A 131,414-nucleotide genomic window follows, 5' to 3' on the forward strand; every position below is an offset into this window, starting at 1 on the left:
GCTAGCTGAGCACTTCATATCTTAAGTTGGTATGATTTTAGGGGTCTTACACAAAGGTTATCACCTTATCTACCAAGAGCATCTTGCTTTACTTCTAGCAGTCACATGAATTTAAATTTCCTACTTGTTTGTGTTCTTTCTTTCTTTTTTTTTTTAACTTGAGTATTTCTTATATACATTTCAAGGGTTATTCCCTTTCCTGGTTTCCGTGCAAACATCCCCCTAATCCCTCCCCCTCCCCTTCTTTATGGGTGTTCCCCTCCCCATCCTCCCCCCATTGCTGCCCTTAAAAACTCACTGATTAGTTTTAGCTGAGTCTCCTGGGAGACTTTGCTCTTAAGTGCTGTAAATTTAAAATATTTGGTGATTAACATAAATAACTATACATAGGTCAATACAGGGCCCACACTGACATCACCTTGCTATCTGGAGCTGTTAACTCCTGGGCCAAGGTTCTCAAATGTCTCTGCCTCAGAAAGAAATGTGGTAGTTTGATTTCATAATCTACCTACATTCCTTCTGTCACCCAGGATATCTGCTAGAATGAGAGGATTCTGTCCCATGCAGGACAATCTAGATACTGTTTCCCCAGCAGGAATGAAAGGACCACTTCCTGCCTCTCAGGGGAAGTCCCTGGTGTTCACTGTAATGTCACCCAATAGTCCCACCTTGAATCTGCTGTTCCACTTGAGCCTGGAGCCTCCCTTTTATTCTGGGAGATAAACAGGTATCTCCAGCTAGGCAGAGTGGTCCAAACATGAGATTTTGTGAGGGCAGTGAGAGTGGTGTATACACATTGAGGGTTTCAGATTGAATGATACTGAACTTAATGTACTTCCTATTAGAGTCATCTGTGAGTGACATGTGAGCTTTGTATTAAAATTTACCTTTAGGCCCAAGAATTCATGATATGTCAATGCCCTACTTGCTTTTGAAGATATCCAAGGAACTGCATATAAAAGAGAAAATACAGATCAGAAAGTGTTCCTAGGTGTACAGCACTTGTTTACATGTGCAAGTCCTAGTGCCCAACTCCAAGAGCACACATTATGCCTTAGAAATAGATGATAAGCACTCTCTCTCTCTCTCTCTCTCTCTCTCTCTCTCTCTCTCTCTCTCTCTCTCTCTTTCTCTGTGTGTGTGTGTGTGTGTGTGTGTGTGTGTGTGTGTGTGTGTGCTTTTATGTGTATGTGAGAACCTGAAGGTGAGCTCAGGGTCTGCATGGCCCACTTGGGACAAGGATCCCACATTGTTTGACTCACATGAAGACAAGTATAATGTTGTTGGTGTGACCAGCATATAAACATTGGGACACGAGAGAACTATTTACAAAGCCAACAGTTTTGATTGATTTATGTGAATTGGGGCAGATTTGAGAGCACACTTAAGAGTTTTAAACTGTGTTTGAAAAAATTAAACAGTATTCTTGGAATAGTTTCTTTGGAGTAGACCACCGAAGGCCAAATTTTATCTGATTGTTGGTGAGCACCTGTGGGTTTTTGTGTTCCTTATGTAGTGTCCCTTGGGTTTTGGTCAGACAATGTAAACCTTATCATTTTCACTTTTTTTAACATCTCAAATGATAGCCCACTTTCCAGGTGCCACTCCACAAACTCCCACTCCTACATCTTCAATCTCATCAGTCCATCTTGCCACTATGATGGTGCTCCTAAACCCACCACCATTTCCAAACCCACCATTCCAGCATCCTCCTATATTGGGGCATCACATCTCCACAGGACCAAGGGATTTTCATCCTATTGGTTTCAGATAATGCCATCCTCTGAGATATAGATATAGAGAGATATATAGATATAGATATAGATATATATCACATCCCTGTACACCCCTTGGTTGGTGGTCTATTTACTGGAAGCACTGTGTGGTCCAGCCAGCATATGTTGTTCTTCCTATATTGCAGGACCTCCTCTGTCACAGGACATCCACTGTTTAAGCACCACCACTACCTCAGGAAGTCCACTGTCTGTGTGTCAACTCCACTGTTACAGGACTTCAAGTTTCTCAGCATCTCAACTATCACAGGATTTCTACTGTGCAGGAGCTCAAGTGTCTTACAACGTCCAATGTCATAGGACCATCAATGTCACAAGAACTCCTCTGTCCAAGGAACTGCACAGTCCAAACAACACTATGATTGCAGGACATTCACTGTGGAAACACCTCCACTATTGCAGGGCCTCCACTGTCCATACATCAACTCCACTGTCGCAGATCCCCCATTACTGCAGACCTCCACTGTCACAGGACCTCCACTGTAGGAGCACTACAACTGTCGCAGGATCTCCAGTGTCTTATAACCTGCTCTATCCCAGGACTTCCACTGTTGTAGCATTACCATGGTCACAGCAACTACACTGTTTCAGGACATCAAGTGAAGCTGGACCTCCAATGATGCTCCAACTTCTCTGTCACAGGATCTCTACAGTTACAGGAATACTCCTGTATCAGCAATTCCAATTGCTGGACCTCAGTTGTCACATGACCTCCACTGTAGCCGAACCTTCAATTTTGCAGCACCTCCACTAGAGGTAGAATGACCTCCCCTATCACAGTGCCTCCACTTTCAAAGGACCTTCACTGTCACAGAACCTGCACAATTTCAGTGCCTCCGCTGTTGCAGGACCTACCTTTTCACAGGATCTGCACTGTTGCAACAACTCTAATTGCACTTTTACAAAGGCATTACTGGTTATTAGATTTGAGGCTGAATGGAATGTGATGTTACATTCGTAAACATAAGAATTTGTTCTGTGCGTCTTGTGATTAATGGCCACTTGTGCTAGGACCAGTAACTTATGGAAAGATTCCATGAGGTCATAGCACTCTCCACCTCACCTTGTGGAAACTGGTGTTTTTAGAGTGTGATAAACTTCAGGTGAAGGGATGCAGTCAGCAAGACCACGCTCTAGAGTGGGATACACAGCAGTCATATTGAGTCCTTGCTGGGAAGAAAAGAAATCCAGAAGAGGGAGGAGGCTTAGGTTAGAGGAAGAATCATAAAATATTTAGAGAATATAAGAAGGTAAGAATTATGGGGAACTGGAAAACAGAGCCAGAGGAAGAATGAGCACAGAGCAAACTGGGATGGACAAAGCACAAATGTACCTGGGTTGTGCCTTCTGCATGTTCTCTGGACGATCGCCTTGTGCCTCATTTCTGGGAGAACACTCTCTTCTCCCCATATAAAGTTTCTTTCTTGAAAGAAAGCAGCAACACAACTTCATCAGTGAATTTCCCCATTGAAATTTGTTCATTCTTTCAAAGCCTCTGGGAAGGCCCTAGCTGGGGAAAGTCCTCTCTGCTGAGAAACAGCAGGAAAGTAGGTTGTCCTCTGTGTTCTCATTGCGACTGCTCTTCTAAGTGTGGTTGATTGTTGATTGAAGACACAGGGCACTTCTAGCATGTATGTATGCTTTATTCAGTGTGGGTGGCATTGGGAGTATCCTGAAAAGAAGGGTAGGCGCCTCTGCCTCTTTGACTAGGAGTATGATCAAAGTCAGACACTCGACCATTGGAAGATGAGACCAATGTGTCTACAGTGTACTCACTTCTATTCCTCTTTAGTCCTAGAGGGAAATAAGTGCCGTCAGTGAGGGTAGGGAATGGGGCCCTAACTGGACAAACTTACTGAGCCTGGGTTATGCAGCCATGCCGGTGAATAGCTTCCCCTTACATTAAGTAATAAGATGCCATGCTCTGGTTGTACCTTCCCTGATACAGTGAATCTATAATCTCTTGGCCTCAAAACCCAATATATTACATTGCTTTCACAAGTGGAGTATCTGGCATGAGAGGGATCATTTCCTCATAGGGATTTGGGAACCACTTACAGTCTTCATTGAGCATGGATGTGTCATCACCTATGTGACTGTTAGCCCATATCTGTGATTCACTGTCATTAGGAGGCTAAGCTGCCTCTTCTGATACCCCACAGTGGGCCGGATAAATACCACTCACAACCTGTCTCCTCAGCTCTTGTATGACAAAATGTAACCCTACTCCTAAGTCCATATGTTGGGGGGGTTGTTTTTTTTGTTTTGTTTTGTTTTGTTTTGTTTTGTTTTTGGAACATCCTAACGTTTTCCTAGGAAGAGATCAGGTGCACCATTAGGATAAGCACCATGCTGCCAGTTCAGCATTTGCCCAAGTTTGACTTGCCTTGAAGGCCAAAGTTGATGATTTTGACTTTTCCATTCTTCTCTAACAGAATATAATCTGGTTTCAGGTCACTGTGTACTTTTACAGTGCCCATAGCCGTAGATCAAGCCTGCTAATATTTACCCAAATATTTCCTTGACCCTGTACTCCTCTAAGGGGAAAGACCTTCAAATGTATTTGTAAAGCTGTAAAATTTCAACCAGTTTCATGATAAGTTATTAGACTTGTCTCAGACTCAATTGGAGAAGCAAGATGATGTTGGGGTTGATGAAAATCTTCATTATATTTGCCATGGTCATGTTTGGCTGGCACCATTGCTTCTTCTTTGCATGCACTTTGATAACCCCCGTAGCAGAACTTCCACTGTCCCAGTACCTGCACTATCCCAAGACCTCCACTCTCACCGGACCAATATTGCAGTAGGACGTCTGCGGTCAGGCAACTCCACTGTCTCAGACCCTCCAAATTGCAAGACCTTTACGGACACTGGAAGTTACTGTCCCTAAACTTCCACTGTTGGAATACCTCAGCTATAACAAGGACCCCTACCATTGCAGAACCCCCTTGTCATAGCACCTCTACAATTACAAAGAAGTCCACTGTCAAAGGACATCCGGTGTCTCAGCCCCTCCACTGTTGCAGGATCTCTACTGTCTCAGGATCACTACTGTTGCAGGACCTCCCCTCTCTCAGCAACTCCAATTTGCAGGAGCTCTCCTATCAGAGGATATCTACATTTGCTGTACTTCTAGTGTCACAGCACCTCAACTGTTAAAAGAATTTCCATACTCACAGGACCGCCAATGTCTCAGTAACTCCACTGTCCTAGGACCTTTATGTTATAGGACCTCTGCTGACACAAGATGTCCACTGTTGCTAGACTTCCACTGTTATAACCACTCAACCATTACAAGGACCGCAATTTTGGCATGACCTCCACTGTCCCATCCCCTCCAGTGTCATAGGACCTCCACTCTCACAGGATAATCCACTGTCTCAGCAAGGCCAATTTGCACGACCTCTACTAGGACAGGATATCCACTGTAGCTGGACGTACACTGTTGCAGTACCTCAACTGTTGCAGGACCTCCAATGTTGCAGGACATGGACCCTCTCAGCTTCTAGAATTTGCAGGACCTCTACTGGCACAGAAATTCCACTGTTGCTGGAGCTCCACTGTCATTGAAAATGCGTTGTCTCATGATATTCACTGTTGCTGGACCAATAGTGTAGCAGCACCTCCATTTTTTCAAAACCCCTCCACTGATACAGGATCTCCACTTTTGTAGCAGCTTCACTGTCCAAGCAAACCAACTATTTCAGGATCTCCAGTGTCTCAGGGCATTCACTAATGCCAGTCCTCCAACGTTGTAGGATATTATCCACTTTCTCAACAGCTACACTTTGGCAGGACCTCTATTGGCAGAGAAAGTCCACTGTTGCTGGACCTCCACTGTCAGTGCAAATGCACTCATTCAGAACCTCTACTTTTCTAAGGACCTCCAATATTGCAGGGCCTCAAATGTCCCAGGACCTCAAGTGATGCAGCACCTCCTTTTTCCCGTCACCTTTACTGTCCCAGAACCTCCACTTTCCCAGGAACTGTTCTGTTGCAGGGCCTCCAAAGTTGGAAGAACTGTACTGTATCAAGACCTCAACTGTTGCAGGACCTCCATCATTTTAGGAACACAATAGTTACACTGTCCATCACCTTCACTCTCTTAGCACCTCCACTCTCACAGGACCTACACTGTTGCAGGAACTCCAATGTCTATGCAACTGCACTGTCTCAGGACCTCAATGATCCAGAACCTCCAATGATGCAGGACCTCCACTGTCATGGACCTCCACTGTTTCAGGACATCCACTCTATCATCACCTAGACTTTTGCAGGACCTCTACTGGCCCAGGATCTCTATTGTTGCTGGTCTTACATTGTCTAAAGACCTCTACTATCGCAGAAATTCCACTGTTGTAGAACCTTCACTGTCCCAGGGCCTCCACTGTCCAAGAACTCCACTGTTGCAGAACATCCACTCTTGCAGCATGTGCCTTGTCTCAGGACCTCCACTACAGCAGTCAAATCTCCACTGTATCATGACTTCCACTCGTGCAGGTCTTCCAATGTTGCATGACCTCCAATGTGAAAGTAACTCCACTATCTCAGTGCCTCCACTGTTACAGGACCTACACTGTCAGAGGATCTGCACTACGGCACCAGCTCCACTGTCACATTTTTGAAAGCATTGCTTGTTGTTAGTGTTGAGGCTTCAAGGAGTGTGATGCTACGTCTGAAAAGTTAAGAATTTCTTCTTCAGCTCCTATGATTAATGTCCAGATGTGCTAGATCAGTAGCGCCTGGAAGACTCAATGAGCCGATAGCCTTCGAAGCCTCACTTTGTGGTGTTCTGTTGTCTTTTGGGAATGCTAAAGTCCAGGTGAAGGCATGCGGTCAGAAGGATAACTCTAGTGTGGGGTACACATGAGTTGTGTTGAGTTCCTGCTAGGAAGGGTAGAAATCCAGAAATGAAAGAAGGCTTATGGTGGAGCAAGAATCATACAATGCTTAGAATAGGTAAAACAGAAACAATTTTGCAGAAATGGAAACCAGAGACACAGGAGGAACCAGCACAGATCAAACTGCGTAGGACAAAGCACAAAGGTACCTGCGCTGAGCCTGCCTGCTGCTTGTTCTTTGGATGTACTCTAGCCTTTATTTCTCAGGAGAGACACTGTGCTGTACAAGGAGAGTTTTCTTGCTTGATTGAGCACAGGAATACTGCTTGATTTGGATATTCCTAATTTCTTGGTCCACCCTGTAAAGCATCTGAGCATGCTCCTGCTTGGGACAGTCTTGCCCTCTCCTGAAGCCCAGAGGGATAATAGGTTGTCTTCTGTGGTTTCATTGCTGCTTTCGTTCTCCCTGAGGCTGCTTGTTGACTGAAGGCAGAAGACACCCTGGCATGTATGTTTTGTCCAGTGTGGTGTCACCTGGAATGGCCTGAAGAAAAGGCCAGTCCCAGTGATTCTTCTGAATCTTCTATGACTAGAGTTATGGACATAGGCATAAACGAGGCCATGGGGAATGACAAGTTCAATGTGCCAATGGTGGTTTGGTTTCCACTCCTCTGAAGTCCTAGATGGAAAGCAGCATAATCTTTAAGGGTAGGGAATGGAGCCCTAACTGGACTCAGTGAGGGAGCCTGGTTGTGAAGCCAGGCACCTGGATAGCCTGCCCTTTCAGTAAGCCATTAGACGCCATTATCCGTTAATAATTTTTTTTTGATTTAAAGAATCTTTATTTCTTGGGCTTAGAACTGAATATATTGCATTACTTCCACAGTTGTAGGGTGTGGCCTGAGGTACCATTTCCTCATAGGGATTTGGGAAACCCTCCCATTCTTTGAAGCGAGGTTGCATTATGAGGTTTGTGACTGTCAGCCTATATCTGGGGTTTACTGTGATTAAGAGATAATGATGATGGTTGACCATCATAAACGTTGACAAAGAGGAGTTCAGGGGCAACAGAAGTGTAAGCACCACAGTGGTGCTTCAGCATTTGCCCTGGTTCAACTCGGGTACTAAGGCAAAATTCGATGATTTTGTTTTTTTCCATTAATAACCAAGATAATTGCTATTTGGTTTCAGGTCCCTGTGAAATATTGTGTGCCCAGGGCAGTAGTTCATCACTGCTAATATTTGCAATATATTTTACTGACTTCTCCTGCTTTAGGTAGCCATACTTTTGGATGTATTTGTAAAACTGTTGAGCTTCAACAAGCTCCAAGACAAGATATAATATTGTTTTGGTCTCAATTATTTGAAGAAACCACGTGATGTTGGGATTGTCACCCATCATCATCACTGCCATGGTCATTACTGGCTGGCATTATTATTTCTCCATTACAAGGACTTTGACAGCCACTGTCAAAGGACCTAATCTGTGGTAGAACCTCCACTCTCAGGGCAACTCCACTTTCTCAGGACCTCCAAATTGCAGGACCTCCCCTGGCATAGAATGTACATTTTTGCAGGACTTTCACTCTTGTAGCAACTCAACTCTTAAAAGACATCCACTTTAGCAAGATTTCCAGTGTCTTAGCACTGCCCTTCTTGAAGGACCTCCACTATTGTAGGACCTCCACTGTTGCAGCACATCCATTCTCGCAGCATCTAGAATTTTGCAGAATGTCAACTGGCATAGAAAGTCCACAGTTGCTGGTTCTTCAATTTCATGATAAATCCACCGTATCAGGACCTTCACTGTTGCAGGACCTCCAGTGTTGAATCACATACACTGTTTCAGGGCCACCACTGTCACAGGACCTTCTCTGTCACAGGATCGCCACTCTCTCAGCACTTATGCAATCACAGGACCTCCATTGCTTTGGACCTCCACTCTCGGAGAACCTCCACTGGTCAAGTACATCCACTGTCTCAGAAACTCCAGTGTCTCGGGACATTCACTGTTGCAGGATCTCCCATGTCTTAGCACACTTATTTTTGCAGGACCTCCACTCTCGCAGACTCATCTCAACTGTCTCAGGACCTACACTATAACTGTTGGACCTCTAATGTCACAGGACCTCAAATGACACTGGATCTCCACTGTCCAATCACATTAACTGTCCCAACTCCTTCACTGTCGCAGGACCTACACTGTTGCAGGACCTCCAATATCGGACCAATTTCCTGTCTCAGGGACCTCCAATGTTGCATGACCTCCACTGTTAAAAGATATCCACAGTTGCAGGATAGCTAGTAGAATTTGCAGGACCTATATTGGCCCAGGACCTCCATTGCTGATGATCCTCCACTGTCTCAGTACCTTAACTAACACAGAACCTCCACTGTTGAAGCACCTCCACTGTCCTAGGATGTCCACTATTGCAGACAACGTCAGTCTTAAGCACCTCCATTTTTGAAGGACCTCCATGGGTGCAGGACCTCCACTCTTAGAGTGCCTCCATTGTTGTAGCACCTCCACTGTTCCAACCTCATCTCCACTGTCTCAGGACCTACATTATTGCAGGATCTCCAATGTTGCTGGACTTCTACTGTTGCAGTACCTCCAGTGTTGCAGGACCTACACCGTAGCAGGATCTGCACTGTTGCACCAATTCTACTTTCACATTTTGTTGACATTGCTGGTTATTAGATTTGAGTCTTAATGGAATGGGATATTACTTTTGAAAACACAGGAATTTTTTCTGCATCACATGTGATTGATGACCACATATTCTAGGACTGATATCCCCTGGAAGATTCCATGAGCCCTTAGTCCACCAGTCTTCACCTGGTCGGAGGTGTTGTGTTTTGGGAGAAGTTGAATCCAGGTTAAGGGATGGGATCAGCAGGACACAGTTCTGTAGAGTGGGCTACATATCAGTCATAGTGAGTCCCCTCTGGGATGAGTAGAAATCCAGAACTGAGAAAATGCTATTACAGGACCTCCATTGTCTAAACACCTCCACTATTGCAGAACCTCCACTGTCCATACATCAACCAGCTCCACTGTCCCAGAGCCTGAGATGTTGAAGAATCTCCACTGTCACAGGACCTCCATTGCTGCAGGACCTCCACTGTCACAGGACCTCCAATGACTCAGCAACTACACTTTTGTAGGACCAGCATTGGCACAGGATATGCACTGTTGGCAGGCCCTCCACTAGCCTATAACCTCCACTGTCCCAGAACTTCCACTGTTGTAGCACTACCAGGGTCAAAGCAACTACACTGTTTCAGGACATCAACTGAAGCAGGACCTCTAATGATGCTGCAGCTTCACTGTCACAGGATCTCTACATTTACAGGAATACCACTGTGTCAGCAATTACAATTTTGCAGGACCTCAGTTGTCACAGGACCACCGCTGTAGCCAAACCTTCAATGGTGCAGCATCTCCACTGTAGGTAGAATGACCTCCCCTATCGCAGTGCCTCCACTTTCAAAGGACCTTCACTGTCCCAGAACCTGCACTATTTCAGTGCCTCCACTGTTACAGGACCTACCTCTTCACAGGATCTGCACTGTTGCAGCAACTCTAATTACACTTTTTCAAAGGCATTACCAGTTATTAGATTTGAGGATGAATGGAATGTAATGTTACTTTTGAAAACATAAGAATTTGTCCTGTATCACTTGTGATTAATGGCCACATGTGCTAGGACCAGTAACCTATGGAAGATTCCCTGATCTGATAGCTCTGTAGCCCTCATCTTGTTGAAGCTGTTGTCCTTAGAGGGTCATACAGTTCAGGTGAAGGGATTTGATCAGCAAGACAACTCTGTGGAGTGGAGTACAATTAGGTCGTATTGAGTCCCAGCTGGGAAAAGGAGAAATCCACAAGATGGAGAAGGCTTGTGGTGGAGGAAGAACCGTAAAGTACTTAGAGAATATAAGGAGGTAAGAATTGTGAGGAAATGGAAAACAGAGCCAGAGGAAGAATGACCACAGAGCAAAGTGGGAAGGGTAAAGCACAAAGGTACCTGGGTTCTGCCTTCTGCTTGTTCTCGGTATGCTCTCCCTGTGCCTCATTTATGAGAGAACACAGTTCTGCCTTATGTAAGGTTTCTTTCTTGATGGAAAGGAGCAACACAACTTCAGGGATTCTCTCATCTTCTTGGTCCATCCTTTAAGTCCTCTGGGAAGGCCCCAGCTGGGGAAAGGCCTGCTCTCAGCTGACAAACACCTGGAGAATAGGTTGTCCTTTATGTTCTAATTGGTGCTGCTCTTGTAAGTGTGTCTGCTTGCTGAGTAAATGCAGGGCAAACCTCTGTCATGCATGTATGCTTTGTCCAGTGTGGCTGTCATCGGAAGTGTCCTGGAGAGAAGGGCAGTCCAGTGACTCTTCTGCTTCCTTTTGACTAGCCTCATTATTATAGGCAGACATTAGACCCTTGGAAGATGAGGAGACCAATGTGTCTATGGTGTTCTCACTTCTACTTCTCTTTAGTCCTAAAGGGAAATCCGTGCCATCACCAGGGGTAGGGAATGTTTGCCATAACTGGACAAACTTGCTGACCTTGGGATCTGCAGCAATGCCCATAGAGAGCCTGCCCTTACAGTATGCAATGGGATGCCACGGTCTGGTAAAATTTTCTTTGATGTATCTATAATATCTTAGGCTCAAAACCCAAAATATCCAATTGCTTCCACATTAGCAGTGTCTGGAGTGAGGGGGATCAGTTCCTCCAAGGATTTGGGAACCACTTCCACTCTTCATTGACCAGGGGTACATCACTACTTCTATGACTATCAGCCCATATCTGGGGTTGACTGCCATTAAGATGCTACACAGATCTCCAGCTCTTCGGACACCCAACAGTGGGCAGGATACACACCGGCCACAACATGTCTTCTCACCTTTTTATAACAACTGAGTCAAATCCTACAACAGTGAATTATAAGCCTACTCCTTAACTCAAATATTGTTCTTTGTTCCATTACAATGTTTGCCTAGGATGTAATAACAGGCATCAAAATTGTAAACACCTTAGTGCCAGCTCATCATTTGCTCAGGTTCAACTTTGGTAGGAAAGGCCAAAGTTGATGATTTTGACTTTTCCGTTCTTGTGTAACAAAATATCACTCGATTTCAAGTCTCCGTGAACTACACTGTGCCCATCCCAGTATATCGAGTCTGCTAATATTTGCCTAAATATTTCCCTGACCTTGTCTTCCTTGAGGTGGCAAGACATTCAGATGAATTTGTAAAGCTATAGAATCTCAACTAGCTCCATGAGAAGGTATAGATGTGTCTCAGACTCAATTACTTGGTGAAGCAATATGATATTGGGGTGGATGTATATCTTCATTATATTGGCCATGCTCTTGTCTGACTGGCACCCTTGCTGCTTCTTTGCATGCACTTTGATAACCACAGTAGCAGGACTTCCACTGTCCCAGTCACTGCACTATCCTAAGACCTCCCTTGTCACAGGACCTCCACTGTGGTAGTACCGCAGCTGTCAGGAAACTCCACAGTCTCATTACCTCCAAACTGCAAGATCTCTACTGGCACAGGAATTGTACTGCCCCTGGACTTCCACTGTCACAGCACTTCAACTATTACAAGGACCTCTACTGTTGTAAGACCTCCTATATCACAGCACCTCCACGGTGACAAGGACCTGCATTGTCAAAAGACCTCCAGTGTCTCAGCCCCTCCACTGACTCAGGACTTTCAAATTGCAGGAACTCTACTAGCACAGGTCATCCACAGTTGCAGTTCCTCAACTATTATAAGGACCTCCATTGTTGCAGAACCTTCAGTGTCCCTGCACCTTCACAGTCTCAGCAACGCCAACTTGCAGGACCTTTACTAGCACAGGATGTCCACAGTAGGTATACTTACACTGTTGCATTACCTCAGTTGTTGCAGGACCTCCGATGTGGTAGGACATCCACATTTTCAGCAGCTAGACTTTTGCAGGACCTCTACTGGCCCAAAAAATTCCTCTGTTCTGGACCTCCACTGACAGTGCAAATGCACTGTCTAGGACCTCCACTGTTGCAAGACCTCCGATGTTGAAGGATGTCCATTGTTTTAGGACATTCCCTGTCAAAGAACCTCAACTGACACACAACCTCTGCTTTTGTAGGATTTTCACTGTCCTAGAAAACCAAGTATTGCAGGAATTATAAACTTGGAGCAACTGCATTGTAATAGGACATTTACTCTTGCAGGACCTGCAGTGTGGTTGCACCTCCATTTTAGCCAGGTCTCACCTGTACCAGGCTCATCTCTGCTGAATCAGCACCTCCAATATTGCAGGACATCCAATATTGCAGGTCTTCAAAAATCCCAGGACCCCAATTGATGGAGGACTTCCAATGTTGCAGGACCACAATAGTCACAGGTCCTCCACTGTCCCATCACTTTTATTTCTCCCAGCACCTCCACTCTCACATGGCCTACAATGTTGCCTAACCTCCAATGCCTGAGCAACTACACTGTCTCAGGACCTCGATTGTTCCAGAACCTCCAATGGTGCAGGACCTCCACTGTCACCAGATCTCCACTGTCTCAGAGCATCCACTCTAACACCGACTAGACTTTTGTAGAACCTCTCCTGGCATAGCATCTCCATTGTTGCCAGCCTTACATTGTCTCAAACCCTCCACTATCACAGGAGTGCCACTGTTGTAGAACCTCCACCGTAACAGACCTCCACTGTTGGAGGACCTCCCCTGTCTAAACACATCCACTATTGCAGGACCTCCACTGTCCAAGGAATTCCGCTGTTCCAGGACATCCACTCTTGCAGCACCTGCATTGTCTCTGGACTTCCACTGTACCAGTCCCATCTCCAATGTCTCAGGACCTCCACTCTTACAGGACCTCCAATGTTCACAACCTCAAATACAAAACTGCACTATCCCAGTGCCTCCACAGTTGCAGGCCCCAAACTGTCTCAGGATCTGCACTGTTTCATTAATTCCCCTGTCCCTTTTTTGAAAGCATTGCTGGTTATTAGTTTTGAGGCTTAATGGAATGTGATGGTATTTTTGAAAAAATAACAATTTTTCCTGCACATCTTGTGATTAATTACCAGATGTGCTAGCATCAGTTGCCCCTAGAGGGTTGCACGAGCCCACAGCCCTGTAGACCTCACCTTGTGGCAGCTGTTTTGTTTCGGTGGTGTTCCAGTCCAGAAGGCATGGGGTCAGCAGGACAACTCTGTAGTCCGGGGTACACATCAGTCACATTGAGTCCTTGCTGGGAAAAGGAGAAATCCAGAAGAGGGAGAAGGCGTGGGGAGGAGGAAAAAAAAGACAGTACTTACAGAAGTTAAATGGAAACTATTTGCAGAAATGGAAACCAGAGACACAGGAGGAATCAGCACAGAGCAAACTGGGCAGGACAAGGCACAAAGGTACCTGGGCTGTGCCTGCCTGCTGCTTGTTCTTTGGATGCTGTGTCTATCCCTCATTTCTCAGGACAGACACTGTCCTGTCCCAGGGGAGTTTTCTTGCATGATCGAACAAAAGAACACTGCTTCATTTGGATATTCCTAATTTCTTAGACCATCTCTGAAATCCTCTGGGCCAGGCCATGCTGGGGACAGACTTGCCTACTCCAGAGGCACAGAGAGATAAAAGCAAAGGGTAATCATCATAGTGTTGGTTCTGTATTTGCCCTATATCAACTTGGTTCATAAGGCCAAAGACCATGACTTTGACTTTTCCTTTGTTGTCCAAGAAAATATCATGTATTGTCTTCTGTGTTCTCATTGCTGCTTCTGTTCTACCTGAGAATGTTTGTTGACTGAAGGCAGCAGACACTCTAGCATGTATGCTTTGTCTAGCGTGGGTGTCATCTGGAATGCCTGGAGGAGAAGGCCAGTCTCAGTGGTTCTTAATCCTCTATGACTAGCATTATGGACATAGGCAGAAACGAGGCCAGGGGGGATGACAAGTCCAATGTGCCAATGGTGGGTTGGTTTCCACTCTAAAGTCCTAGTGGGAAAGCAGCATAATCATAAGGGTAGGGAATGGAGCCAGTCTGAGACTGGTTGTGAAGCCAGGCACTTGGATAGCCTGCCCTTCCAGTAAGCAATTGGAGGCCATGGTCTGGTTATACTATCTTTGATATAAAGATTCTTTATATCTTAGGCTTAGAACTGAATATATTTTATTACTTTCCTCCCATTCTTTGAAGCAGGATTGCGTTATTACATCTGTGATTGTCAGCTTACATCTGGGGTTTACTGTTAGTAATAGAAAATTATGATGGTTGACCATAAACATTGACAAAGAAGAGTTCAAGGGCACCAAAATTGTAAGCACCATAGTGCCGGTTTAGCATTTGCCCTGTTCAATTGGGGTACTATGGATAAAGTTGCTGATTGTGGCTTTTCCATTGAAATCCAACATTATATTATATGGCTTCAGGTAGCTGTGAAACATTGTGTGCCTATGGCAGTAGATCATCACTGCTGTTCTTTGCAAAATATTTTCCTGACCTTGTCCTGTTCTAGGTAGCCATACTTTTGGATGAATTTGGAAAGCTGTTGACCTTCAACAAGCTCCATGATGAGACATAATTTTGTTTTGCTCACAATGACTTGAAGAAGTGAGATCATGGTGAGGTGGTCACCCATCATCATCAATGCCATGGTCATTACTGGCTGGCATCATTGCTTCTACATTAGCAGGACTTTGATGTCCACTATGCAGCAACTCCACTGTGATAGATACTCTGCTGTCTAGGCAACTCCACTTTCTAAGGACTCCAAATTTGAGGACATCTACTAGCACAGGATGTACACATTTGCTGGACTTTCACTGTTGCAGCAACTCAACTCTTAAGGGATGCCCACTGTTGCAGGTTTTCCAGTGTCTCAGCCCCGCCACTCTTGAAGGACCTTCACTATTGTAGGACCTCCACTGTTGAAGCACATTGATTATCTCACCAACTAGAATTTATAGGATGTCAACTGGCACAGAAAGTCCACTGTTGCATGACCACCATTCTCACTGAAAATCTACTGTCTCAGGACCTCTACCTTTGTAGGACCTCCAGTGTAGAAGGATGTCCACTGTTGCATGTCCACCACTGTCACAGGACCTCCTCTGTCACAGGACTTCCACTCTTCCAGGCTCATCTCCACTGTCTCAGGACTTCTATATCTCTAGGACCTCCAATGTCGCAGGACCTCAACTGATACTGGACCTTCACTCTCCAATCACCTTAACTATCAAAGAACCTCCACTGTCTCAGGACCTTCACTGTTTCAGGACCTCCAATGTTGGAGCAACTGTACTGCCTCAGGGGCAGGACCTCCATTGTCACAGGGCCTCCACTGTCACAGGATATCAACTCTTTTAGACTTTTACAGGATTTCTGCTGGCACATGACCTCCATTGTTGAGGGTTCTCCACAGTTTCATTACTTTTACATTGACAGGAATACCATTCTTGCAGAACCTCCACTGTCCCAGGACCTCCAGTATTACGGACTTCCTCAGTCCAAGTAGCTCCATTATTGAAGGACATCTCTGGTTGCAGGACATCCACTTATACAGTGCCTCCATTGTTATAGGACACCCACTGTTCCAGCCTAATCTCCACTCTCTCATTATCTCCAATATTTTATGATTGCCAATAATGGTGGACTTCCATTGTTACAGTAATTCCACTATCTCTGTGCCTACATTGTTCCAGGACCTACACTGACTCATGATAGGCACAGCTGCATCAAGTTCACTTTCAATTTTTATTGACATTGCTAGTTATTATATTTGACCCTTACTGGAATGTGATGTTACTTTTGAAAGCCCAAGAATTTGTTTTTTTTAGCACATGTGACTGATTTCCACATGTTCTAGGACTGTTATCCCCTGGAAGATCACAAGAGCTCATATCCCTCTATTCCTCACCTTGTGGGAGCTGTTCCCTTTCAGAGGGTAATGCAATTCAGGTGAAAGGATAGGATCAGCAAGTGATAACTTTGTAGAGTGGGGTATACATCAGTCACATTGAGTTCCTGATGGGAAGAGGAGAAATCCAGAACAGGAATAACCCTTGGCATAGAGGAAGAATCAAACAGTACTTACAGAAGGTAAGAAGGTACCAATTTTAAGGAAATGGAAATGATAGAGGAAGAACCAGCACAGAGCCAACTGAGTAGGACAAAGCACCAAGGTACCTGGGCTGTACCTGGTCCTTGTTCTCTGCACGCTATCCTTATTCCTTCTTTTTGGGGAGAATCTCTGTCCTGCCTCTTGTGAAGTTTCTTTCTTGATGTAAAGCCATGACAAAGGTTCATCAGGGAACTTCCCCCATTTCTTCCTCCATCTCTTAAAGCCTCTGCTCCGACACCAGCTGGTGAATATCTTGCACTCTTCTGAAGCACAGACAGAGAATATGTTGTTTTTTCTGTTCTCATTGATGCTGCTCTTCTCCCTGAAGCTGCTCATTCAGTAAATGTGGGAGACAGTGTCTTTTGTCCAGTGTTGGTGTCATCTGGAGTGGCCTGAAGAGAAGGCCAGTCCCACTGGGTCTTCTGCCTACTCTATAACAAGCATTTTGGATAAAAACAGAAATTAGACCATTGGAAGATGACGAAACTAATGTGCTGATGGTGTGCTGGCTTCTGCTCTTCTTTATTCCTAGAGGGAAAGTAGCATCAGCATCAATGTTAGGGAATGGTGCCATAACTGTTCTCACTAGGTGACACTGTGTTGTGCAGCCATGTCCCTTGAGAGCCTGCCCTTGCAGTAAGCAATAGGATGCCATGGTCTTGATATACTTTTTTTGGTACCTGTAGTATCTAGGGCTTGGAACCAAATATATTGTATTGCTTCCACAATTGCAAGTTCTGTCCTGAGTGTGATCAGTTGCTCATAGGTATTTGGGAATGCTTTTCTGTCTCTCTTGAACTAGATTTGCATGATGGCGTCCATGACTGTCAGCCTGTATCTGGGGTTTACTCTCATTAAGAACTTATGCAGGTCATCCAGCTCTTCTCATCTCCCACAGGGGGCAGGATTCACACAGGCTACAACCTGACTTCTCAGCCCTTGTATGACTAGTCAAATGAAACCTCTGACTACCATGAAATATAAGACTACTCATGTCTTCCCTGTGTCATTCTTTGGACTATCATAAAATTTGCCTAGATAGAGCTCCACGGCAGCAAAAGGTAATCATCATAGTGTCAGTTCTCTATTTGCCCTATATCAACTTGGTTCATAAGGCCAAAGACCATGACTTTGACTTTTCCTTTCTTGTCCAAGAAAATATCATGTGTTTTGAGGTTTCTTTGAACTATTATGTGACTATGGCAGTAGTTCATGCCTGATAGTATTTACCTAAATGTTTCCCTGGTTTTGTTCTCCACCAACTGGCCAGCTGTTCAGATGTGTCTGTAAAACTGGTGACCTTCAAGTAGCGTCATGACAAGGTATTGTCTTGTTTCAGACTCAATTACTTGGAGTAGTGAAATGATGTTGGAATGGTCAAAAATCATCAGTACATGTGCCATCTTCATTACTGGCTGTCACCCTTGCTTCTTCTTTACCAGCACTTTGACAGCCACTGTAGCAGGACATCCACTGTTCCAGTATGGTAATGACCCAGCACCTCCACTATCACCGTTCTTCCACTCTTGCAGGACCTCCACTCTTGCAGGACCTCCACTCTTGCAGCACCTGCATTTAGTCAGGACCTCCACTGTACCAGTCCCATCTCCACTTTCCCAGGACCTCTACTCATGCTGGTCCTCCAATGTTGCCTGACCTCCAATGTAAAAGTACCTGCACTATCTCATTGCCTCCAGTATTGCAGGACCTACATTGTCACAGGATCCACACTGTTCACTAACTCCACTGTCACTGTTTTGAAGGAATTGCTGGTTATTACTTTTGAAGCTTAATGGGATGTGATGTTACTTCTGACAACTTAAGAATTTGTTCTTCAGCTCTTGTGATTAATTGCCAGATATGTTAGGATCAGTTGCCCCTGGAAGATTCCATTACTCTATAATAGGCCTCTAGGCCTGACCTTGAGGGAGCTGTTGTATTTGTGGGGTGCTCTAGTACAGATGAAGGCATGAGTGGGGTCATATTGAATGCCTGCTGGGAAGTAGAGAAATATAGAATAGAGAGAGCGCTTGGTGTGGACCAAGAATCATACAGTACTTACAGAAGTTAAAAAGGAAACAATTTTGAAGAAATGGAAATCAGAGACACAGGAGGAACCATCATAGAGTAAATTGGGTAGGACCTAGCACAAAGGTACTTGGGTTGGGCCTGCAACTTGTTCTCTGGATGCTCTCCCTGTGCTTCATTTCTCAAAAGAGACAAGGCGTTCTGCCTCAGGTGAGATTTCTTTCTTGATGGAGAGCAGCAACACATTTTCATCAGGACATTTTTTTATTTCTTGTTCCATCCTTAAAGCCTTTTGGATGGCCACTACTGGGGACAGTGTTGCCCTCTCCTTAGGCACAGAGGAATAATAGGTTGTCTTCTGTGTTCTCATTGCTGCTTCTTTTCACCCTGAGGCTGCTTGTTGACTGAAGGCAGAAGACACCCTGGCATGTATGTTTTGTCCAGTGCAGGTGTCCTCTGGAGTGGCCTGAAGAGAAGGCCAGTCTCAGTGGTTCTTCTGAATCCTCTATGACTAGAATTATGGACATAGGCATAAACAAGGTTATGGGAGATGACAAGTCCAATGTGCCAATGGTGGGTTGGTTTCCACTTCTCTGCAGTCCAGGCCTAGTGCGGAAGTAGCATACTCATTAACGGTAGGGAATGGAGCCATAACTGGAGTAACTGTCTGAGGCTGGTTGTGAAGCCAGGCACCTGGATAGCCTGTCCTTCCAGTAAGCAGTTGAATGCCATGATCTGCTTAGACTTTCTTTGATATAAAGAAACATTATGTCTTGTCTTTTGAATGGAACATATTGCATTACTTCCAAAATTCCAGGGTGTGGCTTGAGAGGTATCATTTCCTCATAGGGGTTTGGGAAATGGCTCCCATTCTTCTTTGAAGCAGGGGTGCATTATCATGTCTATGATGGATATATCTGGGTTTGACTGTCATTAAGTTGCTAAGCAGGTCATCTAGCTCTCTTGACACCCAACAGTGGTCAAGATACACACCTGCCACATGTCTTCTCAGCTCGTGTATGAAAATAGAGGCAACATTTCCAACTACCTTAAAATGTAAGACTCTAGCATTCATATGTGGTTCTTTGAACCATCATAAATTTATCCTAGGAAGAGTTCATGGGCATCAAAAGTGTTAGCACCATTGTACAGGTTCAGCATTTGCTCTGATTGTCTTGGGTACTAAGGTCAAAGTCAATGATTTTGGCTTTTTGTTTCTTATCCAACATATTAGTTGTTTTCAAGTCCTGTGATTATTCTGTGCCCCTGACAGTAGATTTAGGCTGTTAATATTTGCATAAACATTTGCCAGGCCTTGTCCTTCACTATGTAGCCATACTTTGAGATACATTTGTAAAGATGTTGAACCTCACCCAGCTCCATGACAAGGTATCCACTTGTTTTGGTCTCAATTACTTGTAGATGATGTTGGGGTAGTTAAACACAATTGTTGTCATTGCCATGGTCATTACTGGATGGCATAAGTGCTTCTTCCTCACAAGGACTTGGAGGCCACTGTATCAGAACATCCACTGTCTTAGCACCTGCTTTTACCCAACACATCCACTGTACTGACTGTCCAAGCCTATGTTTTGTTGCCTTTCCCCTGAACTTCCTGCCATTGCAGAAGGAAGTAGGATGATATGGTCTGGTTAACACATTGTCTGGTTGAAGTGTCCTTAGTTTCTAGGGCTTGGAATCCAATGTATTCCATTGCTTTTTCACATTAGCAGGGTCTGGCCTGAGGGGGATCAGTTGCTCATAGGGATTTGGGAACTGCTTCTAGTCTTAGTTGAACTAGGGTTGCATCATGACCACAATGACTGTTGGCCTATATTTATGGTTGACTATCGTTAGGAGGCTAAGTAGGTCTTCCAGCTCTTCTGACACCCCACCAGAGGCAGCACATACCTCTACTACAACGTGTCTTCTCAGCTCCAAAATTAAGAGAGAATCAAATGGAAACTTTCTGACTGCCAAAAATTATAAAATTCCACCCAAGGTCCATATTTTGTTCTTTGGAACATAATAAAATTTTTCAAAGAAGAGTTCAGGGACACCAAAAGTATAAGTATCGCAGTGCTGGTTCAGCATTTCCCCTGGGTAGAATGAGGTACTAGGCCAAAGTTCATAATCTTGACTTTTCAATTGATATACAAACCAGCACTCTTTGGCTTCACGTCCCTGTGAAGTATTGTTTGCCCGTAGAAGTGGCTCATCACAGCTATTATTTGCACAATATTTCCCTAGCCTTGACTTGCTCTAGGTAGGCATATTTTGGCACACAGTAAGCAAGATGATCTCCTGGTTTGATTATGCATTGTAATATCTTAGACTCAGAATCCATTATGGTGCAGTTCTTCCACAAATGCAGGGTCTAGCCTGACAGAGCTCAGTCCTTCATAGAGATTTGGGAAAGACTTTCAGTCTTCCTTTAACCAGGGGTACATCATCCCATCTGTGACTGTCAACCTATATTTCATGTTGACTATCATTAGGAGGCTAAGTGGTCCTCCATCTCTTCTGACACCCTGCGGGGGTTAGGATACATACATGCCACAATGGTCTTCTCAATTATAGTATGAATACAGAGTAAAATCTGACTTTTTTAACTACCATGAAATGTAAAACTCAGGTCCATTTGTCGTTCTGTGGACTATCATAAAGTTGCTGAGGAAGAGTTCAGGAGCTCCAAAAGAGAAAGCACCACAGTGCCACTTCAGCATTGCCCTGGTTCAACTAGGGTTCTAAGGCAAAAGTCTATGATTTTGACTTCTCCATTTATGTCCAATGGTAAACTTATCAGGTTTCTGTTCCCTGTGCACTATACCCTGGTCATTTCATTAGCTCACAGTTATGATTATTTGCCTAAATATTTCCCTGCCTTTGTCCTCCCCTAGGTGGCCCCATTTTCAGGTGCTTTGGTAAAGCTGTTGTCCTTCAACAAGTTCTTACTTGCAGAAGTGAGATGCTGTTCAGGTGGTCGACCATCATTGTCTGTGCCTTGGTCATGAGTGTCAGGCACCATTGCTTCTTTAGAAGCGGTTCGATGGCTCTGGGGCTGCCACTGAGTCGAAGGTGTTGCTCCTGTGTCCCATGGTCCTTAAGACTTTGTATTGAGAGTGGAATTTTCCCTCATCAGAAATTCTGCTGAGGGCTAGGGTGTGGGGTCTTCTCTTTACTATGTGTAAGCATTGTAGCTAAAGATACTACAAATATTACCTAGAAATAACTTAAAAGTATAGAATAAAAATAATGGAAACGATGTAGGGAAACTGAAGCTAAAATCACAGCATGTGTTAACTAAAAATGACCAAAATGTCTTTGGGATTGCAGTTTATTCTTTTATTTGTTTCTGTTTTACTTTTTGTTTTCGTTTGTTTCTTTGTTTTTTGGCTCTCTCAAGAGGGCAACCCTGTAGTGCAATAGATCACAGATTCAGATGATGTCAGGTGGAATAGTCATTGGCCACATAAAGGCTAAAGCCTGTGTTTGGGCAATGGAAGGAAAGACAGCAGAACTTTTTGGGGAATGGAGAGAAAGAAGAATAGAGGCGGAAGAATCGGCCAAAAAGAAGATGGGGGAGAAAGAGGTTAAAAATGGAGCAGGAGCCACAAGTAGGTAGAGATTTTATAAATGGGCAATAGAGTAGTGTAGTGGTACATTTGTCTAATCTAAGCACTCAGATTATAATTATATAATTGAGTTTTCTGTTCTTGCATGGGCCTTTTGGCGTTGGAGATTTACCCCTATAAATCTGGCTAGTATAAGCCTCTTGGGTTTTCATTACAAAAGACTAAGACAAATCCTGTGAGAGGAGCATTGGCCAGCCTTCTGCAGGTCAGGGAGATGGGGTGGATGAGATAAGAAACGCAAGCAGCAGTCCAGGCATTTCAGATTAAAGTTGTTTGGTTAGAGTAGCAAACTAGGAGCAGGAACCAGGCAAGATGGCAGCATAGAGCTGGCCATGTGGGTTGAGCGTTACCACTGATACCAGAGCATAGCAGGAATTTGCATTCCTGTGTTCTCATTGCTGTTGTGTTCTCTCTGAGGATGATTATTGAGTGAATTCAGGCGACACTGCTGGCGTGGATGTATGTTTGTCCAGTGTGGGTGTAATCTGGTGTGGCCTGAAGAAACAAAGGGCAGCCCCAGTGACTCTTCTGCCTACTTTTTGACCAGATTGTGGTCAAAGGAAGTCACTAGACCATTGGATGATGATGAGGCCTGTGCATATAGGGCGGGGTAGCTTCCACTCCTCTACAGCCCAACAGGAATGCATCATCATCATCAAGGGGAGGGAATAACTGGACTCAATGTGTGAGCCTCCATTGTTCAGCCTTGCACCTGGAGAACTTGCCTGTACAGTAAGCCACATGATCCCACGGTTTGATTATATGTTGTGATATCTTAGGCTCTGTACCCAGTATGTTCTATTTCTTCCACAATTGCAGGGTCTACCTGACAGAGCTCAGTCCTTTGTAGGGATTTGGGAAAGCCTTTCAATCTTCCTTTAACCAGGGGTACATCATCACATCTGTGACTGTCAACCTATATTTCGTGTTGACTATCATTAAGAGGCCAAGAGGTCCTACATTTATCTCTTCTGACACCCCACAGAGGTTAGGATACATACTTGCCACAACCGGTCTTCAAAACTGTAGTATGAAGACAGAGTAAAATCTGACTTTTTTATCTACCATTAAATGTAAAACTATGGTCCATATGTCATTCTGTGGACTATCATAAATTTTTCTGAGGAAGAGTTCAGGAGCTCCAAAAGAGAAAGCACCACAGTGCCAGTTCAGCATTGCCCTGGTTCCACTTGAGTTCTAAGGCAAAAGTCAATGATTTTGACTTTTCCATTTATGTCCAACATAATCTTATCTGGTTTCAGTTCACTGTGTACTATACCGTGCTCATGGCATTAGCTCACAGTTGCAATTATTTGCCTAAATATTTCCTGCCGTTGTCCTCCTCTAGGTGGCCCCATTTTCAGGTGTTTTGGTAAAGCTGTTGTCCTTCAACAAGCTCTTACTTGGGGAAGTGAGATGCTGTTCAGGTTGTCGACCATCATCATTGTTTCTGCCTTGGCCATGTGTGGCCTACACCAATGCTTCTTTACAAGCAGTTTGATGGCCATGGGACTGCTAGGGAGGCGATGATGTGATATCGGGACCTTGGCATTGCTCCTTAAGTCCTTAAGACTTTGTACTGAGTGTGGAAGTTTCCCTCTGCTGGGGCCTAGGGTGTGGGAAATCCTCCTTACTATGTGTAAGCATTGTAGCTAAAAATACTACAAATAATACCTAGAAATAACTTTAAAAGTGTAGAATAAAAATAATGAAAAGGATGTTTGGAAACTGAAGCTATTGTCACTTCATGTGTTAACTAAAATGAGCAAAATGTCTTGTGGATTACTGTTTGAATTTTTTCCTCTCAAGAGGGCGGCCCTGTAGTGCAATAGATCACATATTCAGATGATGTCAAGTGAAATAGTAATTAGCCATATAAAGGCTACAGCCTGTCATTGGGCAATGGAAGGAAAAGATAGAGCAGAATGTTTTGGCAAAGGGAGAGAAAGAATAGAGACGGATGATGCGGGCAAGAAGAAGAAGATGGGGGAGAAGAGGTGGAAAATGGAGCAGGCCCATGTGGCTTGCAGGAGCCACAAGTAGCTAGAGATTTCATAAATGGGCAATAGAGTAGTGTAGTGGTAGATTTGTCTAATCTAAGCACTCAGCTTGTACTTATATTATTGAGTTTTCTGTTCTTTGACTGGGACTTTTGGAGTTTGAGATTTACCACTATAAATCTGGCTAGTATAAGCTTCTGGGTTTTCATTTCAAAAGACTAAGGCAACTCCTGTGAAAGGAGCATTATCCAACCTTCTGCAGGTCAGCCAGAGGTGGTGGATGGGATGAGAAATGCAAGCAGTAGTCCAGGCATTTCAGATTAAAGTTGTTTGTTTAGAGTAGCAAACTACCAGCAGGAACCAGGACAAGATGGCTGCGTAGAGCTAGCCATGTGGGTTCAGCATAACCACTGATACCAGAACATAGCAGGAATTTGCATGGGTTTAATTTAAAACTTCATGCAATAGATGATGTTGCGTGTGGTAGTCAACAATCCACTAGGGAGTTAGGATTCTTGTCCTAGGGATGAGAGAATTAGATTCCTGAATGAGCAGAGATGAGTCAAGTGACTCCAGCACATGGGAATCTTAATCAAACACAGTGATAGACAGACCCAAATCAGGCTCTGAGTTCTCCTCCTGTAAAAAGAATCAGTATAATAAATGGATCCAGGCAGAGAGGGAGACTGAAGACTGCCTACTTTTAATAAAGTTTGGTTTAGTTGTTGCTAATTTGGTGTAATTTTGTTTAAAGATAGAAGAGGACACAATTTTGGCCAGAGTCACCTGGGGAATTGCTCCTGAGGTTCAGAGCTAACTCAGGGCAAATGGGCCCAGATTATCTGGGAGCTCCTGCTGTGCAGGGACAAACTGAGCTAACAGAAAAACTACAGCCTCCAAGGCAGACAACAGAATTTGGATAAGGATGAAATCCTCTAGGAAAGTCTCAGTGTATCACAGGATTCTCCTATTCTCTCAAAAGAGGGTTAAATATCCTGTCTTGGCAGATTAGAAAAGGCCCGAAAAAACTGTTTCTACTCTGCTTGTTTGGTTTAGTTCCCTCGTATGAGTATTTAATTTTCGAAATGTATGTGATTTTGAATTTTCTGGTTATTTTACTATTCCTCTGGGAAAGATGTCAACCTAAAAATCTTTCTGGTTACTGGCTAAAGCGCATGCTAATTTGGGAGAAAGACCTTATGTTTCTGCTTATAGGAAAAGTAATTAGGCACTGGACTCCTTCCAGGGTTCTCTGGGTCAGAAAGGGCAGAGTGAGCCCCCCTGAAGAACTAGAAAATTCAAGAGAACCAAGCAAGAAAGGTAAAGATTCCTTATGCCATTGTTCACAATGCATGAACGAAGACTTATGATTAGTTATTATTAATTTTGGCTCATAAAAAGACTATCTTTTCACATGCTTAAACAAAGAGCAGTATTTCATCTTGAGTAGTCAAGGTATTTTATGTTAAACTGGTTCCCAATTGGCTTGGCAATCAAGCCTCAGGATGCAGGGTAACAAGTGCATTGAAGTAGCCATAGGGACTGGGTGAAACTCTGATGCCTGTGTTTAGCCAGACTTAGTGTGGGGTTATTTTAAAATTACATGGAACAAAAAGTGCTTGAAATAAACTAAAGTCAAAGTTAGGAAAATAGAATACAAATTATGGAAAAGATATCAGGGAAAAAGCTAAAGTCAAAAATCCCAACTAAAATCCAAACAAATAACCCACCTTGTATTCTGTTCAGAAAAGTCACGAAGCTCTCTAGAAGGAGACAAGACAGGATGCAGCTGTTGGGCTATCTCAGGCAAACTCTGCACCGGAGCACCTGTTCAAAGAGATTAGAATATCATTATTGTATCATGGATGTTTACTGGGAGAATGGAATGATTTAACAGCTGAGTTGTGGAATTCTATTGATCTATAAAATAACCTATGCAGTGGATAATATAAAGTTATGAAATATCTTCCAGCTTCATTAATCAGAACTATAAAATTTCAATCTAGCCCATGGATGCTGATGGTAACTGTCGCTTCTGTTTCCGACCCGCAGAAAAGAGCGACTACACAGCGTTCTTCTCAAAGCGGTTTATTCAGGAACCTTACAACATGCAAACAGGAATCTTCTTTTCTTCTGTCTCCCTCCCAGCCCAGCCCCCGGAGCACACTCCCTTATACCCTCCCTCAACTCCGCCTCCTCAGTCCAGACTGCGTAATCTCAGTTCATAGGTCCACGTCACATGGCCTGATCTTGCATCATGGTGCGCCTGCACAGCTCTCACAATGGACGTGGCTAGTTTCAGGTGTGTGAGGAAGTCAGATGCTAGTCACGAGACTTAGCTGCAGTCCCAGGCGCCATCTTGGGACTACCGCCACACCCGCTCCCCACAGGTAACTGTGATTTCAAGGTCATTTCTAATCATCTATGTTAAGTGTTTTGACTCAAGGAAACTGGCATTGCCATAGATGAAATCAGTAAAAGGCATATTTATTTCTTCTTTGCCACATAACTAGACAAATGTCAGTTCAAAAAGTTGCGATTATTGAGTGTACTTTTTTCATCTCAGTTACTTTATGTATTTTTTCATTTATTTAAATTTCCATACATGTATACAGTAAAATATGGTCATATCCACCCTAACATCTGTCCTCCAACTTCTAAAAGATCCCTCTGAGAATCCCCCGATTGACTCTATAGCCCTGGTTGGTCTGGGACTTGCTGTGTAAATCAGATTAGTCTAGAACTCACAGAGGTCCACCTGAATCTGATCCTGGGCTTAAAAGTCAGCACCACTAAACCATTCCTCTGTGTGTGTGTGTGTGTGTGTGTGTGTGTGTGTGTGTGTGTGTGTGTGTACGGAAATATACATACACACATTTTTTGTATCCCAGTAAGCCCTATTAGTGCTAGTCATACATGCATACTGTGTGTACAGACATTCACTGGATTATCAGAGTCCTACCAGTGGCTTGTCCCCAAGGAAGAGTGAATTTCTATCAGCTGTTGTTAACTGCAGCTCCTCATTTGATGCAAGGGCTTATAAGTTCTTCTCCCACCCATGCACGATGTGCAAACAAATGACACAGCCACCTCTGTCACTTTACTCGGTTAACATATACTAATAAAATGTTATGGTATTTTCAAATTTATATGTATATGTATTGTATATGTATAATGACACATTGTATATACTTGTAATGGCTATTCTTGGTTGTGAACTTGACTATATGTGGAATGAACTTCAATCCAGAATTGGAAAGCTCACCTTTGATCCTGATTTGAGGCTGGGAGACACAAATTTCTGAACTGAATCTTGGCATGGAGATCATGAGGCAAAGTGGCTATGAATCTCAGGAGTTTAAGACAAGGAGATCTCTGAGTTCAAGGTCACCTAGGACAAAGCAAGTCCCAGTTCCAGCTGTGGTGGTACACACCTTTAATCTGGGACATACCTTCTGCTGGAGATTTATATAAGGACATTGGAAGAAGGAAGAGTCTCTCTTTCGTCTGCCTGCCTGATTTGTAGGACTGAGCCACTGCTAGATCCTTGGACTCCTATTCATACCTGCTGCTGATCATTGTTGGGGAGTTGGACTATAGACTGCAAGTCATCAACCAATTTTCTTACTGTACAGAGATTTCCCATAAGATCTGTGTCTCTAAAGAACCCTGTATGAGACAATTCTCTTTTATAATATATAATTTCTATTGATAGATAATGTAATTTATTATTTTATTCATAATATTATTATATTCATCCCTATGTTTATATGTAAACAAAACACAGGTTGTATGCCTATGAAACAGTAACACACTGCATACTTGATGACTGCTGTCTTTTCCCTACTCCCTACTGCAGGGGAGAAAATGGACCATTCTCATCAATGAAAAAGGTAAAATAAAATGTTAACTATTGGCTGAAACACAGATGGTTTGCACATAAAATTACATCTTCTTGATTGCTACTTTAGAAATTTTTCTTCATTTCCTGAAGTCACTTTTTATGATACATTACTATATCAAATACTATCTCATAGTTTTTAAGGTAAGTTATTTTTATTGTTGGTACAAAAGTATACACATAGTGTTGTGCAACTTCCAGTAATATCCGGGTAGGGCTTCATGCACATGACTGTATGGTTTAATACTTCCCTATGTGATCCAAAGCTCTTTTGTTGTCATATTATGATCTCTAAGCAGAATATTTTTGATCCTGAAATTATATACAATACCTAACTTTTTTTAAAACACTTCATTAGCTCTCTCCATAGAATGCTATTTAAGTGTGTTTGACTGTTCGGTCCCAGGATATGAATTCCAGTAGAGCACTTTCTGGATAATATTTCCTTACAAAGTGTTGTTAACTGCTTCCTCCAAGAAGTTAATTTCTTGTTTTGAAATTTAAACCTTATGTTTAAATAGAAGATAGAGAAGGCAGATGCTGGATTATTTAGTACCAAGCTGGTTTTCTGTCCTGATATGGGTAATGGCTGGTCACTTGAGGTGTTTCTCATTCCTTTGGATTTGTAGCTGTTTCAGACTTTATAAATAATCATTTTGAGTATTACAAGTCTATGGGCATTTTCTCACCAAATTGTCCATTTTTACAGGAGTATTTTTCTTACAAGTTTGGAACCATAAAATAGAAACTTTCCTAACTAGTCAAGCTACTAGGGTGTATGTGGGCAGGATTTTGCACATTTCCTGCTGTGTGATTTAATTGTGCTGTTCTGACCATTTTTTTTGCATAGGCTGCTGGCCAGTATAAACTGGAAATCTATGTTAAATCGTTGTCCAAGGAGGTATTGCAGATGTGGTCAGTATTTGTTTTAAAGGAAACAGTGAAAGGCATTCTTCACTCGAGCTTTGTGAAATACTGTGCAGATGCTTATGGCTGTGGATGCTGTGTGGTGTGAGGAATGCTGCTGTGCACTGACTGTGTGGTGTGAGGAATGCTGCTGTGCACTGACTGTGTGCTGTGAGGAATGCTGCTGTGCACTGACTGTGTGGTGTGAGGAATGCTGCTGTGCATTGACGCTGCCTTTTTTCTTTTCTCCCTACACCTGCATCCTTCTGGTGGCTCAGGTTGGACAACTAGGTGCCCATGACCAACTCCTCATTGTGGATGGATTTAGTCTGGTTGGACTTTCTCAGGAAAGGTATGACTAATTGGTTCCTTTAAAGCCTCAACTGATTGGTTAGTTTTAATGTACTGAAGTGATATTTTGCATTTTGAAATTTGAATTCAAAAAGTAGTGATGTAAAAGATCTTTGTGTTTACTCACCTTCCCCCATAATCCTAGTTCTTAGAGCACAGGAATCTCATTTTGTGTTCACTCTTAAGAATGTATATTAGTATAGAGTATTACCTTAAATAATTATATAAATATGTACACATATACTTAGAGCTTGTAAAATGTTTAAATATCTTAATGTTAATGTTATAGAATAGAATATACTTACCTGTTTTATAATTAATTATCATAAGCGATGTGGACAGGACATAATCTTCTGAAAGCCTGGTTTATTTCCCCAAACAGCAACCAGGCTGAGGAACCTAAGCACAAGTATTCTGAACATAGACTCCTCTATGACAGTGACCGCTGTTTCTTTATATTTTCTTCCTAGGGCAGCAGAACTCATGACTAGTACCAGTCCCATGGTTACACTGGAAGTTGCAAATCAAGGCATCCTCTTTCACTGCCTGTCCACCTTTCTTACCCAGCCATTGTCCTCCATGGTGCACAGAGGTAAGAGCTAGTGACTCAAGCCAGGTTAGCCAACATATAGTGATCCTGTACTGAGATATGTCTGCTCCTAAAAGTTATCAAAATCTGGGGCTGGAAAGATTGTTCAGTATTTTACAACACCAGTGTTAGCCCAAAACTGCCCGAAACTCTAATTTCATGGGATTTAAAGCACTCTTCTAAGTTCTCTGGATTCGTGTGCACACATGCTGAGCAAACACTCATACACATAAATTATTTTTATAAAGAGAGCCCCTAAAATTCCCATGTAGTAGCTCCTACCACAGCTCTTGCTCAGCTCTTCAAGGAAGAAGTCAGTTGAGACAGAGTGAATGATGCTGAGAAATACTTCTGGATCATGATTCAGATCAGATCTAATGGTACGGTTTCCTAGATATATTCACAGTCTGTTAAGTGCAGTATTGTGAACCCTCTTCTGACCCTGCCTCGGCTTTGGAACCTGAACACCCTAGCCCTGACCTTTGTAGCTACAGTATCAACAACAATATCAGTGTCTGACAGTCTAGAATCCTGTATACTAAAGCGTAGAACAGGAACCAATCCTGGCTAGACCATGTGTTGGCATGTTAAAGCAGAACACCATTTACAAACTCAAAGAGGGACGTGGGTAACAAATGAGTCCCAGGTGAGCAGACAGGAAGACTAAACTGTGAACAGGTGTGGATAATCACACCAGGGGACAGCACCATGTGATGCTGTCATTCTGATGGATAATAATATGTGTGTTATCAAGTGAGAGAAGAGAAGTTGAGTGCTTTTTAAAAAATACTCTAAAATGGTTACTTTGTTATTTACAAATTATAAGTCATATTTGAGAAAATAAAAAAGGTCAATTTCTCCCATAGATACATACTATGTAAATGAAAAGCTTTTCTAGACAATATATGTAAAAGCTTTTGAAAATGTTCATATAAAGCTATTTGTGGTGGCATGTGCCTTTAATGCCAGCTCTAAGGATGCAGAAAGAGGCAGATTTCTGTGAGTTTGGGGTCCTCCTGCCTGTGTACTGAATTCCAGACCAGCCTCAAATACTTAGTGAGACCCTGGGCTATGGTTTCTTCTGATTGCTTGGTTGTTTTGCTTTTCTAGGCTGGTCAAAGAATGTATATAAAAGATCACCCTATTATACCAAGAGCAGTTATTAAATATAAGAATTTTAGATGCATCCTTTGAAGCTCTTTATCTTAGAAAGAATGAGGGAGAGAGAATGAGTGAATTGGCTTTGGTTTCAGTTTCAGATCGTTATAGCTCAGGTAAACCCAGAGCACAGAGTGAAGTTTTTATAAGTTTAATTTTTCTTGGATATTTTATGTATTTACATTTCAAATGTTACCCCCTCCCCATGCTCTCCCAACCCGCTCCCTCTGCTTCTATGAGTATGATCCCGCTCCCACCCACCCATTCCCATCTCAGTGCCCTGGCATGAAGATGCTTGCAGCTGAACATTACACTGAATATGGGGACCCCAATGGAGGAGTTAGAGAAAGAACTGAAGGAGCTGAAGGGGTCTGCAATCCCATAGGAAGAACAACAATATCAACCAACCAGACCCCACAGCTACCAGGTAGGAAACCATGAACTCATGAGAACACAAGGAGGGATCCATGGCTCCAGCCACTTATGTAGCAGAGGATGGCATTATCCAACATCGATAGGTGGAAGAGTAAAGGTTTTGAGCTCTATAATAATTCAGCTCAAAACGGCTCCCCAGAGAGTCCTCAAGAGCCTTGGACAGAGCACAGTCATCCAACGAAGCTGCCTGGTAAAGACAGTCTGATGAAAAACAGAGCAGATCACCCTTTCAGCCCCAATGTGACAAGTAAGAAGAGGCATTCTCTAAGTCACCTTGTCACCCAGATCATTGTTTATACTTTGATCATTGTTTTTTGTGTCCCTTGGCCAGCTAGAATACAGTTTTCATAGAGGTCTCATATTAGTCCAAAATTAGGATTTTATTTGGAAAACCCTTGACCTTATAGATCAAAATGCACTGTAAATGTGTCTTCAAAATGGATCGGGTTTCCAAGTTAGTGGAGATCATTTTTACACTTAAAAGAGTTGCTAACAAAGTAGTGAGGATGGAGTATACTGAATAGAGACCCCAACGTCCAAAAGGCTTCAACCTCCAAAAGGCTTCACGTGTTTACTCTCATGTCTCTAGCCCAGATCTCATCTGGTCCCGGAGAAAGTCCTTCTCCTGGTCTGTGGCGTCAGGAGACTTGTAGGGGTGCGTGAAGCCGACTTCTGGTACATCTTTGTCTCTGGCTCAGTGCTAAACATCCTGCCCTCAGTGTATGATGGGTATGCCATGGCTCCTGCATTTAAAGGAATGTTGTTATGTTTATTTTACTTGTTATTTAATGTGACACTTGGGTTTTTAACACTATTTCTAATAGATCAGCCTCCTATCCCTGGACAGAAGTGTGCATCTACCACTAGAACAGCAGCTAACATCTGTCTTCACTGGAGAACTCTGCACTGAGGTCTAAGATGAGCTGGAACACTTTCTTACTTGTGAAATATCTGACTTCTTTGATACAGTTCTCAACAAATTACATTAACTATCATTCCTGAATTTTGGTCATTTAAGTTTATTTCTATTACACTAGTCAAATAAATTAATGAATCGGGGAACATGAGAATTAGTGTAAATGAGTAAATAAGAAAATTTAAGATTTTTTTTATTGAAAGCATAGGGTCAAAATTACATTTTTTATCATGGCTTTTAAAATATATTCTTTAAAAAACCATTTATTTATTTATTTATTTATTTATTTATTTATTTTATAATCCAATATTAGCCCTTCCTGTCTTGCCAATAACCCCTCATACAAACCCGTCTATCACCTCTTCCTGAGATGGTAAAGCTCCTTTTGGGGTGTCAACCCCCATGATTGCTTTTTTAAAGATTGTAAAACAGATCCCCGAGGACAAAGTTCACCTTTTATGCAGTTTTATGAATCTCATTGTTTATTTCTTTACATTTCACAAGAACAGACCCCTCTACGTAGTCCTGAAGCTAGGAGCTAAATTGCAGGAGTGACAATGCCACAAACAGCATGCATCAGTGTATAGAAAAATCTTTTTATTCCTTTGTACACACAGGTACAGCTGGTTACTTGGAGAGTGAGCCATAAAGCAGTGTCAGGTCTGGTTATACACCCATTCCTCAGTTTTCTTACCTCCTCTGTGAGAAAGAAACATGCATGAAATTTTGTTAATATCTCTGGTGAGTCTCTGAAGTATTAGATCTTCGTCTTTTCTTTTCTCGGTGTGTTACCCCTTCAATGGAAGAACTTCAGGAAGAGTTTTACCAACTTGAGCTGCATTGAGTAGTGGCCAGCATGGATCTCTAGTGTGACAATGATATGTGGATCCAGAGCTCCTCAGTGGACTCTATGACATCCAGCCAGGAGCACCTGAAATATTCCTCCAAGTCAGTTACCCCTGCTTCCACTCTACCAAGAGTGGTCCTGGCCATTGGAAAACCCAGCAGAGGTGCTGCCCACCCCTGTGACTGTCTTCCAGCCCATATGAACAGACCTCCCTCCACCACCTCCTCCACCACATGTCCACCTACACCAGTGGTTTTGATGGCATTTCAGTGGCTTTGCCCCTCCCACCACCTTCTGCAAACAAGGCAGGATCCCAGTCTGCTCAGGTGGCAGCTGGCTAGCAAAAAAGAAGGAGGAGCAGCAGTGGTGGTCTGAGATATAGAAGGCCTGCCTGGATAAGGAAGCAGAGAGGAAGCACGGGGAGCAGGAGTAGAATCTGGGGCAGATGCACTCTCATTCCCTGATCCCTGCTTCCTTATCTCTTTTGGCCACACCGGCCCAACCAGGAAAACCTTCCACACTGCAGAGGCCCCAAGAAACAGTTACTCTGGAGCTGTAGCCCCAGCAGCAGCCCCCCACTATTGAGCACAGGAATCTGCAGTAGAAAACTATCAGTAAATAGGAGTTGTCCTGTGGGGATAGTCTGTCTCCAGACCCATGGAAACAAGATGCCAGGGAGAAGCTGGAGAAGCAACAGCAAATGCACCTTGTGGACATGCTAAGCAAGGAGATCCATGAGCTGCAAAACAAGGGGGACGGTAGTGCAGAGGAGAGTGACTGCCTGTGGAAGCTTATGCTGGAGTGGCTGTTTTGGAAGAGACTTCAGGCTATATTTCTTGTGTTTCTCCCAGGTTCATTTCTTGAACCTGTTCTTGAAAACTGTTCAAGCAGCCCAACATTTGACATTTTCAAAGTAGAAATTCATAACAACTATGTTGTTGACATTCTGGCCTTAGATAATTCTACAGTGATGTCTATGGTTAAGTGCCAGGCAGTGAGAACCCAGGAGTGACGATCAGAGGTACACAGGATGACCTGAAGGTGAGGTGCTCCTGGAGCCCAGTGTCCTGAGTGCAGGTCCTCAACCTTACAGCTGCCCACTCCAGCTGTGCCTGGGATGGAGCCAGTGCTACCGACCTAGGAAGCAGCTCAGGGACTGTGCTTACTATGTTCCCCATTGGTTCAGTTCATGACAAGGTTAATCTGAAGTAACAGCAGGAATTTTAGCCCGCTGGAATTCTGTATCTGAGAAAGTACATGTCTTTAGGAACATCAAGATGCTCACGTCTAACACGTTTCAGCTTTATATGTCACAGATATCATAATAAAGCTGTTTATAACCTTTTTCTGTTTGGGGTAGCTCAAGGGTAGAATGTCCTGACCCTGAGTATTATATCTAATTACCCAGAGAGAGAGAGAGAGACAGGAAGGAAGGGAGGGGGAGAGGGAGGGACAGAGACAGGGAGAGAGAGAGAGAGAGAGAGAGAGAGAGAGAGAGGAACAAAAAGTTTGTAAAAATAAACAAAACTTAAAAATATATAAATAACTGTATAATTATTAAAAGTCTATATGAGAGTCAATGTTTATCACCCAAAATTGAGGAAGGGGCTTGGAGAAACGAATTATCCGCCTCCAACCTCCAAAAACATACACACACTCAATCAACAACACGTCTAATTATACCTGGAAATACCCATATTTTATAGAATGCCATAATGGAAAGTGAGAAGCATCATTTTCGATAAGGGTTGCCAATATGTTCTTTTTCCAAGGTGTGTGCAGCCGTGCCAGTCTTCCTCACCACGGGATGGAAGAGGTCCATGACCTGTGAGCCTAGAGGTAACCAGGGGATCTTTGCTCCATTCTGAGACTGAGAGGCAGGATGCCCACTCAAGGGTCCATAGCAGGGAAGGTTTTCAAGCTATGTACAGTGCTGGAAAAGCCTACACAAGGCATACAGTTAGCAGTGATGTGTTTGCAGGGAGTCCAAGGAACCAGCTTTTTACTGATGCAGGTGGGCAAGCATTTATCATCCACCTGCCACTCTGACAGCAATAAGAGTATTGCTTAAGTTTTGTTTCATAGATTTGATCACTGAAAAAATACCAAAAATTGGACCCTTAACGTTGTAGCAAATAGAATAGTGGATGCTAAGACAGGGACCTTTGACTCTTCTAACACCATTGTCTATTTCAGAGCAAGAAAAGAGAGGTATCAATGGACAGCAGTCTGCTTCCCCCATGAGTGCTCTACCACTGAGTTAGTAGCCTTAGCCCTCCTCACCTTTAGATAAAGGGTGTCACTAAGTTGTCCAAGCAGACCTGAAACTCATGCTGTAGACCAGGCTAGCTTTGAACTTCTGATCCCCCTACCTACTGTGTGTCTTGAGTGTCTGGGGATTACAGGCCCATTTCTCTACAGCTGAGCAGCTTGCTTGTTTGCTTCCTCCTTTCTTTACTCCTCCTCCTCTTCCTCCTCTTCCTCCTCTTCCTCCTCCTCCTCCTCCCCCCTCTCTCTCTGTCTCTTTCATTCTTTCTTTCCTTTCCTTCATTCTTTCTTTCATTCTTTATCTTTCTTTTCTTCCTTCTTTCATTCATTTGTTCCTTTCTTTTAAGATTCATTTACTTTAGTGCTCTATCTGCATGTACATCTGTGTGTCCAAAGAGGGCATCAGATCTAATAATACATAGTTAGTATCTATGATATGGTGACTGGAATCGAACTCAAGACCTTTGAAAGAGCAGCCATGCTCTTAACCACTGAGCCTGCTCTCCAGCCCCAGCCTATTTTCTTAAACTTACCACACTTGGTTCACATGAGAATTGTCTGTCAGATGAGTAAGATAAGGTTACCCTGAGCGCAGAGTGCTTATCCCTTGTCAGATCATCCAGGGGGTTACCTCTGACTCATGCTGTCCTTTTCCAGTTCTGTCTCCAGTGCCCTGGAGTTTGTGGGCCTCATCCACAGAGGTATGCAACTCAGAGAACATGGCCCCTAAGGCTACAGCCTCATTGTAAAAGCCAGCGATGTCAATCACAGCAGGTTAGATGTCAGCCACCTGAGTCATGCAGTTTGACCACATGATACTCACCCTAGGACTTAAATGCAGTGCGTTCAAGTTCTCACATGCTATGCTGGACAGCTGCTCTGGGCCTCCACATCATAAGCCAGAGTGCAGAGCCCTGGGCACAGCAGGACACACAGGCTAGTTTTCACTCCTATGGAAAGCCAGTATAGATGGACATTCTCCATCTTGCTACAGTGACACTTCTGTAAGGGACGAGACTGCTTAGGGCAGCATTGTCTGTTTAGTAGGCACATCCACCTCCAGGACTTGCCCCCTATGGACAGTGCTTGAGCAAAGCCTGCCTCATGGTGCTTAGGGAGTCTCAGTTGTCTGCCAATGGATTCCCAGACATTCAGCTCTGTCTGATGATTGACAGACCTTTGTGACCCTTCTGTTTTCCACTCTCCGGACCACAGCCCCAAAGTCCAGCCAAGCTGACCTTCACGAGAAAGCAAGGGCAGGTATTTGTGGATTACCACTGCACTGGGCTTCATCTCCAGTGGACCCACCCGACCATGCTGGGCAGCTCCTGGGGGGCAGGTTTCAGCACATGGACTGGGCCAGCAGTGTGTATGCAGGTGAACGGGGGACAACATCTGCCCAGTCAAGAATGCCAGAGTCATCAAAGGGCAACACAGTAGAGAGAGCTTGTGAACTGTCAACAGAAGGCCATGTTATACCCCATGATGGGCCTTATGTTGTTCTGTGTCTAGAAAAAGGGTTACCGGCAGTTAAAAGGACTGTGGTATCCAACAAGGGACCTCAGTGACTACCAGGCCATGGTGCCTGTCTGGGAAGTGGGTGGGTCCCATGGTCCCTCCCAAGAACCACCTCTGTTTGCCTGTTCCTGTCTGGATAGCATGCTCACAAGCGACTGGACTGCTTACTTTACAGCTGTGTCTGTGGTGACTGGGTTTGCCCTGAAGGAGGCCTTCTTTATCAATTAGAGTCTGGCTGTCCTAGCAGATGCCTTTGTGGCCTTGTCAGAGCACTGTGACCACATCCCACATCTGAACAGCAAGCTAGTCAACAGGATGCTCTATCGGTTTGTCTTCCTCAGAGACCCCAAAATACAGGGGGCAGAGAGCTGGGCTTTAGGGAGCTACCACAGGCATGATTGCTCTTTTTTGTAAGCCGCACCACCTCTGGCCGAGTTACGGTTCTGCCAGGCCCTCCCATGTTCTGTCTTCAGCATCTTTGTGTGTCAATGAAGCTTACACTGTGTATTAACTGTGCTGCACGTTGGCCTAGAGGCTGGGCTTTCCTCTTGATTTTCCAGCAAGACTACAGAGTTCCCGGGGGAGACTCTCATCATGGCTCTCCATATTCTGACAGGCACAGTCTGTGGATGTCTCTAAGGTGTTGGAGATCGGACCCCACTGAGGGGTGAGAGGCTTTCAGTGGCTTATAGACCCAAGGCTTGGGCATGATGGCTTTTTTTTTTTTGGTTCTTTTTTTCGGAGCTGGGGACAGAACCCAGGGCCTTGCGCTTCCTAGGTAAGCGCTCTACCACTGAGCTAAATCCCCAGCCCCGCATGATGGCTTTTATTGTGTGTTTGGTAGCATGTATGCCCTGCTGCAAGTGTAGACAGACACTCCCCATGCTTGTAGTCCCTGCTTGGAGTGTGGGTACACTCTGTCCATGCAGACAGCTGTCTCCGCACACACAGATGCCATTTTCATGATTTACGCCTGTCATCTTTGATGTTTCTTTTAATAGGCAGTCATGTAAAGTCACTATGATTTTGTGGTGACTTTCTTTCCCCAGCCTTCAGATGAATATAGGAAAGAGACTCTGGAATCTGCCTGGGCTCCTCCTTATGCCCACACCTTGACCCCACTGAACTCTCTTTGGCAGAGACATGGCAGAGCCTGGCCTTTAATTGTCCTGTTCATTCCCTATTGATTGTGACCACAGTCTGGAGCTCTGCACAGCCTGGTGTCCAGAGAAAATTGGCATAGTTCCCCACAATGTCTCCACAGGCTCAGAGGAAGGACATAAATAGAATCTTTATGGGGCCCAAGTGGCTTCTCAGGGTCAGCCAATGGTCTTGGCTCCTTCTTGTCTCTGAAGACACAGGGCACAAGTCCTGACCTCCATGCACCTTTAGCTGCTGCACACACTAAGGATGAGTCCATTGGCTTCTGCTGCTTCTGGGAGTCCTGAAAACCACAATCCCTCAACCAAGGGGACTAGTGGGGGACAAGTGAGCTCCCTGAGGACCAGAAGCCCCACCTGGGTTCACTGCTATGTTTACCAAAATAATGAAGAGCTGCTGTCATAGCAGGCCATGCTCTGGTGGGAAGGGCAGACAGGCACATCCAGACCCACAGAAGGCTGTACTGTGGCTGTGCTGGGCATCCCAGGGGCGGGGTGGGGTTGGGGACGGGAGACAGTTGGTCCATGGGTACCATGGGTATACATGGACACCTAGGCACATAAGGGGGTATGCATATACACGAAAAAACTCCCTCTCACACAGAAGTTGGCATGATGTATAGAAAAACAAGTCCATCCTGAGTGTGGGCTTCACTTTAGATATTAAGGTCCAACGTTAAAACAGGAATGGGTGAAGACAAGGAGCTCTGTGGTCCCTGGGACCAGAAGGAACAGAGTGGCTGTGCTGACTCAGATGAAATAAACTCTCAATCACAGTCTGTGACAGCCAGGTCACAGGACCCAGGCTGCTGTGTTATGTGTGAGCACCCAGTGCAGCCAGAAGCTAAGTACTGAGCACTGACTGGCCCAAGCCCAGAAAGGGTCTCTGTTTTTCAGAGTGCTGGGGGACAGTGCAGTGTGTAGCAGTTTCCTCTTGAAGACTCTTCTGGGGTTTGAGTTCCCTGTAGAGGACCCTCATGGCTGCAGACACTAAGCCTGGGAGGAAAGATCCTCATCTGTAGAGTTCATTGAAAGGCCTGAGAGCAGAAAAGCAAAGAAGCAGCAAAATGTGCCACCTCTGCTCACTGTTGTTCAGCTTCTGCCTTTGCAGTTGAGCTCAGGTACCCTGGAGTCCTCCCCAGCCTGAGTGAGTGATTTCAAGCCAAGTCACATCCTCCTGGTTTGTAGTATCAAACGCAGCCCAGTTTCAGCCCAGGTAAGCTGTGAATACCAGGTATGCCTTGCTGTCTGCATTGTAGGGGAACTGTTGAGCCCCAAAGGACGCAAGGGCTACAAGGTAAGGAATCATAGGACTGGGCTAGGCCTCGAATCCAAGTTCCCTTCTCCCCCTGCCTGGTAACTGGTTCTTGGTGTGTATAGGGGACAGAAAGATAGGGTCCTATGGGAGCCCTAGCACAGGCCTGCCCAAGCATGGCTTAGGGATCCTCACAAAATCCTAGCATTTGATGTGTCCCCATGTTTGTCTACCACCCTCAGCCATGTGCCATTTTCTGTGCCACCTGCAAGGGACTCTAAATATCTTCCTACAAAAGGTGATCAAGGAGGGGCTGTACAAGGACACATGGTGGCTCTGTGGTGAAGTTAACATGGACCAACAGATTAGAGGGCCAGAGCCCCAGGACCAATGCTGGGTGGACACACTCCTCTGACATCCAACACAGAGATCTTTGTACAGAAATCAAGAGAAGTCTTATCTGAATAGCAGTGCAGAGCACCTCAGGCTCAGGGACTCAGGACTGACACCCATAGAATGCTGTAGAGGAGCCGTTTGTGATTCAAGGGCTCATCTGCCTGTATCCCTGAGCCTCTAGAGATGAGCAGAGGACTGGGCTGTGGCTGGTTATGGGCTCAGACAGGGAGGTGCTATGGAGCTTGTTTTTGGCTCCTGGGAGTAGAGCAGTTTTTCTTTCCCTGTCCCTGCTTTTTGAACTTTTCTTTCCTTGGGAAAATGGAAGGACTGGAAGAAGTCTGTCTATGGAGAGTGAGGCTGGCTGGGAAACTGCTCGCTGTTCTCCATTGTCATCCTGCTGGGGGTTTGGGGTTGTTGGCAGGTTAGCCTCTCCATTTAATCCATGCATCTCTGTCTCTTCACTCCGTGACATGGATGAACAAGTCCTACCTGTAGCTGCCACTCCAGGGCATAAGTCCCTCAGTGAGTGAATTCCAGATGGTTCTGTCTAGAGCAGCATGGTCCAGGGTCGTTGCTCAGTATGTAGGTACATGGAAGAGGATACTGCACAGCATCCACACACATTTCATATAACATCAATCCACATACTCTGGTACTAATCGGTTCTATTTACACCTTTCGCCATTATTGCTATTCACTGTACTGTGAAGTGTGAATTTTTATTATATTTCACTTCTGCAAAGGAAGAGACAGAGTTTAGCACTGGAGATTCCCTAGGGACTGGCTGGAAAGGAGGCCTTGACACACATGTGTGCTTCTGGGAAAAAGCTCTTTCATAGGATGCCTCCATGAGTTCCAGGATGTGTGGAGGGCTCTGTGCCCTATCCACGGTTGACCTCAATATATTAATGGGAGCTGATGCTTCTCTCTAATAGAACAGTGCCACCCTCCTTGGAGATGTCTGTGATTGTATATGCTTAGCTCTAGAGTATCATTATTAGGAGACTTTGCCTTGTTAAAGTAGGTGGGTCACATTGGCATGGCTTTAAGACCCTTTTCCTATGCACATGCAAGCCAATCTTCCCCAAGCAGCCTTCAGATGAAGATGTAGAACTCTCAGTCTCTCTGGCACCATGCCTGCCTGGATGCTGCCATGCTCCCAGCTTGAAGATAATGGACTGAGTTTCTGAACCTGCAATCCTGTGTTCATTAATGTTGTCCTTATAAGAGCTGCATTTGTTGTGGTGTGTCTCTTCTCAGCAGTAAACCCCTAACTCAAACAATGTCCATGTTCCCTTCTTCTGCCTCCAGACATTGAAGCTTGCTACATGAGCGGCATTCTCTTGGGATATGGCCCTAATTGGCGCTAGCCTGTCTGCTTGATCTGAGAGTGCTAGGACATCCTGCTCCTAAGGGCATTGTTACCGCTCCCTTGCAATACTGTGAATAGCATCAGCAGGCTCCTGCTCTGTTACCCACTGAACACAATGCTGTCTTCTCCAGGAGTGGATCCAACAGCTCTCAGAACCTCCTCAGGAACTATGTATTTCCCAAGGATTACCTGCACTTGCTTACACACCCCTATCCTGTGTTCTGAAAACTTTTCAAAGCCCATTCATCTGAGACTGGTGAGTTCAGGACAGTAGTCCCAAGTGTCTTGTCCTACCCTGACAGTTCACTCTCATGAGGCATCACCTGCGCTTGACAGAGGATTTTCCCAAGGGGCATTGGATGTGCAGGAGAATTGTGTGTCGTGAGTCTTTTCAGAGCAGCAAAGGAGGACATCAAGGTCCCATTTGCTTTTGGTTTTTGAACTCATGGTCCTGGCACGGTCTTGTTGGTATTTAGGTCCCTGTCAGTCCTGAATTGAATTTTAGCATGGGAACCCAGGGCAGTTGTCTTCAAAGATATTCCTAGCATGGACCACATCTTCACCTCACCAGACATAAAGCACGACAAACACCAGGCAGGCAGAAAACCCTCAGGGACTGGAACTGGCATGTTCAAACACTCTGGCTTGACCTTGGCCAACACAGGTTCAGAGAACAGCCTCTATGTAGGAAGATCTCCTTCCTCCTCTCAGAGTTTACGACATGTAGACTTAAGCTAAGCTGCTGGCACACATGTGAGCAGAGGCACCAGCCTAGGCTTGTTCAATATCAAAGCCTACCTGCCACCCCTGTATCATAGTCATAGCAGCACATCTCATGAGAATTCTAGGGGTGGTGATATTCTGGGTGAATATTCTGTATTCTGCTGCCAGTTACTTTGCTTCCACATGTCCAACTGTGAGAAGGGATTGAGAAAGGGAAGGTGATGAAGTCCTGCTATTATCTACTTGGTGCCACCAAAGACAATGTGGTCTTACTGGCAAGATCTTTGCATTAGATTTTATAAAAAGTGACCTCAGGACAGTAGGTACTCTCAAGAAGGTGCAGCATGGTGGGTACAATGGAACAGGATCCCTGAGGTTGGTTCAGTGGGCCAGGGTCCCTGGGGTAGGAGCAATGGGGCAAGAGCCCTTGGGATGGGATCTTGTAGTAGTGACCCTGTGGAATGTGTAACTGGCAGGGACCCTGGGGTAGGTGCACTATGACGTGCACCCAAGCTGGAATGTTCAGACAGGTGTGTGTTTGCTTCATGCAGCTGCTGTCTGAAGTAGAGAACACTGTTATCTTCCCCAGAGGGGATTTTGGGAGCTCCTTCCAAGAATGCCTCAGCTCCTTACTGAGAAGATATACATTCCACAGATGGGGCTTTATTGAGATGAGCAGATTCTAAGGGGGCTGCCATGAAGGAACAGCCAAAGAAAGCAGAAATGAAGAACAAGCAATTGCACCAGCCATGTCGAAGGTGACTTTGCTCTGAAGAATAGGACTGGAAGAAACTGATTAAGTCAAATCACTTCTCTATCTCTGTATCTCTATATCTCTATCTATCTATCTATTCACCCATCCATCCATCAACCATCCATCTATCTATCTATCTATCTATCTATCTATCTATCTATCTATCTATCTATCTATCTCCCTGAGGGAAGTCAGCTTTCATTTGTAGGAAGAAGGTCACATCCGTGCCCCATTATGGTGAAAACCAGGATTGCAGGGAGTGAGATAGATGGGTTATTTCTTTCTTCCTTCCTTGAGTCTTCTTATATCTTTGTTTCTTTGTATCTTTCTTTCTTCCTTCTCTCTCTCTCTCTCTCTCTCTCTCTCTCTCTCTCTCTCTCTCTCTCTCTCTCCTTCTTTCCTTCTTACTTCTTTTTTGCTTTTGGTGGGATAGAATGCCAGTTGTGGCCAGTCCCCATCAGCATCCACTGTGCTACAGACCCAGTCTCAGTGTGACACAGAAGAGGCCTAACTTTGAAAGTTTGTCCTCTCTCTAAGGGATACTGTATAATACAGTGCTCTGGACTGCAGGTCAGACAAGGCCTGCGTTTAGGAGACTTGTGGACAGATGAATGTCTGTGAGTCTGGACTTAGACTCTGTGGAGGGCTCAGGTCACCTGACTGTCCTGAAGCTTCCCACTGTGATTTATTTCCCTCCTACAGAGTCAGCCACCTGAGCAACTGCATTTCCTGGTCAGCCCCTAATCCTCTTACACTGTGTAGAGTGTTCAATCTCAGGGAAGGCCTGGGAATCTAAGAGACACCACTGAGCCCCCTGGGCCTGGCTGACTCAACCTGAGGCTACTCTGTGTGTCTTCATTTTGCTCACCCTCCAGAGACCTCAAAAGTCAGCAGTGAGCTTGCTGAGAGGCCAGGAGCCTCCATAGTGGCCCAAGAGCAACTGTCCTCTTTCACAGGTTCATCCACAGAGCATGTAATTCTGATTGGTGCAACAGTCTGGAAGAGTGAAAGACGTCATCTCCCAAAGACAAGTGCTGTGCTAGTGGACACTGAGGAGCTACACGGATCAGACCCTTCCCCATCCTTCTCCAGCCTCTCTTGTTCTTCCTTGAGATGTTTCCTACAGATCTGAAAGATCCAGGCAGTCCATGACATGCATTTGAATTTAATCTCAGGACATTTTACTCCTTGCTCTAAAATTAAGACCAGGTAATTCATTTGTTTGTTTGTTTATTTATTTGTTATATGTAAGTACAATGTAGCTGTCTTTAGAAACACCAGATACAGCATCAGGTCTCATTTGAGATATTTGTGAGCCCCCATATAGTTGCTGGGATTTGAACTCTGGACCTCTGATAGAGCATTCAGTGCTCCTAACCACTGAGCAATTTTTCCAACTTCCAGACTAACTTTTTAAATTCCCATAATGTATTCTTTATTCAGGTTACATCCTGATCCCAGCCACTCTCCCTCTGCCTGTCTTCAGGGTAGGAGATTACAGGAAGGCCCCAATTTTCAGCAGGGGAGTGGGTTTGCTTCCAGAGCAGGCAGTGGGGTCGTAAACATCTCACTCTCAGGGAATTGGGAGCTTTCCCATATAAGAATTTTCTGTGGTGGAAGCTCAGTTTGCTGTCTGGCTTCTTTTCAGTTTTCTCTTGCTTCTTCTGGAATGAGAATGTTCTTTATTAAGAGCTTAGAGGGCGTTTCTGGCCAGACTATGTTCATGTGCAGGCCCATCCCTGGACGGCTGGATGCTTAGACTCTCCTGGGGAGACCTGTTTCCTTTCTGCAGCAGGCCAGCTAGTATGAGAAGAAAAGGACCCCATCAGATGTTCACAGTGCACAACACACATACACAAACTCACGCATGCACACACACACACACACACACTATACAAATATATATATATATACATATATATATCTTCCATATTCCTAAACCCACACATCATACACATCACGTGTCAGATGTGCATGCACATTACATATATCACAGACATATATACACTGTGCACATCACACGTGACATTTGTACCTATATGCACACATGCATGCACACCTCACTCTACACACATGCCTGCCATGCACACATGTATATAGAAACACCAAAATGAGTGAAGAGATTTTTAAAGGCGGCTTGTGCAGTCAGGGTATGATAGGCTTGGGCATGACTACCCTCTGTGTTACAGTCAACTGTGGTCTGGTCTTTTAGCTACTTTCACAACAGGGCCAGTGCCTGTGTAGAAGGAACACCAAGGCCACATCTCAGGGAAGTGAACTGAGGACTCAGAAGAGTTACAGGTCCTGGAGTATGGAAAGGCAGAGCATGGTATGCAGATGTAAATGCTGTAAGGCACTCTGGCTTGTCCACTCCAATAGGCACGATAGTAAGCATGAGGCCAGTAGATGTCGTATCCGTGGGAAGAACCCTCTGGATGCCATGTTAGCAACTTAGGGTGTTTCTTGTTTTCAGCCCATGCTGTGGCCAAGGAATCAGGAGGTGTGGGGTAGAGAGGACACTTGAGCACCTACCCTCTATGTTGTGAACCTAGTGGATGTTTTTCTGCCCTTCTAGACCTGTGAGTGGCCTGTGCCAGCACAGCAGAATGGGGACATTCCCAGTTCCACAGGATACTGCAGGCTTGGGGACTGGGTACTTAGGCTTTTGGCTGTGCACCACACCACCTTCCTGACCAATGGTACATTAAGTCAACCAGTGCTTGCAGAATGCTTGAGACAACACAAATGTCTCCTTTCTAACTGGAAACAACATATAAAGGTCTAATACAAGTCAGTAATGTGTCTCTGATTGTCCTGTGGCACTGGGTGAATTAAGGACAGGATGGAGAGCATGCCAAAGAGTCTAACTCGTTCTGTCCCATCTTCCTTCTGAATGCAGGTCTCCAGGATCCAGTGCTCACACGGACTCAGGGCTGCTGCTCAGGGAACCAGCAAACCCTGTTGCTCTGACCATGCCACCGTGAAGGGCGGTCTCGTTCTGTTCCAGTCTCTGCGGTGCCACTGTGTATTAGAAAGGACATCTTTCAAAGGAGGGGTTGGTGAAGGGCAATTTACCTTCTCTTTCAGAGATACAACTGTCTGAGGAGAGGCTAGGAGGTGTTGCAGAACCAAAATATAGAGCTAGAGGGATCAGAAAATCGAGGTTGGGAGGAAGGTTAGCTCAAGGCTGCATGTCCCTGAACACCTTGGTGGGGGTGAAGGGTGACTTAATAGTCACTAGTAGCCCAGTGCCTGTCAGTACTCTACATGACCTTGTAGCCCTTGCTTCTTCTGGTGCTCAACAGCACCACTCAGATGCAAACAGCAAGGCCTAGATAGTGTTCACATCTCCCATGGCTTGACACTGTGCTGGGTTTGATACTACAAACCAGGAGGCTGGGACTTGAACTTGAGATCACTGACTCAGGCTAGGGAGGACTCCAGGGTACCTGAGCTCAGCTGCAAAGGCAGAAACTGAACCACAGTGAGCAGAAGGGGCACATTTTGCTGTTTCTTTCCTTTTCTGCTCTCAGGCCTTTCAATGAACTCTACAGATGAGGATCTTTCCTCCCAGGCTTAGTGTCTGCAGCCATGAGGGTCCTCTACAGGGGACTCAAAACCCCAGAAGAGTCTTCAGAAGGAAAGTGCTACACACTGCACTGCCCCCAGCACTCTGAAAAACAGAGACCCTTTTGGGGTTTGGGCCAGTCAGTGCTCAATAGTTAGCTTCTGGCTGCACTGGGTGCTCACAAATAACACAGCAGCCTGAGTCCTGTGACCTGGCTGTCACAGACTGTGATTGAGAGTTTATTTTAACTGTGTCAGCATAACCACTCTGTTCCTTCTTGTTCCAGGTTGCACAGAGCTCCTTGTCCTCATACACGCCTGTTCCATCATTGGACCTTAATATTTAAAGTGAGCCCTACACTCAGGATGGACTTGGTTTTCTACAAAAACCTGCCAACCTGTGTGTGTAAAGAGGGGGAGGGGAGGGATGGAAGGATGGAGAGAGAGAGAGAGAGATGGATGGAGAGAAAGACAGAACAAGAGAGAGAGAGCAAGAGTGAGAGCAAGAGCAAGCGAGAGAGAGAGACAGAGAGAGAGAGACAGAGATAATATGCACTAGCCACCAAAGAAGCATTCCTGTATTCTTCATTAGCCTTACAGCTTTTTCTCTCTTCCCTGATTATTGCCTTTTGTGCTGTGTTGGGTATTTTGTAATGAAATGCTTGACTTTCTCTTCCTTTCTGTTAATCTGGGGCTTGGTTCTTTTTTTCTTTGTTACCATGGAGATCATACCAAAAATGCTAAAATACTACCAATCCTATGTGAACTGTATTACTGCTATTTTGACAGCCCTGACCAACTTCTTCAGTTACTGATGTCAATGAAGGAGATGTCTGTGTACATGAGCCTCGGTGGCACTGCTGTTTGTGGTCATATAACATGGCATCTCTCACATCTTGGAGGAAGCAGAAGTTCACCTTGCCTTTGGGGATTGTCCGGGGATCACCTGTTCTTTATTTCTTCTTGAGATTCTGAAATCCTTTAAATCGGTCTTCATCTGTGGGAGTTTCTTAGTTTTCTTCCTCAACTTTGAAGGAAAGTTTTACTAGAAAATCATAGTTCCTAAAGAGTGTTTGTGTTGTTGTTTTTGTATAGTGTTGCGTATACTCACCCATTCTGTGTGTCCGTGTGAGTGTAAGTTTGTGTGTTTGTAATAAAGGGTGGGAATGTGTGTGGTGTGGTATGTGTGTGCTTGTGTGTGTGTGTGTGTGTGTGTGTGTGTGTGTGTGTGTGTGAGAGAGAGAGAGAGAGAGAGGGAGAGAGAGAAGAGAAGAGAAGAGAAGAGAAGAGAAGAGAAGAGAAGAGAAGAGAAGAGAAGAGAAGAGAAGAGAAGAGAAAAGAATGAAGCAATCTTGTATGTACACTGTTATGGATGTGTCCCACCATGTGTGTGGAGGTTAGAGGACATTTTTGTCAGACCTTATCTTACCTTGTTTGGAACTAGGTGTGTGGTTTGATGTTGCACATGGCAGGCTGCCTGAACGACAAGCTCCCAGGCAAATTTCTGTTTCTCCTGCTTTTCCTGCTTCCTAAAAGCTCAGATATTACAGGTGTGTGCTCAACTTTCGCATGGGTTCAAAATCAGGTCTTCACACTTTGCAGGGCAGATGAGAATCAAAAGCCTTGGAAGCTGTGAGGAAGGCATCTTCCTGTCACCCTACAGGTAGTAATAAGTTTCTTTATTATGTCTCATGAGCAGTGTTGGGGTGCAGGAATCACTCCACAAACCAGACAGCCATTTCAGTCAAGCAGGGACAGTTTATGGAACATATATCCTGGGACTGATTGGTCAGGGACACATGTCACACAGGGGAGTAGAGACTGCAACCCTATTTCCAAGGACTGCAGTATGAAAGGCAAAACCACAGAAGCTCTTAGCAACTAAGAGCTCATACACAGGTGCCGAAAGTCTTCCCAGGCAGTTGGGTGGTTGGTTCGGGTCCAAGGTTATTGTTGCTAGCATACAAAGCAATTCTAACTGACCTTAACTATGATTGGCCCTAAAGGAGGGCACAGGTTAGGGTAATTTCCAGGAACAACAGACCACACAACTTAGTGCGATATGCAGTTAATGATTAGCTGGGCATGAGAAAGGTCTTCTGTAATAATGTAAGATGGCTGGCGACAGGTATTAAAGTGGATAGAGTAATGTCAGAAAGGCAGCAGCCACCTCCGTCTTAAAGAGAAGATTACACACACACACACACACACACACACACACACACACACACACGCGTGTGTGTGTATATAATTAATATATATATATATATGTATCTGTAGTTTATTCTTAAACCCATAGTTGAAATGCAAAAGGGACCTATGGAAGGTAGACATAAGGATTTTAAAGCAGGAGGCACAGCAAGCCTTCAAACAGAGAACTAAGGACAGCAAACCATCCTGCAGGCTTTGATTTCTAAAAGCCTAAAGGCTCCCCATAGCCAACCTAAGCCAGAGCCTTGGAGTCCTTCCCAACCATGCAAGGACAGGTCCTATTGTGACCTCATGAGGAGCGACTGTGAGGCGGTCCAGCCAACAGATGTTAAGCTGTAGCCAGGCCTGGATTTCCTTGAGTGCGTTTAGAGGAGTGGTGGAGTGGAGACTTTGGTGATTTTGGTGGATCTAGTGAGCAGTGTGTGGATTTTGCATTTGATTGATTTGTGTGTAGCTTGTGTATGTGTGTCTAGGTCAGTGTTTGTGTGGACGGTTGCTTTTGTGTGTGTGTGTGTGTGTGTGTGTGTGTGTGTGTGTGTGTGTGTTGGTATACTTGGTGGTGACTGTGGGTGCATCTGTGAGTGTGGGTGTGTGTGTGTGCCCAACTGTGTGTGAGTGTCTGTTGTGCCCTGTTGGTGCACTAGTTGTAGGTGTGAGAACACCTGTGTGAGGAAAAGTTTTGAGGCCGGCAGTCAGCTTGGCCATTGTTTCTAAGGTAAGCATATTTTGGTTTAAGTTTATTTGTTTATTCACTTTACATCCCAATCATACCCTCTCCCTCTCTCCTCTCCTCCTACTCCCAGCTCACATGCCCCTCTTCCTATAATTCCCTTCCCTTCTCAGAGAAGAAGTGGGCAACCCCTTGGGTATAACTCTGCCCTGAAACATCAATTCCTAGCAGGACTTAGTTTATCCTCACCCACTGAGGCCAGAAAAAACAGCCCATGTAGGGGAAAGGGATCCGAAGGCAGGCAACAGAGTAAGAGACAAGCTCTGCTCCAATTGTTAGGAGCAGAAGACATATTAAGTCCTGTGTGCAAGTCATAGAATATAATTAACAATGCTCTGTCCCATGGGCTGGGTCTCAAGTTGGGCTGATCATTAGTTGGACTTTCCTTCAATCTCTGCTCCACCTTTATCCCTAAACATCTTATAAGTAAGACAAGTTTTGGGTTGAAGGTTTTGTGGGTTGGTTAGTGTCCCCCTTCCCCTAGTGAAAATCCTTTCTACCTACAGGACATGGGTATGTCAGTCTCTCCAACCCCAGCTGCTAGTAGGCTCAGCTAGCATCACTCTAAGAGACTCCCTGGAGCCTCCCACCCCCAGTCTCCTTCATGCCAGAGATGCATTGCCCAAACCCAGCCTTCTCCTTTCTCCTTCCTCTGTGCCCTGCCCTGTTCTTCTCCCCAATCCTCTCCCCATCAGTTCCCTCCCTCCACTCAACTTTTTGAATTTCCCTTTTGAATGAGATTCAAGTATCCTGCCTTGAGTCATCCTTATTTAGCTTTTTTGGGTCTGTTGATTATAGCATGGTTATCCTGCACTTTGTAGCTAATATCCATTTATAAGTGTATACATACTAGGTTTGTCCTTCTGGGTCTGGGTTACGTCACTCCGGATGACATGTTCAGTTTCTAATCATTGGCGTTCAAGTTTCACAGTGTCCTCCTTTTAATAGCTGAGTAATATTCCATTGTGTAAATGAACCACATTTTCTTATCCATTCTTCATTGAGGGACATCTGGGTTGTTTCACGTTTCTGGCTGTTATGAATAAGGCTGTTATGAATACAGTTGAGGAAGTTGCCTGTGGTATGGTGAAACATCTTTTGGGTATATGCCTGGGAGTGGTATAGGTGGGTCTTGAGTTAGAACTATTCCCGATTTTCTAAGAAACGGCCAATTTGATTTCCAGAGTGGTTGTGCAAGTTGGTACTCCCAGCAACAATGGAAGAGTGTTCTTCTTGCTCCATATCCTCAACAGCATGTGATGTCACTTGAGTTTTAGATCTTACACATTCTGATGGGTGTAAAATGGAATTTCAGAGTCATTTTGATTTGTATTTCGTTGATGACTAAGTACGTTGAACTTTTCTTTAAGTGCTTCTCAGCCTTTAGAGATTCCTCACTTGACAATTCTCTGGCTCTGTGCCCCTTTTCAATTGGGTTGTTTGCATTCACAATGTCTAGCTTCTTGGCTCCTTTATGTATTTTGGATATTAGCCCTCTGTCAGATGTAGGATCATGCAGATCTTTCCACACTCTTTAGGCTGTTGTTTTGTCCTAAAGACAGTGTCCTCTACACTTCAGATTTCAGTTTCATGAGGTCCCATTGTTGATCTTAGTATCTGAGCCATTGGTGTTGTGTTCAGGAAGTTGTCTCCTGAACCAATGAGTTCTCAATACTATTTGTATTACATTTAGTGTGTCTGATTTTATGTTGAGGTCTTTGATCTACTTCATAATCCAAAATTAAAATTATACAGTTGACAGTTTTTATATTAGTTTTAAAGATCAGAACATTTTCCCTTGAGTTTTGCTAGTTAACTACTGAACTATCTCCCTAGCCTGGGGATATTGGAGGGTTTGGGTTTGTGCTTGGGATGGGTTTTTTCGTTGTTTATTTTCCTAAGGATAGGTTTTTCTGCTTAGCCCTGAGTACCCTGGAACTTTCTCTATAGACCAGGCAGGCCTCAAACTCAGAGATCTTCCTGCCTCTGCCTCCTGAGTGCTGGGAGGAAAGGTATGGACCATCATGACCCAGGGATTATTTGAGTTTTAACCTTTTATGCTTCTGATTTTATTTTCTGGTTTTCTTTGCTTGGATTGTTTTTGGCTTTCAGAGTTGTTGATTTTTTTTTAATTCTTTTGTTTTTCTTATGTTTACAATTTGGAGAATTTTGTGCTAGTGTCGGTTTCAATCTTCTTGTATCTGTTGAGACCTGTTTTGTGACTAATTATATGGTCAGTTTGGGGGAAGGTACCTTGAGGTACTGAGAAGAAGGTATATTCTTTTGTTTTACGATGAAATATTCTATAAATATGTTAAATCCATTTGGTTCCTAAACTTCTGTCAGACTAGCTATGTCTCTGTTTAGTTTCTGTTTCCATGATCTGTCCATTGATGAGAGTGGGGTGTTGAAGTCTCCCATGATTATTGTGTGAGGTGCAATGTGTGCTTTGAGCTTGACTAAGTATACTTTTATGAATATAGGTGCCCTTGCATTTGAAGCAGAGATATTCAGGATTGAGAGTTCATCTTGGTGGATTTTTCCATTGATGAATATGAAAGTTTTTTGATAACTTTTGGTTGAAAGTCAATTTTGTTAGACGTTAGAATGGCGACTCCAGCTTGTTCCTTGGGACCATGTGCTTGGAAAATTGTTTTCCAGACTTTTACTCTGAGGTAGAGGCTGTCTTTGACACTGAGGTATGTTTCCTCTATGCAGCAAAATTCTGGGTCGTCTTTTACATGTCCAGTCTGTTGGACTACGTCTTTTTATTGGGGAATTGAGTCCATTGCTGGTACGAGATATTAAGGAACAGTGATTGCTGTCCCCTGTTGCTTTCGTTGCGAGAGGTGGAATTATGTTTGTGTGGCTCTCTTTTGTGTGTGTTGCAAGGGGATTACGTTCTTCCTTTTTCTAAGGGGTCGTTTCGCTCCTTGTGTTGGAGTTTTCCATCTGTTATCCTTTTTAGGGATGGATTTGTGGAAAGATATTGTGTAAATTTGGTTTTGCCATGTAATATCTTCTTTTCTCCAGCTATCGTAGTTGAGAAGTTTGCTGGATACAGTAACCTGGTCTGGCATTTGTGTTCTCTTAGGGTCTGTTTGACATCTGCCCAGGATCTTCTGGCTTTCAAGGTCTCTGGTGAGGAGTCTGCGGCAATTCTGATAGGTCTGCCTTTATATGTTACGTGACCTTTTACCCTTACTGCTTTTAATATTCTGTCTTTGTTTTGTGCATTTGGTGTTTCTTTTGTGGTCCAATCTATTTGGAGTTCTCTAGGCTTCCTGGATGTTTATGGGCATCTTTTATTTTAGGTTAGGGATGTTACCTTCAATTATTTTTTGAAGATATTTACTGGCCCTTTAAGTTGGGAATCTTTCTCTCTTCCATCCCTATTATCCTTAGGTTGCTGCAATTTTCAGTTGCCATCTGGTTGTCTCTGGTGTTATCTGGTCTTGCTGACGATAACAGTGGCTTGACCCTCCTGTAAGCCTGTGTATCAGCAATCCTGGAGACTGGCTTTCACACGGTCATTTCTGGGTACAGAGAGCTTTGGGACTGGCTCAGCTCTGGTTGGAGGCAGGAACTGAAAGGGTTCTATCACAGACTGCTCCTGGGTTGGTGTGTCCTGAGGGCTTCAGGCAGGACCCTTGGAGCAGAACTGATGGTCTTAGAACTGCTCTCTAGTGTGTCTTCGCCCCTTGTGAATGGCTTTCAATTCTTGCACAGGGAGAGACTGCCTGACTGCTCCTAGGATCCTGGGTGCACAGGGCTCTAGGCAGGTTCCTCTTCTGCCAGGAACGTGAGGAGAAGTGGTGGCCTCCCCCATGCTCCCAGAATTCTCCTCACTTCTGAGAGTCCAGCTGTCTCCCCCATGGGATTTGGGTACCTCTCATAGGATTCTTTATGCATGGGAGTTTTGGTTATTGCTGTTTTTACTCTAACTGGGGATTTGAGTTTGTGATTATTTGTGGTTTGTAAATGTTATATAAATTCTTGGAGAATTTCATCTTCCATTGAATGTATTTGGATCCTCTTCACTCCCTGCATCCTTCACCAACTCCTCCCACATCCATCTTCACAGTCACCTGCCACAACCCACAAATTCATGGTTTTTTAATAACCTGGTGTCCTGTGTTCCTGAGTGTGGGGAATGACTCTCTTCCCTATGTGTCGTCAACTGTCAATGTTCCCACTCTGGGTTAGTCATGCAGGACTGCTTGATTTTGTGGAGATCTGATGCAGGCAGTCACAGCTGTTGGGAGTTTATGAATGAGGTGGTCTTGTGTTGAGAAGATATTTTGATACGTCTCTTCCCAACCCCAGGATCTTACAATGTCTCTGCCCTTGTTTTCCATTATAGTCCCTGAGCCATGGAGGGAGGGAGGGAGGGAATGTGGACACACCCCCCACACCTGTTTTGCCTGAGCACTTTGTCAACAGGTATTCTCCAGTCTTTTAGCAGCTATGAGTTTCTGTGCAATTGCACCAAGAACTTTCTCTGAGATATGAGAGTTGTACTATTAAATCTGAAGACTTCTTGCAAGGATGTGCATATGAGTAAGAACATGCTGTGTTTGTTATTTTGAGTCTGGGTGAGCTCACTTAGTGTAACCTTGTCTAGCTCCAAGCATTTAGTTGGAAACTTGATAATTTCAGTTTCTTTTACATCTGAATGACATTCCACTGTGTGTAGGTACCACACTCGCATTAGTCATTCATCAGCTGGACGGATACCTTGGCTGTCTACATTCCCTGCACCGTGAACAAATGAAACAGTAGTGAACATGGATGAACAAGTGTCTTTGCAGCAGGAAATATTGTTCCTTGAGTATATCCCAGGAATGGCGTAGCTGTATCAGGTGGCACACCTAGTTTTCTGAGGAACCCCCACACTCTACAGTGGCCACCTCAGTTTATATCCTCCCACGGACTGTGCATGAGGGTCTCCATCCCCCACATCCACCCCAGCATTGTTGCCTTTGCCATTCTGATTAGAATAAGATGAAGTCTCAAACTAGTTTTAGTTTTCATCTCCCTAATGGCCCAAGATGGTGAACATATACATATATATTTCTTAGCCATACATTCCTTAGCCATGCATGACTTGTGAGAAAAACCCTTTGAAGACCCCTATCTCAATTAATCCCAATTGTTCACTGGGACGTTCCCTTAGAGTTGTCTCTTTATTACTTTCTATATTCTAGGAGTTTTGATGAGTGCGTTCTATTTTGTTTTAATCTCTAGGTATTTAGCTTTTATATAGTTTTGCTTGTTTGGAGGTTGATTTTGTTTCATTTCATTTTCTGTAGCTTGGGTTTTCTAACTGTTAATAGTTTTAATTTCTTTAATCGTTCATTTCATTGTACATTCTTTTTCTTACACAATCAGTGATGTTGATCTTAGTGTGGCTGAGCTGTGCTCCTCCCTCCTAGTGACTAGTATGTAGTTTTTTACTTAGGATTTCCTTGGCTTTGTGCGTTGTTTTACTTTTGAGGGTTTCTGTTGTTGTTTTGGTTGGTTTTAGTTTTCTGTTTTTCTTATTTTTCACTATTTTACTTTCCATCTTAGCTTTCTTTCTTCCCTTTATTTCTTTTTCCTTCCTCTTAGGTAGCATTTATACTCTGTTACCTCCAATGAGCTTCGGGAGCAAACGGGAGTCAGAAAGGCTCCGATCTCAGGGCAGCTCTTGCACAGAGAGTTTCTGCTCTCAATATTTGGTTTTGAATACCATCGGCCATGGTTTCCACGCGGCCGTGAAGTTGGCCGTGCACCGCCTCACAGGTACCCCCGTGGCTGTCAAAATGCTCCTCAAGAGACAACAGTGGTGCCAGCAGGTCACATCTGAGGTAGAAATCATGATGAGGATCAACCACCCAAATATTGTATCTCTCATACAAGTCATTGACACTGAAAAGATAACATACCTCATCATGGAGTTGGCCAAGGGGAACCAGCTTTATTCTCACATCAAAGAGGCTGGCCATCTGCAGGAGGATGAAGCACGGGGCATATTCAGACAATTATTAAGTGCTGTGGGATACTGCCATGAAGAAGGCATTATACACCGGGACCTTAAACCCGATAATCTGTTAGTCGATACCAAGGGAAGAATTAAAATCATTGATTTTGGTTCTGCCACTCAAGTGCGGCCTGGGCAAAAGTTGAGAACGCCCTATGGGACTTATGCATTTTCTGCTCCTGAGCTGTTACTCGGGAAATTTTATGAGGGCCCCAAGGTCGACGTGTGGGCCCTAGGAGTAATTCTTTATTATATGACAGTTGGAAAGGTCCCATTTGAGGCTGCCAGCATACCGCTACTCCGAAGGCAAATTGTGTTAGGGACGTACGTTGTCCCACCTGGCCTGTCAGAAGAGCTACAAGACCTGCTGAGTCTTTTATTGAAAGTGAACTCCCAGCAGAGGCCCACAATTCCTGATCTTTTGACTCATCCCTGGCTTAAGATAGACTCAGAGGGGTTCCCACAACCTTGTAAGGAACTCATCCCCCTCAGGCCAGACCCAGCCATTCTTAGAGCAATGCAGGACATTGGATTTGAAGCCCAAGAGGTTAAAGACTCCCTCGATCAGAAGAAATTCAACCAAAGTATGGCTTGTTATTACCTATTGGAAAAGCAGGCTCTTCAGGAGTGTGACAACCCAACCCGGCCTCATCCATGCATGACCCCATTCCCGACCCTTGATTACCCTGCTACTTCAGTGCGAGGGCTCAGAAGTCGAGGAAGCGAGCCTAGATGGCTCGGGTCATCCTCCGATAGTCAAGGTTCTGACCTCGGCCAGACTCCTAGTCATCGATTAGTCAAGAGGGCCAGTTGGCCTGGCGGTCTTCTCTGCAGGCCACGTCAGATAGCACCCACAGTGGAGCTAACCCACAGAATTTCTATTAGTGACCCCTGCTTTTCTTCAGTGCACAGCAGAGGCAAGAAGACCATCAACACTGAAAGCACAGAAGACAAATCCAGTGACTCAGCAGAGGTTAAGCCTGTCGCAAGCAGGCCCTGGCCCAAAAGATTTAGGGGGTGGCTCAAGAACATCCGAAATGGCCTGATGAACCTGTGTTGCTGCATTCCGTCCAGAAAAAAACCTCCCCTGGGGCACAACAGAGTTGTTCCCCAGAAATGAAGAACATGGAAGGAATCCAGAGAGCAAGCATCCAACACTGCCCAGGTACATTGCTGAATTTGTATCTATTTTGCTCGTGTCTGAGTCAACTGGCAGGTTATCATAGTGTGTATGTCTATGGGACGATGCACGGGGAAGCTAGGTCTAAAACACCGTGGGACGATGGTTAAGTCTAAGCTACCAGCACATCTGTCATTGCCGACAGTAACTCCCATGTTCATCCTGCTCATGGGAATACTAAAATACATTCAACTAGAAAGAGACAGCAGGATACTAACCAATGTAGGAGGATGAAGTTGGAGAAGGAAGAGAAGGAGATGCTGAGGGAGGAGAGGGTGGTATGGGGTGGGGGCTAGGAGATGAGGGGAAGAGGTTCCGAGAAGCTTGGAGAGCAGTTTGGAACAGGGTGACCACAGCTGGAGAGATGCCCTGTCCAGCAGAGGTCCCAGAGTCCCTCTCACATGTGTCATTGCCTTTTAGAAGATCACTAGAGGATGCCGGATGCTGCATCTCTGCAGTCCCAGTATTGAAGTGGACCCACGTGTGGACACGGACCTGCAGAAGGGAGCGCTGTGAGAGCTGTCACCTTCCAGGTCAGCTGTGGAAGGATGAAAGCAAATGAAGAGATGCCAGGTGGCAAGAGAGCACCTCAAAGGCATCACTCTTCCTGGTGGAGGTTGAAAACCAGTCCAAAGCTGGTAAAGACCAGAGCCCTTTTGCCGACCAGGGTCACATCACACACCTCCTCTTGGCACAAGTTCTCGCCTCACTCTTAGTGGAGAATATATGTCTTCTCAATGTGTTTATCCGACTCTGAGAATAAAATAGCTGTTTGTGAAAGATGACCTCGTAGATTTTTCTGCATCTTCTTCACATAGGGAAATTGGCCCTGTGGCATTCCAAGGCCCCAGGAAGCACTGGGTAATAGGGCCCACCTCAGGGCCAAGAAGGTCATGTGTCCTAATGGGGTCCTTACATGCTGGACCACTGTGTGCTGGTCATAGTCTGCCTCTAAGTGGCCTCCATAGGATTGGGCGCTGGGAGTTCCTGTCCCTTCTGTCAAATTTGTTACTCCTTCAGGTGCCTCACCGGCATGCTTCACTGTCACCAGTGACAAGGCAGAGCCCCCTCTTCCGGTATCGCCTCTATGGATGCCCAAAGGCCTCAAAGTGGCTCTGCATCCTCAATCGCCTCATCTGTCAGCCCAGTCTCTGCTCTCTCAGCACAGCTAGCAATGGTGAGACAACCATTGCACAGACCTAGGAGTCTAAAATGACTGAGGCCACGAGCATGGACAGACAGGGCCGTGGACGCAGGAACCCAGCACTGAGCCATGACAACGAACATTCTAAGAGCTCAGTAAGGACACTGTGCTCCTAAGGCCTTCAGTTTTTATAACAGGGCCTCTCCCTTTCTCACTCACAGCCCTCTGAGATCCAGCCTAAACTGGACAGACCCTGGAATTCTCTGAGAGACTGTTGGACTGGGTGTGGTGGGTTCCTCTGTGCAGAGCACTAGGTCCTCAACCCTGGACCCTTAGGTGGCTTCCTCCCAGGAAACCCCTCAGAGCCCCTCCTGACAGGCCCAGCTCTCATTCTTCTACATCAGCAGCTCTCAACCTGTAGGTCGTTCCCCTTTGGGGTTCAAGTCACAGGGGTCACCTAAGACCATCAGAAAACACAGATACTTAGATTAGGATTCATAACAGCAGGAAAATTACAGTTATGAAGTAGCACCAGAAATAGTTTTATGATTAGGGGGTCACCACAATTCAAGGAACGATATTAAAGGGTCGCAGAAATAGGATAGTTGAGAACCACATTATTCACCATCTGAGTCACAGCCTACCTAGGCCAAGTATTCATCTGGGTGAGACAGCACTCTCAGAGATGACCTAGCAGACAGTGGTGGTCGTGTTTAGAGACTGTACTCTGGCAAGGAGGAGGACGCTTGGATTTCTGGGCAATTCTCGAGTTGTAATTGTCCAGTTGAACAACCTTTGTAATAAAAATCTCAGGCAGGTAGAAACTGTCTTTGCTTGCATCAAGTGGCACAAGTTCCTCCGTTCTTTGGAAGTTTCAGGTCCCTTCCTCAGGGTCCCACCTGGGGACCTGCCCTGACAGGAAGACGGGGCAGACGATTCCCATCCTTTGAAAGGGACCTCAGCTGGAGAGTGCTATGTGCACAGGAGGCAAGGACGATGGCAGTCTGGGGAAAGCTGGTTGCCTCTTGTCCCGGCTGGACATTTTTCATTAAGGTACAATGTAATGCCCCATCAAGTCGCTCTCTCCTATGTTTTCACAAAACGAATCAAGAGTTGGGAGCTTTTTATTGTTGATGTTGTTTGGCGAGGAACAGAAAGGATTCTCCTTTGCTCCTCTCAGAACTTAGGATTTTTAAATAAAAATTATTCTTTAAACATGTGTCCATTTTAATAATTCTTGACAGTTAAGACAACTATAAGATTTGGAAGTGTTTGCACATGTGTTGAATGGTGCCTACCACCATGTTTAAAACAGTTTTTCAAAATCTTCCCTATCAGGGTCTGGAGAGATGACTCAGTAACAAAGAGCCATTGCTGCTCTTGCAGAGGACCAAGGTTACCCAGCACGCATGGTGACTTACAGTCATCAGTAACTCTAGCCCCAGGATCCAGTGGCCTTTTCTGGCTTCCGTGGGTACTACATATACACATGTGCACGTGCACGCACACACACACACACACACACACACACACACACACACACACACACAAACACTCATACACAAATTTTTTAAAATTATTTACAAATATTTACAGAGTCCTTCGTCAGTTACCAATTCTTCTGCCATCTCTTCCTTTCCTTAGTCCCAATTATTTTGTTTCGCGCCCTGAGACACACCCAGTCCCTCCCAGGCTGTAGCTCTTGGGAGAGTGGACCCAGAGCCTTGACTGAGCAGCACTTGGGAGCTGGCTCTGGACTCTAGAGTAGAGGTGAGCCTGCCCTGAGGGCAGGAGAGCAGGAGAGCTGACCCTGTGCTCTGCCAAGGGCAGCATTGGGTGGCCTATGGAGCAGCCTGGAGAGCTCTCCCTGGGACTGTGGATAAGGGAGAGCCTGTGACTGACCGGTTCATCCATCACAGCCACTTGGGATTGAGTTCCTTGGGTCAGCAGGAGGTTGGAAACACTGACTCCTGTCTTCACAGTCCCTGAGTTAGGTCACAACCTGAGCCAGGCTCCCTCGTGTGGTTAATGGTAAGGACCCGAGACAAGACTGTCTTCCATTGCTAATGAATGACTAGAACTCATGAATTGCACTGGTAATGAATGACTCAACCTCAGTTCCACCCTCCTCACCATCTCATCCCCATATTCCCTATTAGGAAGCTCCAGCAAACCTCATTTCTAATGAAGTGTGTGGCTACACCATTCCTGGTCTTCCTTTTCCCTCCCCACATACCCTCCCTTTCTCCTTTTTTGTTTTTTGTTTTTTTGACATGAGGTCCTTCAATGACATCCCTGGCTGTCCTGAAATTCATTACATAGGTCAGATTGGCCTTAAACTGGAAGAGCTCCTCCTGCCTCTATCTCCAATGTGCTGGGATTAAAAGTGTGCACCACTACCTCCCAGACCCATTTCAGTTTTCTTCATGAAGCAAAAGCAGCTTGTACAAAGCAAGCACAGACACCCACTGAGACTAATCGTACCTAGAAATACATTGTTTCAAGTAACTTTTCCTTTTCCTGTGTATTGTGTGATACTTGAGAAAACTTCCTTCTCATAAACTTCAACACAAAAGGTTTTTTTTGAAATAGCTTGTAAACTTCAAGTCATAAAAGATGCAATTAATTAGTTAATTTGGACACATAGATTTTCTGAAACATTTTATACAAAAGAAGAAATAGCATGTGTCAAAGTAAAGATGAAAAAAATATCATGAGGGGTCGGGGTGGTTGACTGTTCCCAGATAAAAAAGTAGTCTTCCCAGTATCTATGACCAAAAGTGGCCAAGAGGGAAAAAAGTGCTTCAATTACTCAATAGAAAATTAAACGGGGTAAGAATGCATGGTTTACAGAAACAGCACCAGTCCATAAACATCCAGAAATGCCTGGGTGCACGCACAGTGCTGAGATGCCAATTAAAACACACAGATGGTTTTAATCAGCCGGATGGGTGAAGTCCAGGGCTGTACCACATGATGAGCCCTGTGCACCAGTTTGCACTCTGCTGGAGAACTCTTCGTGGGTACACACCCAGGAAAGCAATCAACACCGCTTACACATATGTGCCCTCTTTGTCATTCCATGAGCTGGCCAATCTCTTAGAAGCAGCAGCACATGGGAGAGAGGACCCTGAACCTTGATTGTGTGCAGGTGAGCGGGGCCTGAGGACATGAGTATAGAAATGCTGCCCCTGACTCCTGCCAATGGCAACACCAGTTGGCCTGGTCAGAGCATTAGACTGGCCATTTAGCCCCAGGGATTTGCCTGGCTCCATCTTGCCAGTGCCGGGATTGGAAGTGTGCACTACCATGCTTGGATCTTCTCTTCTCTTCTCTTCTCTTCTCTTCTCTTCTCTTCTCTTCTCTTCTCTTTTTTCTCTACCTCCTCCTCCTCCTCCTCCTCCCCCTCCTCCCCCCTCCTCCCCCCTCCTCTTCCTCCTCCCCCTCCCCCTCCCCCTCTCCCTCTCCCTCTCCCTCTCCCTCTCAATCTTCATGGTGTATTTTGTAGCCACTGCTGTCCTGGAATACTCTCTGTAGACCAGGCTGGCCTCAGGCACACAGAGATCTGCCCGCATCTGCCCATCGAGTGTTGGGATTAAAGGCAGCTCTAGCCCCACCCAGCTGTTTTGCTTTATTAATATGTGTATTAGAGAGTGAACTCAGGTCTTCAGACTTACAAGGCGAGCACTTTACTGAGTACTCTATTCATTTCCCCAGCTTGCTAAAATGAGAAATTGAAAAGATATTTACTATATCATAAAATAAAAATAACTCCATCGCACGGCAATTACACTGTTAGAAATCGGTGAAAAGAGGGCACTGTTTTACATATGACAGTATGTTCATTGTTTGGCCTACTGAGACAGCTGGGTCCCAGTTTTGCTCCTGTCCACAGACAGCGATGTATTGTTTTAGTTGTCTGTAGAGAGAAAATATGGCCTTGCTTAGGATTGGAGCTGGAAAAGCAAACCCCATGAGGACGTCGAGGGATATGCTGGAATCAGATTTGAGAAGCTGAGTCTGGGCAGTTGACCATTTGTGAAATCATGGTATCCCTTGCACAATGGGGTTTAAAAGCAAAGGATTGGCAGCCATCCAAACATTCCTTAAAGGGGTCTGGCTGAATAGATTATAGCTCATTTGTAGAAGGGGATTCCATGCAATCGTTAAGACAGCAGAGCAGCAGTGTTCTCTCCAAAGGATGTGGCTCTGCTGTGTGGGGATGAAGGGAGCCTCATCCAGTACAAGCAGAGCACCAGCGGGGCCTGCCGCCCTTTATGTTAGCACCGAGTTCCCTGTGGGACTCCCTGGTGTTGGCAGTTTGTACACACACTGTTCCTTATGAGTCCTTTGTTTCTGCTAATTGTTTAATGTGTGGTGTGTGTGTGTGTGTGTGTGTGTGTGTATGTGTGTGTGTGATGTTTGTGTGGGTGTGTGTACTCAAAGAATTACCTAATTAAGTGATATAAATTAAAAACTTGATCTACATTGTAGCTTCTTCTAAAAATGAAGCTCATAAGTTCGTGGGAAAGCACCCAGCCCATTGAATGCACTCCACAATGGAGAACTCCTATAGTAACAAAGGCAATCACTAAGTCTAAATAGCAGAACAGCTCTAACTCTGTTCTTTAACTTTCCCTCCTCAAGTTACATATTGGAATGGGCCCCTACTTGTCTCTCTTGAGGTGATCCTAGGGTGGTCTGAAAAGCACTGTGCTGTCACAGCCCCAAAGTAGCTGGTAAGCTGCTATTATCAAGTGCTAACCAGTCTGTGTGTACTGTTTGCTATTCATAGTCAGAGCACTGCCTTTTCTTTTGCCCTGGGGTTTTGTCATCAACCTCCATTGGAGAAAGCCCTCTGCAGTCCCAGGACCTTCCCACCCACTTCCATCACTGCTGGGTCTCCTCCCCTCCCCTCCCCTGGGATGTCCAATTCTCACTGAGGATTCGCCTCTCTCTTGAGGTTTTCATACTTGTGAATGTCCCGTGGACACTCTCTTGTCCCAAGAGCACACTAGTGCTCAAGTCCTCATTCTGTGCTTCAGCTGCTCTTAGTTACTGAAGCTCTCAGATAACACAGATGCTTCCCACCACACACAACACCCACATTTACATTTAAGATTCCGTCTGTGAAGAAAAATGTCACACAGAGAGAAACTGAAGTTTACCTTATTCCACAGTTCAAACAAATGAAGCAGGATTTAGTCTTCGCCAGCACACAGCTTAATATGCCAGGCTACTGTGTCCAGACTCCTGTGGGTCTTACTCAGCTGTGGGAATTCCACCGCATCCCCACCCCCACCCATCCTACTGATGCACCTTCTGTCTTCGAGTGTGTTCACCCTCTGAAAGCCTGACGTGGGTTAAATTCATAAGGTCTTGGAATCTGACTGGCTGGTCCCTTAGTTTGTCTTGCCTGGTCCTATGTGTCGTTTGCTGAGATTTCTGGACTGTGCTAGCTGCATGCCTTGCTCTCTGCTGCTTGACTCTTACCTTTTTAAGGTAGAATACAGAGATGGAAGACAGAAAGACACAGGAGTCCGACCTTCACCAGGTGGGACTGTGTTTATTAGTGCACACAGAAAGGGGCAGCCTCTCTCCTGAGGAAGACTGAGGGGCCTGCCAGGGGGGAAACACTGACTATGAATCCTTACACGAGTCAGGTATGGGGCTTGGTACTAAGGAAATGCTGAAGCCATAACCCATGTCTCTCCCTCCTGAAACTGTTTGCCCACGGGTGACAGAAAGCCTCTACAGAGCTTCTTTTCTGTGCTGACCCATGAGGTTGAAAAAGTTGTCTGTAGTCCAGGAATCCGGCTGCTCTATTGTTGACTGTGGTTGCAATGTGACCAGATGAGCCTGCTCCTGCATCTGTGATTGTCCTGTAATAAGGAACGGTTACCTAGAACTGTGAGCAGGAATAAACCCACCCCATTCTGCTAAGTAGCTTCTGTCAGAGTGTTTTGTCACAGAAAAGAAACAGAGACATGAAAGGAAGATGGAGACACATCGACGAGGGGGAGATCTGACCCAACGCAAACCCAGTAACTACTCCAACATCTGATTCCTTTCTTTTTCTTTCTTTCTTTTTTCTTTTTTCTTTTCTTTAATTTTTTTTGAGTTAAAGACAAATCTTTATTTTTAAACTCTCATCTACCAAATTAGTATTTCCTACCAACTCGGGGAGCAGAGACCTTCACAGGCTTCACGATCTATTGTTTAGTGGTTGTCTTTGTGGGGGCCTTGGCAGCAGCCATTGCTGTCTTCTTTGATGCCTGCTTAGCCTTTTTTGCTTCCTTGGCAGCTCTGATAGCCTGTTCTCGCTGAGCTTTCCTAACTTCTGGTTTCTGATTCCTCTTGGCCATTATATCAGCCAGAGAAGCACCCGTGATGGCCTGCTGGAATTTGACTGCAAGCGGGTTCCTTTCTTTTGAATTTCTTCCAACTGTCCTTCCTTGTGTTTTCTTCTGGACAGGACAGTCCAGTTAATTTGCCGAGGGTTCCTTTGGAAAGGAATGCAGACTCACATTTGGCATTAAGAAACTTGAAATCCTTCCCATCGGTCCTGGCATACCGAGGCCCGTGTCCAGAGTAGATCTTGTACCTGCTAAAACTGCACAGCTCTACCTTCATGGTGACAGATGTCCCTGATTCCTTTCAAACACACCCTCTCTGTGTGCTTTTTCTGATAATGATTTTAAAAAATGCATTCCTTTCTTGGTGTGATTTTAAGTTTAAAATAAACACTGTTGCAAAAAGCCACATAAATTTAGATATTTCTAGCAGAAAATTATCTTGATTTTGAAAGATGTGTTTGATTTACTTTCAATATGAAACCAGCATGAGACTTGATCCCACTGATTCCACAGCTGAGGACAGCATAGACTACATAGTGAGATGTGGTCTCAAAAATAAATAAATAAATAAATAAATAAATAAATATTAATTCACAGCTGCATGCTTTATTAATTGTTACCATTATGTTGCTTGAGACTTATTTTTTAAATACAGAGAACTGTGTTTTGACTCTTCCCTCTCTCTTTTTATTTCTTTTCAACTTAATGGAAGATTTCCAATAAAAGATCAACTTGACTTCACATTGCTTTCATTTTCTTTTTACCGTTTCTCTGTTGTCTATTTTGTTCGGTTTCAACTTCTTTCTCTACTCATTAGGTATCAAGAAACTCACAGTAATTGGCCCTGTATTGGAACAAGGCAGAGAATGGATGGGTGGATAGACCGTGTGAAGAAGGGAGGGACTGAGTAATAAATGCTTGGATAGAGGATGAATGGATCACTGGATTGATGGATGGACTGGTGCGTGAGTTGGTGTATGAATGAATGGTGGATAATGATACATTGATGGATGGATGGATGGATGGATGGATGGATGGATGGATGGATGGATGGTTGGATGGATGGATGGCAGATGGATGGATGGATGATGGATGGATGATAGATGCATGGATGTGTGATGGAGAGATGGATGATGGATGGATTGATGATGAATGGAAGGGTAGTGGATGGAGAGGTGGATAGATGAATGGTCAGGGAGTGTAATGGTTACTACTGTTTGCTAACTGCATGGGATATAGAATCACTTAGGAAAGAACATTCTGGAAATATCTGTAAGGAGTTTCTAAACTGAGTTAACAGATATAGGAAGACCATGTAATAATGTCCTGAGATTCCTAAGATGAATTAAAAGGGAGAAAGCTAGCTGAGTGCTCACATTCATTAACTCTGATTCCTGAATGTGGACACAATGTGAGCAGCTCCCTAACCTGGATGATGGAAGATGGATGGGTGGATGCTTCCCTTTCTGTGATGGACTGTAGTCCAAAACTGTGAGCCAAAACAAATCTATCCTTAAGTGGCTTTTGTCAGAACACAGAGGAAAGTAAACTAACAGACACAGGCCCAGAAATAAATGCAGTTTCCTATTTTATGCTTCTTAGTGTGTGTGGTCAGGTTGCTGATAGTGCCAGCATGCCACAGTAGCATGTCTTTCTGAGGGACTTGGGTTTACTACCATTGACAGTGTTCAGCAAAGACCCCAGCAGGCTCATTTTAACCAAGAATCTGAGCAAGGAAGGTCTTTAGCCTTCCAGGCCTCTAGCTCCTGAGGCCTAAAGTGTGCTCAGCAATTTCTTTGACGAAGGAAAGAATATCTTCTAAGAAAAACCCTGACTTTTCCAGTCTGGGCATTTATTTGACTTGTGGCAGTGCAGGTTGTTTTCAGGCTGTACACGTATATTTCAAGACAGTGAATCCCATGAGATTCCTCTCTGACAGAGGAAAGAGCTTTATCAGAACTGAAACAGAAGCTGTGCACAGGACTCCCCTGCCTGCTTAGCCTTGCTTCAGGGTGCAGGACCGTCGGGAAAACACAGGCCAGCTGGGGCAGCTCCACTGGGGTGGCCATCATCCCGGGCACTGTCTGCTGGCTTGTCTCAGGCCAGGCCTTGGGTGTTCTACCTGCCTGGGAGTGCTGCAGGTCACAGTGATGCCCACGGCTTCAAACCCAGAGGAAAGGAGCTCGAATGAGTGGCCTCCTGCAGAACACAGATGCTGCCTCTGCCCTGGAGAGCAGGCTCCCTTCTGAGCCTTCTGTCTGGCTTGTGCTGAGCTCTGGGAGGGGAAACTGTCAGAAGGCTTTTTTTTTTCCTGAAGCCTCAAACAACTGATTCAGCTTTTTTTCTGATGTTTTTGTTACTAAAAGATCAAAGTCTCCATTTCAGCCAAAGCCCTTCCTGGGCTGGGTAAAATCCTGTGAGGAGAACATTCCTCTGAGAAACAGTGAGTTGCCTGTGGGAAAGGCAGTTTCTTGGGCCAGGTGACAAAGGACCACTCCCTGGGCCCTCTTGAAGCCCACAAGTTGATTACATTTGCTCTGGTTCCTCAGTGATGCATCAGTTGCCAGCTGTGTCTCCTGCAGTCTAGGAACTGGAGCTCCCTGTGTTTGAAGTTAAGGAGTCTGAGGCCCTTTGAGCACTTTCTCCACCTTGGTCTCCAGATGTCAGAAGAGAAAACCCTGGCCAGCATGGTTTCTCTGCAAGTTAATGAAGTCATTGATGTCTCCAACCGAGAGAGCAGCAGTGTTTCCCTCTAGGAATGCTGCAGTGGCTGGCATTCACCCAACTTTGCATTGCCATCAAAACCACAGCTAGAACTAACAATGAAGAAAACCCATGAGCATCTAGCATAGAGCAAGCCCCAAGCCCAGTAAAGAATAACAGTCATTGTTCAGGAACATTTAGGGACTGTGTGCATATCTTATAAAACCAGGCACTCCAAATAGACATCAGCATGTGGACCACAGAACTAAGTGAGACACAAAAATGGAATTCCATTAAGTGGGATGTCATAACAGTGGTTCAACCCTCTTGAACCCTTCAGGTCAGTGTTGAAAGTACCTTGGTCCATTATGGCACGGGAATATGTACCACCAGAGAGAGCCAAGCCAACTTTTTCTCCTTATCTGCTCCCACATAGTAAAGAGCCAGTTTGAACATGTTTCTTAAAACCATCACCTGTGTGTGGAGATAGACAAGTCATTAGCAGGAGCCTGCTAGGCCTCAGCTCTTCTTGACCTGCTGAGGAAGTGAGTGCTCCATATCCTGACTCACATGCTCCCCAGCAGCTCAACACCTTCCCTCACACTGAAGACTTCAATTTGGCTATTCAAAGGTCCTTGAAGATTGAGAAGTCAGTCTCCAATGGAGGCTATAGCATTCTCCACAGCAGACTTTCATGTCAGTATTACTACTTTGTATGAAGAATTGTTTCCATCTTCCAAATGAGGAAGCAGTGATGGTCAAAAGGTAGAGAAATCGAGTCATCCCCAAAGCCTGCTTAGATTGGGCTCTACATACACACAAATGTGTGCATGAACACACACGCACGCACACACACACACACACACACACACACACACACACACACACACGAACGCACGCTCACCAACTACCCAGGGCATTTCTGCAGTCACCTGACCAGTGAGAGGAGACAGTTTTACACACACCCCACCCCAACACCCGCACACCACCTTCACCTGGACCCTGGCCCCACTTTTTGTACTAGTTACCACTCAAGGTGCTGTGCTGACAGACTCCGAGGGCTCGTTAGGGTCTTTCTGACACTGAGGAAATCATTTAAGTGCTCACTTCAGTTGACCACAATGTCAGTTGTTGATTCTCTAATATTTTGCTTACTGCATCAGTTTTTTATTCCTGCTATAAGAATGTCCTGTGAGACCCAGTTGCTGCTCAGATCACAATATCTGCAGATGCCACCACTGCCTTTTTGAAGATACTGACAAGCATCCCACTGAGACCCTGTTTCTGGGGCCCTAAGCTGACAGAGTTCCCAGTATCAGGATCTCTCACCTGGGACATCAGGTTAAATCACAGGGCACATTAGAAGCCAGACATTCTATTCCCACCATTTTCCCTGACACCTGCCTAGGAATTAGAACGTATGGCAGCAGACTTGTACTGTGAGACATCCCCTATCTCCAGAAATCAGAAAAAGATATCCCTACTTCTGCAGTGAGGCCATAGTTTCCTCTCTTCCAAGACACCACCACACAGTCTGTCTCTGCTGCTGGGTCCTGAATGATCCTTGAAGCCACAGTGATGCATTTGCCTCTCTGTCTGTCCACAGCTATAATAACTTCTATGAAAAGTTCTTCACTCCCCAGAGATCCATTTCAGTGTCCCTCCCGACGACTCCCCATTCAAAACCTTTCACCTATTCCTTTAAAATCTCCATAAATGTAGAGGTTTAAAAACAAGAATAGTTTATACTTTACAGTCCTGGTAGAATGAATGATGAAATCAAGTCAATAGTGACTGTATTCCTAGATCTCTCTCCCACCTCACTCCCCCCCTCTCCCTTTTTCTCCCTCTCCCACCTGCTCTCTCTCTCTCTCTCTCTCTCTCTCTCTCTCTCTCTCTCTCTCTCTCTCTCTCTCCCCTTCCTTCCTTTGTTCCCACCATTTTTCTGTAATGTCCATACTAAATGCGATGTTTAATTTTGATGGTCCTTTTGACAGGATGTAGACTCACTTAGGACGCACACTTCTGGCCAACTTCTATGGATGTATCCAGAGAGGCTTAACTGATGAGAGAAGACTCCCTTCTTCCAATGAATGCAGCAGCATTCTATGAGTTAGGATCCCACCCTGAAGGAGAAAAGGAGAGGGAAAGAGAAGAACACCAGCACTCCATAGCCACTGTTTTGTGACTGCGGTCACCATCTGCCCAACCACTTTATGCTCCCATCACAGCGCCTTCTCTTCTAGATTGTGTTTCCTCAAACCATGAGCCAAAGCAAGCCCCCTCCCTTCCCTCAGCTGCCTTGGGCCATATTTCGTAATGAGAAAATAACTATACTCCAAGCAGTGATGTATGGCTCAGCCACAACCCAGTCCCAGTCATTCACTTCTTTTTTTAATCCCCCCCTTTTTTAATCTTTTTAAAAATTTCGTTCTTATTTACATTTCAATTGTTATTCCCTTTCCTGGTTTCCAGGTCAACATGCCCCTAACCCTTCCCGCTCCCATTCTATATGGGTGTTCCCCTCTCCATCCTCCCTCCATTACCACCCTCCCCAACAATCCCATTGACTGGGGGTTCAGTATTGGCAGGACCAAGGGCTTCCCCTTCCACTGGTGTCCTTTCTAGGCTATTCATTGCTACCTATGCAGTTGAAGCCCAGGGTCAGTCCATGTGTAGTCTTTGGGTAGTGGCTTAGTCCCTGGAAACTCTGGTTGGTTGGCATTGTTGTTCATATGGGGTCTTAAACCCCTTCAAGTTCTTTCAGTCTTTTCTTTGAATCCTTCAGTGGGGATCTCGATCTCAGTTCAGTGGCTTGCTGCTGGCATTCGCCTATGTATTTGCCATATTCTGAATGTGTCTCTCAGGAGAGATTACATCCAATTCCTGTCAGCCTGCACTTCTTTGCTTCATCCATCTTATCTAGTTTGGTGACTGTATATGTATGGGTCACATGTGGGGCAGGCTCTGAATGGGCGTTCCTTCAGTCTCTGATATAAACTTTGCCTCCCTATCCCCTCCCAAGGGTATTCTTGATCCCCTTTTAGGTAAGCGCTCTACCACTGAGCTAAATCCCCAGCCCCTTGATCCCCTTTTAAAGAAGGAGTAAAGCATTCACATTTTCGTCATCCTTCTTGAGTTTCATGTGTTCTGTGCATCTAGTCTGGAAGCTGAGGAAGGGAACACGGACATCGTCTCAGTTAGGGGTTTACTGTTGTGAAGAGACACAACACAACCAATGCAGCTCTTATGAGGACAACATTAATGGACACAGGATTGCAGGTTCAGAGGTTCAGTCCAGTATCATCAAGCTGGGAGCATGGCAGCATCCAGGCAGGCATGGTGCCAGAGAGAGTGAGAGTTCCACATCTTTATCTGAAGGCTGCTTGGGGAAGATTGGCTTGCATGTGGATAGGAAAAGGGTCTTAAAGCCCATGCCCACAGTGACACACCTGCTTTAACAAGGCCATGCCTCCTAATAGTGCCACTCCCTGAGCTAAGCATATACAAACCATCACAGACATCTTGCAGGTGGGTGGCACTGTTCTATCAGACAGAAGTCTCAGCTCCCATTAATATTTTGAGATCAACCCTGGATAGGGCACAGAGCCCTCCACACATCCTTTGACTCAGGGAAGCATCATATGAATGAGATTTGTTTTCAGAAGCACACATGACTCTCCAGGCCTCACTTCCATCCAGGTCCTAGGGAGTCTCCAGGGCTAAATTCTGTCTCTTCTTTTGCAGAAGAAAAATAAAATAAAAATTCACACTTCACAATACAGCGAATAGCAAAAATGGTGAAAGGTTTAAATACAACAGATTAGTACCTGAGCATGAGGATTGACTTTATATGGAAAGTGTTTGGGTGCAGTGCAGTATCCTCTTACATCTACGTGGTGGCCTGTATGTCAGGGAGATGTGTGTGTGTGTGTGTGTGTGTGTGTGTGTGTGTGTGTGTGTCCATCCCCTTTTGCTCCTTGTATCTATATTATCTGCACCTCAGTGCAAGAGAGTGTAGAATCCAGAAGTCACCCCGGCTGCTGTTCCTGAGGTAGGTCCTCAACCTTATTTTCAAGACAGGCTCTCTCTGGCCTGCAGCTGGCCAATTATCTGGGCTGGATGACCAGTCGCTTCCAGGCCTTTGGTATGCCAACCCATAATATCAGATTAAAGGCCTATGTAGATGGCTGGCTTCTTATTTATAGATTGACTGATTTTTATATGAATACAAGAGATAGATTTAGGCCATATATTTGGAGGACCACTGGCTATTTCCTTACTGAGGTTTCGATTTTTTTTATGCTTTATTAGGGTGTCTGGTTTTATTTATTGTGGTAGTTTTTATGTTCTTATGTGGAATATTATTGTTTTGATTATTTACATGTGTAATTTTAGCTCCTGTATTGCTACATCTTTTTCACTATTTGATTCCTACTTTTTAATGTTATTTTTAGACAGCATCAGTACTGATCAAATGTCTACACAGAGTGAGGAGGAGTTACCACTCCATATCCCCAAGCCCAGTATCTCTGAGGAGGGAAACGTTCACTCCCAATACAAAGTATTGAGGACAATTGGGCAAGGGAGCCACGCCAAGGTCCACCACTGGCTCACAGGCACCCCGGTGGCTGTCAAAGTTCTCCTAAAGTACAAGCAGTGGTTCCAGCAAGCTATGACGGAAGCAAATATATAGAGAAAGACCAACCACCTGAACATCATCTCGCTCCTCCAAATCATTGAGAGCAAACCTAGAATATACCTCATAATGGAGCTGGTGGAAGGCCAACAGAGAGTCAGAGCACATAGAGGAGGACCAGGCCAGGGAAATATTTGAACAGATATTATCAGCAGTGAGCTACTGCCATGGGCCTGGTATAGTTCACAGGGACCTCAAACCAGATGATATTATGATCGATAAAACGAAAAGGTCAAAGTCCTCGACTTTGGTCTTAGCACCCAATTTCAACCGGGACAAATGCTAACCCAGCACTGCTGTGCGTACTCTTTTTGTGCCCCTGAACTCTTCCTTGGCCATCTATAAGACGGGCCAAAGAATGACATGTGGACCATAGGAGTGGTCTTGTGTTATATGGTGGTGGGAAAGTTCGAATTAGATTCACTGATCATCCAAGAGCTTCAAAGACAAGCTGTGGCAAGAGTGTATGCTTCCTCATGTGGGGTTTCAGAAAAGCTGGAGGACCTCCTTAGTCTGTTACTGAGAGTAATTCCCAGCTATAGATCAAGAGCCACAGAGGTGATGAAACACTCCTGGTTGAAAGAATACTGGAAGGGTTTCCCAAGTCCTTATGGAGAACTACTCCCCCTCACACCAGACCCTGCAATTTTGGATGCGGTGGAATGTATTGGATTCCAAGCCTCTGTAATAAAATACTCTTTAATGAAAAGAAAATATAATGAGGCAATGGCAACTTATTGCTTCCTACAAGAGCAGGCTCTCCAAGGGTATGGTTGCATAGCCCAGGCACAGCAAGTGAGTCCAGTTACAGCCCCATTTCCCTAGCCTTGATGCTGCTGCTGCTTTCAGATTACAACTAAAGAGGAGTGGAATTGTGCTACTTCTTGTCACCTTGCTACTGTCATCCTCCCATGGTCAAGGTCTGGCTATGGCCAGAAGGCTACTCCAAGAGGAGGCAGAAGATCCATTGTCCCTGGTCTTCTCAGGCCATTCCTGAAGACACCTACACAGAACCACTATCACAAATGTGCCATGAGTATCCCATGCCTTCAACCAACAAGCATCTTCACTGAGAAAAGTAGCAGTAAGAAAATAAGACAATCTACTCTCCCACAGAGCCCCAGCAGAGGATGAGCCCATCCTGAGCAGGGTCTGGCCCAGAGGATTTAAGGGGTGGACCAGGAATAAAGGAAATGCCCTGATAAAGCTGTGTTGCTGCTTGCCAAGGTGAAAGAAACCTCTCCTGGGGGAGAACAGCAACTAGCCCTGGAAATGAGCCACAGGGAGAGTCCAGAGTACAAGCAGCAGGCACAGCCCAGGTACCTTTGTGCTTTGTCCTTTCCAGTTTGATCTATGCTGGTCCTTCCTCTGTCTCTGGTTTCCATTTTCCCCATAATTCTTACCTTGTTCCTTCTCTAATTTCTTTTGATGTTTCCCTAACAAAAAGCCTTCTCCCTCTTCTTGATTTCTCCTCTTCCCAGCAGGGACTCAATATAAATGATGTGTATGCCACTCTACAGAATTGTCTTGCTGCCCAATCCCTTTACATGGACTCTATCTCCCCCTTAGGACAATAACTCCCAAAGGGTGATGACTAGAGGGTCATGGGCTCATAGCCTCATCCTTGGGCTACTGGTCCTAGCACATGTGGTCATTAATTACAAGTGCCTCAGAACAGATTCTTATCTTTTCAAAAGTAACATCACATTTCAGTAAGTCTCAAAACTAATAACAAAGTTTGTCATTGAATAAGTATCAACAGCCTAGTTTGCTGGTTATTGTTGATGGTCAGAATCGTGCATGCATGCATAGTTTTGTGCATACTGATTTTTTGTTCCTAAGACCTAGTGATATATAGGATTTTATAGGTAACATTTCTAAATAATTTCTTTCAAAGATCTCAACTGGGAAGTAGAAAAGGAGAAATAATAAAATAGTAAGGCAATCAAAGCCCCAAATAGTAATCTAAGAATTCTAACTCATTATTTTTTTGTATTTTTTGGCTTGCAATAAATTGTCTTGTCTCTTTCACAGTGCCATCTGGAAATTCTGTCATGTCCTGAGTATAAACAGGAGGTGACATCAGAGACATGGCCAAGGAAAAGACACCAGCTGAAGCTACATCAGCAACAGGAGTAGAAGCAACAGCACCAGCAGCATTAGCAGTAGCAGAAGGAGGAAGAGTAGGAGGAAGATGAGGAGGAGAAGAGGGGGGAGCTGGAGGAAGAGAAGAGGAGGAGGAAGAGAGGAGAAGGAGGAGAAGGAGAGAAATGTGGAGGAGAAAGAGGAGGAGGAAAAGGAGGAAAATGTGGAGAAGAAGGAGTAGGAGGAGAAGGAAGAGGAGGAGAAGGAAGAGGAGGAGGATGAGGATGAGGAGGAGGAGGAGGATTTTGCTTCCTTTTCCCTGAGAGAATTGAAAATGACTTCTTGTGGATACACATACTCTGCTGAGCACTGTTTATGAGAACGACTTAACAGAATATTAATCATTCATAGAAGACATGTCAATATTCCTGAGGGGGTTCACCCATGGAAGATAGAGTCCGATGGCAGAGGCAAGCTGTGTGGAATGTTCTTAATGAGGAAGACCTTCTCAAAGCTGATGGTGTAATAGGTCTGAAGGAGCATTTTGTGGGAGTCAGGGTCCCATCCCCCTCTGTCAGGGCACACAGAGCTCCTAGCCTTACATCATGCCTAAGAGATGACATGGAATATTGGCTTCTCTGGTCCCCACAGGGTCCTGGATTGCTTGGTTCCCCCTCATTCCTGGTCTACCCTGTACCTCATGGTGTCTGGAGCTTCTATGGCCTGAAATTACATCAATGATTCACTGGAGCTGGACCTGAACCCAGATCACAGGGATGCCCTGGGCACTGAGGACATTAAGAGCAGCAGACACCATCTCCTCCACTGCTTCTGACTCCGCTCCACAAGCCAAGGCAGCTCCCACATAGTAGGCATCCAGCCTAACTCCCAGCAGGGAGAGTGTGAGATGTCTGTGGATGAACCCACAGCGACTGCATGATTGCGTGGGAAGATAACTGGCAGCATCTGGAACAGCCTCACTGTACTGATAACCTGACCCAGTAACATGCCCCATTTACACATCTCCTACCTGTGGCTTGTGTAGGGTCCTCAGGGCAGATCCTAAAGTCCATCATGGCTGAACAGCAAAAGTTTGCACATCATTGCAATATGGAGGCTACTCTCAGCTGATGGGACCCACACAGACTATGGAAAAGTTTGTTTAAGTGAAAGTTGGCCGTCCTTGAACTCTCCAGTCTTCCAGGGTAGTGTGTGGTGAACATATCCAGAGCCATTCCTGAAAAACATAAGTGCCAAAATTCAACAATAAGGAGAGAATCCTGCACTGGAGGGAATCACTTGGCCCATTGAGGACACAAAGACATCCTATGCCATGGCATGGAGGCTCCCAAGAACTTCTAGGATGAATGTGAGGCACACAAGAGATCACAGGCATTCCTGGGAGAACATTAAAGTATCTGGAATTATCAGAGACCCTAAGGTAGGTTGGGGAAGATATGGAGCTGATGCATGCTGGGATGCTTGGAGGAGACAGCCTGAGGCAACATAGAGGGAAATGTGTTGTGAGACAGAGAAACCAACAGGATGGCTTATCTGGCCCAGGACAGATCGAATAGCCAGAATTAGGTGGTCTGTGAATACCTGGAGTCCTGGAATTGTAGAAGCATAGAAAGAACCAAAAGTCAGGGTGAAGACTACCTCCATGTTTTCGTATCTCCCTGTAGGTTGAAGAGGCAGAGAATGACCGCAGAGGTGACCAGTATGTCCTCAGCCTGGACAACAAGTGTCTGCTCAATCATACAGACAGCTCACGACTATCTCACCCAAAGCAACCTGAGACTGCACACTGGTGGACCAGCTGGGTCCTCAAGAGCTTCGCTCTCTCAATGGCATGAAGTTCAGGAACTACCTCTTCCTATACTTGCCTGGGGAAGACCCTACCCTTGAGGACATTGTGGTCTGGGCAAGAGTCATATAGTAGTCCTGTCTGTGCCAGCCAGCCTTGAAGGTGGTTTGGGAGCATTCCAGCATGATCAGCCTCCAGCCATTTCCATGCAAGTCAGTTGTTGGCCCTCAGCACTTCTGCCTACCACTTCAGTCCTTTCCCTGCCCACTTGTAGGAGACGGCGGGGCGGGGGGGAACCCTGCTCTGACATGAGCCTAGGGCTTGGGATTGACCCTATTTTTCTTGGTTCTGTCTCCAAGCTCCTAGGATTCTCTGGAGCAAAAGTGTCTGAGAGAAACAAGTGTCTTGTTAGCCCTGAAGCAGCTTGGGCTCTTGTCTTATCTGCTAGAGACGGGGTCAGAATGGGACTTGGGCAGTAGATGGAGCTCTGTGACTGCAAAGCCTGCCTAGGCTCCAAGGACCCAGAGCTGGTTACTGCAGGGTCTCCTAGATCAGGACTCTGCAGTTCCTTCTCATGTCTTGCTTTTAACTGTACCCAACACAAAGCCTCCCTTGCAGTATGTCTCAGTTCCACACGAGATCATACATACAAGACACCACTGCATGAAATGGAAAAAAGCCCTCACTGCACACCTCAGGCTATGGAGTCTGCTCCATCTGGTGTGACAGTGTTGCTGACGCACTGGTAAAGGGCTGTTTGGGGTCTCCTCTCCTCACCTTAGCCAAGGAGGTCCAGGGGCATCAAGCAGGTTCAGTCCTGGGGTTCTGGGATGGTGCATGGTCCATTATTTAGCCATGGAGTCTTCAAGATTTCTTGACTGCCCAAGGTCCAAAGAAGTATTTGATGTCCCTTTACTTGGATAAGAGGAAACTGAATGTCACTGCTGCTCACAGGTTCTTGCTAGTTGAGCCCAATAGTGGATGCATTTTTGTGAGTCACATCTGCACCTCTTCCTAACGTTTGTCAGAGTGGAACTTAAGTCTGACTGGCTGGGTAGTACAGCACCTCCTCATCTAGGCCTTCTTGTGTGCATCTTGAGCTCATCCAGAACATGTGAGTTTGGCACAACCATTGAGCATGTCAACTGATGCAATGACCCACACAGAGGTGCTGACAGATCTGAGGGTTCTATTCCCTGGACATTGTGACACCGAACAGACTGGGAACAGCGGGAAGAGGAGGGTCCACAAGGCTAGCTCAGGATGCAATCCCAATAGATAAGTGTCCCCCATTCATACAAAATGTGGTGAACTAGCCCTGACGAGAAGCATATTACCTTCCATTAGAAAACCTTTGGGAACAAAAACCCTAGTGTTAAGTGGAGTCTGTGCCAACTGTGGGTATCTGGCATCAGTCAGGACAGGTGTCAAGACAGGCCCACCCACACACATACATGGACACACATTGAGGTACACACACATGCACACACACACACACACACACACACACACACACACACACCACCTGCTACCATGGGGGTGTGTACAGCCTGCCTCGCCTTCCACCACATATGTCCCTGAAGTTTGTGAGTCAAAGGGTTCCCTATCCCTCAAGCTCAGTTTAGGTCACTCTGCTCCGTCTTGTCCTTGCCTGGCATCAAGCTTTTCACCTGACCCTGGGGGTTCACAAGTGCTCCCAAGGAAAAAAGTAGTCCATATCTCCACTTTTACATGATTGCCCATACTGCTGGCTTCTGGCAGGAGTCCAGTGTGGATAGGTACTTGGCAGGGTCTTGGTCCTTGGTTTGTCAGTCTCTCCATGACCACAGAGCTTCTGTGGAAACAAAGCACTGCAGACAGAACTTTTGAAATCCTGGGTGGCATGGTTGAGTATGCCGGTAAAGAGCAGACAGAACCAGCATGGCAACAGTACACACCTCTGGGCCTGGATGTGCCTGTCTGCCCTTTCAACCAGAGCATGGCCTGCTGTAACAGCTGCTTGTCATTATCTTGGGGAACACAGCAGTGAGAACCCTGCTGGGGCTTCTATCCTCAGGCAGGTGGCAGGAGCCTTGAGCTCACTTGTCCCCCATTATTCCCCTGGTCCAGGGATTATGTTTTTCAGTACTCCCAGAAGCAGCAGAGGCCAGCATAACTCATCCTTAGTGTGTGCAGCATGTGCATGGAGGTCAGGACCTGTGCCCTGTGTCTATAGAGAATAAAGGAGCCAAGACCTTTGACTGACCCTGAGAAGCCACGTGGGTCCCATAAAGATTCTATTTCTGCCTTTTCTCTGGGCCTATGGGGACACAAGGGGTGCAGAACTAAATTCTTCAGAGGAACTTCCAAGTGCCAGCAGCCACTTAAAGAACTGTTCACCATCCTTGGTCTTCAGGTATATCCAAATCAAAAGCACCCTGAGATTCCAACTTATGTGCATCAGAATGGCTAAAATAAAAATCTCAAGTGACATCCAGCACATGCTGATGAGGATGTGGAAAAAAGGGAACACTCCTCCATTGCTGCTTGGATTGCAAACTTGTACATCCACTTTCTAAGTCATTTGGCAGTTCCTCAGAAAACTGGGAATCGTTTTACCTCAGGACTTAGCTAAATAATCCCTGGACATAAACCCAAAAATGCCCCACCATCCCACAAAGACGCCTAATGAACTATGTTCATAGTGGTTTTATCTGCAATAGCCAAGAATTAAAAGCAACCTAGATGTCCCTCAACTGAAGATAAGATACAGAAAACATGTAATATCTGCACAAGGGAATACTCTTCAGCTATTAAAAATAAATACATTATGAATTTTGTAGGCAAATGGATGAAGTTGACAATGTCATCCTTAGGGAGGTAACCCAGAACCACAGAGAAATTTATGGTGTGTACTCACTTGTAAGTGCACATTAATCATAAAGTTCAAGATAACAGATTGATAGGAATGAAGGAAGAAGGAGGTCCTATCTGAGGAGTTGTGAATCTCACTCAGAAAGTGAAAAAAAAATAGTCCCAGTCCTCAGAAGGATGAAGTGATGGAACAGGACAAGAGAAGGGACAGGAAAGGAGATAGAAACGGTGATTAGGTCTAGGGAGAAGGAGTTGGGAGAGGAAAGGGATTGATAATGCAAACTGTCTTGGCAGGAAGGGGCAGGGATTTGTGGTGACTTGCCAGATGCCTGGTAAAGTAGAGGATAGGGGGAGTCTTCGAGGGTGACTCTACCTTAGATTAAAACCAGAGCAAGAGAGTGAAATGGCCACCTCTTGTAGCAAGAAAGAATTTCTAGAAAAGGAAGGCAACATCAATACACTCACGAAATGTTCAACTCAAAATCTGTCTTGCCAATAAATGTGCAGGGATAAAGACAGAGCAGAAATTGAGGGAAGAACCAAAGAGTGACTGCCCCAAAATGAGATCCATCTCATGTGACAGACACAAACTCTGACAGTATTTATGTTACTCTGATTTACTTGCAGACAGAAAAGTAGCACACCTGTCTCTGGAGAGGCTTCACTCAGCGGCTGAAAGCCACAGCCAAATGTCAGGTGGAGCTCAGGAAGTCTTGAGGAAGAGTGGGGGATAAGCAAATCAGAGGGGTCAAAGACCCTACAAGATGACCCCCAGAGTCAATTAGCCTTGGACCATGGAGAATGCTAGAGTCTGGGCAACCAACCCCAGAGCCTGATGTAGCTATCTGGAGCTGGTCTCCATGTGGGTCATTTGACAAGTAGATTTAGGGCTGTCTCATTCTCTGTTGCTGCCACTAGAACCCTACGCATTCTGGACTAACTGATTGTAAATCTGTGGGACAGGAGGTGGCTGATCCTGCTGGGACTAGATGCCCCAGGATGGGGTGGTACCAAAGGGAGTACCAAAGAGAAGGGAGAGCATTATGGTGAAAAGGATTTGTAAGGTGGGACTGAGAAAGGAAGAGGGAGAGTGACTGGGATCAGGATGTAACCTGAATAAAGAAACCATTATTGGAATTAAAAAAAGTTAGCCTGGAAATTAGAAAGATTGCTCAGTGGTTAAGAGCACGGAATGTACTTCCAGAGGTACTGAGTTCCAATCCCAGCAACCACATGGTGGCTCACAAAATCTCTAATGACATCTGATGCCCTCTCTGGTGTTTCTGAAGACAGCTACGGTGTACTTATATATAACAAACAAACAAACAAATGAATTACCTGGTCTCAGTTTTATAGCAATGAATAAAATGTCCTGAGATTAAGTTCAAACCCATGTCATGGACTGCCTGGATCTTTTAGATCTGCAGGAAACTTATCAAGGAAGAACAAAGGAGGCTGGAGAAGGATGGGGAGGGGTCTGATCCGTGCAGCTCCTCAGTGTCCACTAGCACAGCACTTGCCCTTGGGAGATGACGTCTTTCACTCTTCCAGACTGTTGCACCAATCAGAATTACGTGCTCTGTGGATGAACCTGTGAAAGAGGACAATTGCTCTTGGGCCAATATGGAGGTTCCTGGCCTCTCAGCAACTTACTGCTGACTTTTGAGGTCTCTGGAGGGTGAGCAAAATGAAGACACACAGAGTAGCCTCAGGTTGAGTCAGCCAGGCCCAGAGGGCTCAGTGGTGTCTCTCAGATTCCCAGGCCCTCCCTGAGATTGAACACTCTACACAGTGTAAGAGGATTAGGGGATAACCAGGAAATGAAGTTGCTGAGGTGACTGGCTCTGTAGGAGGGAAAAAAATCACATTGGGAAGCTTCAGGACAGTCAGGAGACTTGAGCCCTCCACAGAGTCTACGTCCAGACTCACAGACATTCATTCTGTCCACAATTCTCCTAAACACAGTTCTTGTCTGACCGGCAGTCCAGACTATGGTATTATACAGTGTATCTTAGAGATAGGACAAACTTTCCAGGTAGGCCTCTTCTGGGTCACACTGTGACTGGGTCTGTGTTACAGACAATACTGATAGGGACTGGCCAAAAATGGCATTCTATCCCACATCAAGCAATAAAGAAGTACAGAAAGAAAAACAAGAAGGAAAGAAGGAAGGAGAGAGAGAGAGAGAGAGAGAGAGAGAGAGAGAGAGAGAGAGAAACAAAGAAAGAAACAAAGATACAAAGATACAAAGGAAGAAATAACCCATCTCACGACATGCGATCTTCGTATTCACCACAAGGGGGCGCGGATGTGATCTTCTTACTACAAATAAAAGCTGACTTCCCTCAGGGAGATTAGATAGATAGATAGATAGATAGATAGATAGATAGATAGATAGATAGATAGATAGATAGATAGATAGATAGATAGGTGATTTGACTTAACTGATTTCTTCAGGGCCTATTATCTGAGCAAAAACACCTTGGACATGGCCTGCGCAATTGCTTCTTACTCATTTCTGCTTTCTTTGGCTGTTTATTCAAGGCAGCCCCCTTAGAATCTGCTCATCTCAATAAAGGCCCATCTGTGCAATGTATAGTTTCTCAGTTAGGAGCTATGGCGTTCTTGAAAGGAGCTCCCAAAATCCCCTCTGGGGCTGTTGCCAGTGTTCTCTACTTCAGACAGCAGCTGCATGAAGCAAACACACACCTGTATGAACATTCTAGCTCGGGAACATGTCACAGTGCACCTGCCCCAGGGTCCCTGCCAGTTACACATGCCACAGGATCATTAATAAAAGGTCCCCTCCCCAGGACAACTTCCCCATTGCACCTCCCCCAGAGTCTTTGCTCCACTGAACCTCCACCAGGGTCCCTGCACTGTTGTACCTGTTCCAGTCTCCCTACACAATTTTACCTGCCTCAGGGTTCCTGGCCCACTGCACCAGCCTCAGGGATCCTGTCCCATTGTACCCACCATTCTACACCTTCCTGAGAGTACCTACTAACTGCCCTGAGGTTGTGTTTTATAAAATCTAACTCAAAGATCTTGCCAATCAGACCCCATTGTATTTGGTGGCACCAAGTAGATATTAGCAGGGCTTCATCACCTTCCCTTTCTCGATCCCTTCTCACAGTTGGACATGTGGAAGCAAAGAAACTGGCAGCAGAATATTCAATAGTCACCCAGAATATCACCACCCCTAGAATTCTCATGAGATGGGCTGATGTGACTGTGATACAGGGGTGGCATGTAGGCTTTGATATTGAACAAGCCTAGGCTGGTGCCTCTGCTCACATGTGTGCCACCACCTTAGTTTAAGTCTACATGTTGTAAACTCTGAGAGGAGGAAGGAGATCTTTCTACATAGAGGCTGTTCTCTGAACCTGTGTTGGCCAAGGTCAAGCCAGAGTGTATGAACATGCCAGTTCCAGCCCCTGAGGGTTCTCTGCCCCCCTGGTGTTTATTGTGCTTAATGTCTGGTGAGGTGAAGATGTGGTCCATGCTAGGAATATCTTTGAAGACAACTGCCCTGGCTTCCCATGCTAAAATTCAATTCAGGACTGACAGGGACCTAAATACCAACAAGACAGTGCCAGGACCATGAGTTTAAAAACCACAAGCCAACGGGACCTTGATTCCCTCCTGTGCTGATCTGACTAGACTCACCATACACAGTTCTCCTGCACATCCAATGCCCTTTAGTAAAATCCGCTGTCAAGGGCAGGTGATGCCTCATGAGAGTGAACTGTCAGACACTTGGGGCTACTGTCCTGAACTCACCAGTCTCAGATGAATGGGCTTTGAAACGTTTTCAGAACACAGGATAGGGGTGTGCAGGATGTCCTTACACTCTCAGATCAAGCAGATAGCCTAGAGCCTAGGGCCATAGTCCTAAGAGAATTCTGCTCATGTGTGAAGCTTCTAAAGTCTGGAAGCTGAAGAAAGGAACGTAGACATTGTGTCAGTTAGGGGTTTACTGTTGACAAGAGACACACCAAAACCAATACAGTTCTTATAAGGATAACATTAATGAACACAGGATTGCAGGTTCAGAGACTCAGTCCAGTATCATCAAGCTGGGAGCATGGCAGCAACCAGGCAGGCATGGTGCCAGAGAGAGTGAGAGTTCCACATCTTCATCTGAAGGCTGCTTGGGGAAGATTGGCTTGCATGTGGATAGGAAAAGGGTCTTAAAGCCCATGCACAATGTGACACACCTACCTTAACAAGGCCATGCCTCCTAATAGTGCCACTCCCTGAGCTAAGTATATGCAAACCATCACAAACATCTTCCAGGAGGGTGGTACTGTTCTATCAGAGAGAAGCATCAGCTCCCATTAATATATTGAGATCAACCCTGGATAGGGCATAGAGCCCTCCACACATCCTGGGATTCAACGAGGCATCCTATGAAAAAGCTTTTTCCGAGGAGCACACATGTGTGTCAAGGCCTCCCTTCCGGCCAGGCCCTAGGGAATCTCCAGTGCTAAACTCTGTCTCTTCCTTTGCAGAAGTGAAACATAATAAAAATTCACACTTCACAGTACAGTGAATAGCAGTAATGGCGAAAGGTGTAAATAGAACCGATTAGTACCAGAGTATGTGGATTGATGTTATATGAAATGTGTTTGGGTGCCGTGCAGTATCCTCTTCCATGTACCTACATACTGAGCAACGACCCTGTACAATTTCTCTCTAGACAGAACCATCTGGAATTCACTCACTGAGGGACTTATGCCCTGGAGTGGTAGCTACAGGTAGGACTTGTGCATCCATGTCACCTATCCCAGAGACAGAGATGCATGGATTAAATGGAGAGAAGCAGACTGGAATTGTGGAGAGGCTAACCTGCCAACAACCCCAAACCCCCAGCAGGATGACAAGGGAGAACAGTGAGCAGTTTCCCAGCCAGCCTCACTCTCCATAGACAGACTTCTTCCAGTCCTTCCTTTTTGCCAAGGGGAAAAAATCCAAAAAGCAGGGGCAGGGAAAGAAAAGCTGCTCTACTCCCAGGAGCTGAGGACAAGTCCCCTCCCACCCTCCTGTCTGAGCCCATAACCAGCCACAGCCCAGTCCTCCGCTCATCTCTAGAGGCACAGGGACCCAAGAAGATGACCCATTGTATCACAAATGGCTCCTCTACAGCATTCTATGGGTGTCAGTCCTGAGTCCCTGAGCCAGAGGTGCTCTGCACAGCTATTCAGAGCACTCTCTTGATTTCTATACAAAGATCTCCGTGTTGCATTTCAGAGGAGAGTGTCCACCCAGCATCAGTCCTGGGGCTCTAGCCCTCTAATCTATTGGGTCATGTAACTTCACCACAGAGCCACCATGTGTCTTGTACAACTCCTCCTTGAAAACCTTTTGTCGGAAGATATTTAGAGTCCTTTGCAGGTGGTAGGGAATATGACACACAACAGAAGGTGGTAGACAAACCTGGGGACACATCAAATACTGGGATGCTGTGAGGCTCCCTAAGCCAGGCTTGGGCAGGCTTGTGCCAGGGCTCCCATAGGACCCTTTGATTCGGGGGTTGGGGATTTAGCTCAGTGGTAGAGCGCTTGCCTCTCAAGCGCAAGGCCCTGGGTTCGGCCCTAGCTAAAAAAAAAAAAAAAAAAAAAAAAAAAAAAAAAAAAAAAAAAGGACCCTTTGGTTCTGTCCCCTATACACAGCAAGAACCAATTACCAGGCCCACATTCTGCCCAGAGCAGCGGAAGAAGGGAACTTGGATTCCAGCTCTGTCCCAGTCCTGTAATACCTGACCTTGTAGCCCTTGCTTCCTTAGGTGCTCAGCAGTTCCTGTAAAATTCAAACAGCAAGGTGTACATGGTGTTCATAGCTCCCTCGGCCTGAAACATTGCTGTGTTTGATACTACAAATCAGGCGGCTGTGACTTGGACTTGAGATCATTGACACAGACTAGGGAGGACTCCAGGACACCTGAGCTCAGCTGTTATTTCTCCCATTAAGTGTACTCTTTTCCTTACATAAGCTCCTCAGTTTCATCAAATTTCATTTATTAATTGTGGATCTCAATGTCTGAGCACCATGGGTGTTCTATCCAGGAAGTTGTCTCCTGTACAATGGGCTCAAGCGTATTTCCCACATTCTCTTGTATCAGATTTGATGGATAAGGTTTTATGTTGCGGTTTTTGATGCAATTGGACTTGAGTTTTGCACAGGTTTATAGATAAGGCTCATTGCATTCTTCCCTATGTCTATATCCAATTAGCCCAGACCATTTGTTAAAGATGCTTTCTTGTTTTTTGTCATATGATTTTGCCTACTTTGTTGACAATAAGCATCCATAGTTGTGTGGGTTTATTTCAGGGTCTTGGATTTCATTTTATTGATCAGCCTGTCTGTTCCTATACCAATACCATATAGTTTTATTGCTATAGCTCTGTAGGACAGCAGTAAATCAGAGATGGAGATTCCTCCCGAAATTCTGTTATTGTTCAGGAATGTTTTAGCTATCCTGGGTTTGTTAAATGTTTCACTTGAAGTTGAGAATTGCTCTTTTAAGGTCTGTAAAGACTTGTTTTCAGCTCTGACAGGTATTGCATTCACAATTTAGATTGGTTTTAGTAAGATGGTCATTTTTAAATTATTAATCCTACCTGTCCATGACCTTTCTTATGATATCTTCTTCAATTGCTTTAATCAGAAATTAAAATTTTTGTCATACAGATCTTTCATTTTCTTATAACTGCACTGAGACCTTTTTGTTATATTATTTGTCGCTATTGTAAAGAGTGGTGTTTCCCTAATTTATTTGTCAGCCCCTTTATAGTTTGTTTAAAAGAGTGATACTGAATTTTTTAGTTAATGTTGTATCCATTAACTTTGTTGAAGGTATATATCAAATGTAGGAGTTCTCTGATAGAATTTTTTGGGTCTCTTCTATATTCTATGATATCATCACAAATACCAATACGATGTCTTCTTCCCTTCCAATGTATATCTCCTTGTTCACCTTTAGTTGTCTTATTGCTCTGCCTGAACTTCAAGAACCATATTGAAAGGATAGGGAGAGGGTGGACAGCCTTGCCCTGCCCCTGAGCCTAGGACAATTGCTTTGTTTCTCTCTATTTAATGTGATGTTGGCTAGTGGATTGCTGTATGTTACCTTAATTGTGTTCATGTACTCTTCTGTAACCCTCTCTCTCTGTGACTTTTAACATGAGGGACTGTCACATTTGGTCAAAGGCCTTTTCAGAATCTACTGAGATGATCATGAGATTTTTTTTAAATTAATCAATTCATTTATTTAATTTCAAATGATATCCCCCTTCTTTGTTGCCCCTCCACAACCACCCATTCCATCTTCCCCATGCCCCTCAGCTTGGCGTCTATGAGGGAGCTCCTCCACTCTCTCCCCTACTCCCGCCTGACTACTCTAACATCCCCCTAGGCTGGCACATCAAACCTCCACAGGACCAGGGTCCTCCTCTCCCATTGATGTCAGCGAAGGCCATGTATCTGGAGCCCTGGTTCCCTCCATGTGTACTCTTTAGTTTCTGTTTTGTCTATCAGAGCTCTGGGTGGTCTAGTTAGCTGATAATGTTCTTCCTATGGGGTTCAATTCCCTCAGCTACTTCAGTTTTTCACCTAGCTCTTCCTTTGGGGTCCCCAGGCTCAGGCTGATGGTTGGCTGTGAGTATCTGCAGGTGTATTGGTCAGATGCTGATATAACAGGGATCAGCAATACCAAGCTACTGTCAGTAAACACATCTTGGCATTAGGAATAATGTATAGAATTTGTATCTGCTGATGGGATGGAATCCTAGGTGGGGTAGTTTCTGTATGGCCTTTCCTTCAGTGTCTGTTCCAGTTTTTTATTTTTGTGTTTACTTTTGACAGGAATATATCTAAGCAAAAATTTTGAGAATGTCGTGTGTCCCAATCCTTCAACTTGGAGCCGTGTCTAGATTAGTGGAGGTGTCTCTACAGGTTGTATGTCCCTTTGTTGCATACTTCAGATAAAGCCATCCTTTTGCGTCCTAGGAGACTCTCACTGCCCTAACACCTGGGACCTTATACTGGCTACACCCAGTTCATCATCCCCCACTGCTACATATTTTTAATCAATTTTCTGAAACTCTAATTTGCCCATTTCCCTTCTAAAATCTGATCCTATCCTCCCCAACCCTTGCATATTTCTCTTCCCCTCCTCTCTTGCTCCCTGGTCCCTGCCTTGCTCCACCACCTGTTATTATTTTGTTCCCCCTACTATGTGGGACTGAAGCATCCACACTTTGGTCTTCCTTCTTCTTAAGCTCCATGTGGTTTGTGAGGGTTATTGTGGGCATTTTGAGCTTTTGGGCTAATATCAACTTATCAGTGAGTACATACCATGTGAGTCCTTTTGCGTCTTGTTTACTCAGTCAGATTAATATATTCTAGTTCTATCCATTTCCCTGCAAATTTCATGAAGTCATGAAGTCACTGTTTATAATAGTTTGGTAGTACTCCATTGTGAAAATGTATCACAATTTCTATATCCATTCTTCCATTTTCGGACATCTGGATTGGCTACAAGTTCTGGGTATTATAAATAAGACTTGTATAAACATTAGGGATCATGTGCATTCTTCTACATGCTCACTGACATTTGAACCAGAACCTTTTGTTGAAACTGCTGTCTATTTTATACTGGATGGATTTGGTTACTTTGTCACACATTAGTGCCCATAGGTGTGTGGGGTTATTTTCTGGGTTGTACAGTGTATTACCTTGATCTACCTGCCTGTCCCTGTATCAATAACTGTGGTTTTTTAAAATTATTTCTCTGTAGTACAGGTTGAGGTCAGGAATGCTGATTCTCCCAGAATTTCTTTTATTGTTGAGAATATTTTCTCTTTATCCTGTGTTTTTTGTCATTCTAGATGAATTTGAGAATTGCTCTAACTCTATGAAGAATTGAGTTGGAATTTTCATGGGGATTGCTTTGATCTATAGATTGGTTTAGGTAAGATGGCCATTTTACTATGTTTATCCTGCTGATCCAAGAACATGGGAGATCTTTCCATCTTCTGAGGTCTTCCGCAATTTCTTTTATCAGAGTCTTGTTCTTATTGTTCAGATCTTTCACTTGCTTTGTTAGAGTCACCCTGAGGTATTTTATATTATATGCGACTAATTTTAAGGGTGCTGTTTCCCTAATTTTTTTCAGCCCATTTTTCCTTTGAGTAGGGGAAGATTGCTGATTTGTTAGAGTGAATTTTTCTAACTAGCCACATTGCTTAAATTGTTTATCAGCTGAAGGAGTTCTATGGTAGAATATTTTGTGGTCACCGGTTGATACTATCATATCATCCACCAATAGTGATATCTTAACTTCCTCCTTCCCAATTTGCATTCCTTTGATCTATTTTTGTTATCTAATTGTTCTGGCTAGAACCTCCCATAATATACTGTATAGATACTGGGAGAATGAGAAGGCTTGCCTTGTCCCTGATTTTAGTAGTATTGCTTCAAATTTCTCTCCATTTTGTTTGATATTGTCTGTTTGTTGTATATGGTTATATATCTACATAAGTATATATGTAAATAGTTAAACATCCATTCAGGTTAGATGTCCTCTGCCTTTGTAAAACTGAATTACATTAATCAGGGCTGTTCTGACTCTCCGTATTAGATTGGGGAAAGTTTTTGGAAACGCTGTACTTTTAAACAACCCCCGTAGTTATGCTTGCTTAGGTGGCACAAATTGCCTGCTTACTGAAATTGAGAACACTGTCTTCGTTATTTTCTTTCTCCATTTTTAGTGTGGGTTTGTTGCATTACCATATATATCTGTGTACATAGGTGCACGTGGAGGCTTACCCTGAGGTTGACAGAAATTATCCTCAAATTACTGTCTGTTACTCATTGAAAGAGGGTCTCTCAATGGCTAAGCTGTTTGCCTTGTCTTTCTAGCATTTATGTAATCTTCGGTTGACCACTGGGCCATCTGTAGTGTGCATATTTATTTTTGAAAGTTACTGTCAAGAAAATATATTGTCCCTTTTCTACATGGAATTGTTTCTTGGTTTATTAGACTTTTGTTATATTTTAAGTTGTATTCATAACTTTTTGGGAGACTGGTTATAGGCCTATGTCACAAACCCTGCCCTTTTCCTTGAACTTACATTTAGTTGATGAGCACAGATTGGGTTTTAAAGTTCTGCTCAGACCAAAGCGTAGGTGTAGCTTGTCTCAGCCGCAATACATAAAATTACTGAAATAATATGCAACAAAGAATAAATTTCACTGAAACATGAAAATTCTGATGAAAATTTAGTTAGGCAAGTTAGTTGTATTTTTATGCATGATCGTTTGTATTTTCTTCTTCTCCAGCCACGATGCAGACTTACCTGGCAGTTCTGGAGCCCCTGAAAACCTGATATTTAAAGAGCATCTGCCCCACTTTTCACAAGGTCCTGATGTGTCTGACAAAATGAAAGTCTCTCTTAAGTTAACAGAGCTTGAGAATGAACTGAACAGTAAGTGAGAAGAGACAGGTCACCTGTACTCAAGCAGGTCTGACCTAGGCAGTGGATTTGTGGGAGTGGGCCTGAAGAAGAAGGAACAAATGTACTTCTAAGTGATATTTAATTTCTTTTTCTGAAATGGTTGCAATTGTTCCAAATCCAAGAAACTTTGTTTTACTTTACCAAGAAAAACCCTGCCTAGTTCTTAGTGATCTGACTAAGGTGAAGGTACCCGTTCTTGTTAGCTGTGGGGAGTCTTGGACTTAGAGGGCAGAATGATGGGCTGTAAAGATGACAGGGTGTTTCCTCTACCCTACCTTTTCCATTGTCATTCCAAGGTCAGTAGGCCTAGACATTATCTTTCCCTTCTTTCTCCAAACTCCATTTGCCTACGGGAGATTGATATCCGAGAATTTCAGACCACTACTGTGTCATAGTGGACCCTGTCTGCAGGATAAAGTCTCTCAGTGCAGATGAAATGTTGGCTGTACCTTCTTTAATTTGCATGAGGTGGCTAGAAGGAGGTTTTTATGTAAGGTGCACAACATATCATTCTTCAAAAATGTGAGCCTCCCTATCTATTGTAAATATTTGAGATTGAATATCTAATTCATTATTTAATTTCAAAAATTCTAAAGAAAGATTTTGGATTTGATCCTAGGGATTTAATTTTAAAAATACAAATCATCATTAGACTAATCACTGGTGGAAATTAAAGATGACAATTCCGTTCTAAAGTTAACTAATATTTCAGAGGCCCCAAAGGCTCTAGAGCTCTCAAAGCATTACACAGCATTCTTGCAGGTAGGAGCAAAGACGTCTGAGAAGAATGGGAGCTCGTGGGTGGCAGGCAAACACAGCTATCTCAGAACTTGAACATTTAGTAAGGAGATGTAGATACACTGTCAGGAAAGGAAGAACCGTGTTGCTGTGCCTCCTGTGACTTAAGTGCTAGAAGAACACTTTGTCGCAGTTGAGTCTGCATCTCTTTCTCAGCATAACAGAGTTATTTAATTTTAATTTAATTAACGGTGTGAGAAATGAACATAGAACCTGTGTGGTTGACTGAAGGACCCTACAAAACATTATCTGTAAGGTATGCTCGCAAGATGGTAGAGGGGAATGGGAAGGGCCTGCTCTCTGGGAAGTCTGAGGCAGGATCTCGAGTGGGCTGGGAAAGAGATGCCTCCAGGTGAGATGGGTATTCAATGCCACAGTAAATTGATTTGTATTTTACAAGCACTGTGGGGACCTTGTATTTCTTGAGAGGACAGGAGCAAAATGAACCTGTGGGTTCAATGAACCGGTTCAATGAACCGGTAAGCTAGACTGGAAAATTCCTGTGGGTAGGCATAGTGCGCATGGGCATGAGTGGCCAATGAACGATACTAGCCCTCCCTCTCTAGGATTTAGCCACGCCCTTCATTCGTTACTGTGAGGATTTTCAGAACAGAGGTTGTGGCAGTTTCAGCATCAAATACCTGTGAGTATGAAGGGAGCCCAGGGAATTTGAAACCGCCCCTATCTGCTCTCAGGAATGTGGGAAAAATAAGAGAATTGGGATTGGCTTGGTAGCACTCTTTCGTGAGTCTTATCTTGAGTTCCCTTGGGATGGAGCCCAATTAGGTCTGCTTCTTTTCGGAATCTTAGGGAAGTTGACCTGTTTACTCCTCACTGTCTTTATGGCTCCTTTCTCCAATTGCCACTTGGGTCCTCTTTGACCTCTCATTTGCTGCATTAGCACCTCAAGGTCTCCTGACTTGGTACCTCCCTCAGCTATGCTGAACATCCACAGACTACATACTGAGCAGGATTTGGGAGTACAGCTACTAACACCAAAAATTATGTAACCCTACGCGTTCCCTTCTTAGAGCACACAGTAGAAAAAATAGACCGATAAAGTGAACAAAAATATAAACACTATGCCTGATAATGGCTGCCAAGCAGAGAGTCTGAACATTACATGATCTAAACTCAGCCCCACCCTAAAGTTAGAGTCCTTGTCTGGGCTGCAGGGACAGAAAGCTCCTGTTCAACAGAGGAGACTGAGGGCTTAGAAGACAGAGGTCTCTGTGGAAAGTGATATGTGACCAGCCAGGGCTTGTGGTATACTGGAAAGAAGGTAGAGACTGAGGGAATGGGAGCTCAAGCCCCACCATCCTAGCCAACATATAAAGACTATGCTGTGACCTTAACCAGAGAGAAGACGATCTGTTCTGCCTCTTAAAGGTGAGTTTGTAGCAGGTTTTCTTCCTGACCAGAGACGTGAGATGACTGCATGAGAGCTCCTTATAAGAGAAGGCTTGACTTCCCAGTAGAAGACAAGGAACTCTGTGGGCATGCTCCAAGGGAAAGTGGTGAGAACCACAATCAGCATTTTTGATCTTTGCAAATTTGCCTAAGTGGACATTGAAAGAAGAAACCTTTGTTCCAGCAACAAGTGTTAAGTTTCCTGGGGACCGCACAGCTCTGTTTTGTTTCAAGGCCCAACTTAGCTATCCAGAAGCTTCACCCTGGGACTGTACCTTAGCACCCAACTCAGGACCACTTTATCTCACCTTGAGAAATAAATCTTAAGATCTAATGCTTAGTCCCATCTACCCCAAGATAGAACTGAGCTTACAGCAGTGAATTTCAGGCTCCAGGACACACCAAGAACGCACACTGTAATATTTTTGGGCTGCCTGCAGAACTGAGCAGAGGTTTCTGTGGGCTTGAGATTGGAAGTCTTGGGTCCAAGAATTGGCTCCAGTTCTCCTCAGTTTGTAGGTAGCTGATTCCTTTAGGTGTTCTGTGGTTTCTCCCTGCACCCTGTAAGTGTCTGTTGCTCTATGGTTCCCTTCATAAGACCCCAAAGACATTACAACAGAGCCCACCTTTCAGGCTTCCTTGAATCGATGACCTTGAAGGCACTGTCTTTAAGTGTCACCTGCTCAGTGTCAGGGACTTCATCCTTCACCATATGAATTGGGGTATATCTTATCCAACCTAAGGCACTCAAGAGAGACTCATATGGTCAGGGCAAACCTGACAGAAATTTCTCACAGAGCCCCATTCTAATTGGACCAGACTTTGTAAATGTGTCCCAGGTCTTTTTGGCACTGCTATCCAGCATTGTTCTCATGGTCTAACTTTGTCATTTATGGGGAGAAACTGCACAAAAGGCATCACATGAGAAAGGAAGAACAAGGCAGTCAACTTGTAGATGGAATCCTATTATAAATGGCAGAGACCCTAAGGAATCTGCTAAAGTTTAGCATTGAACAATTAGTTATACCAGAACAATGAATATGAGCTCTGTCAACAGAAATAAAGCATTTCTATATCCTAGCAGTAAACAAAACAATAGTTGGGAAAAATTCTATGTCGTACACCATCTTTAATAAAAATCAAAAATATTTTCAAATTACTTTGAGGAAGCACATACTAAACTTTTAACTATAGCTTCTATTATTGTTTGAAATCTAGGAAGTAAGTAAATTTCATCAAAATATTACAGAAATTTTCATACTCAACAGAATACATTTAGAAATTAACAGTGTATAACTCAGAGGTTTTCAAACTCATATCGTGGGTTCTCTTTACCAATCAGAGTTTAGAAGTGCAGATAATGCTGTCTCCAGGTAGTCACACATACTCTGTGAGAAGATTTAGAGAGTTAATTCTCTAACAGGAGGGTCCGCATCCCAATCTGGAGACAGAATTCCCTTCAAGAGGGTCTAAATCACCTGCAGATATGAGTAGCCCCCTCAGAGGAAGGACTGAAGCTCCTGCAGGCGAGAATGACAAAAATGAGAGGATCCATAGGAGGAGGGACTTAATTTCTTCTCTGATGAGACTGCAGCACCAGCAGGAATTTGACTCTGTAGTCTGAGAGATTATTTTCATCATGATGTTCTGAGTTCCCTGAATCCACAGCTGGAATACTGAGCCACCATCAAGAACACTGAACCTGGACCAGTTGTCTTAAGGGCATTAAATACGAATTTCACTTCTTTGGCTTATAAAACCCCACCATGCTCTAGCTTCCTTCCAACATCCACCCTTCATTCCCCACCATCTCAGCTTCTCAATAAATCCTTCCTCTCCTTGATTTTCCAAACCACGTATGTCTTATGATCACCTACACACACACGCACACACACACACACACACACACACACACACACACACACACACACACACACCTGGCTTTGAAGGGATCAGATTTTGATTTTTAAGGCTGAACTGTTTCTATGGCTTTCTCTGGAAACTCTGCTTCCCAGGTACTTTCCATGGTACCTTCCTGACCAAAGGTTAAAGAGTCCAGAGTGTAAAGCTTGCATCCCTGGTAGTCCTCAGGTCTGGAGCTGATGGGCTCAGAGCCATGGGGTGTGTGTGGGTAGCCGGCCAGGCCTTGCTGAGGCTGACTTGTCTTGTCTCTGCAGTATGTGAAGGAGTCTTCACAACCTGACAGTTGACTTTCTCCTTGCTGAGGCTGTTTCTACCATTTCTTGCACTCTGTCCATTCATGGTGTTTCAAAGTGGGCAGGTAAGTGCTGTGTTGATGCATTTTTTGGATCCTTGGTTGCAGGTTAAAGAAGAAAAGATAGTTGAACTAGAAACAGAAAATGCTGTTCTGTCCCTGAGATTGGCAGAGATAACGAAGTAATGTTTTGCTCTGACCAATGAGCCACAGGTGAGTGTTTGCTTTGCGTAGGCTACTGTGGTTGCAAAAAGGTGGAAAGGACTGCGGCTTTCCTTAGATGGTTGGTTTCTTCCACTGAGGTGCACACTTAGTGTGTCATCCAGAAGTGGAACAGAGATTAATCCTAAATTTTTCATCCCCGTGCTCAGAAGTATTTAAGGAATAATTCATTAATGATACGTCCAACAGTTGGTGGTTCTTGAGAGTGGGGTTGTACAATTTGTGCATCATGAATTCATTCATATAAGTTTTAATAAATCTATAGATATAGTAGTCACCTTCAACACCCAATGACTTGGTCTAAATAAGTGCAAACCCAGGTGTTCAGAAATGGTGTCTCAGACACCCCCACAGCATGCCACACTCCAGGATAGGGATGCTGCACAGTTCAGATGCAGACATTTCCAGTGTGGCTGGTTGTTCAGTATGCCCTTCGTCTTCTCACGGGCTCTTCTTGGGTGGCAGAACCTGCAGTGACACTCCTTTGAGTTATTTTCTTTCGATTTTTCTTTTGAAGTTTAGTGATCTTTTTTCAGGTCCCTAATCTTGGATGAATTGGATCCCCTGCAGACACATAGTCTTGTCTTAAACTGGTACGACTGTGTGTGTGTCTCTCTGTGTGTGTGTGTGTGTGTGTGTGTGTGTGTGTATGTGTCTGTGTGTTTTTCTGTGTGTGTTTCTCTCTCTCTCTCTCTCTCTCTCTCTCTCTCTGAGTGTGTGTGTGTGTGTGTGTGTGTGTGTGTGTGTGTGTTTAGAACCACAGATTTCATGATCCTACCCCATAGCTGATCCACTCAGAATACATGGAAGAGGTAGGAGCATGAAATAAAAATAAAGAAAAACCAGGGTGGAAGGCAGGGCCTTGGGAGCAGAGCATGAGAGGAGGAAGAATGCAGAGTGCATGGAAGCAGAGTGTGAAAGTACAGCAGCAGGCATGAAGGCCTTGCAAGTGCTTAGGGTGTGGGGATCAGGTGTGTTAGGAGCTCAGGGAGAAGTTGAATGTGATGAGCTTTCAGGTTTAACTACTGTCTGATCTCTGCAGTGCCATCCCTAGAAAAGTGACCCTTGCTGTTGATGATGTAAGCAGTCCCTAGTGCCTTAGTCACATCACAGACACATTGACTGTCAGAACCCAGTGTGCTGGCCCCTACACTGGGAAGCCCTCAGGGGTGTAAGGAGCATGCACTGGTTTTCTTTGTGCCATACTCACCCTGAGTGAGGAAATGTTTCTGCACTTCTGCTGTTACCAGAGATAATAAACATGGGTGACATTCCTGATAGCCTGTCTGTATGACGATTTTGCTTCAGCAGTGTTAGCTCTCTGGCTTAAAAGATCCAATCTAACAAGTGATAAGATTTCACCCAGTAGGGAAATATGAAAGCAGTTAACTGAAATACATACTTGGCAATTCTGAATTTGAAACAGGCCTCAACCTGACTCTGTTCCTCCTTACCCTCCTCAGATACCTTAGTTTTGTCTACATGCATTCCTGGTGGCAGCTTTGAGGACCCAATTCTGACTTGTGACTGGACATGGGTCATGTTCATGGGCTGGGGAAGTACCAGATGACCATTCTGTGGCCCCTGTATCCATGTAGTTAATGGAGTTCCACAGACCATGACAATAACTCAGGATACAGAACCCATTGCAACAGATGCTCAGCTGAAAACATGGAACTCAAGACTATAAAGACAGCTGACATGCAACATGATGCTAATCTTTCTAAGCTCCTCAATGTTTCACCAAATACCTATAAAGATCGAGTACCCTAGCACACACTGAGAAGTGCGGAGAGAAAGAATTCCATGCCTATGGTCCTCTGCTTATGAGAAATAGATTTCAGGACAGTAAATAGTTTTTGAGGGTAAGTTTCTCTTTTATAAACACCAGTCTCTCTCTCTTATATACTAGTTTAAAATTATTTATTTTTATTTCATTTGCATTGGTGTTTTACCTGCATGTGCATCTGTGAGTGGCTGTCAGATATCCTAGGAAGTGTGTTGTGTTGGGCAATTCCATTTAAAACAGTCAGAACAAAGAGGAAATGCAACATGAACAGTAGCAATCAGGTCCCTCTCCTTAGGTCCCTGTGGATGTAGCTGCTCTTGGTGCCTACAGCGTCTTCTTTGTGAATGCATGCCATGCTCTGAACTATAGCTGTGATGGCTTGTGTCCTATGGCTACTAGAGTACCAGCATCTCGCCTTGTTTCCAAAATACCTGCATCCACCCCTGTCTCCAGGCAAGCATTCTGAGCAAGAAACAATAGCCACATGTAAAGAATGTGGGATTTGTCAGTACACAAAGAATATAGTTTCCTTATCAAAGCTTCATTAGAAAGAGTGTAGTGTGAAGGAGAGAGATGCCATAGACTAGGACTCCAGTTACACAGTAGTCTCCATGTGGCTTTGTCAGACACAACTAGGAAGGGTGTTGGTGACCTGTGCAGACTTGGAAAAATATTTATCATGCTTCCCTATGATGAAAGCCAAGAAGAAAACTGGGACAGATGAGAGCTGCTTAGCTCAGGCTGACCTCTCTTCAGTGGGAAGACCAGAGTTATGTGTGGCTTCTATCTCTGTGTCTCAGGAGGAAAGTGAGGTCAGGTGTTCTTGTGCCTGCTGTTTTCACTGCTTTTAACAAGAAGGCTTCTTCCTTGAAAATGGTATGCTTGAGGGTAGCAAGGTCTGTCCCTGTCATCATTTGATTATGGATGTCCCCAAAAGGCCTTGTGCTGGAAGCTCATGTAAGAACCATTAGGACTAACCAGCTGTGACTGTGGACTATATATGCCCATAATCCTAGAACTGTGGGACAGTGTGATACCAGCCTATTCTTGTAGCTGACAGTCAGCCTGGCTGAGATGACAGACTTGTGTTTCAGTGAGTGGCTTGACTTGAACTTGTAAGGGAGAGAGTGATGAAAAAAGGACTTAATCTTTTCATTTTGTCTCTTCATGCTCACACAACACACACACACACACAAACACACATACATGAACACACACTCATGACATATACATGCATACAGACACATATGTGCACACACAAATGCACACAGAGGCACACATGTGCACACACACATGCCCACACACATGCACATACTCACAAAAACACACATGGAACACACACACACACATACATGCATTCACACAACTCAGATGCCCACACACACGGGTGCACACACACATTCACATACACATATACCACACCATACACATCATGCCATACCACACAGAGGCACACACACAAATAAACACATGGAAATCACACACACACAAGTGCACATGCACACAAAGACACACATATATAGATACGAACACACACAACCTACATTATACTACACATATCATAAACACACAAGCACACAGACACACACACAGGTGGTGCCTACTGCAAGATGGTTATGTCATGTCTAGAGGGAGCCTGTGTAGCAAAACCTGGTGGCTATGAAAAGATCCAAACTCTTCCCAAACCCCTCTCACTTCTCATCATGCCATGGGATCTTTCTCTCTAGCACACACTCCAACCATGATATCATATGGTACTATGACCAAAGCTGAGCCAGTGAGGTCACCCCAGCTTTCAATAACAAAACTGTCCCAAACAAACCTCTTCATGCATAAGCCAGCTTCAGTCATTTTGTTCTTGCAACAGAAAGTGGACTTGCTCAGGCACCCTTAAACAACACTCATTTCACAGTGTGACTACTGTCATGGGGTTATGTTTTAAGAGTGCTTGTGAGAGGAGGACAAGGCTGCAGCTGTAGAGGTGAACTGAGATGGCTTTAGCTTTGAAAGACCCCCAAACTTGGGGAGACTCTCTCCAGTCACAGGTTGAGGTGCCCCCAAGAAACGCGAGTAGCCGGTCTTGATGTAACAGCAAGAGGTAGCGTTTATTAACGAGATCCCGGACTGACACCTATCTCACACAGGAGACAGAGGAATCGGCCCCGAGCCTCTTCAGGCAGGGGTTTATATAGGAGAAGCCAGGGGGTTTCGCGTGGTTATCAGCAAGGGAAATGGGTACAAGGTCTCATCTGCAAGCAGTACGTGCGGGCTGGGGTGTTCTCAATATAGGAGAATGTCTTTATCTGTAGAGCAGGGAGTCATCCGTCCGGATGGCCCCCTTCCTGGAACAATCCCTCGACCTTGTTTATAGGCTTGGCCGGGCACATCTCAGGCCAGCTCTGTCCTGCCCCCTTATCTGCTGTTCTTTTGCAGTTTTTATGAAGTTTTTATTTTAACTCTTCAGCTTCAGTTTAGTATATTCCAGAAGAGAGAAGTTGGTTTGTGCAGGAATATCTTCAGATTGGAGAGGCTCAGCGTTTGATGCTGGGAAATGGTAGTAATAACTCTATCACTTATCAGTTGTTGTACATGTCAGAAAGTCTGCAGAAATAGTTATTTTGGTCACGTTTTGAATATATTTGGCTGTAATTTAATGTAGACATCACAAAATGAATTTAGAAAGCTGCTGACTGCTAATATTGGTAGTTATGGATTTAACTTCAAGTGTCAGGACACATGTTTTGGTATAGCCACTCTCCCATGTCATAAGATTTAGAATACCTGCTCTCTCTGGTCATGAAGGTTAGTTAATAGCTCCTCTTCAAGGTCATAAGAGCAAAGCTGGCCATTGTCTCATGTCACAAAAGTCAGTGTGTCCAACAGGGTATCATGAATCTGTTTGATGTCTCTGAAGGATTTATTTTCTTTTAGAGTTAGGTATTTTATTTTGTGTATATGCATGGTCCACATATATGTGGGTATGTGCACTGTATGTATTAGGCAGTGTCCCCAAAGTCATAAGAGGGTCAGATACCTGAGACCAGGAGTTGCAGATGGCTGTGAGCTGCCTATGGGTCCTGCAATACACGTGCAGGTCCTCTGCAAGGGCAGCCAGTGCTCTCAAACCCTGAACCATCTCTCTAGTTTCTGCTCTGTAGGTTTTCTCGTGTCCTGTTGATTACTGTCTGCTCCACTAGCCTGTTCCACAGGAATCAGTCTTATGATTGTGTAGCATCACAACACGAAAAACAGTTTAATCTCTGACTGGATGCCCTCACAGATTTTTAGAAAGAATACAAATTGACAGTACTTGTTTTTGAATATTAACAGTACCTCTGGAACTAAACTCAGATCGTCAGTAAGTTCCTTTCACCTCTGATCCATCTCACCAACGAACACAGTATATTCTATTCTGTTCTTAGTGCACCATGTATTGCCTCAAGAAGCAGCATTGTTAAGACAAGCAAAAGAAGACTTATAAAATCTTCAGAATTTGAGATTTAAAGTCACCCATAACTGGTGCTACACATCATTAATGGCACCACTTGGGAGAGAGAGGCTCTCTAAACTGTCTAAACTACTCTGGTCTACATGTTAAATATTAAGATAGCCACATTTTGTGGTGTGACCCTGCCTGAAAATAACCAACAAAAACCCAAACACACACACAGACCTCTACACAGGCACACACAGACACAAACACAGACACAGACAGACTGACAGACACACACACACACACACACACACACACACACACACACACACACACACACAGAGCAATGTCCAGTTGCTACCTTTCTCATTCCTCAAGTGGGCTTTCAGTGTAACTATTTTAATCTCACCTACCTCAGTCCTTCCAGTCTGTAGGCTTCTGTTAAACCCTCAGGAATTGGCAACTGACATCAGGCCGGTTTCTGCTTGCTGGTGGGGAAATTGGGTGTTGTTGTTTTGTTATTCTGTACTCCCTTAGCCAACCACCCCAGGCCCTGAGAAGTTTCCATTTACCTCCTTCAGAGGACTCCTTCAGAGTTTTTAAGTCATACTTAACAAAGTAAGAAACCATTTGTTTTGATTGCAGCATTTAGGGTTGTGTTGAATAGGTACCAGCAGAATGTATGCTGTTTATAAGTAGGTCTGTGGGTTAGGACTAGGTGTAATTTTATCTGCTGAGTGAGTGAGTGTTTGCTCAATGTCCTTGCCCCTTTTGGCTTCTGTGGTATTTTTATTCCTGAAGACTAAAGGGTTTGAGTTTGCGTGGGATCCTTCTGTGATTTCCGTGTCCAGCACCTCTGGACTTATCCTATAAGTATTACCAGATTAAAAGGGCTGTTGATTTTCCATGGAGATGCTTGTTTACATTTTTACTTAATCCACAACTTATGTGAAAGAGGAGGGAGAGCAGCTTGCTGGCTCTGCAGCAACACACATTGACCCAGAGTGAAGGTTCTCTCTGTTACTGATTCGAATTCCTGAATCACCATGACATTTTGAATGAGCTATCCTCCACTGTCTCGGGCATTTGAGTACTCCTTTCCCAGTTGGTGAATCTGTTTGGGAAGATTCAGGAGGTGTGCCCTTGCTGGAGAAAGAATGTCATCTGGGCTGGACTTGAGGTTACTGTGATTTTCGTGACTCCCAGTGCACCTTCTGCTTTGTACTTGTGATTCTAGATGTGAGCCCTCAGTTTCCTGCTCCTTCCACCATGCCTTGTTTTTTTGGTTTTTGTTTGTTTGTTTGTTTGTTTTTTATTAACTTGAGTATTTCTTATTTACATTTTGAGTGTTATTCCCTTTCCCGGTTTCCGGGCAAACATCCCCCTAATCCCCCCCTTCTTTATGGGTTTTCCCCTCCCCCTCCCCCCCATTGCCGCCCTCCCCCCAACAATCACGTTCACTGGGGGTTCAGTCTTGGCAGGAGCAAGGGCTTCCCCTACTACTGGTGCTCTTACTAGGATATTCATTGCTACCTATGAGGTCAGAGTCCAGGGTCAGTCCATGTATAGTATTTAGGTAGTGGCTTAGTCCCTGGAAGCTCTGGTTGGTTGGCATTGTTGTTCATATGGATCTCGAACCCCTTCGAGCTCTTCCAGTTCTTTCTCTGATCCCTTCAACGGGGGTCCTATTCTCAGTTCAATGGTTTGCTGCTGGCTTTCGCCTCTGTATTTGCTGTATTCTGGCTGTGTCTCTCAGGAGCGATCTACATCCGGCTCCTGTCTGCCTGCACTTCTTTGCTTCATCCATCTTGTCTAATTGGGTGGCTGTATATGTATGGGCCACATGTGGGGCAAACTCTGAATGGGTGTTCCTTCAGTCTCTGTTTTAATCTTTGCCTCTCTCTTCCCTGCCAAGGGTATTCTTGTTCCCCTTTTAAAGAAGGAGTGAAGCATTCACATTTTCATCATCCATCTTGAGTTTCATTTGTTCTAGCTATCTGGGGTAATTCAAGCATTTGGGCTAATAGCCACTTACCAATGAGTGCATACCATGTATGTCTTTCTGTGATTGGGTTAGCTCACTCAGGATGATATTTTCCAGTTCCAACCATTTGCCTACAAATTTCATAAAGTCATCTTTTTTGATAGCTGAGTAATATTCCATTGTGTAGATGTACCACATTTTCTGTATCCATTCCTCTGTTGAAGGGCATCTGGGTTCTTTCCACCTTCTGGCTATTATAAATAAGGCTGCGATGAACATAGTGGAGCACATGTCTTTTTTATATGTTGGGGCATCTTTTGGATATATGCCCAAGAGAGGTATAGCTAGATCATCAGGCAGTTCAATGTCCAATTTTCTGAGGAACCTCCAGACTGATTTCCAGAATGGTTGTACCAGTCTGCAACCCCACCAACAATGGAGGAGTGTTCCTCTTTCTCTGCATCCTTGCCAGCATTTGCTGTCACCTGAGTTTTTGATCTTAGCCATTCTCACTGGTGTGAGGAGAAATCTCAGTGTTGTTTTGATTTGCATTTCCCTTATGACTAAAGATGTTGAACATTTCTTTAGGTGTTTCTCAGCCATTCGGCATTCCTCAACTGTGAATTCTTTGTTTAGCTCTGAACCCCATTTTTTAATAGGCTTATTTGTCTCCCTGCGGTCTAACTTCTTGAGTTCTTTGTATATTTTGGATATAAGGCCTCTATCTGTTGTAGGATTGGTAAAGATCTTTTCCCAATCTGTTGGTTGCCGTTTTGTCCTAACCACAGTGTCCTTTGCCTTACAGAAGCTTTGCAGTTTTATGAGATCCCATTTGTCGATTCTTGATCTTAGAGCATAAGCCATTGGTGTTTTGTTCAGGAAATTTTTTCCAGTGCCCATGTGTTCCAGATGTTTCCCTAGTTTTTCTTCTATTAGTTTGAGTGTGTCTGGTTTGATGTGGAGGTCCTTTATCCACTTGGACTTAAGCTTTGTACAGGGTGATAAGCATGGATCGATCTGCATTCTTCTACATGTTGCCCTCCAGTTGAACCAGCACCATTTGCTGAAAATGCTATCTTTGTTCCATTGGATGGTTTTGGCTCCTTTGTCAAAAATCAAGTGACCATAGGTGTGTGGGTTCATTTCTGGGTCTTCAATTCTATTCCATTGGTCTATCTGTCTGTCTCTGTACCAATACCATGCAGTTTTTTTTCACTATTGCTCTGTAATACTGCTTGAGTTCAGGGATAGTGATTCCCCCTGAAGTCCTTTTATTGTTGAGGATACTTTAGCCATCCTGGGTTTTTTGTTATTCCAGATGAACTTGCAAATTGTTCTGTCTAACTCTTTGAAGAATTGGATTGCTGTTTTGATGGGGATTGCATTGAATCTGTAGATGCTTTGGTAAAATGGCCATTTTTACTATATTAATCCTGCCAATCCATGAGCATGGGAGATCTTTCCATCTTCTGAGGTCTTCTTCAATTTCTTTCTTCAGTGTCTTGAAGTTCTTATTGTACAAATCTTTTACTTGCTTTGTTAAAGTCACACCGAGGTACTTTATATTATTTGGGTCTATTATGAAGGGTGTCGTTTCCCTAATTTCTTTCTCGGCTTGTTTCTCTTTTGTGTAGAGGAAGGCTACTGATTTATTTGAGTTAATTTTATATCCAGCCACTTTGCTGAAGTTTTTATCAGCTTTAGTAGTTCTCTGGTGGAACTATTTGGGATCACTTAAATATACTATCATATCATCTGCAAATAGTGATATTTTGACTTCTTCTTTTCCGATCTGTATCCCCTTGATCTCCTTTTGTTGTCTGATTTCTCTGGCCAGAACTTCAAGAACTATATTGAATAAGTAGGGAGACAGTGGGCAGCCTTGTCTAGTCACTGATTTTAGTGGAATTGCTTCAAGTTTCTCTTCATTTAGTATAATGTTAGCAACTGGTTTGCTGTATATGGCTTTTACTATGTTTAGGTATGGGCCTTGAATTCCTATTCTTTCCAGGACTTTTATCATGAAGGGGTGTTGTATTTTGTCAAATGCTTTCTCAGCATCTAATGAAATGATCATGTGGTTTTGTTCTTTCAGTTTGTTTATATAATGGATCACGTTGATGGTTCTCCATATATTAAACCATCCCTGCATGCCTGGAATGAAGCCTACTTGATCATGATGGATGATTGTTTTGATGTGCTCTTGGATTCGGTTTGCCAGAATTTTATTGAGTATTTTTGTGTCGATATTCATAAGGGAAATTGGTCTGAAGTTCTCTTTCTTTGTTGGGTCTTTGTGTGGTTTAGGTATAAGAGTAATTGTGGCTTCATAGAAGGAATTCAGTAGTGCTCCATCTGTTTCAATTTTGTGGAATAGTTTGGATAATATTGCTATGAGGTCTTCTATGAAGGTCTGATAGAATTCTGCACTAAACCTGTCTGGACATGGGCTCTTTTTGGTTGGGAGACCTTTAATGACTGCTTCTATTTCCTTAGGAGTTATGGGATTGGTTAACTGGTTTATCTGTTCCTGATTTAACTTCGGTACCTGGTATCTGTCTAGGAAATTGTCCATTTCCTGCAGATTTTCAAGTTTTGTTGAATATAGGCTTTTATAGTAAGATCTGATGATTTTTTGAATTTCCTCTGAATCTGTAGTTATGTCTCCCTTTTCATTTCTGATTTTGTTAATTTGGACACACTCTGTGTGTCCTCTCGTTAGTCTGGTTAAGGGTTTATCTATCTTGTTGATTTTCTCAAAGAACCAACTTTTGGTTCTGTTGTTTCTTTCTATGGTCCTTTTTGTTTCTACTTGGTTGATTTCAGCTCTGAGTTTGATTATTTCCTGCCTTCTACTCCTCCTGGGTGTATTTGTTTCTTTTGGCTGTAGAGCGTTTAGGTGTGCTGTCAAGCTGCTGACATATGCTCTTTACTGTTTCTTTCTGCAGGCACTCAGTGCTATGAGTTTTCCTCTTAGCACAGCTTACATTGTGTCCCATAAGTTTGGGTATGTTGTACCTTCATCTTCATTAAATTCTAAAAAGTTTTTAATTTCTTTCTTTATTTCTTCCTTGACCAGATTATCATTGAGTAGAGCATTGTTCAATTTCCACGTATATGTGGGCATTCTTCCCTTATTGTTATTGAAGACCAGTTTTAGGCCGTGGTGGTCTGATAGCATGCATGGGATTATCTCTATCTTTCTGTACATGTTGAGGCCCGTGTTTTGACCAATTATATGGTCAGTTTTGGAGAAAGTACCATGAGGAGCTGAGAAGAAGGTATATCCTTTTGCTTTAGGATAGAATGTTCTATAAATATCTGTTAAGTCCATTTGGCTCATGACTTCTCTTAGTCTGTCTACGTCTCTGTTTAATTTCTGTTTCCATGATCTGTCCATTGATGAGAGTGGGGTGTTGAAATCTCCTACTATTATTGGGTGAGGTGCAATGTGTGTTTTGAGCTTTAGTGAGGTTTCTTTTACGTATGTAGGTGCCCTTGTATTTGGGGCATAGATATTTGGGATTGAGAGTTCATCTTGGTGGATTTTTCCTTTGATGAATATGAAGTGTCCTTCCTTATCTTTTTTGATGACTTTTAGTTGAAAATTGATTTTATTTGATATTAGAATGGCTACTCCAGCTTGCTTCTTCCGACCATTTGCTTGGAAATTTGTTTTCCAGCCTTTCACTCTGAGGTAGTGTCTGTCTTTGTCTCTGAGGTGTGTTTCCTGTAGGCAGCAGAATGCAGGGTCCTCATTGCGTATCCAGTTTGTTAATCTATGTCTTTTTATTGGGGAGTTGAGGCCATTGATGTTGCGAGATATTAAGGAATAGTGATTATTGCTTCCTGTAATATTCATATTTGGATATGAGGTTATGTTTGTGTGCTTTTCTTCTCTTTGTTTTGTTGCCAAGACGATTAGTTTCTTGCTTCTTCTAGGGTATAGCTTGCCTCCTTATGTTGGGCTTTACCATTCATTATCCTTTGTAGTGCTGGATTTGTAGAAAGATATTGTGTAAATTTGGTTTTGTCATGGAATATCTTGGTTTCTCCATCTATGTTAATTGAGAGTTTTGCAGGATACAGTAACCTGGGCTGGCATTTGTGTTCTCTTAGGGTCTGTATGACATCTGTCCAGGATCTTCTGGCTTTCATAGTTTCCGGCGAAAAGTCTGGTGTGATTCTGATAGGTCTGCCTTTATATGTCCACCATGCCTTGTAGTCATGGAACTTAACCTCTGGTAACAAGTGGTCTCTGTAATAGGATCACTAACTCCCTACTTCTTTTATAGTTTGCTGTGCTCATGGCATTTCTGTCACAGAAATACAAATGTAACTAATGCAGATGGTGATGTAATGGAGTGGACTCTTGCTGTGTGACACCTGATCCTGCCAGGTTGTGCTTGTTTGGTTCTTGTTTAGGGGAATATGGAAAACTTTGGAACTTTGACCTAGAAGTTGTTGAATGGTCTAAGAAGAGCTTAATGGTCTATACTGGCAGGAGCTTGGAATGCTCAGGAGTGCCAAGAACTATTCAGACTGGGGAAGCCCAGAACAAGGGGATTCGGAAGGGAACAATGTTTACGACTGGCTAATGATATTTCCTGTGATGCTCTTACAGAAATATGGGTTCCTTCTTCCCACTCCCTAACACCTTACCTGAGGCTAAATTTAAAAGTAATAAACAAAATTATTTGGTGCAGATTTGAAGAGAGCCTTGTATAACCACTGTCATGTTGTTCTTAGCAATTACTCTTAACAGGTCTATAATGAATCAAAGCAAAGGAGGCAAAAAAGAAATAAAAAATTATAGTTTGGAGTGAAAAGGACACTGGGAAGATTAATATTATAATGAATGCCCATGCCAGAAGAGAGCCTGAAATTTCTTAGAAGAATAGCACCTTAATAAGAGGCCATCTCTCCTCAAGGAACGACATCACTAAACTAAGCTTCTATTCTGTAATCAGGAGTAACTGATTTAGGGTTTTACTGCTGTGAACAGACACCATGAACAGAGGTACTCTTAAAGAACACATTTGTGTCTGGCTTACAGATTCAGTGGTTTACTTTACTGTCATCAAGGTGGGAGCATGGCAGCATCTAGGCAGACATGGTGCAGGAGGAGCTGAGAGTTCTACATCTTCATCTGAAGGCCTCTAGGAGAAAACTGATTTCCAGGCAGCTCAGACAAGAAACGTAAAGGTCACAGCCACAGTGACACATGTATTTCATCAAGGCCACACTTAGTCCACACCTCCAAATAGTCCCACTCCCTGGCCTTACTGTTTTCAAATCGCCACAGGAACATTAGACATTTTCAGTTCCTGGAATCACCTTTGATCAGAAGCTGTGGCTGCTGTGGTTCATGGGGCCCAGGTCTTTCCAGAATCAGGCATCTTCTCATGTATTCTCATTGGTCACTGGAAGTAAAGAAGCTCAGCAAAGGACTGCTGTGTGGGCTGAGACAGCTGAGAAAGTCTGCTTGGGAAGGTGTGTCAATTTTTGTCTCTACATAGAGACAGGATAGGGGTTACCTGACCTTCCCTGGCCAGTTTCCATTTGGGACCCCTGGACTGTAATCATTGTCTGGTAGGCAAGTGTCATTTGGCATTCAATGTCATGTTGTGCCTATTGTGTACCCAAAGTTGATACAAGACTTGAGAATGTAGGCTTGAAAGGTATCCAGTTCCTAATCTGGGGAGGAGAAGAGCAGGCCTGAGAGGAACAGGCTTCATGTGCAGAGGGAGGTCCATCTGTACATGGGTGAGAGAAATTCAGAGAATGTTAATCAAATCTGGCAATCTGGGGGAGGGTGCAAACAATCAATGACAGTAAAGTCAGCTTCAAACTTGGGAGAAGGTTTGTTGCCACTGTTTGCACACCATGCTTCAGAGATGGTGACTCACAGAGAAGCTCTGTCTTGAGTTCATGGCACTGAGCATGTGAGCTGAGCACTTGACATCTCAAGTTCTATATGTTGTCAGGGGCCTTACACAAAGGCCCTTATCTACCTGCCAGCATGTTGCTTTACTAGTAGTAGTCACATGAATTTAAATTTCCTACTTGTTTGTGTTCTTAAAAGCTCACCGATTAGTTTTAGCTGAGTCTCCGAGGAGACTTTGCTCTCACATGCTGTAAGTTTTAAAGATATGGTGATTAATATGAATAACTTTTCATAGGTCAATGCAGGGCCCACAGTGACCTCACCTTGCTATCTTGAGCTGTTAACTCCTGGGCAAAGTTTCTCAAGAGTCTCTGCCTCAGAAAGAAATGTGGTACTGTGATTTCATAATCTACCTACATTCCTTGTGTCACCCAATATATCAGCTAGAGTGAGGGGATCCTCCCCTGTTCAGGACAATTTAGATACTGCTTCCCCAGCAGGAATGGAAGGGCCACTTCCTGCCTCTGCAGGGGCAGTCCCTGGTGTTCACTGTAATGTTACTCATCACTTGCACCTTGAATCAGTTGTTCCACTGGAGCACGAAGCCTCCACTTTATTCTGGGAGATGACAAGGTGTCTCCAGCTAGGGACAGTGGTCCAAACATGAGTTTAAATGAGGGCAGTGAGGGTGGTGTACACACATTGTGGGTTTCATATTGAGTGCTACTGAAGTTCATGTACTTCCTACTAGATTCATCTGTGAGTGACATGTGATCTTTGTATTAAACTTTACCTTCAGGTTCAAGATTTCATGGTAGACCAAGGCCCTACTTTCTTTTTAAGATATCCTAGGAAGTGGATATAAAAGAGAAAATATAGTTCAGAAAACGGACCTAGGCGTACAGCACTTGCTTACATGTGCAAGTCCCTGTGCTCAACTCCAAGACCACACAATATGCCTTATAGATAGATGATGTAGGCCCTTAAGTTCTTCTGACAGCCCACATGTGGACGAGGTATACACAGGCCATAACCTGTCTTCTCAAGTCTTGCATGATTATAGGGTCATATGAGACCTTTCTGACGACCGTGAAATATAAGGCTACTCCTATGTCCCATATGTCATTCTTTGGACTATTATGAAGTTTGCCTAGGCAGAGTTCAAAGGCAGCAAAGTGTAACCACCATAGTATTGGTTCAGCATTTGCCCTAGTTCAACTTGTGTACTGAAGCCAAAGTGCATAGCTGTGACTTTTCCATTCCTGTCCAACAAAACATCATCTGTTTTCAGGCACATTCACGCCCAGAGAAGGCTGTACTGTGGCTGTACTGGGCCTGTCTGCTATTCACAGGCATACTCAGCCATGCCACCCAGCACATCCCAAGCTCTATTTGGAGTGCTTTGGTACCACAGGAGACTTGTGTTGGTGGACACACTGACAAACGAAGTACCTAGACCCTACCAAGCTCCTGTCCACACTTGACTCATGACCAGAGCCAGCAGTATGAGCAGCTGGGTAAAAATGGAGACATTTGCACTTTCGTCCTTTTTTTTAATACAACAAAATGTTTAATGAGCAAATTCGTATTAGCAAATATGAAACTGCCACAAGGAGGAGCAGGACTGAGACCACTGGTTGAAGGTCAGGAAGACTAAAACGAACCAACTACTTAAGAAACCAGGGTGGAGAATGATGAGGACCAGAAGCCAGAGGACAGGAACTGTGGCCCTAAAAAAGGAGAGGGTAGGGTACTGAGGGCCAGACAACCAAATTCAAAGTAGTTTTGCCATAAAATACAAATATGCTATGTTCCTAGCATGCTGGCGGGGGGGTACTTTCTTCCTTGGTAGCACTTGTGAACCCCAGGACCAGGTGACAAGCTTGAGGCCAGGCAAGGAAAGAGGATCAGAGTGACCTTACCTGAGCTTGAGGGATAAAAACCTCATAGAGGGGAGGGACTACCCTTGGCTCAGACTCTTCAGGGACATATGTGATGAGGGGAAGCTAAGGAAAGGCAAGGAGGACACACCCCCTTGGTACCAGGTGTGTGTGTGTGTGTGTGTGTGTGTGTGTGTGTGTGTGTGTGTGTGTGTGTGTGTGTGTGTGTGTTTGCACATGCTCATGTGCATGTGTGCCTATATATGCACCTGCATGTGTGCCTGTGTGTGTGTCAGGGGGGCATGTCTTGACACCAGTCCTGCCCCATGCTGGTCATTCACAGTTGGCACAGTCCCCACTTAACACTAGGGTTTTTGTTCCCAAACTTTTTCTAATAGAAGCTAACATACCTCTTGGTCAGGGATAGTTAACGCACTTCATAAGAATGGGGAACACTGATCTTTTGGGATTGAAACCTGAGCTAGCTTGGGGGTCCTCCTCCTCCCATGGTTCCCAGTCTGTTTGTTATCACATTGTCCAGACAATAGAACGCTCAGCTCTGCCTGTGCCCCAGTGTGAGTCATTGCATCAACTGACATCCTGACTGGTTGTCCAAACTCCACGTTCTGGCTGAGCTCAGGACCCACAGGAGAAGGCCTAGAAGAGGAGGTTCTGCCCTACCCAGCCAGGTAGACTTGAGCTCCACACTGACGAATGTTAGAAGGGATCCAGATGTGGCTCTCACACAATGCTGGCACAACTACCAAGAATCTGAGCTCAGCAGTGACATTCAAGTCTCCTCTTGCCCAAGTAAATGGACATCAAATACTTCTTTGGACCTTGGGCAGTAAAGGAATCATGAGGGCTCCATGGGTAGATAACGTACCATATACCTTCCCAGAGCCCATGAACTGCACCTGCTTACTGGCCCCTGAACCTGCTTGACTAAGGTGAGGAGAGGAGACCCCAAACAGCCCTATACCACTGCCGCAGGAACACTATCATGCCAGGTGGAGGCAGCCCCCACAGCCTGAGGAATGGGGTAAGGATTCTTTCCCATTGCATCCACTGGTGTTTTGTTTGCAAGGTTTGGGTGGAAGTGAGACATACTGCAAGGGAGGCCTTTGTGTTGCTTACTGTACTTAAAAGCAAGACATGGGAAAAGGACCTACAGAGTTTTGATCTAAGACATCCTGCAGTAGCCAGCTCTGGGTCCTTGGAGCTTAGGCAGGCTTTACAGTCATAGAGCTCCCTCTACTGCCCAAGTTTCACCATGACAACTCTTGCAGCTAAGACAGGAGCCCAAGCTGCTTCAGGGCTAACATAGACACTTGTTTCTCTCAGACACGTTTGCACCTGAGAATCCTAGGAGCTTAGTTTCAGTGAAGGAAGAATAGGGCCCACCACATGCCCTAAGCTAATGACAGAACTGGCTGCCTATCTTCTAAAAGTGGGCAGGCAAAAAGACCTTTATAGTGTGCATCAGGGTTGAGGGCCAAAAACTGCCTTGCCCAGACATGGCCAAAGGCTGCTGGTTCTGGAATGTTACCAAACAACCTTAAAGGCTGGCTGGCACAGACAGGGCTGCTGTATGGCTCTTGCCTACACTACAATATCTGGCAGGGGTGGATCTTTGCCAGGCTAGCACAGAATGAACTTCATGCCATTGAGAGGAGCTAACCAGTGTGCAGTCTCAGGTTTCGCTGGGTGATCTAGTCATGAACTGTCTGTATGACTGAGCAGACAGGCATTGTCCAGGCTGAGGACATACTGGTCACCTCTGTGGTTGTTCTCTTCCTCTTCAACCTGCAGAAAGATACAGCAACATGGTGGTAGTCCTCACCATGACTGTTGGTGCTTTCTATGCTCTTACAATCCCAGGGCTCCAGGTCTACCCAGACTGTTCTAATTCTGGCATAGACAATCTGTCCTGGGTGTGATAGGTCATCCTGTTGGTTCTCTGTCTTAGCTCTCATGGCACACTGCCCTCTATATTGCCCCATGCTGTTTCCTCCAACCTTTCCAGCATGCAACAGCTCCATGTCCTGCCCCACCTACTTTATGATCCCTGATAATTTCAGATATTTTAATGTTCTTCCAGGCTGGGCTGTGGCCTCGTGTGGGGCTCACATTCATCCTAGAGGTTCTTGGGAGCCTCCATGCCATGGCGTAGGACCTCTTTTTGTCCACACTGGGTCGAGTGATTCCATCCAGTGTAGTATTCTCTCCCTATTGTTGAATTTTAGCACTTATGTCTTTCAGGAATGGCTCTAGATGTGGTCATCGTATACTACCCTGAAAGAACCGCCAGAGTTCCAGGACGGCCACCTTTCACTTAAGCAAACTTGTCCACAGACTGTGTGGGTCCCATCAGCTGAGAGTAGCCTTCACATTGCAGTGATGTGCATATTTCTGCTTTTCAGCCACGATGGACTTTAGGATCTTCCCTGAGGACCCTACACGAACCACAGGTAGGAGATGTGTAAATGGGGCATGTTATTGGTTCAATTCTTCAGTGTGGTGCCTTAAGCTGACAGACTTTTGGGAGGGCATGTGCTTCTCTATTACATGAGTTAGTTCCATTGTTGGCCTGGATTCTGCTGTGACTGCCTCTTATGCTCTCTCCTCCCACTCTTTAACTGTTCCTAACTCTCAGTGAGTCCAGCATCGTGCTGGCTGGTCAATCAGCCTTCATGCCAGTCTAGATTCAGTCCAGAAACACAGAGCCCACACTGTCCTCTACCGGGGTTTCACAGGGCTGCTGGTTTAGTTTCTCCAGTGCCCTATGGTGGTACAAACTCAAGTTTCTTAGGTCCCTAGGGGTCTGGTAAAAACCCTTTAGTACAAGATAGAGGTAAAGAAGGGTAGAAATAAAGTCTTGCAGTTCTTCATGTACACCTCTCCAAGGCTCTACACTCTTCTGGTCCTGGTGTGCCACTCAGCAAGCCCTCCCACTAAGGCTCTGTGCCTGAAGCAGAGGACCACTGCTAAACCAGTGTTCCCAAGGAATTGGCTGTACCTGCAGCGTGACCTGTAGAGGATTCTCCACAACCCTGAGGACCCAATTTGAAAATCTTAGTTGGGCAGTGTGTGGGAGCCATCCAGGCTATATGGAGACCTTACCCAGAATTTGACCTCAAGCCCTGCACCCTGATTAGCTTGACCCACACTCCTGCAAAGGTCTCTGGGTGGCTGCTGAGATGAGTTGGAGGAGGATGAGGAAGAAAAGACAGGTAAATCAGGGCCAAGACAGGAGCACTGCCCGTACTCACTGTGGTGGCCCATCGTGTCCTGGGCTCATTCCTGCTGTAACTCTCAAGTAGGAACCACACATCCTTCCTCATGGGACTGTCCGTGATGAGGCCAGCTGAGGATCTGACCTGTCAGCAAGAAAGACAGGAGCTGTATGTGCCACAAACCAGAGCACAGTGTCCCATATAAGGCCATCTCACAAATGATGCCATGTCCTCCCCAGAGTGGCTCCAGTCAGGGTTAGGAGTGGCTCATGTATTCTGAGCTCTCTGCTACTCCTGCAGACACAGGAATGGTGCCTTCTCATGCTCATCTATCCTGAGCCCAGGGATCAGACAGAGGTCATACTCATGGGAATTCAGACTCAGTTCAATCTGCTATCCTGTAGCCCATGAGTCTGGACTCAACTTTAGTGGTCAAGGCCAGTGGTTTTTTTCCTGGACAAGACTTTGAGAATGTAGCCACACACAGTGTTAGTGACACATTGCATGCCCTTGACTGGCCTTCACTGTAGTAGTCCTGAGTGACCATTCCAGCGTGCACCCAGGGATTCAGACTAGCAATGGCCAGATCAGGCTCTTTGCTACTTGGGCCTATAGCTCACCCCCAGTGTAGTTCCATGTGGCCTGGCTGCTGCAGCTCCTCCAGAAGCTACCAGATGTTTTCCCACAGAATCCTGCAGTCCCTGTGGGCTCTTCCACAGACATCTCACACTCTCTCTGAGGGGATTTAGCCTGGATGCCTGCTGTGTGGGAGCTGCCTTGGCTCGTGGAGCAGAGTGAGAGGCAGGGGAGATGTTGTCTGCTGGTCTTATTGTCCTCAGTGTCCAGGGCTTCCGTGCTCTTTGGGTCCAGGTCCAGCTCCAGTGGGTCACTAATGTAAATCCAGCCCATACAAGTTCCACACACCATGGGGTATAGGGTAGACCATGACTGAGGGGGAACCAATCAATCCAAGGACCCTGTGAGGACCAGGTCACCTCTCAGGCATGATGCAAGGCCAGGAGCTCTGTGTGCCCTGACAGAGGGGGATTGGACCCTGACTCCCATGAAATGCTTCTTCAGACCTATTACGTCATCAGCTCTGAGAGCATTAAGAACATATCACACTGCTTGCCTCTGCCATGTAACTCTATCTTCCAGGGCTGCAGGACCTCAGGAATATTAGCGGTCTTCTATGAACATTAATATTCTGTTAAATCACTTTGATAAATAGTTCTCAGCATGATACCTGTCTCCAGAAGTAGTCATTCAGCAATTCTCATGGGCACGGGGAAGCAAAATCTTCCTACTGCTCCTCCTCTTCCTCCTCCTCTTCCTCCTCCTCTTCCTCCTCCTCTTCCTCCTCTTCCTCCTCCTCCTCCTCCTCCTCCTGCTGCTGCTGCTGCTGCTGCTGCTGCTGCTGCTGCTGCTGCTGCTGCTGCTGCTGCTGTTACTCCTGTTGCTGCTGTAGCTTTGTTGGAAGCATCAGCAAAGCCCATAAGCTCAGCATCCATGGAATGAGGTGGGGTTGGGAATTGCAGACAGGTGCACATACCTGTCCAGATGATGACCTCTTACAGGACATAGGTGTAGGGTTGTGCATGGACACTTAGGCACAGAAGGAGGTATGCATACACATGCAAACACTCCCTCTTACACAGAGGTTAACATGATGTACAGAAAACCAAGTCCATCCTGAATGTGGGGCTCACTTTAGTTGTTACATTCCGATGGTAGAACAGACGTGTGTGAGGACAAGAAGCTCTGTGGTCCCTGGGGCCAGAAGGAAGAGAGTGGCTATGCTGACACAGTTAAAATAAACTCTCACAGTCTATGATAGCCAGGTCACAGGACCCAGGCAGCTGTGTTATTTGTGAGCACCGAGGGCAGCCAGAAGCTAACTATTGAGCACTGACTGGACCAAGCCCAGAAAGGGTCTCTGTTTTTCAGAGTGCTGCGGGCAGTGCAGTGTGTAGCACTTTCCTTTTGAAGACTCTTCTGGGGTTTTGAGTCCCCTGTAGAGGAGCCTCATGTCTGAAGACACTAAGCCTATGAGGAAAGATCCTCATGTGCAGAGTTCATTGAAAGGCCTGAGAGCAGAAAAGCAAAGAAAGAGCAAAATGTGCCACCTCTCCTCACTGTGGTTCAGCTTCTGCCTTTGCAGCTGAGCTCAGGTGCCCTGGAGTCCTCCCTAGCCTGAGTCAGTGGTCTAAAGTTCAAGTCACTGCTTTCTGGTTTGTAGTTTCAAACGCAGCACAGTTTCAGGCAAGAAAAGCTGTGAACACTATCTAGACCTTGCTGTCTACATTTGACGGGGACTGTTGAGCCCCAAAGAAAGCAAGGTCTATAAGGTCAGGTATTACAGGACTGGGCTAGGGCTGGAATCCAAGTTCCCTTCTCCCTCTGCTGTGGGCAGATGGTGAGCCTTGTAATTGGTTCTTACTCTGTACAGGGGTAGAAACAAAGGGTCTTATGGGAGCTCTGGCACAGGCCTGCCCAGGAATGGCTTAGAGAGCCTCGCACCAGCCCAATATTTGATATGTCCCCAGCTTTGTCTAACACCTTCAGCTGTGTGCCATTTTCCCTGCCTCTTGTAAAAGACTCTAAATGTTTTCTGACAAAAGGCAATCAAGGAGGAGTTTCACAAAGACAGGTGGGGATCTGTTGGGATGTTAACATGGGCTAACACATTAGAGGGCCAGAGCCACAGGACCGATGCTTGGTGGACATTCTCCTCTGACATCCAACACAGACATCTTTGTACAGAGATCAGGAGAAGTCTTCTCTGAATAACAGTGCAGAACACCTCAGGCTCAGGGAATCAGGACTGACACCCATAGAATGCTGTAGAATGTTTGTGATACAAGGGCTCATCAACCTGGGTCCGTGTGCCTCTAGAGATGAGCACAGAACCGGGCTGTGGCTGGTTATGGTCTCAGACAGGAAGGCGGGAGGGAGCTGGTTCATGCAGTTTTTCTTTCCCTTGGCCAAAAGGAAGGACTGGAAGAAGTCTGTCTATGGAGAGTGAGGCTGGCTGGGAAACTGTATGCCGTTCTCCATTCTCACCCTGCTGGGGCCTTAGGGCTGTTGTCCAGTTAACCTCTCCACCATTCCAGTCTGCTTCTCTCCATTTAATCCATGCATCTCTGTCCCTGGGCTAGGTGACCTGGATGCAGAAGTCCTACCTGTAGCTGCCATCCAGGGCATAAGTCCCTCAGTGAGTGAATTCCAGATGGTTCTGTCTAAAGCAGCATCGAGCAGGGTAAGAACCATGGTAAATGGAAGAGGATACTGCATCCAAACGCATTTCATATAGAATCAACCCTCATGCTCAGAGACCTGATCAGTCCTATTTACCACTTTCATCATTTTTGTTATTCACTGTACTGTGAAGTGTGAATTTTTATTATATTTAACTTCGGCAAAGGGAGATAAAGAGTTTAGCACTGGAAACTCCCTAGGGCCTGGCTAGAAGGGAGGCCTGGAGACCCATGTGTGCTTCTGGGGAAAAAGCTCTTTCGTAGGATGCCTCCCTGAGTCCCAGGATGTGTGGAGGGCTCTGTGCCCTATCCAGGGTTGACCTCAGTATATTAATGGGAGCTGAGGCTTCTCTCTGATAGAACAGTACCACCCTCATGGAAGATGTCTGTGATGGTTTGTATATGCTTAGCTCAGGGAGTGGCACTATTAGGAGGCATGGTCTTGTTAAAGTAGGTGTTCATATTGGGCATGGGCTTTAAGACCCTTTTCCTATCCACATGCAAGCCAATCTTCCCCAACCAGCCTTCAGATGACGATGTGGAACTCTCACTCTCTCTGGCACCATGAATACCTGGTTGCTGCCATGCTCCCAGCTTGATGATACTGGACTGAGTCTCTGAACCTGCAATCCTGTGTTCATTAATGTTGTCCTTATAAGAGCTGCATTGGTTGTGTGTGCCTCTTCTCAACAGTAAACACTTAACTGAGACAGTGTTCATGTTCCCTTCTTCAGGTTCCAGGCTTTAGCAGCTTCAAAGATGAGCTGCATTCTCTTGGGACTATGGGACCAGAAGCCCCAGGCTGTCTGCTTGATCTGAGAGTGCTAGGACATCCTGCTCCTAAGGGAATTGTTACTGCTCCATTGCAATACTGTGAATAGCATCAGCAGGCTCCTGCTCTGTTACCCCCTGAACACAATGCTGTCTTCTCCAGGAGTGGATCCAACAGCTCTCAGAACCTCCCCAGGAACTGGGTGTTTCCCAAGGATTACCTGCACTTGGTTGCAAACCCCTATCCTGTGTTCTGAAAACTTTTCAAAGCCCATTCACCTGATACTGGTGCTTTCAGGACAGTATTCCCAAGTGTCATTTCCTACCCTGAGAGTTCACTCTCATGAGGCAACACGTGCCCTTGACAGATGATTTTCCCAAGGGGCATTGTATGTGCAGGTGAATTGTGTGTGCCAACTCTTGTCAGATCAGCACATGATGGCAGCAAGGCCCCATTTGCTCTTCGTTTTGAACTCATGATCCTGGCACTGTCTTGTTGTTATTTAGGTCCCTGTCAGTCCTGAATTGAATTTTAGCATGGGAACCCAGGGCAGTTGTCTTCAAACTTTTTCCTAGTATGAACCACATCTTCACCTCACCAGACATAAAGCACAACAAACACCAGGCAGGCAGAGAACCCTCAGGGGCTGGAGCTGGCATTTTCAAACACTCTGACTTGACCTTGGCCAGCACAGATTCAGAGGGCAGCCGCTATGTAGGAAGATCTCCTTCCTCCTCTCGGAGTTTAGAACATGTAGATTTAGGCTAAGGTGCTGGCACACATATGAGCAGAGGCAGCAGCATGGGCTTGTTCAATGTCAAAGCCTACCTGCCACCCCTGTATCACATGTCAGAGCAGCCCATCACATGAGAAGTCTAGAGGTGATGATATCCTGAGTGAATAGTCCGTGTTCTGCTGCCAGTTTCTTTGCTCCCACATGGCCAACTGGGAGAAGGGATTGAAAAAGGGAAGGTGATGAAGCCCTGCAAATATATACTTGGTGCCACCAAAGACCATGGGCTCTGACTGGCGAGATCTTTCAGTTAGATTTTAAAAAATGCCTCCTCAAGATAGGTAGTAGGTACTCTCAGGAAGGTGGACCATGGTGTGGTACAATGGGGCAGGATCCATGAGGCTGGTGCTGTGGGCCAGGGACATTGGGGCAGGTAAAACTGAGTAGGAACCCTGGGCCAGGTACAACAGGGCAGGGACCCTGGATCATTTACAACAGAGCAGGGACCCTGGGGCAGGTGCAGTGTAGCAGGGACTCTGGGGGTGGTGCAATGGGGCAGGAGTCCTGGGGAAGGGATCTTGTAGTTGTGACCCTGTGGAATGTGCAACCGGCAGGGACCCTGCTGGAGGTTCACTGAGGCATGCAGCCAAGGTGGAATGTTCGGAAAGTTGTCTGTTTGCTTCATGCAGCTGCTGTCTGAAGTAGAGAACACTGCCAACTGCCCCAGAAGGGATCTTGGGAGGGCCTTGCAAGAATGCCAGAGCTCCTAACTGAGGAGTTACACGTTCCACAGATGGGCCTTTATTGAGTTGAGCAGATTCTAAGAGAGCTGTCTTGAATGAACAGCCAAAAAAAGCGGGAATGAATAACAGGCATATTGCACCAGCCATGTACAAGGTGTTTTGCTCAGAAGAGTAGGACAGGAAGAAACTGATTAAGGCAATTCACTTGTCTGTCTGTCTGTCTGTCTATCCATCTGTCTGTCTATCCATCTGACTCTCCTTCCATCCATCCATCCATCCATCCATCCATCCATCCATCCATCCATCCATCCATCCATCCATCCATCTCTCTGAGGGAAGTCAGCTTTTATGTGTAAGAAGAAGGTCACAGAAGCACTCCCATTTGGCAACAATGAGGTTTGTAGGGAGTGAGATAGATGGGTTATTTGTATGTTTGTTTGTTTGTTTGTTTGTTTAATGCAGGTGGTGGGATAGAATGACAGTTGTGAGCAGTTCCCATCGGCATCAACTGTACCACAGACCCAGTCTCAGTGTGACACAGAAGACAACTACCTGGAAAGTATGTCCTCTCTCTAAGGGGACAGTATAATACAATACTCTGGACTGCAGGTCAGACAAGGCCTGTGTTTAGGAGACTTGTGGACAGATGAATGTCTGTGAGTCTGGACTTAGACTCTGTGGAGGGCTCAGGTCACCTGACTGTACTGAAGCTTCCCACTGTGATTTATTTCCCTCCTACAGAGTCAGCCACCTGAGCAACTGCATTTCCTGGTTATCCCCTAATCCACTTACACTGTGTAGAGTGTCCAGTCTTAGGGAGGGCCTGGGAATCTGAGAGACACCACTGAGCCCTCTGGGCCTGGCTGACTCAACCTGAGGCTACTCTGTGTGTCTTCATTTTGCTCACCCACCAGAGACCTCAAAAGTCAGCAGTAAAGTTGCTGAGAGGCCAGGAACCTCCATATTGGCCCAAGAGCAACTGTCCTCTTTTACAGGTTCATCCACAGAGCACGTAATTCTGATTGGTGCAACAGTCTGGAAGAGTGAAAGACGTCATCTCCCAAGGGCAAGTGCTGTGCTAGTGGACACTGAGGAGCTGCAGGGATCAGACCCCTCCCCATCCTTCTCCAGCCTCTCTTGTTCTTCCTTGAGATGTTTCCTGCAGACCTGAAAGATCCAGGCAGTCCATGACATGGGTTTGAATTTAATCTCAGGACATTTTATTCATTGCCCAAAAACTAAGACCAGATAAAATTTATTTATTCATTCATTCATTCATTCATTCATTCATTTCTTATATATAAGTACAGGGTAGTTGTCTTTAGAAACAACAGAGAGGTCATCAGATCTAATTAGAGATATTTGTGAGCTGCCATATGGTTGCTGGGATTTGAACTCAGGACCCCTGGAAGAGCATTCAGTGCTCTTAACCATTTATCAATCTTTCCCATTTCCAAGGTAACTTTTTTACTTTCAACAAGGTATTCTTTATTCAGGTTACATCCTGATCCCAGCTACTCTCCCTCTTCCCTTCCCAGTCCCACCATACAAATCCTTTCTAACAATGCTCTCCCTTCTCTTTGGAGATGGGGATACTCCCTGGGTACCACACCACCCTGGGACATCTAGTCCCAGGTGGACCGAGCACATTCTGCCCCACAGATTTACAATCAGGCAGTCCGGGTATGGGGAAGAGATCCAATGGCAGGCAACAAAGACTGAGACAGTCCTGGATCTACTTGTCAGATGACCCACATGGAGACCAACTGCAGATAGCTACACCAGGCTCTGGAGTTGGTTGCACAGGCTCTAGTATACATGGTCCAAAGTATCTGACTGTAGGGGACTTCTTGTAGTGTTTTTGACCCCTCTAGTTTGCTCACAATTCTCCCTCACTCTTCCACAAGACTTCCCAAGCTCCATCTGATGTTTGGCTGTGGGTTTCAGCTTGTGGATGAAGCCTCTTCAGAGACAAGTATGTTTCTTTTCTGTCCACAAGTATATCAGAGTATCATAAATACTGTCAGAGGTTATCTCTGTCACATAGATGGATCTCACTTTGGGGCAATCATTGATTGGTTGTTCCCTCAATCTCTGCTATATCTTTATCCCTGCACATTCATTAGCAAGATAGATTTTGAGTTGGTGCTGTGAGTGCATTGATGTCCACTTCCTCGTCTAGAAGTTCTTTCTTGCAACAAGAGGTAGCCATTTCTGTCTCTTGCTCTGGTAGGATTCTAACCTAGGGTCACCCCCGTAGACTCCCCCTATGCTCTCCCTTACCAGCCATCCAGCAAGTCACCAGAGATCCCTGCTCCCTCCTGCCCAGAAAATTTGTATTCCCACTCCCATCCCTCTCCCAAACCCCTCTCCCTTGACCTGATCACTATTTCCGTCTCCTTTCCTGCCTCTTCTCTTAACCTGTTCCATCACTTCATCCTTCTGAGAACTATTTTGTTTTCCCTCTGAGTGAGATTCACACCTCCTCATTTAGGCCGTCCAGAATTCTTTCTTCTTGTCTATCTATCTGTTATCTTACACTGTATGATAATGTCCACCTATAAGTGAGTACACACCATACGTTTTTCTGTGGTTCTGGGTTTCCTCACTCAGGATAACATTCTAAAGTTCATCCATTTGCCTAAAAAGTTCATAATGTATTTATTTTTAATAGCTGAAGAGTATTCCTTTGTATAGATATATACCATATTTTCTGTATCCATTTTTCAGTTGAGGGGTATTTAGGCTTTTTTTAGTTCTTGGCTATGACAGATAAAACCAGTATGAACAAAGTTCATCAAGCATCCTTGTGGGATGGTGGGGCATCTTTTGCGTATATGTCCAGGGGTTGTTTTGCTAAGTCCAGTGGTAAAACGATTCCCACTTTTCTGAGAAACTGCCAATATGATTTTGAAAGTGGATATACAAGTTTGCAATCCAAGCAGCAATGGAGGAGTATTCCCTTTTTTCCACATCCTCACCAGCATGTGCTGGATGTCACTTGAGATTTTTATTTTAGTCATTCTGATTCATGTAAGTTGGAATCACAGGGTGCTTTTGATTTGGATATACCTGATGACCAAGGATGGTGAACAGTTCTTCAAGTGTCTCTTGGCCCTTCGAAGTTCCGCTGATGAATTTAGCTTTGCACCCCATTATTAGATTAGGATATCTGGTTTCTTGTAGTTTAACTTGTTATTTATGTAATTTGGATATTAGTCTTTTGTGAGATATAGGCTTGGTGAAGATCCTTTTCCAACCTGTAGTCTGCCATTTCTCCTATCAAGTGTGTTCTTTTCCTTACAGAAGCTTTTCAGTTTCAAGTTTCGTTTATTGTGGATCTCAATATCTGAGCACCACTGGGGTTCTGTTCGGGAAGTTGTCTCCTGTACCAATGTGCTCAAGCCTATTTTCCAATTTCTCTTGTATCAGGTTTGACGGATAAGGTTTTATGTTGAGGTCTTTGATGCAATTGGACTTGAGTTTTGCAGAGCTTTATACATTAGGGTCATTGCATTCTTCTTTATGCCTGTATCCAATTAGACCAGCACCACCTGTTGAAGATGCTTTCTTATTTTTGTCATATGATTTTGCCTCCTTTCTTGACAATAAGCATCCATAGTTGTGTGGGTTTATTTCAGGGTCTTGGATTTAATTTTATTGATCAATCTGTCTGTTCCTATACCAATACCATATAGTTGTATTACTATAGCTCTGTAGAACAGCAGTAAATCAGAGATGGTGATTCCTCCTGAAATTCTTTTATTGTTCAGGAAAGTTTTAGCTCCCTGTGTTTGTTAAATATTTCACTTGAAGTTGAGAATTGCTCTTTTAAGGTGTGTAAAGACTTGTTTTCAGCTTTGACAGGTATTGCCTTCACAATTTAGATTGGTTTTAGTAAGATGGTAGTTTTCAAATTATTAATCCTACCTGTCCATGACCTTTCTTATGATATCTTCTTCAATTGCTTTAATTGGAGATTAAATTTTTTGTCATACAGATCTTTCCTTTTCTTATAATTGCACTGAGGCCTTTTTGTTATATTATTTGTTGCTATTGTAAATAGTAGTGTTTCCCTAATTTGTCAATCCCTTCATTGTTTGTTTAAAAGAGTCCTACTGATTTTTTTTAGTTAAACTTGTATCCATAAACTTTGCTGATGGTGTTTATCAAATGTAGGAGTTATCTGTTCTTTTTAGCTTTGTCAGTCTTGGACCCAGAGGGCAGAATGAACGACTGTAAAGATGACAGGGTGTTTCCTCTATCCTATCTTCTCCTTTGTCATTCCAAGGGCAGTAAGCCTAGAAATTACCTTTCCATTCTTTCTCCAAACTCCATTTGCTTACCAGACAGTGATAGCTGAGAATTCCAGACCACTACTGTGTCATAGTGGTCCCTGTCTGCAGGATACAAGCCTCTCAGCCTAGGGCATTCCTGTGTCATGTGGACCCTGTCTGCAGGAGAATGGTCTCTTAGGGCAGGTGAAATGTTGCCTGTATGTTCTTCAATTTGCATGAGGTGGCTAGAAGGAGGTTTTTATGTAAGGCACACAACACATCATTCTTCAACAATGTGAGCCTTCAGATCTGATGTAAATATTTGAGATTGAATATCTAGTTCATGATTTAATTTCAAAAATTCTAAAGAAAGGTTTCAGATTTGATGCTAGGGATTTTATTTTTATCAATTCAAATCAACATTACACTAATCGTTGGTGGACATTATAGGTGACAGTTCTGTTAGAGAGTTAACTAATTCTTCAGAGGTTCCAAAGACTCTAGGACTCTCACAGCATTACACAGCATTCTTGCAGGTAGGAGCAAAGATGTCTGAGAAGAGTGGGAGCTCATAGGTGGCCGTCAAACATAGCTATCTGAAAAGATGTAAATTTAGTAAAGAGATGTAGATACACTGTCAGGAAAGGAAGAAGCGTGTTGCTGTACCTCCTGTGACTTAAGTGCTAGAAGAACACTTGTGTCAGTCGAGTCTGCAACTCTTTCTCAGCATAATAGAGTTATTTAATTTTAATTCCTGAATTTTGCACTGTCATTCCTTAGGTGATTTATGGAAAAAGACCTCAGTTTGCTTATTTTATGTGAAAGGGGATTTTATGATTTCATCACATTTTCTATTTTCAGAATCCCTAATGTGAGTTCAGAAGATTTTTCTGATCCATAGAAATCTGTGCATCAGTGAAATATGCACACTTTCAAATAAAACAGAAGCATTTTCAACCCAAAAATTCTTTTTAATACAAGCTATACGATCAAGTGTTGAAATACAAGTATAAGTATTTTTTTTTTACATTTATCGAGTTTCCTATTTGAAAGTGTGTCTTTGCTTTTTCCTCTGTAAGAGAATAGAATGTCCCAGAGAGCTGATGAAGGATTTGCACACTTGTCTTGCCTAGGAAGTGCATTCTCCTTGTGTCTGCAGCACATGGGCAGCCTTTGGTGGCATAACAATACCTCCCAAAGAAGAGCAGGTACCTGCTATCCCTAGTGCGTGGGAAGACAGATGCACTCAAGAACCTGCAAGCATCTGAAAAATCTGCATGTGTGTTTGTGAGACCTGTAGTGAAATAGACTTGGCCATCCCTGGGCAGTGAGGTCAGATGTGAATATGTGTTGTAAGAGCACATTGAATAGCATACATTACTGTGGGGAAATGTCTCCTTTCACTGCCCCATGCTAATGCCTGGACTCCCCAAACATATTCACTGATAAGCCCATTGCCTTAAAGGTCTTCTGGTCGTTCATGTTTGAAATGTAAGTGGCCACTCAGTACTGATGGAATGAAGGTATGCTTTATTATCATGGCACAAGGTACACTGATCAGTTCCAGCAGGCTGAAGGGTCAGTGAGATGTTGTGTCCCCTCACTCTCATGCATACTTTGCTTGAGCAGGGCAGCAGGACAGCATCCAAATCTCAGGGGATGGGTGAAATACAAGGAGGGAGTGAGGCGGTTGTTACTCAAAGGATGTAAAGTTCAGATGAACAGGGAATGACTGTGACTACTGTTATATGGTAAACTGTGACACTCCGCAGTGTCCTGTAAAAAATGCAAAGGAACTTTAAGAAAGGGAAGGCATGTTTGAGGGTTTAAGGAATTTGGGGGGAACATTTTTGGAAGAGCAGAATTTATATATTAGAATTAGAGTTTGTATTTCGATATTTTAATTTACAGGTTTTTTAAATCTGTGGAGATATCCATTAGAAACTAGATTTGGTACTCATCGAGGACCATGTCTTCTTATGCACCCTGTCCTGTGTGGGATTTGTGGCTCTGACCTACTGTTTTCCCTGGTCTCTGTACCACTTCATTTTCTGCCAAATCCTACATGAGTCTTCCTCTGTCCATTCCCAGGTAATAAAGTGTTTTCAGAAACACATATACTCATGAATTTATGATACAATTAAAGCAGAATAGGTTGGTTGATTGACTTGGCAGAAGAAATGTTCATCTCCTAAAGTGCCGGGTGATTATGTTTGTTTACAAAATTTTTCAACTTATTCACTCAAGGCATTGGGAGGTAAGTGCCAGTCTTGAGGTTGCTTAATCATTTTTAGCAGTATACAGATAGTACTGCCCCTGCTCACCCTGTGATCCCAGGCAGTCACATACATGACAGGTTAGGGGATCAGACGAGAAACCATATGTGTGTGTAACTGTTAACACTGTGAGAAATGAACACAGAACCCGTGCAGGTTGATTGAAGGACCCTATAAGACATTATCTGTTAGGTAGGCTCTCTTGAGATAGTAGAGGGCATGGGGAAGAGTCTCCTCCATCGGAAGGCTTAGGAGGCAGGATCGCAAGTTGGCTGGGAAAGTTAGGTCTCCAGGTGATACGAGTATTCAATGCCACAGTAAATTGATTTGTACTCTACAAGCACTGTGGGGACTCTGTTTTTCTTGAGAAGGCAGAAGCAAAGTCCCATATTCAATGAGCAGGTAATCTACCCAGGAAAACTTCTGTGGGTAGGCATACAGCTTTTGCTTATGAGTGGCCAATGAACAATACCCACCGCCCCTCCCCCTACAGACTTAGCTATGCCCTGAGGGGATTTCCAGAACAGAGTTAGTGGCAGTTTCAGCATCAAATGCCAGTGAGTATGAAGGGAGCCCAGGGAGTTTGAAACCATCTCTCCATGCTCTAAGGGACGTGGAAAAAATAAGAGAACTGGGGTTGTCATCGTAGCACTGTTTTCTGAGTCTTGAGTTCCCTTGGGATGGAGATCAAATTTTCAGAATCTTAGGGAAGTTGACCTGTTTGCTCCCAACTGTCTTTATGGCTCCTTCCTCAAACTCCCACTTGGGTCCTCTCTGACCTTGCATTTGTAGCATCAGCACATCTAGGTCCCCTGACTTGGCACCTCCCTCAGCTATGCTAAACATTCACAGACTCCATACTGAGCAGGATTTGGGAGTACAGCTACTAATACCAAAAATTATGTAACCCTACTCTTTGCCCTCGTAGAGCACACAGCAGAATAAATAAATGGATAAAGTGAACAAAAATATAAACACCATGTGTGGTAATGGCTGCCAAGTAGAGAGTCTGGACCTTACCTGATCTGAAATCAGACCCACCTTAGGCTTATGGACAGGATACTGGGAAGGGGAAAAACATTTGAAATGTAAGTAAAGAAATATATCTAATAAAAAATTAAAAAACCAACCAACCATACAAACAAACAAACAAACAAACAAACAAAAAAGACTATACTGTGACCTTACCCAGAGAGAAGATGATCTGATCTGCCTCTTAAAAGTGAGATTTTAGCAGGTAGTGCTTGCTGACCAGAGAGGTCAGATGCTTGCTGAGCAGCCCCTTAGAAGACAAGGCTTGACTTCCAACTAGCAGACAAGGAAGTCTGTGGGCATGCTCCAAGGAAACTCGTGAGAGCCGCAGGCAGCATTTTGGATCTTTGCAAATTTGCCTAAGTGTACATTGAAGGAAGAAATCTCTGTCCCAGCAACAAGTGCTCAGTTCCTTAAGGAGAGCACAACCCTGCCTGCTTCAAGCTCTAGAAGCTACCCAGAAGCTTCATCCTGGGACTGTACCTTAGCACTAACTCAGGACCACTTTACCTCACCTTGAGAGACTAATCTTAGGACTTCCATCCATCCCAAGGTACAGCTGGGCTTGTAGCATCAATTTCAGACTCCAGGGCACACCAAGAATGCACACTGTAATAATCTTTGTGGGCTGTCTCCACATTTGAGCAGAGGTTTCTGTGGGCTTGAGATTGGAAGTCTTGGGTCCAAGAGTTGGCTCCAGTTCTCCTCAGTTTGTAGGTAGCAGATTCCTCTTGATGTCCTGTGTTCTCTCTCTGTACCCTTCTAATGTCTGTGGCTCTAGGGTTCCCTTCATAAGGACCCCAAAGACATTACAACAGAGCCCACTTTTCAGGCTTCCTTGAATCGATGACCTTGAAGGCACTGTCTTTAAGTGTCACCTGCTTAGTGTCAGGGACTTCATCCTTCACCATATGAATTGGGGTGTATCTTGTCCAACCTAAGGCACTCAAGAGAGACTCATAGGGTCAGGGCAAACCTGACAGAATTTTCTCACAGAGCCCCATTCTAATTGGACCAGACTTTGTAAATGTTTGTGTCCCAGGTCTTTCTGGTACTGCTGTCCAAAATTGTTCTCATGGTATAAATCCGTCATTTATGGAGGGAAACTGAACAAAAGGCTTCGCATCAGTAAGGAAGAAAAAGGCAGTCGACTTGTAGATGGAATCCAATTATAAATAGAAGAGACCCTAAGGAATCTGCTAAAATTTAGCACTGAATAGTGAGTTATACAAGACCAATGAATATAAGATCTGTCAGCAGAAATGAAGCAGTTCTGTAGCCTATCAGTAAACAGCACAAAATTAAGGTAAAATTTCTATGTCATACAGCATGTTTAAAAAAATCAAAAGTATTTTCAAATTACTTTGACCAAACACATACTAAACTTTTAACTATAGCTTCTATTATTTTTGAAATCTAGAAAATAATAAACTTCATCAACATATTACAGAGATTTTCATAATCAAGTGAACACATTTAGAAATTGACAGTGTATAACTCAGAGGTTTTCAAACTCACACCATGGGCTCTCTTTAACAATCAGAGTTTAGAAGTGCAGATAATGCTGTTTCACATTACTCTGTGAGAAGATTTAGAGAGTTAATTCCCTAACAGCAGGGTCCGCATCCCAATGTGGAGACAGAATTCCCTTCAAGAGGGTCTAAATCACCTGCAGGTATGAGTAGCCCCCTCAAAGGAAGGACTGAATCTCCTGCAGGCGAGAATGACAAAAATGAGAGGATCCATAGGAGGAGGGACTTAATTTCTTCTCTGATGAGACTGCAGCACCAGCAGGAATTTGAGTCTGTAGTCTGAGAGATTATTTTCATCATGATGTTCTGAGTTCCCTGAATCCACAGCTGGAACACTGAGCCACCACCAGGAACACTGAACCTGGACCAGTTGTCTTAAGGGCATTAAATACGAATTTCACTTCTTTGGCTATTAAAATCCCACCATGCTCTAGCTTCCTTCCAACATCCACCACCCTTCATTCCCCACCATCTCAGCTTCTCAATGAATCCTTCCTCTCCTTGATTTTCCAAGCCTACCTACGTCTTATGAGCACCTACACACACACACACACACACACACACACACACACACACACACACACACACACACACACACACACACACACACACACACACCTGGCTTTGAAGGGATCAGATTTTTATTTTTAAGGCTGAACTGTTTCTATGGCTTTCTCTGTAAACTCTGCTTCCCAGCTACTTTCCATGGCACCTTCCTGACCAAAAGATAAAAGAGTCTCGAGTGTACAGCTTGCATCCCTGGTAGTCCTCAGGTCTGGAGCTGATGGGCTCGGAGCCATGGTGTGTGTGTGTAGCCGGCCAGGCCTTGCTGAGGCTGACTTGTCTTGCCTCTGCAGTATGTGAAGGAGTCTTCACAACCTGATAGTTGACTTTCTCCTTGCTGAGACTGTTTCTACCATTTCTTGCACTCTGTTCAATCATGGTATTTCATGTGGGCATGTACATGCTGTGTTGGTCCATTTTTCTTTTGGATCCTGGGTTGCAGGTTAAAGAAAAAAAGGTAGTTGAACTGGAAACAGAAAATGCTATTCTGACCCTGAGATCCACATAGGTAATCTCTGTCCTGTAGACTGATTGACTGATGAGACACATGTGAGTGTTAGCTTTGCGGAGACTACTGTAGTTGTAAAAGATGGAAAGGACTGCGGCTTTCCTTTGACGGCTGGTCCCCTCCAGTGAGATTGCCACTTAGTGTGTCATCCAGTAGTGGAACAGAGATTAATCCTAAATCTTTCTTCCTCGTGCTCAGAAGTATTTAAGGAATAATGCTTTAATGATACATCCAACAGCTGGTCCTGGACAGCTGTGTTGTACTGTTTATGCACCATGATTCACCCACATTAATTTTAATTGATGTATAGATATAGTGGTCACCTCCAACCCCCAAATACTTGGTCTCAATAAGTGCAAACCCAGGTCATCAGATATGGTTTCTCAGACACCCCACAGCACGCCGCACTCCGAGTGGGATGCTGCACAGTTCAGATGCAGACATTTCCAGTGTGGCTGGGTGTTCAGTGTGCCCTTCATCTCCTCACAGGCTCTTCTGACACAACCTCCACTGAAACTCCAGTTGTTTCCTTTCCTTGGACTTTTGTTTTGAAGTGTAGTGCTCTTTTTTCAGGTCCTGATTCTAGAAGGCATTGAATCCCCTGCAGACACACAGTCTGTCTTGTCTTAAACTGGTACGTGTGTGTGTGTGTGTGTGTGTGTATGTGTGTGGAGTTGTTGTAGTAGTGGTAGTAGTAGTAGTAGTAGTAGTAGTAGTAGTAGTAGTAGTAGTAGTAAATGAAGTTCCACAGACCAAGACAACAACTCAGGATACAGAACCCCCTGCAAGAGATCCTCAGCTGAAAACATGGAATTCAGGAGGGACTGAAGACAGCTGACGTGCAACATGATGCTAATCTTACTAAGATCCTCAACTTTTCACCCAATACCTGTGAAGCTAGAGTAGCTCAGAACACACTGAGAAGTGTAGAGAGAAAGAATTCCATGCCTATTTTCCTCTGCCTATGAGAAATAGGTTTCAGGACCGTAAATAGTTTTTGAGGGTAAGTTTCTCTTTTATAAAAACCAGTCTTTTTCTCTTATATACTACTTTAAAATTATTTATTTTTATTTCACTTGCTTTTGTGTTTTACCTGGATGTGCATCTGTGTGTGGCTGTCAGATATCCTAGGAAGTTTGTTGTGTATGGGCAATTCCATGTAAAACAGAACAAAGAGGAAATGCAACATCAACAGTAGCAATCAGGTCTCTCTCCTTAGGCCCCTGTGGATGTAGCTGCCCTTGGGACTGACAGAGTCTTCTTTGTTAATGCATGCCATACACTGAGCTACAGCTGTGATGGCTCCTATCCTATGGCTACCACAGCACCTGAATCTTGCCCTATCTCCAGGATACCTGCATCCAGCCTTGTCTCCAGGCAAACATGCTGAGGAAGAAACATTAGCCACATGTAAACAATGTGGGATTTGTAAGTACACAAAGAATATATTTTCCCTATCAAATATGCATTATAAAAGGAGGATAGCATGAAGGAGAGAGATGCTATAGACTAGGACTCCAGTTACACAGTGGTTTCCATATGGATTTGTCAGACATGACTAGGAAGGGTGTTGGGAATCTGTGCAGACTTAGACAAACACAAATGCTTTTCTGTAATGGGATCCAAGAGGAAAACAGGATCAGATGAAAGCTCCTTACCCAAGGATGACCTCTCTTCAGTGAGAAGGCCAGAGTTATGTGTGGCTTCCATCTCAAGATCTCGGGTGGAATGTGTGAGTCAGGTGTCCTTGTGCCTGCTGTTCTCCAGTGCTTTTAACAAGAAGGCTTCCTCCTTCAAAATGGCAAGCTTGAGTGTGGCAAGGTCTCTCCCTTCTGTGGTTGGATTATGGTTGTCCAACGAGGGTGTACATGAGTATATGTGCACTGTGTGTATTATGTAGTGCCCATAAAACCCGAAGAGGGTAAGATATTCTAGATCTTGAGTTGCACATGACTGTGAGCTGACTTGGAAGTGTTGAAAATAAGTGAAGGTCCTCTGCAAAGGCAGCCAGTGCTCTCAAACCCTGAGCGATCTCTCTAGTTCCTGCTCTGAAGGTTTTCTGATGTCCTGTTGATTACTGTCTGCTCCACCAGCCTGTTCCACGGGAATCAGTCTTATGATTGTGTAGCATCACAACACCAAAAATAGTTTAATCTCTGACTGGATGCCTTTAATGATTTTACAAATGATAAAAATTGACTATATTTGTTTTTGAATATTAACAGTGCCTCTGGAACTAAACTCAGATCATCAGCTATTCCTTTCACCTCTGAACAATCTCAAAAGCTCACACTGTATATTCTGTTCTGTCCTCAGTGTACCATGTATTTCTGTAATCACCAGCATTGTTAAAGCAAGCCAAATGAGATTTCTAAAATCTTCAGATTTTGAAATTTACATTCACACATAGCTTGTGCTACACATCATTAATCCCCCCCTTTCAGGAGAGAGCAGGTCTCGTTACTTCAAAACCACCCTCGTGTACAGGGTGAGTTTTAGGACACCTTCAGTTTGTGGTGACACTCTGTCTCAAATTAACCACACAACAACAACAACCCAACCACACTCACACAGAAACACATGCATGGAACACACACACACACACACACACACACACACACACACACACACACACACACACACACACAGAGCACTGTCCAATTGCTACCGTTCTCATTCCTAAAGTGAACTTTCAGTGTAACTGTACTTTAACCTCAACTTCCTCAGTCCTTCCAGTCTGCAGGCTTCTCTTAAACCCTGAGGAATTGGCAACTGACATCAGACCGGTTTCTACTTCCTGGTGGGGTAATTGGTTTGTGTTGTTTTGTTATTTTGTACTCCCTTAGCAGACCTCCCTAGGCTCTGAAAAGATTCCATTCACTTCCTTCAGAGGACTTTAGTGTTTTTAAGTCATACTCAACAAAGTAAGAAACCATTTGTTCTGACTGCAGCATTTAGGATCATGTTGAATAGGTACCAGCAGAATGTACGCTGTTTAAGAAGTAGGTCTGTGGGTTAGGACTAGGTGTAATTTCATCTGCTGAGTGAATGAGTGTTTGCTTCATGTCCTTGCCCCTTTTGCCTTCTGTGGTATTTTTATTCCTGAAGACTAAAGGGTTTGAGTTTGGGTTGGATCCTTCTGTGATTTCAGTGTCCAATACCTCTAGACCTATACTGTAAGTGTGACCAGATTAACAGGGCTGTTGATTTTCCATGGAGATGCTTGTTTAAATTTTTACTTAATCCACATCTTATGTGAAAGTGGAGGGAGTGCAGCTTGCTGGCTCTGCAGCAACACACCAAGACCCAGAGTGAAGGTTCTCTCTGTTACTGATTCGAATTCCTGAATCACCATGACATTTTGCATGAGCTATCCTCCACTGTCTCGGGCATTTGAGTACTCCTTTCCCAGTTGGTGACTCTGTTTGGGAAGATTCAGGAGGTGTGCCCTTGCTGGAGAAAGAATGTCAGCGGGGCTGGGCTTTGAGGTTTTAGTGCTTTTGCACCACTCCCAATGCACCATCTGCTTTGTACTTGTGATTCTAGTGTCATACCTCAGCCTCCTCCTCCTTCCACCATGCCCTGTAGTCATGGAACTTAACCTCTGCTAACACACATTCTCTGAAATAGAATCACTAATGTCCTACTTGTTTTATAGTTTGCTGTGCTCATGGCATTTCTGTCACAGAAATGCAAATGTAACTAATGCAGAAGGTGACTTAATGGAGTGGACTCTTGCTGTGTGACACCTGACGATGCCAGGTTGTACTTGTTTCTTGTTTTGGGAAATGTGTAAGAATTCCAGTGCTCTAAGATGAGTTTAATGGGCTACACTGGCAAGAACTTGGGAGTCAGGAGTGCCAAGAGCTATTCAGACTGTGGAAGCCCAGGAGAAGGGGATTCAGAAGGAAAAAAAATGTTTGTAACTGGTCTAGGATAATTCCTATGAGGCTTTTACAAAAATGTGGCTTCCTTTCTGCCCACATCCTAAAAACTTACTTGAGGCTAAAT

The 131,414-nt window shown here is 44.5% G+C and overlaps 1 protein-coding gene, 2 long non-coding RNA genes and 2 pseudogenes across 7 annotated transcripts in view; 4 read left to right on the forward strand and 1 right to left on the reverse strand.

The window, feature by feature from the left end:
• LOC134485005 (uncharacterized) overlaps positions 1 to 3,252 on the forward strand; it is a 9,724-nt gene extending 6,472 nt beyond the window's left edge. The window contains exon 2 of the long non-coding RNA XR_015645900.1: positions 1,922 to 3,252. This is a non-coding gene — a long non-coding RNA (uncharacterized LOC134485005). The remainder of the gene's footprint in view (positions 1 to 1,921) is intronic.
• A 28,577-nt stretch (positions 3,253 to 31,829) lies between these two features.
• LOC148007000 (afadin pseudogene) lies at positions 31,830 to 34,876 on the forward strand (annotated as a pseudogene). Its single transcript, XR_015648463.1, has 2 exons — positions 31,830 to 32,016; positions 33,441 to 34,876. The product of XR_015648463.1 is annotated as an afadin pseudogene (transcript).
• Positions 34,877 to 49,072: 14,196 nt separating this feature from the next.
• On the forward strand, positions 49,073 to 57,473 carry Smok2a (sperm motility kinase 2A). Of its 2 annotated transcripts, NM_001191619.3 has the most exon segments (3): positions 49,073 to 49,471; positions 55,097 to 56,673; positions 57,109 to 57,473. In NM_001191619.3, a coding segment is annotated over 1 exon segment (1,506 nt). In that variant the 5' UTR covers positions 49,073 to 49,471; positions 55,097 to 55,122; the 3' UTR covers positions 56,629 to 56,673; positions 57,109 to 57,473.
• A 6,520-nt stretch (positions 57,474 to 63,993) lies between these two features.
• On the reverse strand, positions 63,994 to 64,471 carry LOC134482778 (large ribosomal subunit protein eL24-like; annotated as a pseudogene).
• A 25,744-nt stretch (positions 64,472 to 90,215) lies between these two features.
• Positions 90,216 to 118,484, forward strand: LOC148007001 (uncharacterized). Of its 3 annotated transcripts, none has more exons than XR_015645928.1 (6): positions 90,216 to 90,296; positions 93,387 to 93,491; positions 110,736 to 110,944; positions 114,868 to 114,968; positions 117,677 to 117,773; positions 118,210 to 118,484. It is a non-coding gene; the product is annotated as an uncharacterized LOC148007001 (long non-coding RNA). The 3 variants fall into 3 exon arrangements; XR_015645940.1 differs by having other exon boundaries at positions 110,897 to 110,944; XR_015645932.1 differs by lacking the exon at positions 93,387 to 93,491 and having other exon boundaries at positions 90,248 to 90,296.
• Positions 118,485 to 131,414: the final 12,930 nt, after the last annotated feature.

Source organism: Rattus norvegicus, chromosome 1, assembly GCF_021556685.1.
Source record: "Rattus norvegicus strain SHRSP/BbbUtx chromosome 1, alternate assembly SHRSP_T2T, whole genome shotgun sequence".
Taxonomy (NCBI): domain Eukaryota; kingdom Metazoa; phylum Chordata; class Mammalia; order Rodentia; family Muridae; genus Rattus; species Rattus norvegicus.

What these genes read in the sequence shown, in the direction of transcription:
- Smok2a (XM_087651140.1), top strand. Translation starts at nt 55,123, where the DNA reads ATGAGCTTCGGGAGCAAACGGGAGTCAGAAAGGCTCCGATCTCAGGGC.